Genomic DNA, 144,179 nt, shown 5'->3' with positions numbered 1-144,179 from the left:
TATTTCTGGCTCACCAGGGAACCTAAAAATAACCATATGATTTTGATAGTCTAAAGACGTATAACAAGAATGCAACCATTCCATACCTAAAATTACATCAAAATCCACTATTCCCAACTCAAATTGATCTACCAAGGTTTGCCTATCACTAATAAATACCCCCTCCCCATAGATCTATAACCTAGTCTCTTATCGGTGTGGAAACAGAAAAAAGATTCGAAACAATTTCTGAATCAAAACCAAAAGACACAGCTATATAAGGAGTCACATAAGAAAGAATGGAGCCCAGAATAAGCAAATAGTATACATCACGAGAAAAAAGCTGTAACATACCAGTAACCATATCTGGTGATGCCTTGAATTCCTGCCGGGACGCCAAAGCAGACAACCTATTCCGACCAATACTAGAACCAGAAGTAGTAACAGAAGCAAATGCCACACCACCAAGTGTAGGAGCAGAAGATGAAGCCACCAAAATCTTATTTGATCCTAGCAACCTTTTTGACTAGATAATTATTGAGCCGATATCCTGCCTAACAATACTTAAAGCACTTATCTCTACCTTTCTCACAGAATCCCTAATAAGGACTACCACAGAACCGACAAAGAGGTCATGAAAAAATAGAATGACCTTTACTCACCTGACATTACGCAACCTGAGCTCGAGAATTCTCACCACTTTGGTGACGCCAGTCGCTCGATTGCTGTGGGTAAGGAGCACTGGCAACAGGGAAGGAACTAGAACTCACCCACTTTTTTTTCTACCACTTGTCACTATTTCTACCACCCTGAGACTGCGCACCTTCCTGATCAGAAAATATGCCCCACTTTCTCTGCCTATCCCCATATTTTGCCTTCCTTCTCTTCTCATACTCAAGCTGCAGCATATGAACTGTAAACCTAGAGATATCCATATCTCTAATGAGCAAACCAATCTTGCTCTCCAAAATTAAATATCTATTCAAGTTAGAAGTAAACTTCCTCAGTCTCAACCTCATATCATCCACCAAGTTAGGATCATACCTTGACAGCTGATGAAACTTCAAGGAATATTCCCTCCAGACATCCTTCCTTGCCTAAGGTTCACAAACTCCTCCATCTTAGCTTCTCTTAACTCTTGAGAAAAGAAATGATCCATGAACGCATTAGAAAAGGCCTCCCACAACCCTTCCTCTTCTATATCACCCTTATCTCTATCCCACTCCTTATAGCACTGATAAGCAACATCTTTAAGCTGATAATCTATAAAGCTAACTCCCTCCATATTAAAAGCCTACATAACCCAAAATATCTTCTCTAATTCATCTAGGAAGCCCTGTGGGTCTTTATCTATATTTACTCCCATAAAAGTAGAAGGACCCATCTTCATAAACTTGCCAACGCTTGTGGCCTCAACAAACAAAGCACTAGATGTACCTCGCTCAGCCTGAGAAGTGACTATCTAAGCAATAACATGAATAGATTGATGAAAATCCATGTTTGTCATATTACCTTGAGGGACCTAAGGAGTAGTTTGAGGAATAGAAGGAATTCCAGCATAATCTGGAGTAGGAAAATAATATGGAAGATGTACTTCAGATGTAGGAAGTACCCCTTGAACATTATCCTCAGATGGAATAGAAGAATTTCCTTGTGTTCCAAATCTGGGAGGCATGATTTGAAAGACAAACAACCAAGGATTAGAAAAGATTCCAGTACTTAGAATTTCAAGAAAGTGAAACATTTCTAAATGTCTTGCAACCTCTCTCTTATGAGTGTGGTGCACTTTACACCCCTAAAAGAGACTCTACTCGACATGACTTTATGGAATTCCCAGTTGACAATGAACCTAAAGCTCTAATACCAACTTATCATGACTTAAACCTGGGCTAGATGTAATGGGCATCCCAAGTCCAAACAGGATTGGGGACCACCCCCTTAACCCAACCCAAACACCTTCTATATCCTTAGTTGAGTTAAATTTTGAGCATATAAGAAGATCACGTAAATGCTTTCATGAAGACTCTACGATAAGGTCACAACTATGAACGGCCCAACTAAGTCTACCTGTACAAAACTAACCATCCATGCTATGCCAAACCAAAATGAATATCAAAACATAATATAATAATAAAACCCAAAATGTAATATGATGGAACAGTAATAAATCATGTTCGATGATGCCAACCTCCCAACTTATTCATATCTAAGGCCGACACCAATACCGATCCTGCCCATACCAACCCTCAAAAGTACCACAAAGCCTTTATCCAAAATAATACAAATATTCAGTTGGGACAAGCCCCAACCATGGTCAAAACTAATATCTAAAACAAAAGCAAAATATCTAAGAATGTCCATATCATGAAATGGAGCCTTCCAAAAAGATGGAAGCTCACCACTTTAATCCAAAAGTTTTCCCTGAGTCAATCACTATGTAGAAGGAGTCAAACGGCCAGTTCCTGCATAGCATGGGTATATAGCTGCCATTTGATGGGTTACCGAGTGACCGTTAGCATGTATCTCAGGATAAAGATAAAGTAATGCCATTTAAACAACCATGCAAAACCATCCATAATGCATACAACCATACATATATATAAGTTTTGAGAAAGGGAATCCCAGTTTACCATGCATTTAAAACTTTTACCTGGGCTGTGTAATTTTGTAGTTTAACCACACCCATGGGCCGATGTGTTCAGCTCTCCCTACTAAAATAGTCCCAGTACGTGTAGCCGCACGACCAGAAAATATTCCTTGGGATGACTAGTACATCCCTCCAATTTAAAAATGTGACACTCGTACGTGGTCATCGAAGACCCCTCATATCGGCAAATATGAGTTTCTAGTTTGGTTCCCCCAAAACCTCCACCTTCCATGACCTAGTTACACATCCTCCATTAATACCAAAATTAAAACCATGTCCAAACAATCTAATTGCCATTTATTACCAATGCCAATTATTAATTGTATTATTATACCAACCATACTTGCAAGATTTATCATAGCCAAACTATTTAGGTTAAGGGGACTCTCAATTTCCCTTTTCATTTACCATATTAACCTCTTGGGAAACTACCATGTTCTCCACAAATATAAACAATTAGCGTTTAACCTTTGTAAACCATTTATAGTTTCATATATAAGCTAAAAACAAGTAAGAGTTCCATTTAATAAAGTCAATGTAATGAAAATATCTTCATAAGCATTTTATCAAACACCTTGGGAGAATAATATAATCAAAACCAATTCCAAAGACCATTAAACTATTACCATTAAAACCAATTTCCCAAAACTACCATTAATGTATATAAAAACATAATTAAACCATGGAAAACCACAACCAAGCCATTATAATCAAAACCCCCAATTAATAGTAGAAAACCATAAACCATGCAACATTGAGACCATGAAAACATCCATAAAATCCATTTATTTTTAGAAATATTAAGTAGGGGAGAGACACATGCCATAAACCAAGAAAGATGATGGAAAAAAATCACCAAAGCAAGCCCCAAAGCAATCCCTAAGTTGGAACCCTAGCTCGCTTACCCCAAAAGATCTTGAGAGAATAATAATGTGTTTTAGAATAGTTTTCTAGGTGTTAATGAATAGAATAATAGGGTAAATAACCTCCTAAGTGTATTATAAGTTATGGGTCATAATTAAGGTAAGTAGGAAAATATCCAAAATACCCCCACTTAAGTCCCTTAAAAACCCATCATAGGGATACGACTGACCCTCTTACGAGTCATACCCTTCCTTATGATTGGTTTCCACTAGTTGTACCCAAGCCTTAACCTTTGGATCAGACACTGTCCAATATATGACTGATCCAACCAAGTCTTAATCTCAACATATGATCCATACCGATGATTCGTATCCTTAAGCCATGATCATTCCAGGGATCAAAACCATCCCACCAACTAACACTAGTTAGCTTACAATAGGACCATACCACTCATACCCGAACATATGGATCGTACCCTGGAGTTATATTGGGTTCGAAAAATGGATTTCAAGGAAAATTTCTAAGGTGAAAACCCAGGATGTAACATATGACCTTATTATTCTTTATCATCTGGCAAGGTTAATGTGGCTGCAGAGGCCTTGAGCCATAGGCTAACTAGTATGGGGGGTTTAGCTTATATCTTAGATGAGTAGTGGCTTTTTAGCCTTGGAGGTTCAGTAATTAGCTAATTAGATGGTTAGGCTTGACATTTCAACACCTGAGCATGTGTTAGCCCTTCTTGATACTAGATCTTCTTTGATTTTGAGATTCGAGCTCACTATTTTGATAATGAAAGTTTGAGGGTGATTTGAAATAAAGTGTTAAGTGGTGAGGCTAAGGCAACATGTCTTGATTATAATTTGTTTTGAGGAATGGTACCTAAGTTTTTGTGCTGAAAGTTGATGGATGGGTGAGACTGATTTTAGAGGAGGTGCATCATTCCAAATTTATCTTTGGAGAATTCTGGTAAATTAAATATTGGGTGAGTTTCTAACTTTTATCATGATAAGAAGAACTTGGTTTATCTTTAAAGGTTGATTTATTCTCATCTTTGAGAATCTGTTTAGAAACTACATGTAATAATTGATTTGTAAAATTATTTTATTGGAGTATCTTATTTATATCCTTATTTGTAGGATCACCTTTAGTATATACTATATCTAATTTAAAAGGTGAGGCAGTAACAATTCTACCCTCTACAGGTAGGGTAATTTCTTCTAATAGTGGAATTATTGATTCTACTACTTTGTTACTAGTAGTATACCATTTATCGACAATCATGCTTAATGAATTCTTTTGACCATCTAATTTTCCTATAATTTCAAACCATTTAAAACTCACCAAATATTTAAATTATCAGAATTGCCCAAGAATAAAATTTTGACATTTGAAAAAGATTCTAAAGTCACCAATGACATTATTAAGGAAAATGATAAAAAAATAGAACCTCAATCAATATCCACTAATAATATAAAGAATAATAGTACAGGTTGGGACTACAAAAAAATAAATCATAAAACTAAAGATTACAGAATCCTAGATAAAAAGAAAGACATGAGTAATAATTTATGTTGTGTCTTTGATGAAAATGAAGGTAATTTCTCTCCAAAAGAAAATATTATTAACGTTTACAGTGATAAATTAGCTAATCACTATAAATACACTGGTTCATTTTCACTTGTAATAATCGTTCTATTAATGTTATTATCAATAGTAACAAGGAGAAAGAAGTCTTATTTGATATTATCAATCATTTAGAAGATCTAATCCTTCAGAGAAAATATTTAATAGCCTTAAAAATATTGTTCTTAATCAACAACTTGATAAAGAAATAATTAAACCCTTTAACATGAGAGATATGTCAAATAAAGAACAAAAATTAGAAACAACTATGCAAGACCTTCAAACAGAGTTATAATATATAAAAAAGGAAGACAAAAAAATTAAGCAGGAATTTAGCAATAAATCACTTACTGACAATTTAACTTCTAATAAAAAATTTGAACCATGTCAATTAAAGCTTGGAAAAATATTAAAAAAAGAAAGGAATAATAAAGACTTAATAGAGAGTGCCTTGGCAGAGTTCTGAAGATAAGCTTGTAGTAGCGTTATTACAAGAGAGATGAACCTAGAGTTCAGTTCAAGTTCGAGTTTGTAATCAAGAGAATGATTATAGTGAACTTTTGAGGTGCTTGTGAGGGAAAGTGATAACGCTTAACTTACACGTCAATTTAGTGCAAGGCGGTCGTCGTCAATATATTTACCCAACTTTGGAGTCGGGGTCGAATCCACAGGGAACAATGTGAGTGGGGATTAAACTAGTTTGAAACTAAAACTACAAGCTAAATTCAAACAAATGATACGAAAAGATAAAATGGGTTTTTTTGATGATCAGCAAATAATTGTTCGTCACTTTAGTTTCAGTGTTTGTAATCAAGAGTTTATGGAAAACCAGAATTATGTTCACTATGGGTTTTGGTACTTGACAGATGCTAATAGTGATTCAAGATTCTCACGATAGGTAGGAACAACAGATTGTCTTTATCAAAGTTATGCCTAAATGTCTCTCGACCGACTTAAGCATTTAATTACCTAATCCTCTCGGACCAAGAGAATTTATATTCCTTGACCAGACTTCACCTCAGGTTAATTAACCTTGTTACAACATCAATTATTAAACGGAAGGTTGGTAGCTTCCAAGTCCCTATCAATAACTCACTTCCTACTATAGTTGATTTCTTATCTCAAGCAAATCAAAGCAGGTGCTATCTATCGTTTGCAACCAATAGACAATAATTAAAACCTCGAAATTATCAAGGAGTACTATTATCTTTACAATCTTGAACACTTAGCAACTTACCAAGACCTAACCCATAGATCCCATAATTTGGGTTAAAGGGATTTAGCCACGTATAATGTAATAATCGATACAACAAGTTGAATTCATAATTTGAAAGATGAACTCATAGCAAGATGAATAGAAATGAGTGTTTCTCAGATTAGATCAAAGTAGAAATCCCAAAGTAATGATTAAAATCTCTTCAAAGTAATTGGTTTTTTCAAGCCAAGAAACTAGAGAGAGAAAATAACAAAAATATGTGTCTCAAAACTCAGGTTCGGTACTCTTAAGAAAACCCTAAACAAGGCTTTAAATAGTTCACCCTAATTATGGAAACAAAATAACAAAATTCAAAAATTCTTCGGATTAGGTGACACCATTTGTGATAGCCTATTAGGAGGCTGACGACTTATCACAAATGTCGTCAACTTCCTTTTTGCTTTGGACACTTGCTGCCTAACACTGAAAATAAATGGTGACGCCCTATCATCTCCTTGACGACTTATCATAAATGTCGTCAAGTCTCTGCTTCAGTTTTCATGTGCTGCCTTAGATGGACGGCATTATTGATGGCTTATTAGCTCCTTTATGAGCTATCATAAAATGTCATCACAACTTTCAAATTAGGACAATTCTCTATCTATGGTTGACGATGAAGCTGATAGCTTATCACAAGGTTGACGGCTTATCACAAATTTCGTCATCCACACTTTGCCTCTATTTACTTCAGATTTCAGCTCATTTGCTTCCATTCTTGTTGGTTCTCTAACATATTAGCTTCTTCTGCAAAATCAAACATAAAATAATAAAAAATGACAAAATTTGCTTAAGACATCACAATTATTGCTTAAGACTTCACAATTATTCTTAGATAAAAGCCTAAAAAATGGCTTATCTCACACATCGGAAAGCCATATTTTTTCCTCCGTTGAGAAAGTAGGTTTCCACATTAAATATTGTGTTTTGTTATTTTCCTGCATAATCTTTAGTTTTCCTGCACTTTATTGTATGATTACCTGTGATAGACTTTAAAGGACCTGGTCACTCACTGTGTGGTACAACTGATAGCCTAAAGGACTATCACCCAAAGAAAATGAACACAAGGTGCAAAAATCAGCAAGCACACAAAGAGAAAAACAACACACTAGAAATAGATGAAGAAGAATAATTGCATAAATGTAAAGATAGTAGAGAGACCCTTACTTCCACTATGTGATTAACAAAAGGAGATATATTAGATCTCCAATCACACCTTACTAATGGAAACTCAAACCACTCTCTTAGGTGACCCAAAGGACTCACACTTCCTCAAGCACACTTTTCTTGCCAAATAACCCAATACAAGTGAAAAACCAATTCCAAATGCATTCAAGGTTCAAATTTTGGTTTTCCTCTCTTAAGGAGAAGGAGAAGACTACAATATAACACTAAGATTACAATCTAAAAAGCCACTCAATTCATTAAATCAAAACTAATGAAAATAGAAGGCTACTTGTCTATTTATACTTATTACAAACAATGACAAAAATACCTTTAATGAAGGGTGCTCCTTTGGAGAAGTCATTAAAAGACAATAACGTCCTTAATGAACCCCCAAATAGAGATGGCTTTGGAGTGTATTTCAAAGCTCCTCTTCATACTTTAGCATATACACTCCAATAGGTGAACTTATGACACAATCACAAGCTTCCAACTTCATAAACATTGCTTGAAGGCCATGTAACTCTTTGGCTTGACTCCTTGTGAAAGGTCTTGTGCTCTTGGTGCTTCTCATGCTTGTATCATCCTCTCTATTTTTAAAGGAATTTGTCGTCAAATTCATACCTTGCAAAACCAAAGAGAGGGAAAACAAGCACATATTCCTCAAGGGAGGAGGGTTAGCATTAGTACCATAAGTTATATAAACAAGCCAAGGTTGTTCACTTTTGACATACATCCATATATCCTTGGTATTTGTCATGAAAAACTTGGAACAAAGAATATAAAGGAAGTGAATAGCTTTAACACCGAAAGGGAATGCACATGACCAGAAGTTACTCCACCCACATCCCAAAGGAACTCGGGGATCAAATGGAAGTAGAAGACAAAGGTCCAAGCCATGAGAAGCCATTTCTTTCACTAGTCTATCAAGTCAAGGGGTTACATATTTGAAATACAACTAATAATCCTTTGTTATGATCATGAAATACTTACTACAAGCATCACAAAGGACATGGTTAAGAGAGATATCAAGGAAAAAAGAATGAAATCCAAAACACAACCTTCCCCACCCCAATAGTATACCAGGATCGAATAGAAAAAATAGACAAGAATCTAAGTCGAGGTTAGCCATTCCTCTTACAAGAGAATCAAACCCATAATCACCCAAGGAATTTCTCTCAAGTTTTACTACACATGGTCACTATGAACAAGACTAATATCAAGACTTTCATCACACAAGTTTAAAGGACCATACTCATTATCTAGATCAATATTACAAGCACCAATATTTACTTGAGAGATTTCAAATATATCATTCACATGTTCAAGTAGTCAGTTATTATTAGGAGCACATTTATCATTATACATAATAAGAGAACTACCAAGAAAAGAAGCACGTACTTCTACACTATGTAAACCCGAATTCACATCCCTTTGGATACTAATAGCCATATCACAATATTTTAAACTTAAGGGAGTGTAGAGTGTACCAATTTTACCTTGATTTCTACTAAGGCAGCCTACTTGTTTTCCACAATATCCAACTAGTGTGTGAATACTCTTTTCACTTGGTAATGGAACCTTATTCAGATTATAAGTGCTAGCACTAGATGGACACAAATCATTCTTACAAAAAGAATTGATTTTGTCATCAAAAGGATCAACTAGTGCTTGCGTACTCATAACAAGAGCTTGGTACCTATGAAACCTAACAATAGCAAGAGCATCACAAAAGGAAGATTCATACTCTCCTATACTTATCAATTTCGAAACTACTCCACCTTGGCCACTACTAGCCACATCACCACAATTTAAGAGCTTGGTACCTATGAAAACTAACAATAGCAAGAGCATCACAAAAGGAAGATTCATAGCATCACAAAAGGAAGATTCATACTCTCCTACACTAATCAATTCCGAAACTACTCCACCTTGGCCACTACTAGCCACATCACCACAATTCAAGTTTTTAGGAGTGTAGAGAATAGCTTTGTTACCTTGTAGATCATAGGAAGTGTGTTTTCCCTCTTGTTTAGCATTAGGGCAGCCTTCATGCTCCTCATTACAAGGGAATAGTTCAAGTTTTACCTTTGGACTCACTTCTTCATCACTTGTCCCAAGATGGGGACTTTCGGCCAAGGGCTTTAAGGGAACTTTGTTGGGCTTCTCCTCGGGACTTCTAGAGTTTTGACCCTACACATAAGAAGAGAAAATACTAGGAAAAATGATAGTATTTGGGTTAGTGAGTAATAAGGATTCTTTGTGGACAATATCCATAACCAAACATTTCTTTCCCTTTCCAACTTCACTACCCATGATTTCCCTTTCCTTTTCACTTTTTTTTTCACATCCTCCTTGTACCTCACCATTTATTTTCTCTCCAACTTGAGGCTTAGCCTCACTCTCCTTGGGTGGTAACTCTCCCATTTCTCCTACTTGGATGGATTGAGTTTGGTTTAGGAAAGTTTGGAGAGGGGGAATCGAATTTGGTTAATGATGGGTTTAGATTTGTGGCATGGGATTTTATGGAGTGTAAGGTCTTTGGTAAAGTAGATTTGGGACTTGATGGTTTGAATTTTGTGGAGGTTTTTATGGACATAGTCTATCAACCCCCGCTTTTAATCGAGCCACACCACCCTTCAAAGCATCCAAGTTACTCTTCATATCTCTCCTTAAAGAATCATTATTATCCTTCATTTTTCAAGAAAAGGACTCAAATCGAACCATCAAGGAACAAATAGCATCATTTCCCAAAGGTTGGAAAGTAGTACCTTCGGGTTCAATGGCAAATGTACCTAAAAAGAATAAAAAATAGCAAGCAAAACAACCTACAAAATGAGCAAACAAGTTAGTTCAAAAGCCTTACTTCACTCACACTCAACCTCACCCCACATTGGCCTCACAAGTGTTGGGGAATCAGCAATACTTGACACGTTACTTGAGAGGTGAGAAGCTTTGGTCCGGAATCGATCTTTGTTTGAAATTATTCAAATAAAGTGATGTACGAACTTGAACCAACAAATTACTGCGACTTCAAAATGAGAAAAGCACACAAAAAATTGAAGACACGAAATAAACAAACTCTAGACTAATTACCAAACCTAGTAGGTACTTACTACTTAGCTAATTAGTGATAGAATTAGCTTAAAAGAAACAAGAATAAAAAATTAGAAACTAGGAAAATCTAATTTTAGAGATGAATTTTGGTTGATTGCAAGTGATGACATGGCACTACGTGGTTGGTTGTCACTTTTTGAATTTTCAATTTTCCAAAAACTTGTCTCAGCCAAACACTACCCTTTGGGAAGGAGAGTTTCGGATTTGAGGGTGTAAGGATGCAATTTAGAGCTCTTTCAAGCCTTCAATTGAAATGGAAAAGAATTGGGCCCCCCTTGTATTTGTAAGTGTACTTTGTTGTCCCCTTGTCCCCCCCTTATTTTGGAAGAATGGTATATTATTTGAATATGCTTTTGGACTAACAACTTTTTCACTCTCTTTGTTCCCTCTTTTGGATCAATCAGCACCTTTGAATATTCTTGTTCACTAAGATATGAGGATCATGGATGAACCAAGATGAATATTCAAGTGTTGACCAAGTTTTACCAACAAGCAAATGAACTCCAAATCTGATTTTTTTTATAGATCTAGGTTCCTTAGGCCAAAACAAACTCAACCCACTAAAAATCAGCCACAAAATTCGTTCAAATATGAAGGCCAATTTCGAATCTTATCTCAAAAGCTTCAAAAACACCATAGCCATGGTGGATCTTAGCTCAACCTCAACCAAACCTCTCTCTAAAAGTATATCTAGACACTTTTACTGTTAGAGAACAAGAATTTAACACTAAAAACTATCAAAACACGCTAAAAATTACTAGATATAAGTTGTGAAATTCGGATCTACTACCAAACAACAAGACAACACACAATTTTTTTGAGTTTTTCAGATTTATGACTCTTTTTGTGGATTTTTTGACTCTAGACTCTTTTTTTTATGAAGATTTTCTTAGATCCAAGACTTAGAGTTGTGGGAACAACTCTAATACATGGCCCTTGATACCAAATGATAGCCTAAAGGACTATCACCCAATGAAAATGGACACAAGATGCAAAAATCAGCAAGCACACAAAGATAAAAACAACACACTAGAAGGAGATGAAGAAGAAGAATTGCATAAATGTAAAGATAGTAGAGAGACCCTTACTTCCACTATGTGATTAACAAAAGGATATGTATCATATATCCAATCACACCTCACTAATGGAAGCTCAAACCACTCTCTTAGGTGACCCAAAGAACTCACACTTCCTCAAGCACACCTTTCTTTCCAAATAACCCAATACAAGTGAAAAACCAATTCCAAATGCATTCAAGGTTCAAATTTCGGTTTTCCTCTCTTAAGGAGAAGGAGAAGACTACAATCTAACACTCAGATTACAATCTAAAAAGTCACTCAATTCATTATGTCAAAACTAATGAAAATAGAAGGCTACTTGTCTATTTATACTTATTACAATCAATGACAAAAATACCTTTAATGAAAGGTGCTCCATTGGAGAAGTCATTAAAAGGCAATAATGTCCTTAATGAACCCCTAAATAGAGATGGCTTTGGAGTGTATTTCAAAGCTCCTCTTCACACTTTAGCATATACACTCCAATATGTGAACTCATGACATAATCACAATCTTCCAATTTCATAAACTTTGCTTGAAGACCATGTAGCTCTTTAGATTGACTCCTTATGAAAGGTCTTGTGCTCTAAGTCCTTCTCATGCTTATATCAGCAACCCCGAAGGGTTCCAACACAATCTACACTTGAGGAATTTCATTGATGTGTGTTCTCCTTTTGACATAGCCTATATATCTCAAGAATCAATCCGTTTGTGTCTTTTTCCATTCTCATTGATGGGAGAAGGGTCTTATGGTTGCGTTCCTTGCCCATGGTATCTATCACTTTATGGGTTGAACTTATGGAAGCATTTTTGTATAAGTACTTTCCTCCTCCTTGAATTATGCAACTAAGGAATGAAATCATTAATTTTTGCTAACTTAATGATGAACCATTATATGAGACTTGGAAACATTCAACAATAAGATAAGCAATGCCTAAATCATGAGGTCCCTAACAAAATACTTCTTTAAATCTTTTTAGGGCATTACTTCAGTTGAACAAGAAGGTAGCTGATAATTGTGAGATTGATGTAAGAGTGGCTCAAACTCCTAGTTCAGGGGAAAATATGATAAGCTAATATGAGATAAGATTTGGTATATGTAAGTTTGTTAAACAATGTGCTTAAGAGACCAGAGATATGGTTGATGAAAAAGTTGAATAGCCTAGCCCATAGAATCTGAAGTAAAATTAGACAAATGATGGGATAAGAAGAGATTAAAATTAGAAAATCTATTGAAAAAAATCAAAATAAGTGAAGAACAAAAATGGTGGGTTGGATTTATTTGATAAATGTTAAGCTAAAAACTAAGGGAAGCAAGGGAAATAATTTGAACGTGAATAAGGTGGATAATTTAAAAAATTTAGGGTAGAAAGGGATGATAGGCTGTTTTGAAGGAGTTCTTTTAGTCACTTGATCCATATATTCCTTCCTGCGCCTTAAACCTTCATCTACACTCACAAGACCTTGGTGATTCCCAACTTAGTAAGTCTACGTTAGTGGCAAAAAACACAAAGAGCAAGCCTATGGTCTTACTCATTATACTTGAATTTCTTTGCGAGTGTGAGTGTAAATTCTTTCATTATTTGAGATCCTTTAAGATTTGAAATGTCTTTTGTGTACAGAGCTAACTCTTGCAAATGAGCAATATCGATACATTGGGTTAAATGGTGATGTCTTACTCCTGGTTTGGGTAAATGAGCGAGGTAAGTTGTATTGTCAAGATTGAGATGCTATTTGAAGATTTTGTGTCACCTCTTGAGATGTTTTGTTGATTTGAAAGGTTCATTTGATACAAAATTGAATCCTTGCTTCATAGATATGTGCTTATTGAAAAGTTTTGGTTTATTTGTTGCCATGACATGTTTGAGAAGTCTTTGTTGACCTTTGTTAGCCTAGATCTTTAGTATAGCCTTATTTTGGGAGGTTTTGAGTCGTAAATACCCTATCCCATTAGATTATTCTCTGTTGCTTGATGACAAGCAATAGTTTAAGTTTGGGGGGTTGATAAGTCGTTAATTTGATAACTTGTTAATATCTTTTAAGCTTAAATTATAATTTTTTTTATTGATTTGGTGTTAATCTCATGTATGGTGCTCATTTGTGCAGGTAATGGTTGAAAATGAATATGAACAAACCATTCAAATCAATGAGAGTTCAAACATGAAAGAAACATAGACCAAAAGTTCACATGGATGTGTCGGAGGTGGGTGGCCAAAATTGCCAAAACAGTGTCATCTACACCCAGGGTCTACCCCATCTATGCCCAATGTGCTCTGGATCTGCTCAAGTAGATCAACAGTGTGGTGACATTTTTGTAATATCAGGCAATTAGGAAATCACTGTCAAAAAGCAAGTTTCAGCTCATTTCCACCATTATTAAACTGTTATTGAACTCTTCTTAAGCTAAAAAACATTGGAGTGACTTTCAAGTGAAGAATTAGTAGTTTTTATTGAAGATTTATTAAGATTAAATCTTGATATTGCATTCTCTTTACTTTCTATGGATCAATTTAATGGAAATTTGGGTATATCTCTACTTTCTCTCTCTATGAGTTGCTAATTCTTCATCTTGGGGTTATGCTTGAATAGGTTGTGATTAGTGCATGGGTTTTAAAGTTGTGATTAGTGCATGGGTTTTCTTTATTTGTATTCCTAATTAGCTAATTGATATGAGTTTTGTATTCATTCCAGGTTTTAAATAAGAATTGGGGGTTGCAAACCCTAATTACTTTAGAACCCATATCATCCTTGACAGATGGGATATGGCTGAGACTGGATGTAAATAATAACTTGAATTAGTTTATTTAATAACATCTCTTAGACATAAGGATGTTAATTGAGGCCATAAATTGGTGAGATTGGTACACTTATAAGGTGTTTGATAGGATCCATTTATGATAGTTGGTGTTTGATTGACAAATTAACACCAAAACTTTTAGATCTAGCCTACCCATAACTTCTAGATAAATTTGGACAAATAATCAAATACCCATGTACGAACCCATAACTAGGAAGGCATAACCCTAAGTCCCATCAACACTTAATTAATCTCTAATTGTCTCTAGATCTGAAATAGCATTCTTAAGCAACAAAAATTTTAAATTCAAAATCATTTAAACAAACCCCCATTTTTACTTTCATGTTTATTTACTACGTATTATGGGTCAACTCCTAGTTGACTTCAAACACTCTCAAGTATTGAAATCCTTGTCTTTACTCTCTGTGGATTCGACCCCAACCTCTATTGGGTTACTATACTGATGATGATCGCTTACACCTTAAAGGTATAGTTTGCATCTTCAAACACCACAACTAAACCAACACTAGAAGCATCACAAAACATGATAAACCTATGCCCTCTTTGGGCAAAGTCAAAATGGGAGCCTAAGTGAACAACTCCTTGAGCTCTTGGAAGCTCTTATCATACCTATCTGACCACTAAAATAATAACACGCTAAATGAATGAAACTCTCAATCTCGATAGGAGAAGTAGGTCAATCCCAATCACGAATCACCACTATCTTGGTCAGATCAACCATAATGCTATCCTTGGTCACCACATGGCCTAAATCAGTGATAAAATCCAACAAAAACTCATAATCGGAGAACTTGGCATACAATTTCTCATCACGCAAGCTCTGAAGTAAAGTCCTTAAGTGTCTCACATAATCAACCTTGTCCTTAAAATAAATCAAGATGTCATCTATAAATACCATCATAAAGAAGTCAAGATACGATTGAAATATCCAGTTTATTAACCCCATGAATACTGGCGAGGCATTGGTCAACCCGAAAGATATAAACTAAAATTTATAACAATCATATCGTGTCTGAAAAACCATTTTTGAAACATCCGAAGCTCTAATCTTCAAATGATGATACCCAAATATCTAATCAATCTTAGTACACACGAAAGCACCCTGAAGCTAATCAAATATGTCATTAATATGAGGAAGAGTTACTTGTTCTTAACTGTCACTTTGTTCAAATGCCTATAATCAATACACATACATACTGAACCACTATTTTTCTTAATGAACAAGATAGGAACACCCCAAAGAGATAAACTATGTTTAATGAATCCCATACCCCACAAATCCTACAACCGCTTCTTTAATACTTTTAACTCAGTCGGGGTCATCCTATAGGGAGGAACAGAGATGGTCTTAGTGCCCAGCTCCACACCAATAGAAAAATAAATATTATGATCTGGAGGCTTATTAGGCAAATTCATCGAAAACACATCCTTGAACGTGGGAATAACCCTAACTAAATCCATAGGAGCCGGTGAGCCAATACTAATATGACAAACATAAGACAAATAAGACAAGCTCGCTCTTTTTACCATATGACGAGCACATTGAAAGGATATAACACCGTTTGGACTCAAAATAAACGTACCCTTCCAAGTTAAACTTGGCAAAACTAGCACAGTTAAGATCACGATCTTGGCTTAAACATCTAAAATAGCATGATAGGAAGCTAACCAATCCATACCAAAGCTAACATCAAAATAAATCATATCTAGGATAATCAATCAACCCGTCTCAAGGCCTGTAAAGGTAACTATACAAGATCGGTACACCCGATCCAACACTAAAGAATCTGCTATAGAGGTAGAATTATAAAGAGACATATGATACACATAAATTACAACTCTCCTAAAAGAGCATAAGAAATCATTATCAAATATATAATCCAACTAAATTTGGGGTTAAATCCTACAAGGAATAAGGTGTTAACTAAGTTGTATGAGTATTAATAGACTATTAATCATAAGTTTTTGGTATTAACAAAAGGTTTGTTGTGAAAAATATTTCATTTATTATTTGTAATGCAGTAAAGACTAATGCTTTTATTGTGATGTGTAAATTGACTCAACTTATGTCGATGTTATAAGTGGAGGTACGCAATATACCACGGGACCAGGGCCAAATGAGACAAACTCTTACTATCCAAAACTCTTTTTAAACTATCCTTCAATTATTAACTCCCTATAGTAGCCACCCTCAACCTAGGTAATTTCCCCAAGTTGAGTTGCAGAATGTCCAAGGTGGGACTAAGGACAAAATAGGGCTTTAACAAATAAGGTAGGTAAATTCTAGGTGCAAATAAAAAGTCTACAGGCTCACAAAAGGGACTCAAAGGAAACTACATAGCTACATTTTATGTTAGGCATTTAAGGCTGAGTGGACATAATTGAAAGATGACCTATGATCCAATCCCATTTAATCAACTATCACTTCACAAAACTTAGCCAGGGAAGTTCTATCTATATACACAGAGTAAGAAATGCAGTAAAACCTCACACACACTAGTAGTGAACAAATACTTATGCCACTGACTTTCATACTTGTACTAACATAAACATCTTTGCTCAACCCAAATATTCTAATATCAAGCATAACTTCACAATGGTCAATCATCACAAGGCATGTACATTGGAAATTTTTTGAAGGTAATCCTTGTTTTCAAAAATCCAACATTCCATAGTTCAACAACTTTTCATTCAATCTTTTTTCTTTGACACACATGGTATATACCTAAGGAAACAACACTCAAACATCATAATGAAATAACATAGTACAGATTTATAATCATATAGGGATATTAAAAATACCAAAATAAATTAAAAATTCTAAATATGTTGGTTCTCCAAGATAAAGTATGAGGGGAAAAAACACAAGCAACAAAAACCCTCATGGTGATAAATTTCACACAAATACCCCTCCCTCACTAAAATAAATGTGTTTTCCTTAATGTACCATAAATAAAGTATAAGGAGTAGAATACTTGAATAGACCTTAGGATTATGAGTTTGTTAAGTCATAAGAGGCCTCCTTGGCCTCAGTCTCAGTAGTAGTGATAGTGATCGGGGTACTCAAATTAGCCCCTCCTTCAGTAACTGGGGTAGGAATAGGTAGTGGGGCTGACCTTTGACCACTTCCTTGTGCTGAATTGGTGGAAATGCCTGCAGCTTCTTCTTTAGCCCACTTCCTACTCTATTTTTTTTTATCTCTTTTCGATCTCTTTATTAATTTCCTCAATTGTCTCTCCTTTAATATATTATCTCAGTGTCTTTTCTTTTTAGCAGACCTCTTCTCGTGACTTTCATCTTCCTCTTATCCTTTATCCTTTATGGCCTACCCATGAGATCAACATGATCTTCCACCCTATCACTTTTCATAAAATTTGGGTCAAACATATTTGGGACGAGTTGCCTTATCAACTCTGCAATGTTAGCCTGTGCTTGCTTCAACTTGATAGTGAATCTGGTTGGGTTTGGAATGGATAATTCTCTTAGCCTATCTGGTATAATTTGAATTGGGGCCTTATCGAGATGGGCATCCCAAGTCCAACCTGGACCGAGGACCACCCCCGATACCCAACCCTGAGTCAAATAAATTCCAAACATATAACAAGATAATGTATTTGTACATATACTGACTTTAGGATAGGTCTATTCCCTAAACAAACCCAACCAAGTCAATCCGTCCAATAAATAACCAAACTAAGATAATAACCTAATGTGTTTAAATATATATGATCCAAAACAAAATAGAGCAATCATAAATCAAATAAAGTTATAAAGTATCAGCCCCCAATACCAATACCAATGCCAAGGTTGACACCACTGCTGTAACACCCCGAATTTTCTTTAAGTCGAGTTTCATCCTTAAGAAGAGTAAGGGATGATTTCCTAAGTAAAAAATATTTTAAACCGTATAGAATTTCCATAATATTAACTTTTTGTTGTGTGGAGAATTAAATAAGCTTTCCATCGATACCAAATTCACCCAAATGTGACACTCGGGCAATGAGTTAGAGCCATTTTAGTGAGGTAGTGTACCACCTGGTAATTCAGCACATCGCGGAGCCAACCAAAATAGAAATAATCAAAATCCAGTGAGCCTCCATGATTCCACCACATCACGGTGTATTTCTAGTTTGCAACCAAGGTGGCAACACGATTTTCACCGCATCGCTCCATCAAGCAGTTTCTCAATTGTCCAATTTCCAGTAAGCTGGCGCGATTATGGCATGTCACACCAACATGTAAAATCCAGATTTTTTAGTTTAATTCCAAGGGAAAAATGGTCATTTTGATACCCCTATATATATACTTATTAACATGGGATTTGGCCTTATTTAACCCAAAAATACTAGTTTTCTCTCAAAATTGTTCAAGAATAAGAGCTAGGGTTCCTAAATCAAGACCCCAATCATCAATATTCCTTCTTTGACTTTTCAAGAATAAAGAAACTAAGGTATGGAGATGTTGATTCTTGGGTCCCTTCTACCCAAGAAGTTCAAGAATACTTTTTCTAAATTCAAAGATCTTATATTTATGACTTTTCATGATTCATGTGAATTGAAATTGAAGTTTATGTTATTATTAAGTTAAATTCATGTTTTGTTTATAAAACCTCAAGAGTTGATTCTAGTATGTGATGGATTGTATGATGTTCATGATAAACCCTCTTCAAGTTGCATGTTAAGTGATGTGTTTATGTCAATTGAATGAATAAATTGTTGAATAACCAAGCATGCTCCCCATATGTTTGATAAGATGCTTATGTGAAGGAATTAGAGCCATTATAATATGTTGACTAGAGATCCCCAATTATGTACAAGATCATGCATGCCAGGTGGTTGTTGAAAAGCCTTAATGAATGAATTATAACATGTTAGCATGAAATTCATCAATTTTATATGCTCTTCAATGCATGTTAAATATTTATTGCAAGACCTTGTTGAATAAAGCATGAGCCAATAGCATATCTTCCTATACTATCACATGTTTATAAGTTCCAAGTGCTTGAAGAGATGATTTAATGATTGTAATGATGAATGAATGTCCATGATCATGATTATTCAAGAATGTTTATGTTTTACTTTTATGTTATCGCGTCTTAGGGGTATTTATACCCAATAAATTAGCTGCAAGTCTAGAGCCAGTGTCTATTTTCACGATAATCTCAATCAAGCCACGATTCTTAGAACTCAGTGAGTTATAAAACTCAATACTCTCAGAAAGTTACATAACTTAAGAAATCTCAATAATCTAAGTATCATAAGCATTCCATCTTTAGTTTAGTACTCAACTCAGATCTTAGTAGTATTCAAGTGTTCAGTTCAGACCTCAGTAACATTCAAGTAATCAATTCAGAACTCAGCATCATTCAATTAGATAATGAGATTCAATAGTACTTCATCAGATAACAGAACCAAGTAAACTTAACTTAACTCAGTTAATAAGTATGATCAATAACAGATTTAGCTCAGTTTAAGTTCAGTTAAGAATCAGTTCAAAGTACTTTAGTTGGGAGTAGTAATTAGCACCGAGCAAGTAAAGGGATGACGACTCCCCGTTAGAGAGGTAGAGTTATTAGTAATAGTCCCTGAACTCTAAAACTGCTGTAGCCAACGTAGGACCAGGATTCACTCGTTAGATTAAGGCTTGACTATCATACTGCCTTAGGCTTGACTTCCTGTTCAGGGTAACTTGTTAGACAGGCTTGACCATAGAAGAGGTCTTTACCCGTGACACGGTATGGACACCGTTCCAATTGTAATTGGACCCCACTAAACCAGATTTGGGGCATATCGGTTAAGTGAGAACTCCTACAGTTGCAGTTCAGTAGCAGTATTTAGAGTAGAACTCAGAAATCGGTACTGTCAGATACAATCAACTATCTTAGTGAGGAACTTAGATAGTTCCATAGATTTATAGACAACCCACTAGATAGGCCTGGTCTCATATAAATTTAATCAGTATCAGTACTAATATATCCATAGATCACCCATTAGATAGGCCTGATCTTAGATTCAGTTAATTATTCTCATTATTAGATCCATAGATCACCTATTAGATATGCCTGATCTTAGAATCAACTAATTTATCTCATTATCAAATTCAAAGATTTTCTGCTAGATAGGTCTGATCTTAGATATACTCATTCCTTGTCATTGGTAGTAGATTCAGAGATCATCCATTAGAGAGGTTTGATCTCAGATTTAGTTAGTCGATAGTAGCATGCTCAGAATTCCGTCACTGATATGAGTAAAATCAGTTAGTCAGCTTCAGCATTATCAGATTCAGAGATCACTCGCTAGATAGGACTGATCTCAACTTCGGTACTCAGTTATCAGTATCAAAAGATTTAGTTATTCAGTATCTCAGTATTAGTAGTGATTTTAGATGTTATTAAAGTAGTATCTGAGTCTCAGTATTCAGAGTCACGACGATTTCAGTTATGGTTTGTGCGTTCATGCATATGTACTCTTTCAGTACTATTATGTTACTTAGTTAAGTAATTGTTCATGCATAAGCCCTTGTATTTAGACTTACCTTATCTTGCATACTCAGTACATTCTAACGTACTGACGCATTTGTGCTATGGTGTTTTACTTTACACCATAGGTTTAAAGGCACGAGATCTAGAGCACCCTTAGTAGTCCAGACTCAGTCAGCAGTAGTAGACGTAGCAGTGAGTCCTCTTCATTCGAGGATGATCCTTACTTTATTATGGCACTAGACTCAGTTTATTTTTCTAGTAGACAAAGTTAGTTGGGGACATGTCCCATTAGCTCCACAATTTAGACAGTAGAGGCTTTTCGAACAGATATATTAGTATTCAGTTTTTTGGTATTGATTATTTTAGATATTTTGAACCTTATGGCAAGTTTTCTCTAGTTTTCCATATTAATTACCTATATTATACACTATTCAGGTACATATATCAATAGAGGGTCAGCTTGTGGTCCCTCGGGGTCATGAGCACCGTGTGGTATTCTGATTTCCAAAAATCGGAGTGTTACAAACTTGGTATCAGAGCCTAAGGTTCAATAGTGTCCTAGAATGTCTGAAAAGCCACATTTAGTAGAGTCTTATGCATGGGTGTGTTGCATGCCTTACTTATGTATCGAAGGCTATAAGATGTTTTTAGGAACAGTTTCCCTTCTTTCAGTGTTCATGTCGTGTGAGTATGCATAAGTTTTAGTTGATTCTAAGTCTGATGCATTTTCCTTTTCATTTATAGAGTATGCCTCCTAGAAAAGCTAATGCTCGTAGGGATGATAACTAGCTACCTCAGCCAGTAGATCCTGAGAATGAGAATGTGTCACATGTAGAGTTTCGAGCAACTTTTTAGGCACTAGCCCAAGCTGTGACCACTAGTTTTCAAGGCAACCGTCAGGCTGCAGTCACACCTCAGTAAGATTAGGGTTCATCCACAGCCAGAATCAGAGATTTCATGAAAATGAACCCACCAAAATTCTTTGGGTCAGTAGTAGGTGATGACCCATAACTTTATCTAGAAGAGGTAAGAAGATCACTCAGATTATGCATGTGTCTAAGGAAGAGAGTGTAGAATTAACATCATCAGTTTGAAAGATATTGCTCATGATTGGGTTGGAGTGTGGAAGAAGAGTAGAGGGGAGGGTATAACTCCCATGACTTGGCAGGAGTTTCAAGATGCCTTTCTAGATAAATTTTTCTACCTAGAAATGAGTAAAGATAAGGTAGAAGAGTTATGAACCTAAGGTAAGTCTCTATGATAGTAAATGATTATTATCTTAAGTTTAACTAGTTAGCTAAGTATGCTCCCGACTTGATAGCTGACTTTAGAGCAAGTATGAGTAAGTTTGTGACTGGTGTGTCTAGGTTGGTATTGAAAGAGTGTAGGACTGCTATGCTCAATAGAGATATGGACCTTGCTATACTGATGATGTATGCACAACAAATTGAGGAAGATAAGACAAAAGAAAGAGAAAGAGTGAGTAAGAGAGCCAAAGTAGGTAGTCATAATTTCTCTCAGGCAGGGTCACAAGGTGTTAACCATTCTCAGCATAGTCAGAAGTTTTTAGTCCCAGCTCCATCCTCAGCTAGTGTACCCATACCAAATATTAGGGATGGTAGTCTTGATGGAGCTCCAGGCTCCAAATCCCAAAGTAGTACTAGTGGTGTTCGTACATATCTGCTTTGTAGAGAGTGTGGCAAAAAACACCTAGGTGTGTGCAGAGATAACAACGATGTATGTTTTGGGTGTGGTAAGCCAGGCCACAGAATATGAGAATATAGGGTGCTAGCTCAGAGAGGTAGAGAACTTCATCAGCAGGGTGCCACTTCTGGTGCCAATAGTGGTCAGCGTCAGAATAGACTCTATGCACTTCAGACTCACCATGATCAGGAAAGGTTCCCTAATATAGATTCGGGTATGTTCTAAGTCCTTCATCTGATATGCATACTTAAATCCTTCGCTTCCATTTTGAGCTTAAATTTTCAACATGAGTTAGTTAGTAGAGCCGGTAAGTCAGTTTAGTAGTCGAATAGTTAGATTTGCATAGTTTGTTATTTCATTTCTTCACCTGATCATGCTATAAAAAATTCCCATAATATAACTATTCCAAGATAGAGTATCCTAGTAGTTATGAGTATAACTTAGTTCATGTATTATGCTTTAGTTTCAAGATCTTAAATGATCAAGCATGACTCAGTTTGTAGGTGCCCCGTGCACTGTCCCAGTATTTTAGCAGAGTGTTCTTAGAGGGACATAGAGTCCCAAGGGGGAGATACCCCATAATATCTTGATGCTTTCATGTGCTTAGACTTATTCAGTTGTAGGTTTAGATTCTCTTTACAAAGTTAGCACCAGTTATCATTGCATACTCAGTCATGCATTCAAGAATCAGATATATTAATGCATTAGATATGCATGTTTAATAGAAAGAGTTTAGTTCTTTAGTGTATACAATCATGCATTCACGAGAGAAGCTCAGTCACGAATCCATGCATCAAACATGCATGTCCATTATGAGAATTTAGATTATGAGTAGCTTCAGTTATGTATTCCATGCATCAGACATGCATGTCCAGTATAAGAACTTAGTATATCAGTAGTTCCATATCACATAGTCAAGTTTTAGATGTTCACGTTCCTTAAGTAAGATCAGTCAATCAGTATTCTTAGCCTAACAAGAGACATTCGAGGACGAATGTTTCCTAAGGGGGAGATATTGTAATATCCCAAACTTTCTTTAAGTTGAGTTTCATCCTTAAGAAGAGTAAGGGATGACTTCCTAAGTAATAACTATTTTAAATCATGTAGAATTTCCATAATATTGACTTTGTGTCATGTGGAGAATTGAATAAGTTTTCCATCGATACCAAATTCTCCCAAATCCAACACTCGGGCAAAGAGTTAGAACCATTTTAGTGAGACAGTGTACCACATGGTACTTCAACGCGTTGCAGAGCCAGCTAAAATGACAATCATCAAAATCCATTGATCCTCCACAATTCCACCGTATCAGGTGTATTTATAGTTCACAACCAAGGTGGCAACACAATTTCCACCACGTTGCTCCATCAAGCAGTTTCTCAATTGTCCAATTTTGAGTAATCTGGTGCGATTATGGCGCGTCGCGCAGTATGTAAAATCAGAATTTTTTAGTTTAGTTACAAGGGTAAAAATGGTCATTTATACTCCTTAACATAGGATTTGGCCTCATTTAACCCAAAAATACTAGTTTTCCTCTCAAAATTGTTCAAGAACAAAAGGTAGGGTTCCTAAATCAAGACCCCAATCATCAAGATTCCTTCGTTAACTTTTCAAGAATCAAGAAACTAAGGTATGCAAATGTTGATTCTTAGGTCCCTTCCACCCAAGAAGTTCAAGAATCCTTTTTCTAAATTCAAAGATCTTATATTTATGAGTTTTCATAATTCATGTGAATTGAAATTGAAGTTCATGCTATTATTGAGTTAAGTTCATGTTTTGTTTATAAAACGTCAAGAGTTAATTCTAATATGTGATGGATTGTATGATGTTCATGATAAACCCTCTTCAAATTGCATGTTAAGTAATGTGTTTATGTCAATTGAGTGTATAAATTGTTGAATAACCAAGCATGCTCCCCATATGTTTGATAAGATGCTTATGTGAAGGAATTAGAGCCACTATAGCATGTTGACTGGAGATACCAAATTATGTGCAAGCTCATGCATGCCAGGTGGTTGTTGAAAAGCCTTAATGAATGAATTATGACATGTTAGCATAAAATCCACCAATTATATTCTCTTTAATGCATGTTAAATGTTTGTTGCAAGACCTTATTGAATGAAGCATGAGCCAATAACATGTCTCCTTATACTATCACATGTTTATGAGTTCCAAATGCTTGAAGAGATGCTTTAATGATTGTAATGGTGAATATATGTCCATGGTCATGATTATTCAACAATGTTTATGTTTTAATTTTATGTTATCGAGTCCATGGGGTATTTATACCCGACAAATTAGCTATAAGTTTAGAGCCAGTGTCAGTTTTCACGATAATCTCAATCAAGCCACGATTCTTAGAACTCAGTGAGTTATAGAACTCAGTACTCTCAGACAGTTACAGAACTTAACAAATCTCAGTAATCTAAGCATCATTAGTATTCCAACTTCCGTTTAGTACTCAGCTCATATCTTAGTAGAATTTAAGTGTTTAGCTCAGACCTTAGTAACATTCAAGTAATCAATTCAGAACTCAGTATCATTTAGTCAAATAATGAGATTCAGTAGTATTCTGTCAGATAATGGAACCAAGTAAACTCAACTTAACTCAGTTAATTAGTATGATTAGTAACAGATTCAGCTCAATCTAAGCTCAGTTAAGAATCAGTTTGAGTCCTTCAGTTGGGAGTAGTAACTAGCACCGAGCGAGTGCAGGGATGACAACTCCCCGTTAGAGAGGAAGAGTCGTTAGTAACAGTCCTTGAACTCCAGAACTGCGTAGCCAGTGTAGGACCAGGAGTTACCCGTTAGATTAAGTCTTGACTATCATACTACCTTAGGCTTGACTTCCTGTTCAGGGTCACCCATTAGAGAGGCTTGACCATAGCAGAGGTCTTTGACCGTGGCACGGTATTGACACTTTTCCAGCTGGGGCTACAGGTTGGACCCTGCTAGATTAGATTCGGGGCATATCAATTAAGTGAGAACTCCTACAGTTGTAGTTCAGTAGTAGTCTTCAGAGTAGAACTCAAAAATCAGGACTGTCAGATACAGTTACCCATCTCAGTGAGGAACTTAGATAGTTCCATAGATTCATAGACCACCCGCTAGATAGGCCTGGTCTCACATAAAGTTAATCAGTATCAGCACTAATATATCAGATATCACCTGTTAGATAGGACTGATCTTAGATTCAGTTAATTATTCTCATGATCAGATCCATAGATCACTCGTTAGATAGGCCTGATCTCAGAATCAGCTAATTTATCTCATTATCAGATTCAAAGATCTTCTGCTAGATAGGTCTAATCTCAGATATACTCATTCATTGTCATTGGTAGTAGATTCAGAGATCATCCATTAGAGAGGTTTGATCTCAGATTTAGTTAGTCGATAGTAGCATGCTCAGAATTCAGTCACTGATATGAGTAGAATCAGTTAGTCAGCTTCAGTATCATCAGATTTAGAGATCACTCGCTAGATAGGACTGATCTCAACTTCAGTACTCAGTTATCAATATCAGAAGGTTCTGTTATTTAGTATCTCAGTATTAGTAGTGAGGTTCAGACATCAGTAAATTAGTATCTGAGTCTCAGTATTCAGAGTCACAATGATTTCAGTTATGGTTTGTGCATTTATGCATATGTCCTCATTCAGTACTCTTATGTTACTTAGTTAAGTAATTGTTCATGCATAAGCCTTTGTATTTAGCCTTACCTCATCTTGCATACTTAATATATTCCCATGTACTGACGCATTTGCGCTATGGTGTTTTACTCTACTCCATAGGTTTAGAGGCACGAGATCCAGAGCACCCTTTATAGTCCAAACTCAGTCAGTAGCAGTAGACGTAGCAGTGAATCCTCTTCATTTAAGGATGATCCTTATTTTATTATGGCATTAGACTCAATTTATTTCTTTTAGTAGACGGAGTTAGTTGGGGATATGTCCCATCAGCTCCACAGTTTAGACAGTAGAGGCTTTTTAGATAGATGTGTTAGTTTCAGTTTTTTGGTATTGATTATTTTGGATGTTTTGAACCTTATGGAAAGATTCTGCCAGTTTTCCATATTAATTACCTATATTATGCACTATTCAGGTGCAAATATTAGTAGAGGGTTATCTTGTGGTCCCTTGGGGTCATGAGCACTGTGTGGCATTTCGGTTCTAGAAAATTAGGGTGTTATAACTACCGACACCTCCCATACCACCCATACTAGTCCCATAAAGCCTCTAACCAAAAGTAAAACAATATCCTATTGGGACATGCCCCAAACATAGACAAAACCATAGTCTATAAAATTACTAAAGTATGTAAAAACATCTATGACATTAAATGGAGCCTTCAGGAATATGGAAGCTCACTATTTCAATCCAACACAGGCTGATCCTGAATTTGATCACTAAGCAGGAGGAGTAGAATGGCCGATTCCTGCATCGCGTAGGGATACAACTCCCAAAGATGGGTTAGAGTGTAAATGATAGCATGCACTTAGGATGAGGATAAAACAATTCCAACCTTTAAAACCAAGTAAATAACCATACGCTTACACAATAATACATATATATATATTTATAATGGGATAAGGGATCGGGTTTAGCATGCCTTAAAACTAATAACCTAGGTATGTGTAACTTAATTTTCCTAGAACTACCCACATGATATATGGGTCCAATGTTACCCCTTGAATGGGCCCCGATGTATGTAGCCGCACGAACCAGAGATATAATAGGAGTAGGGGATTCCCGTGTACCCTTTGCTCTTTATGATACATATATACAAGTGTTACTTAGGGGATTCCCGTGTACCCCATAAGTAATATATATGTGGTTGTCATGACCAATCCTCATGCCGGCAAACATGTGTTTCCAGTGTCCGTCCATTGGACTCATACCTTTACGGTTAGCTATTACACCCCACCGTTATTTCCCAATTAAAACCATTAGCACACAATCAAACAACCTATTCCACTTATTATTAACCAAGTCTATAAGTAGTGGTATCGTATACCGACCATAGCTTGCAAGCAATGTCCTTAGCCATCCTATTTAAAGAAGGAATTCCCATGTACCCCAAAAGATGACCATTATTAAGTTTTCTTGGTGGATTTCCATGTACCCCAAAAGTGTATTCAATTAATCCATAACCATGTCTACCAAGACCTTACCATTTAACCATTAAAGACCATCCAAACCAGTTAGGGTTCCATTACCACTTTATACCATGCAAAGTTTTCAATGAAAGTTCAACAATATAGTAAAAACATTCTCATAGGCATTTTATTAAACATGTTGAGGGCATATAATTTTCAAAACCAAAACCAAGTACCAACTAATCATTCCCATGCAACCACATGTTCAAACAACCATTAAATTATGAAAATCATAATTAAAACATAGGAAAATCATAAACAAACTATTTATAACCAAAACCCCAAATATATATTCAAAACCAAAAATCATACCACAATTATGCCATAAAAACCATACATAATACATGCCGTTTGTTTGAATTAACCATGAGGGAGGAATAGTATGCCTTATATTACAAAGATGACGAACAGAAACCACCCTTGTAGGCCTCAAATTGACCTTATTAAAGAAACCCTAGCCTTCCATGACCTATGAGCCTTAAGAGAATTTGAGAGAGTTTATAAGTATTTAAGACTAGAATAATAGGGTAAATAATGTCCCAAGAGTATAATAAGTCATGGGGCCTTAGGGGTTTAAGGAGAGGAAATGTCCAGATTACTCCCAACTTAAACTATATAAAACTCCTGCAGAAGGTATGACCACCTCTCCAAACCATACCCTATTATACGAGTGGTATCCTTATCTCATACCCTATGCCTCCCCTTGGACCCCAATACTGTCCAACATACGACCACCATAGCTGATCCATACCCTATCATATGACCAGTACCCTTAATCCATACCTTAGGCAAAATAAAATCCTCTAGGTTAAACATAGGGAAAAATACGATTAACATCATACTACTAGTACCCTAACATATGACTAGTATGATCCATTTATACCTTAGATAGAAACCAACCAAACCCACATTGGTTAATATATGACCATGCCCTACCAAATTGTACCACATCATATGACTAGTAACCCATGTCATATGATATCTAGAGAGCTAAAAACTTAAGAAATTTCTAAGGATAAAAACCCATGGTGTTTCACTATCATTCATATATTCTTCCATATCATACATCCTTGTACGTAGATTCTCATAAGGCTTCAAAGCCTTAGCTACCACTCTGTCCATAAATGGTATATAATTTTTGGCTCATACATTCAATTGCCACCCAAACTCTTTTTGAGCTTTGACAATTTTTGCAAAGTTCTCCTGGGTTAACCTATACTCTAGTATCTAGATGGAATTGAAGCGATGTATGTTGTGTTTGACATGGGAGGTATAGCTACAGACCTAGAAACTGTAGAAGTGCCCTATGGATCAAATTGGCATACTCGAAGGTGCATTTGATGCCACTGGTGTATATTTTGTCTGTGTATCTAATGCCAGAGGTTTATGAACTCTTATTTTAAATTTTGTGTCATCCTTTGTTCTTTTAGTATCTTGCCTTCTGGTAGCCCAAATCTCAGTATCTGCTCCTCAGATATTTGGTACATTTGCATGCCTGCAAAGCTCTATAATTAAGCTTGGGAATGGTAATGGGCTAGATGTCTTATAACCCCGCACAAATATCTCATAACAAATTATCTTCTTGAAGTTAATTTTTGCCCTTTATATTAGACTTTCCACTAGTACCACCCTCTGACGGTCAAAGATTAACATCTTTTCCTGTTGGCATAAGTCTTAGCCTGACTATGGACCAAAAAAATTTTTCCCTAAAACTTAGGGACAATTTTGCAATCCACTCTTTGTTCTGAATACATGATTAAAATGGTGTACTGCTGACCAAATAAGATTTGGTTTATGGTATGATCAAAGATATCAACTATTATATCCCTAATCGAAACTCTTGTTCTGTTTCTTATGTCTATCACTCTGGTTCTTTTTGGGCAATCCTTCTCTAATATTGTTAAGTAATTAGCAAAAAAGTCATGCACAATGTCTGGGTAGTATGATCCGGGAGGCTTACTCAGCCATGCTAGCTCATATTTATTGAACCTCCTTTCTAGGTCCGAATATTCACTAAGGTTAGTTTTGAAAATCTGATATTCTTCTGCATTGGGCCGCTTCATACTCCTAATTTATATTGGTTGAAGCCCATCATTAAAAAGATTCTTCGCTCTCTCAACTTTCCATCTTATTAATTCTTGAACCTTTGGGTATTTTCTTTTAATTATATTACCCTTCTCCTATTTCTGCGGGATCAGTGGTGACTTCTTTGTCCCCTTCAGTATAAGGGCTCAAACTTGAGCTGCCATAATTTTCACTGCTACTTTACTACTAGCCCCCATACTTAATGACCCACTCTCCCCATCAGACTAGAAGGGTGGTTGATTTTTTTTCTTTCTTTGATGAGTGTTGTAGGATTGGGATTCAGTATCCCTTTTTAGTTCATTTCTAGTTCTTGATGTGGTTACTTCACGAGTTGGCCGAGATCGGCCACCTCCCCTCCTTGATGGTAGCTTTGAGTCATGTTACTTGAGTTAAAAGAAAGATACCACACATATATTTTAATATGATCATCTTGGAAAATGATTGAATTCTGTTTAAGGTAGATGGATAAGTTGAGGATCCATCGCTCTTGTAATGGGCCATCGATCAATTCATTGCTCCTTAGACAGTGTTTTGATGACTTTACAATGGTGAGGCTGATGGTATATCACTGGTCTGACGGTCTGTCTCTTTGACCGTTGCTAGTATCCAAAAATAATCAATATTGAATTCTTTACTTATGGCTGCAACGACAGTCCATTGTACGAGGACGTTCCATCAATATGTCCATCAAAAGCCCAGTTAAATTTTCTTTCTTTAGGGAATTTTATCAAATACTTGGTATGCCTATATTTTTAACTAGATAGAAATCTCAATTTACTCAAAATTTCATCAACACACATGCTCTAACAGGGTTACTCAGACTTTACCTCATATAAGCTCCACTATTAAAAAGAAAACATTCATTTTTCTTTACACATGAAAACAACTTTAAGCACCATAACACTCATTTCAGCTAGTAAAAGTTACCTTTACGAAGAATCAAAGTTTTAGAAACATACCTGGGATCACAATGCAACTTCACAATCACTTGAATTTTGAAAACTTAACTAATGAAATACGAGAATTTCTTTTTCAGTGAAGAGACCTTGAGTAAAGTGAATGATAGAACAATGGGATGTGTTGTAGGGCTTAAATAAGAGAAGAAAGAACCTAAAGTATTTATGGGGGAATGAATGTGGTTTAAGATGATTGAATGTGGGAGATTTTAATCATTTTTAGAAGTTAAAGTCGGGAAAACATGCATTCACATGTAACCACTCTAATTGGGTTGGGTCATGGGACTAATTTATACATGAGAGAATCAGAACTTGGACTTGGGCCAACCCTCCCAATAATTAAGTTGCTAAAAGTTGACAGCCACATTGATGGTGAATATCTAAGTTGACAGCCCATTATGGTGATCGTCATGACTTACCAAAATTGAAGCTGATCTGCCAAAGATCATCGGTTATAGCAATGGTTTGTTGCTACGCTATGGTCTATCAGCCTGGCCATGATACCTTATCCAATGTATATAGTTAATTTAGCCACTTACGATATACGTAGTGACGGTCCATCCTAGGCTAACAGCCCATCTGGTGTTCTGTCCCTGCTTATCTAGAAAACTCCTACTCATATTTTTTTGCAATTTCAACTCCTGTAGATCAACACACAAATTAATCCCATAAATCAATCAAAAACAACTACCTACATAACTTTACAACACATTGTGGGTTGCCTTCCATTTGCGCCTGATTTAACATCGCATCCCAACTCAATTATCTGGATATCTCAGGCTTCATCAAGATGCACCATAGACAACTTTTTCCTCATCCATTGGACCAATGTATCTTTTATTCCTTTGTTTGTTCACTTTAAACACATTTCCATCTTTGTTTTCCAATTCAATTACACCAAATGGAAAGAATTGAGTTATTTTGAATGGTCCCGACCACTTCGACTTCAGCTTCCCATGAAAAATCTTAAGTCTTGAATTGAATAACAACACCCAATCACCTATTTAAAACTCTTTTATTTCAATTCTCTGATCATGGTACCACTTCATCCTTTTCTTTTAAAGTTCAACCTATTCATAAGATTGGAGGAGAAACTCATCCATATCATTAAGTTGATCTAGCCTCATATCTACTACTTCTTTTCAACTCAAGCTCAACTTTTTAAGTGTCCACAATGCCTTGTGTTCTAGCTCTACTGGTAAGTGACAAGCCTTATCAAATACTAGTTAGTATGGAAACATTCCAATAGGTGTCTTAAAAGTAGTTTGATATTCTCAAAGAGTATCATTAAGTTTTCTCAACCAATCACTTCTATTTTCTTTAATGGTCTTGGCTAGGATAGACTTGATATCCCTATTTGAAACTTCCGTTTGTCCACTAGTTTGTGGGTGATAAGGTATAGCTACCTAGTGTTATTTCATCCCATACTTAGCCAAAGCAACCCAAAACATCTTATTGAAAAAATGTGACCATCCATCACTTATAATAGTTCCTGGAACACCAAGGCAAGAGAAAATATTCTTTCTCAAGAATGCAACAACTCTTTTGCCTTCATTGTCTGCTATAGCCACAGCTTCTGCCCACTTAGACACGTAGTCCACAGCAACCAAGATGTACTTGAGACCATAAGAGCTCATAAAGGTCCCCATGAAATCTATGCCCTATACATCAAATAGTTCTACCTCCAACATCTTAGTTATTGGCAACTCATGGTATCTAGAGATGGACCCTAATTGCTGACATTGATCATAAACCCTCAAAAATTCATAAGCATCTTTGTGAATTGTGGGAGAGTAATAACCACTTTGCAAGATGTTTCTAGCAGTCTAATTACCTGTATGATGCCCCCAACTGGGGGAGAATGACATGCCCCAAAGATACCCAACATCTCTACCTTCGCTAAGCATCTCCTAATAATGTTACTATCACAATGTCTAAATAAATAAAGTTCATCCCAAAAATACCTTCTTACCTCTTGTAGAAACTTATTCTTTTGATGAAAGTTGAGGTTATCTAGAATGATGCCACTGACAACATAATTTGCAAAATTTTCATACCACGGTACCCAATCAAGAGTAGCGCAAGAACCTGCTCATCCGAAAAAAATCATTAATTTCCACTCTTTAAAGCTCTTCCCTTTATTCTATAACCGAGACAGATGGTCCGCTACTTAATTTTCACATCCTTTCTTGTCTTTGACTTCAAAATCAAACTCCTAAAGCAGCAACACCCATCTTATAAGCCTCGATTTGTTATTTTTCTTTGCCATTAAGTATCTTCGCACTACTTGGTTAGTATGCACTACCACTTTGGTTCCTAATAATTATGCCTAAAATTTCTCAAACTCATAAACTACAGCAAGAAGCTCCTTCTCCATAATAGTGTAATTCTCTTGTGCTCCATTTAAAGCTTTACTGGCGCAATAAATGGGATGAAAAAGCTTCTCCTTCTTTTGCCCAAGAAAAACCTTGAGTGAAACCTAACTTGTATCACATATTACTTTAAGTGGTTTGGACTAATCTGGACCAATAATGATGGATGAAACAACTAATTATTCCTTATGGCATTGGAAGGCCTTCAAACAATCACCATCAAGCACAAACTTTGTTTTCTTCTTATTAAACTTGCAAAGTGGATTTGTATTTTTTGAGAAATCTCTTATAAACCTCTGGTAGAAGCCAGTATAGCTAGGAAACTATGCACTCTTTTCATTGAGATAGAAGGAGGTAGTTTTTCAATACTTTCTATCTTAGCTCGGTCCACCCCAATTCCTTTGGCAGAGATTTTATGCCCCACCCTTCTTCACTATGAAGTGGTACTTTTCCCAATTGAGGACTATGTTTAACTCCTCACAATGTTGTAATGCATTTCCTAAGTTCACCAAACAACTATCTAATGAATCACTAACCACTGAGAAATTATCCATAAATACTTTTGAGTGTCTTACACCATGTCCGAGAAAATGGACATCATGCACCTTTGGAAAGTGTCAGGGGCATTCCACAACCCAAACGATATTTTATTAAAAGCAAAGGTGCCATATGGACAAGTGAATGCTATTTTCTCTTGATCTTTAGGTGCAATTAATATTTGATTGTAACTTGAGTATCTATCTAAAAAGCAACACAAACCCTTTCATGCTAACCTGTCTAACATTTGGTCCTTGTAGGGGATCCTTCAAAGTCCATGAATTTAGCTTCCTGTAATCCATACAAACCCTCCACCTAGTCACCGGCTTGAGTGGAGTTATCTTATTCTTCTCATTGGCTACAACTTTCATGCCTTCTTTTTAGGGAGCACACTAAACTGGGCTTACCCATTTACTATTAAAAATTGGGTAAAACATTTTTGTATCTAACCACTTTATGATTTCTTTCTTCACTACTTCTTGCATTAGTTGATTTAGTCTGCACTGATGCTCAACAATGTGGATGCAATCTTCTTCTAGCTGGATATTATGAGTACAGATCCCTGGTTGAGTGCCTATGATATCGAGAATCGTTCACTAATGGGCCTTTTATATTGCTTCAATATGAAAATAAGAGCATCAACCTGATACTCCATTAAATCTATTGTAATGATCACTGACTAAGTATTACCTTTACCCAAAAACACATACCGACGGTTTTTTAAGAGAAGGCTTTGCAGGTAGTGTTGGTCGATTTTTAAAATCCAAATCCAGATTATTAGGAGCATATGAGTATGGCACTATTCCAATCAATGCACATACAGTCTCATCATATTCATCAATTCCTTCACTATCAAAGTTCATTAAGACTGCAACTAAAGTCCTACCGCAAACCTTTCTTCAACTGGTACAACTGATCAAATTCATCAATAACCTTAATAACCAAGACTACGCTTATCTCCTATAGTCACTTTGTAGATTAGCAAATGTTACAACTAACTTCTTCCTTATTGAGCCTAAATTTCAACTCGTTTTGCTCCATATCAACCAGTACTCTCCCGATTACTAAAAATAGCTTGCCCAAGATTATGGGCACTTCAAATTCCATTTCACAATTTAGAATTACAAAATTTATAAAGAATATAAAGTTGTCTTCTTTAACAAGCACATCATAGAGAATGCCCACAATCTCTTTACTGATCGGTCTGCCATCAATAAATGGATAGCTTTTGGTTTAGGAGTCTCTAACCCCAATTGTTTAAAGATTACTAATGGCATTAGTTTGATACTTTACCCAAGATCATAAAGCATTTTATCAAAGATAAATGCTCTAATCATACATGGGATAATGAATGCTCTTGGACCAGGTTTCTTCTACTTTAATGATCGAGTAACAATGGCACTATAATGATGCAGTTTGTCCACGAGCTCATAGATAACTATTCTTTTCTTTGTCATAAGGTCTTTTACGAATTTAGAATATTTTGACATCTAACCTAATGCCTCAACCAAAGTCACATTCATTGACAACTGCTTCAGCATAGCCATGAATTTGCTATACATACCTTTTCTTGCCTTCTTCTTCAATCTATGTTGAAATAAATATGACGTCCTTACAATTTTTGTTGGGGTATCCTTTACCTATGTAATACCCCATACTTTCTTAGCCCAGTTCAGCTCTTAGTGCTTGCATAAGAGGCTTAGAACCTAAAAATTTAACGAAGTATTAAGGACATAGTCTTATTTTTGTCCTCTTAACTTTGAGGATTTTTAAAGTGACCTTCTCGACTTTGAGACATAAGTTTTTGAGTTAATTCATGTTTAGGGGTGTAAAGAGTATGTCTCGGGGAAGTTTTAGATTTTTTGGATGAGGATTAGGGAATGTTTGGATTTTGATTCTAAAACCTCACTACAATAGTGGTGCGTCGCAGTGGGTATAGCGAAGGGGTCCTTGACGCATTGCGGTGCTCTTCTAATTAGCGTTCCAGTTATGAATTTAAATATTTGACGGGCAGTAACATCTTTTTCCCTCAATCCAAGTCATCATAACTGAACTTATATCAGTAATTTAGGCATTATTTGCCTATTCTTATCTATTTTTCTATCAAATAAACCCTATCCCTCTCCTAATATCATCAAATTCAATTACATTCTCTTTAAGAAAACTAAGAAAATCAAGCTCCCAATCCAAGAACCTTCAAGGAATCTTAAACATTTGTGTTTTTCTTTCAAGATTTAAGGTCTAAGGTATGTGTGATGTTCATCTATGATTTCCTTTCACCATGGAGTCTAAGAATCCATTTTAAATGTTAAATTATTAGTTACCAATGTTTTAAATGAATTATCTCCATGAATTACTTATAATTTTAATTTTAAGTTAAGATTATAATTGTTTTCAAGTGGAATGGATTATAATACATTCTAGATGTTGAAGTTTCCATTTCATGTTCATGCAATTCAGGATAAATCCTCAAATTATGGTTTTTGGTCATATAATCATGCTATCTCATCATGTTTAAAAATATTCCTATGTTAAACCCTTAATCCCCATGTGTTTGATGAAATGCCCAAGAGAATGTTTTTGTAGAATGATTCCGCATTATGGTTTTTTTCCCAAAGCTTTCACATGCCTTTTTTGTTATTTACATTTAGTGTTGGGGGTTATGAATACCCGATACTTAGATTTTTCCATAGTTTTAGTATTTTAAGAATGGTTTCAAATAAACCATGAGTATTTTCATCCAATTAGTTACCATGATCAGTTGTTTTGCTCAGTTAAAATTAGCTTAGTCCAATAATTAGTGTCAGTTTAGTTAGTAGTAGGATTTAGTACCGAGCAAACCTAGGGATAAGGGTTTACCTGCCAGTAGAGGGTGTGTCCTTTAGTAGCAGTCCCTTAGTTACAGAACTACGTAGCCATTGAAGGTTAGAGATGTCAACCTGCCAGTTGAGGGTTGATAAAGTGTTTACCTTCCAGTTGAGGGTAATACATATCTCATTAGAGAACCTACCAAATGAGGGTGACTCAGTGGATCCACACAACCATTGTTGATACCTGTGGTACAGTCTGATGCCCTTATAACTGGGGCTATAGTTTGGACTCCACTTAGCTCAGATTGGGGTATGTCAGTTAGATAATACCTCCCATAGTCTCAGTTCAGTATGGAATTTAGTTCAGGTTTGCTTGACTATAACATACAGACTATCAGTTATTTAGTTATCAGATTTTAGTATTTCAGTTTGTAGACTATTTCAGTATCATGTTATATGCTTGGTCATGCATTCTCAGATCTTACAGTTTTCACACATATTATGTATCAGATATCTCATGTTATTCAGTCAGTCATTATATCATGCTATTCAGTCAGTCAGTATTTGTTGCACATGAACCTATACATTTTAGCTTGATTCATCTCATACACCAGTATATCAAAGTACGAACCGCATGATTTCTTTGCGCTATGATGTCTTATATCAGAGGTCTAGATGCTCAGTTTTCTGACCACGCTTAGATAGTTTAACATTACAGCAGCAGGAGTAGTGAGTCCTTATCTTTCGAGGACAAATTTATCTTCATTTAGTTATTTTAGTATTTCTCTATTATAGTTAGGTAGAGTTAGTTGAGGATTTTTCCCATCAAATCTACAGTCAGTCAGTTAGAGGTTTTTCAGACATTCATATAGTTCGTCAGTTTATTAGTTGTTTATTAGTTTTTTCAATGTCTTTAAATGTCCAAATTTATGATTCAGTTGTATTTCAGTATTTAAAACCTTATGGCTTTATTAGTTATTTATCCACATATGTCTTTTATATCAGTTTTACTTAGTGCTCACAACAGGTACCAAATCATGGGTTAGCTTTTGGTTACTTATGATCGTTTGTACCATTGTCGTGACTAGAAAGTAGCCTCAGGTCGGAATAAAACTTGGTATCATTGCCTCAGGTTTTATAGTATCCTAGGGAGTTTGAAAAGCCTTATTGAGTAGAGTATTAAGCATAGGTGTGAAGCGTGCCCACTTATGGATAAGAGGCTACAAGATATTTTAGAAATTTTTTTCCGTCTTTCAGTATTCATGTCGTGTAAGTGAGCATGATCTCTATTTAAATTCTCTTTCTAATCCATCCTTTATTCAGTTACAGAAAATGCCACTCAGAAAGAATAATTGAAGGAGGAATAAGAACCATCCTACACCTCTACTTGTTCAGAAAGATCCCCTAAATGAGCATGTCTCTCACTTTGAGTTCAGAGATGTATTAACTAACTTAGATCATCCATTAGCTACACAAAATAATAAACAGGCTGCTGTCCTAGCCAATCTAGTGGCTAATACAACTGCAGCTAGGATTTGGGACTTTACGCGAATAAATCCCCCTTTATTTTTGGGATCCAAGTTTGAGAAGGATCCATAAGAGTTTCTTGATATGAATCAGAAGGTGATTGATATCATGGGTGTCACTTCTAGTGAGAGTTTAGAGTTGGTTGCTTACTAGTTGTAGGATGTGGCTCACACTTGGTATAAGCAGTGAAAAGGTAATAGAGGTGATGTGGTAGGGTCTGTAGAGTGGGAGGAGTTTGTTAAAGCCTTTTTAGATAGGTTCTTTCCTTTAGAGTTGAGGAAAGCTAAGGTGCTGGAGTTTATTAATTTGAAACAAGGTAATATGAGTGTGAAGGAATACTCACTTAAGTTTGCTCAATTGGCGAGTTGTGCTTCTTCAGTGGTGGCTGATAATATGTCTTGAATGAGTAAATTCATGTCTGGTATATCTGATAGTATGGTCAAGGAGTGTAGAACTGCCATGTTGATTAAGGATATGGACATATCTAGTTTTATGGTCCACGCTCAACAGATTGAGGAACAAAAACTTAAGAAAAGTGAGAGGGAGAATAAGAGGGCCAAAATAGTTATCTTTAATTTTTCTCAACCAAAGTTTGAGGGTGGTAACCGTTCTCATTCCCATCATAAATCTTTAGCCCCAACTCCTTCTTCAGCTAGTACACTAGTACTAAGGTTTAAGAATGACAGTTGGGATAGGGTGCCAAGCAGAATAGTATGAACAATAGTCGTATCAATCTGCTTTGCAGAGAATGTGGTAGGAATCATAAGGGTGTGTGTACAACCGATAGTGAGGTGTGTTTTGGGTGTGGCAGGCCAGGTCACAGAGTCAGGGATCTCCTAAAGAGTGGTCAAAAGGGCAAGTCCAACCAGTCATTACCTCCAGTAGGTTGTCGAGCTCAGTAGGGCACTACTTCCAGTTCCACTAGTGGTCAGTGCCAGAATAGATTATATGCACTCCAGTCTTGATAGGATCCTGAATGTTCTCCTAATATAGTTGTGGGTATGTTGCAGGTCTTTTATCTTTATGTTTATGCTTTGTTAGACCCTAAAGTTTCACTTTATTGTGTAACCCCTATATAACAGTTGATTTCGGTGTCAGTCTCAAATTTTTAGCAGAACCCTTCTCAGTGTCTACTCTAGTAGGTGTCTCTATTGTGGCTAGGAAGGTATATAGAAACTGTCCGATCATAATTCCCCAGAAAGTCACCTCAATTGATCTTGTAGAGTGAGTGATGACTGATTTTGATGTCATTCTCGGTATGGATTGGCTCCACTCATGCTATGCTTCAGTTAACTGTAGAACTAGAGTCATTCATTTTTAGTTTTCAAATGAACCAGTCATTAAATGAAGGGGTAGTACCTCAGTGCTTAGGGGTCAGATGTGTTTTCAAATCCCTACTCGGTATCCTATGAAAATATATGATCCAGAGTTAGAAGTATGAATCCAGAAGTTTAGCAAAAATAAAGTGGGGATAGAGTTTATCTAGATTTGGTAGACTATGTATCTATGGGGCTAGTTATATGAAAGGCAAATCAGTAGGCTTGAAACAGTGTATGAAAGAATTAATGTTTATTGATTTGAAATTTAGTATGATGATGTGGGTGTGATTTAGAGATATGATATTAGTTGGATATGAAAGAAGTTAGTATGGTTCCTTAAAGGTTTGAGGATATCCATGTTAAGTGTTGGAATCTAAGTTTGAATCTTTGAAGATTGAGCTAATAGAAAGTAGAGTTGAAGTACTAGATGTGTGAACTCATGGTATGGTGATACTCCTAGAAATTCTAAGTTAGTCAGTGTTTAAGTTATTATGTAATGACTATTAGGGCTATGCAAAGTTAAGATTTGTATCTTAGAAGGGAGTATTAGCAGTGGGTTTTGAACTTTCAAGTGTAGTCTTTTAGGGTGAATTTATTTCTGATGAGTATTGTCATATTCCAAACTTTAGAGTAAAGTGGCTACAGTTTAGTTTAGAGTTTATGAAAAGGGTCCCACAGACTTAGAGTGATAGCTTTATAGTTAAGGGGGAGATGATAGAATAAGTAACCAAGTCAGGATCTCAGATTCCAGTAGTGATGCCAGTATATTATAGAACATTAATAGGGGAGGAAGATGCTTGACCCATTCTTATCTCAGTGTAAATTCTTGTGCTTCAGCCCCCACAATATATATACTCATGCCTTACATATTATCCTCATGGTCATAGCTCATATTCATGCACTTTCCATAAAGTCGTGTATGCTTCCAGTTCTTAGTATAATGAGTTCCAGTTTCCTCAGCTGTATGAATCATATTCTATGAAAGTTATGAACTTTAAACTCAGGTCATAAAGCTCATAACTCATGCACTCATGCTTTACAATATGTTCAGTTTCAGTACTCATGCTACTCTCTTAATGATCAACAAAATTTAGATTATGTCATGTATATCCTCTGTTTTTTAATCTCTGTAATGAATCCAGGACAAGGATACTCTATGTTCATGCATCAATTTTAGATTCCAGATATTTGGTCATGATTTAGTCTGTAAGTGTCCCATGCATTATCTCCGTCTTTCCTTAGTATTTCAGCCAAGGTAGTATCATTTGGGGGATGAACTATCCCAAGGGGGAGATGTTGTAATACCCTCGAGTTTTCATGTACTAAATCTCTCAACTTTTCTTTACAAAATAATATCCAGCACGATGTAATGGGTACTCATAAGTCGACTCTCTCATTTCTATCTCAGCCTTATTATCATTCTTGTGTCATTGCATGTATTCAAGGAATTAGTTCATTTCATGATATTCAATTCATATATCATGTTTCAGACTCAGTCACGTAATCATGCTTTGAGTTATGCATGTTCAGTATATGATCTCAGTTACTTTAGTACTCTCATTTTAATCAGTCTCATTCGAGGATGAATGTTCCCAAAAGGGAGATATTGTAATACCATGTACTTTTCTTAGCTCAGTTCGGCTCACAGAGCTTGCTTAAGAGGCTAAGAACCTAAAAATTTAACTAAGTGTTGGGGACTTAGTATTATTTTGACCTCTTAACTTCGAGAATTTTTAAAGTGACCTTCCCAACCCCAAGAGATATGTTTTTGAGTTAATTCATGTTCAGGGGTGTAAAGAGTATGTCTCGAGGAAGTTTTAGATTTTTCAGACGAGGATTGCAGTACATTTGGATTTCAATTCCGAACCTCACTGCAATAGTGGCGCATCACGGTGGGTATAATGATGGGGGCCTTGGTGCTTCATGATGCTTCTCTAATCAGCGTTCCAGTTATGAATTTAAATATCTATGGGGCAATAATGTCTTTTCTCCTCAATCTAAGTCATCATAACCCGACTTATATCAATAATTTGGGTGTTATTTGCCCATTCTTATCCAATTTTCTACCAAAAAATCCAACCCTCTCCCAAAAACATCAAATTCAACTTAGCTCAGTCCAGTAATTAGTGTCAGTTCAGTTGGGAGTAGGATTTAGCACGAGTGAATCCAGGGATGGGGGCTCACCTGCTAGTAGAGGGTGTGACTTTTAGTAGCAGTCCCTTAGTTCTAGAACTACATAGCCAGCATAGGTTAGAGATGTCAACTTTCCAGTTGAGGGTTGATAAAGTGTTTACCTGCCTGTTGAGGGTAACACATATCTTATTAGAGCACCTGCTAGATGAGGGTGACTTAGTGGATCCACACATCCATTCTTAGTACCCGTGGCATGATACTACACCCTTCTAATTGGGGTTACAGGTTGGACCCCACTTAACTCAGATTGGGGCATGTTGGTTAGATGATACCTCCTACAGTCTCTATTCCGTATTCAATATGAAATTCAGTTTAGGTTTGATTGATCATAACATACAAACTCACTGTTATTCAGTTATCAGATTTTAGTATTTCAGTTTATAGACTATTTTAGTATCATGTTGTATGCTTGGTCTTGCATTCTTAGATTTTGCAGCTTTCACACGTATTATGCAATAGATACCTTATGTTATTTAGTCAGTCATTATCTCATGCTATTCAGCCAGTCAGTATTTCATGCACATGAACCTATGCATTTCAGACTGACCTCATCTTATTTAAAAATACTGACCGCATACTTTCTTCGTGCTATGATGTCTTATATCATAGGTCCGAGCATTCAATATCCTGAATGTGCTTAGATAGTTCAGAATTACCACAACGACAATAGTGGTGAGTCCTCCTCTTTTGAGGACAAGTTTATCTTCATTCAGTTATTTTAGTATTCCTCTATTTCAGTCAGTTGGAGTTATTTGGAGGGTTGTCCCATCAACTCCATAGTTAGTCAGTTAGAGGATTTTCAGACATTCAGGCAGTTAGTCAGTTTATAAGTTGATTATCAGTCTTTTTTGTATGTCTTTAGACGTCCAAATTTATAATTCAATTGTATTTCAGTATTTAAAACCTTATGGAATTATCAGTTATTTTTTTGCATATTTCTTTTATTATCAGTCTTAGCTTGTGGTCACTTTTGACCGTAAGCACAATTATCGTAACTAAGGGGTACCCTCAGATCATGATAACCTCCTTTCCTTTGCGTTACTCTACATCACTAACAAGTTTTGATTTTGATGGTTGTTCTACTTCTGCACTCTTCTTTTCTAAGTCTCCCAGCTTTTCAGACTCAACTGGTGGCTCATCATTTATCGTATCCTCTACCTCACCATCATTAATATGGGAAGATGTTCTTGGATATAGGGTTGGAAACATCTTTCCACTCCTAGTGGTGATAGCCATACAAAACCTGTCATTCCTCGAGTTCTGAAGAGTGTCACTCAGTAAAGTACCACTCTTTTTTTGAAAGATTAAACGCTGTTGATAAGTGGCTCATCTACTGCTCCAGCTGGTTAATAGACATGGAATGAGAATCAACTAACTCATAGTTGACATGTCACTTTTTATCTTTCAAACTCTAGCTTCAATTGACTCCACCTTGTTTAATAATTTGGCCATCATAGCCTCCATAGATATCTTTCCAGAATTATTTGCTGCATTATCAAGGCTCCCAGGTGGTACATATAATCCTCTTTGATCACCCTTGTTCTTCCAAATTCTTTGGTCACAATCTCTATAACTAGGCTTATCGTAATAATTCTCTCGCTGATAGTTCCGACCTTAGTTTCCTTGGCCACTGGCTCAAAAACTCCCTAGTTATTTAGATAATTCGCCTCTTCTTCTAAATCAGATTCAGCTCCCCTACTATGAGATAATACAAACTTAACCTTTCCTACCTTTCCTAAGAGCAAGTGCTTAGTAAGAAAATCCATCTGTGTCTTTATGTGAGCCATAGCTTGATCTCATTCCTCTTTTCTACGACGTTGTTTCATTGTCATAACACTAGAGTAAGTGTTGTTTGCTACCTTAGAATCCTTGGTAAGCCAAGCTCTATTCATCTTTGTCAGTCTATCCCACATCTCAGTAGCTTCAGTAAACATCTAATCTATGAAAGCTCCTTTTGCAGCATTGTCCAAAATGGCTTTGTATTTACATTTAAAACCCTACAGAATGTCTCCATTATTCATCAGTCAACTTATGGTTTGGACACTACATCAACTTCTTTTTAAATCTCATCCATGTTTAATGTAGAGCCTTATTAGGACATTTCCTAAATTTACAAATATCATCCCTCAACTGTAACATCTTGGAAGGCGGAAATAACCTTTCTGGGAAAGCTCCTTTTAGTTGTCTCCAGTTTGTTATAGAATTGGGTGCCAACTCATTCAGCCACAGAGTTGCCTCCCCAGACAGATACAATGGAAATAACCTGAGATGAATTGCATTTTGTCCCACTCCAGGATAGTCGAATGACTTGCAAATGTTAATGAAGTTCACTAAAAGCATATTGGGATCATCCTCAGGTAATGCACCAAATAACCTCTTCAAGTTGAGTAGTAGGATAATCGTGCTAGTGATATTAAATTTCACCCTAGGATTTAATAGTGGTGGAATGATTGTTCCTATGGCCCCAACTCTATCCAAATCAGCATCATTATCATCTAGATCAAACTGCATCACAGGCCGTTGGTGTACTCTCCCTCTTGCTTGCCAATTTTGATTTTTCCTGTGCAAAATTTTCAGCACGTCGCCTGTTCATAGGATCAACCAACTTCTTATCACCCAGGTCTTCATCATCCACATTAGGCACATGCCTAGGTACATCAACATTCTATTAGTAAACCTATGCATTAGCCAAAGCGGTCAGTCTTTCAACCTCTTTTTGGTCAGCTATGTTCCTTCTCAACGTTCTTTGAGGTTTTAGATTGTAAGGTACTAATGGATCGCCTGACATTTTGGTTCGTGGAATGCACAATAAATATACTACAAGTATAAAAAATAAAATATAAAAGTAAAATTAGGAAACTTGACCAAGAGTCAATTAATGCATATAAACTTAATTGACAACTGTATTCCTCAGCAATGGCACCAAAATTTAATATGCCAAATTACAACTCTCTTGAAAGAGCATAAGCAGTCATTTTCAAATATATAACCCAACTAAGGTTGGGGTCGAATTCTACAGGGAATAAGGTGTTAACTAAGTTGTATGAGTATTAAAGACTATTAATCATAATTTTTCGGTAATAACAGGGGGGTTTGTTGTTAAAAATGTTTCTTTAAATATTTGTAATGTAATAAAGACTAATGATTTTATTGTAACATGCAAGCAAATGATAATTAAGAAACTAGGATTATGATCATCAATATGATCCTATGCTAAGGGCTGTGGGCTTTACAAAATCAGACATCAATGATTACAGTTATAGGGAAATTTACGTAATTATTCCCATCAAATTGTTTTTTAACCTCCAGAGATGGATTCACCTTAATACTTTGAAACTTAAAGTGATAGATTAGTCCAACAAATAATTCCCCAAGAAATTGATCTGGGTAAGGCATGAATTGAAAAATTAGAGATTAAAGGCTCTAATCATCTTGTCACTATTCTCTTTTCCCAACATTAACTTATTTGTTCAAGTAAGTTATGTTTATGGGCACATTTCTCAAGTGTGCAGCTAAGAGAAATCATAAAACTAAAGAGAAGGTGATGCAATTACAATTATTATAATGAATTCATCAATTCGACAACCCTAGTATTGAATTACTCCAAGGCTCTCATAACTCTCGTTATGGGAGCTTTAGCCATACATGATTAAGAAGAAGATGAACAAGTTATATTTCATAAAATAATTCAGAATCAACTTACAAATCAAAAGTTGTTTCTCAAATACAAATTCACAAGAAAATGATGGTGCAAACTTCAGCTCTCTCCTTGATTCTCATACACTTTTACGTTACAAGTTTAGCAAAAATTCAAATGATGCCTATTCTAACCCTAAGCTGGGTATTTAAAGGCGCCCAGAAAGTTGGGACTCAAAATTCAAATTCGAGCGCCATGTCACCATCGATGGTTTGCCTAATAGGTCATCGGGCTTGCGACAGTCCGTCAGATGGGCCATCGGTTTCTATCTAGTTTAATGTTGATATGCCACTGATGTCGACGAACAGTGCAATGGATCATTGGAGACCAATGATCCATCGTATCTTCCGTTCCTAGAACCCAAAATTTCCTTGGTTTTGCTTAACCTGTGACGATCAGGGTAATGACCCATTATGGGTTTGACGGTCAGTCGCTTAGACTGTCTCCCACCATACAGATATCCTGATCTCTTCCTAAGAGGTGATGGTTAGCTTGACGATCTGTTGGGTCTCTGAATGTTCATCGATTAGCCCATCGTAGCCAGCCAACATCCACTTTTCTAAGTTATTTTTGCTTCTGAATTTGTTTCCTGAGAACAAGTAAAACAAGAATCAAATACGCCAATAGTTGCTAGAAAACAAATAATTCCCTCTCATAAGAGGTGCAAACTATTCCATCAAATGTCGGAACATCAACATAGCAAGGGGCTCACATGCAACATCTAAAACAAAAGCAAAATATGTAGACACATTAGAGAATGTAGACCCAGGTTCAAATAACACGGAAGCAGATCTATAGCAAACGGGGATGATACCTATAATAAGTGCATCAGAAGCCTCTACCTTGATTGTCAAAGTATATTATAACATTGTATGCATCCACTCCCAAACTAAGTAATTCGGTGAACACTACCACAAACTCTTCTACCTCAACTTAGAGCACATCTAACACCACTTGCACCACCCCTAACACTCTATTAACCACCTCTCACTATAGATACTGGAATAAGACAAAGTAGAAGTTAAGAACCCTGATGAGTGGGTCCGTACGCAGTTAGGGACAATCTTTGGAAAAATGGCTAGCCTTATCACAAAGTATTCTCCATTGCTGGAATCAATCTGAGGGGGCATATATGAGTTAGGGCAACTACCCTAGCCCAAAAACTTGAGCCTGGAACCTCTACTAGCATGACCTGATGTCTGGCTACCTGAAATTACAGAACATGAAGGTCTACCACTTGATCCCTATAAGGAATCCTAAATTGGCCTACCACAATATCATGAGAACTCTGTTTGAGAAATCTCTGCCTTGGGAAGTACGACCATAAACTTGCCCTGATGGCACATCTTCTTCGTGCTTCTTTGAGTAGCATGGGTAATAGACTTGATCAACTTGGCATGCTAAATAATACTCTAAAAAAATCCCCCAAAACAACTATTTGGGCAGTATCCAATTGATAATGACCTTTTAACCCCTTTACAAACTTAAGAATTCTCTCTAACTTAGTGGAAGGGCTGGAAGCTTAATACTTTAATAGAGCATGGAAGCATGTCTCGTACTTGGCAATAGATATGGACCCCTGATCCAAATGATCAAACTCATCATGTATCTGATCTCTCAATCTAAATGACATCAACCTCTCTAAGAAATCCTCAGAAAACTATGCCAAGTCATAGAAGGAAAACCCAAAGGCCTATAACTGGATGAAGACTATCACCAATCCCTAGCTACACCCATCAACTGGTGGGTACCATAAGAAACTCCATGAGACTCAAGGGATCTAAGATTATATAACTTCTCCTGGCAGTAAATAAGAAACTCATAGGCATCCTTGCTAATTGCTCCACTTAAATTGGGAGGAGCCAAGCGAATAAACCTTTCAAACCTCTTCTATTCATCAGAAGACATCACTGTTCCTGAAGCAACTAGAGAAATGGTAAGTCTGACACGCACCAAATCTACATAGGGGTACTATAGATAGTGGTTGTACCCCTAAAGTAGGAATTCCATAAGTAGATGCCGAAATAGATGGCGTAATATCACTCAAATTCTGAGGAAGACCAACTAAACTCAAGGAAACACTCTCCAAGCAACTCAAAAGGTGAATTAATAAATCCTGAAGCAATGGGTATCAACTGAACTCTATGGAACCCGAGCTGGCCCTGCACCCCTTATTTGATAATCATCTCTAGTATAGACAACCTTAGGGTCAGGAGAGGCCTCCCTAGAATGTCCTCTAGCTGCGATAACTCGTTGTACCCGTTATCAAACTTTAGTCCGACCATGACCCCTGCCTCATTCTGTAGTTGAGGCTTCCATATCAGGTGCTGATTCAACATTCCTAGCATCCCTGGACCTAGTCCTTATGGTCTGTACAGAAAAAAATAAAATAAAAGTTTAGGATATTGGGATGAACAAATCGCACGACAAAGATCAAATTTAGAGAAGTTATACCTAAAGATATCTTGCAGCCTCTCAAAGATAGAAATGGACGTCTGCATCTCTTAGGCTCTACGAGACATCCTACTCTTACACTTATGAGATCAGTGAATCTAGCGCTCTATAACAGTTTGTCATAATCCAAAAATTGAGGTCATAATGGATATTACCTAGGCCCAGCCTTAATAAGTATGCCAATCACTCGAAGAGGAAAGAAATATGAGATAACAAAGAAAAGAAAACAAATAAAAGTTTTGCTCAGCCTGATATGTATGGCAAGACTCAAAAAAGAAAGAAATAAAAGATAATACAGAAAATAAAACAAATGACACTTTTAGAATAAAGTCAAGTCCTATATTCATAATAACAACAGAAAACTAAAAGAATGTCATAAACTCTTAAAGACTAGTGTCACAAATGCAAGATTATCTAAGTACAATCTTCGAAACTGAAATACAAAATATGTATCTGACCAAAATAAAGGCAAAGTAAGAGATAAGATAATATTTGGAATCTGCCCCGAACACTAAAGAAGTCTAGTACCTCAATTCTAATCAACTTCGCTCGAAACTAAACCACCACACATAGTACTCGAACTAAAATCTTCACCAAAAGGGCAGAATAAGGGTGAATACAGTCAACTTATACTCAATAGGTATCATAGGTTAATTGAGTAAATTAAAAAGTAAGATAAGTAAAGAAAACACTATGAGCATACAACTTGCAAGCGAAAAAGTTCCCAAATGATAGCTCACACCATCTCCACTAATAATTTTATACACACACACACAAAAATATATATATAACATCAAAAGGAACAAACATACACGAAATTATATAGAGAAGTTAATTCCATGTCAAGTAACACGTAAAAACAACACATTATATAGAAATTCAATGCAATATAATGAATGATGAAGTGAATAGTTGAAAGTCATCACATGACTTTCTCTATACACCTATCGAGACTCAATGCTCCCAAAATAGGACCTATGGGGGTTCACAAACCTATATACTATCTCAAATTTTCCACCAATCTCAATCCTATAACACCATCTACCACATCAATACATCCCTCAATCTAGACATTTTTAAAAGAATCTCATGTGCATGTATGAAATGAGTGTGCAATGATCGTGATCAAGTCAGTAGTAAGATAACAAATCTATTCAATACATGTATAAGTAAGCTTAGAAATTCACTCAATATGCCAATAATTCATGATATCGGTTTTAGTTGGTCTCTATAGGAATAAATATGCATGTAAAACATCATTAATATCATATCAACCCAAAAAATTGGTCATTTCTTCGTGATAAAGGAAGATAGTGCTCAATAAGGCCTATAATTTATCTTTAAGACTCCACTCATGTCTCACATTACGAATAAAGTTAGTCAAATACATAAATAAGGAAAATAATGTTAAATAAAGTCCCTTCACGGGCAATCCACAACATGTAATATGACAAGTAAAGTTTTCAATTGGGTTGGGTCGGCTTGGCTTTGGTCTATTAAGACCAGCCCACAAGTTACCTGGATTGGACCTGACCCAAAACTGGTAAGGCTGCCATATCTGGTTGAGAAGCCTGGTAGGCTGACCCAATCTTGAGATGAGACAAGGCCCATCGGTGCATCAGACCAGACCAACCCGATAAGAATTTTTTTTTAAATTTATTTAATGCCTGCTAGGCCTCGCCCAACAACAAAAATCTATTTTGGACCGTTGAGGCCCTAATGACTATAATGCCACCAAATGACCGAAACAACCTTTTTGGCTTTTTTTTTAATTCAAAATTTTACCCTCTAAATACATGTCATTTCAAATATTTTTTCCCACAACTTACAATTTCATTCTCTTAATCTCTTACAATTAATCTAATTAGCTCGTAAAGTGCTCAATTTTGTTATATTATTTTGCAATTACAAGTATCAAGTGGAAGTTTCCAAAAGTCTTCAATTGATTAACTTTTAGATAATTAAAAATTTTAGTATTATTGTTCCATCTCTTACTTTAAATTTTTAATTAGTGTATTATTTGTTAAATATTTATGTGTATTATTTTTATATTTTTTAATATTTGTTAGTTAAATTTGTAAATGGATAAATCAATGAAAGTCGATAATAGTGTTAGAAATTCGTGTCTTGAAAGTGGTAGTGGTATCGGTAGAGGTAGTTTAGATACTCGATATATGTCACGAACTGATTCCTCAAGTCATGATGGTGCCTACCATAACCCACCAGTAGGTAAGCCAACCCATATTCTGGAACGGCTAGTAACGAACTACTCAATAATATAAGGAAAAGAATGCGGAATATATGGATTAAAGATCAATACATAGAAGAAACCCAAAACCCGGTGGTATCTGTGCAAGAGCTTCTAATATCATAAAAGTACAAAAGTGATATATCAAGAATTATGCAATGATATAACTTGTCTCCGAATACAACTTAGAGACTAGTCTAATACATAAGAGAGAGATAAATAATACTCCGAACGACAGGAGCTCACTCTAAGTCTCCGAACCAAGGCTGCTCCGAATAATGCACAGATCAACGGCTATAACCCGTACTATGATCTGAAGGCTGCAGAAGTGTAGTATGAGTACCAAATGAATGGCACTCAGTAGGCAACTGGCAACTGAGCTCCAAAGATAAAGCAGATATACATAACATATAAACAGAATGTAAACTACACCGAAGAATCCATAAATTATATAATAAGTCAATGAGAATAGTAAGGGAATACTATCATATTTATATCTAAGTGTCTAACATTATAACACTAAGAAAGTATCAGGGTGAACTATCTTATTCCAGCTATATTCAACGAGCGTCAATTCTATACCATATATCCCAAGTCAATATACGAATAAAGAGTGAAAGAAAGATATATAGTAATATACAAGGTGAGGTAAATACTATATAAAATGAATAACGAAGGAAGGGATATACGGTAGTACCATATTTTCATATAGCTAGATATATATGTATATATATAGATATAGATATAGATATATATACATATAAAGATGAGGTCATCTCAAGCGTAACCTCTATCAATATATTCTCATTTAAGACCTCATTATAACACTTATCGATATTTAAATACTATCATACTCGGGGTTTCTAATCCACAAGGCTAGACATGAAATAATTATGCATAATAATTCAATCATAAGATAAGAGAGGCCGAAGACATACCTCAAATCTTGATACTGAATCAATGACCAATCTGCCATAAGCTAGCCATAATAATGATCAGAACAATGATTACAACAATATCAATAACATCGTGAATAACCGGCTACTCCAGACAACCAAATACTTAGCCGAGCCTATGCTTACCCCTACCGCCCCAGACTCAGAAGGTTCAATCAACATACAATAACACAAGATATATTTTTCACCCATACCTATGTAACCGTCCTATATCGGCTGATAGACATAGGTGCATACTGGTGATAGGTGATGCATATGCAGGAATGAATGCAAAGTACACAATCAATATCACAACTCATCATAACTATCCTTATCAGGACTATCATCATTGTAATCAACCTTTGACCTTATCAGATTTAAATATTATCTTATAGTATCCTCCAGAACTGAATCGGGTATCAGTATAATAACAATTTTCTTTGGCCTTGCCGAGTATTAATATGTCATCACAATATCCTCTGACCATGCCGGGTATCAATATCATCTCAATAGTATCCTTCGAACTTAAACCGAGTATCAATATCATCACAATATCCTCCGGCCTTTCCGAGTATTAATATGTCATCACAATATCCTCCAACCTTGCTGGGTATCATATAATCACAATAGTATCCTCCGGACTCGAGCTGGGTATCAATATCATCATAATATCCTCCGTCTTTGCTGGGTATCAATATGTTATCACAATATCCTCCGGCCTTGCCAGGTATCAAAATTATCAACACATAAATATAGGCATATAATAGGTGCACATGCATAAGTCGATATACTCATAACCATAGAAATATCTATCTTGTCAATACATCCCAACTACTCGTTATTAACTAACCAAGGATTATGATTATTAAACTATTAATTTGCTATTTATCACAGGACCATAATCACCATTTATGCACTATTCATTATTATCAACTAATTATCATATATTCGATAATCATCATCATCATCATCAACAACAACAACAACAAACCCAGTATATTCCCACATAGTGGGGTCTGGGGAGGGTAGAGTGTATGAAGTCCAGATCACTACCTCTAAAGAGGTCGAGAGGTTGTTTCCGATAGACCCCTGGCTCAAGACAATATTTGATAATCATCATTAGCCAACAAATTACCAATTATCATCTAACCATCTTTTATTAACTAACACCAAACATTAACTAACTATCATATACCAAGTAATCCTCGTTATTTAACTAATTCTCATTATTAGCTAGTCAACATTATTAACTTGGTATTATCTTCATCTAGGCATCATTATTAACCAGGCATCATTATCACTAACTTTCCTTATCATCTAGCAATATTAGGCTACATTATCCTTACTTAACGACTAATCGGCATCACAACTTTGTTATTAATAGCAACAAGTCATTATCATAGATAAACCCATTTTCATGGCCACATATCAACTCTAATCGTTAGCTACCATATTTCAACTAAGAAAGGTTCATTAACTAGTACATTAGATTTCTAGCCATCAAGTACTATAGCCACCTAAAAGACATCTAGCTACCACTTAGCTTAACCCTTAATTAGGAAGAACAGTCATAAGATCGTATTTTAACTAGAATCATATCTATTACTGATAAAATAAGCATGAATGTACTAAATATATTCATGCCATCACCAATATACAATCAATGGAATAGTAAGTATAATACCACATCTTCCCCCATCCCATACTGGAGAGATATGTATACAAACATATACATATTCATATTCATAAACTATAATCACATCACTTATAATGAAAAACACTTCTCGGATATTCAGTCAATGTCATAACTCCACCCTTGGCCGACTAATTTATCTGGAATAACCTCAATATCATAACATAGCCTTTGGCCCATATTCATATTCGGAACACATATCAATAATCATATTTATAAGCCATAACATATCTCTTATCATCTCACATATAAGAGGCATAATATCAATAAGCATGTAATCATCTCTAGGATGTCTTAGATCAAAAGGCCATACATCATGACAACGAGAAATATCAGTTCTGTAGGCCAATTTACATATCCAAGAGGAACATCGTCTATATAGGTCCACCAATCATGACTAAAGAAAATAGAAATTCTATTGGCCAAATATCAAGTCTAAGAGGAAATAGCATCTCTATAGACCAAACATCAAGTCTAAGAAGAAATAGCATCTCTATAGGCCACATAATGTATCTAGGAATATTATCTCTAAATGCCCAATATCACTTCCACAAGGAGTATCATAACCATAACTCAAAAACCATCATTCGAGAATGTCAATACAAGCTACCAAGTTACAAAGTATTCTAATTTTAAGCTTTACTAGCCTCATCTGAGTCTAACATCCGCAACTAAATCCACAAGACTTAACAAAAGCTTAGGCCTAAGAGGGCCGAATGATCCTTCTTCAAATCCACAGTTTCCATAATTAGGCGTACTATGACCCAAACTAGGATAAGGTATCTAGTTATTCTTCTAGATGTCAAGCAAGCCATAATCAAGCCTAATATAGTAACTTCAACTAGAAACAAGGGTACTTAAGTCAACTCTAACAAACTTACTTTTCCAAAACTACCATACTGGCCTAATAAGGCTAAATATACAAATTATGATTCAAATGCTATAACCATATTCCAAGCATAGCATTATATCATATCCATGCTACACATTTACCCAAACTAGGGAGAAGACAATAGAATTCTACAAGGGTATTAAGTAATTCAACCTACAGGTCAAAAGCCCCATCTAATCCCCAAACTTATATGTATATTCAATACTAAGTTATTCTATCCAATATCAATCTTAATATTCACATTCACACCCAATATATATCATACATCATCTATGAAGAAGAGTAGATAGAAGCCTAACTCAAGGACAAATCGCAAAACCTCACTTCATACACCACATGCTCGTCTTCACTTTACAAATCCTCAAAATTCCATTGAACTATCAAAACCATAATCTACTCATCAAAATGAATCTAACGATACCCATATTTCACTAACATGCTTCAGGTCTAGAAATGACACCAAACCCCTTAGTAGGTCCCACATACAAAAAATAAGTTTTTGAGGCCAACCCAATGTTCACACATGAATAAAAAATCATAACCCTCAAAGAATGGGTGAAAACTAAGCATACTTTAGGCTAAAACTAAGCCCTAAGCTAAATTGGGGTTTCGGGTCCAAACTAGGAAATTCAAGCATGAATTCAAGGAATTCTTACCTTAATCTTGAAGATAATCGTAATAGAAGATGATAATTAAGCTCCCAAGTCACCCCCAAGACCAATTTTGAGTTATTACACTTATTTTAGGGTTCCTAGGTCTGAATAGTGAAGGGGAAATGGTCCAAACGTATCTTGGGACCTTTATATAATAGCCCCTACTAGTTCTTAGGTATCACTATCACGGTCATAGGAGCCACGATCGTGCTCCCGCAATCGTACTCTCATGGTCGCGATCGCGGTTGCATTAGATGATAACAAACTTATTTGTGAGTTTTTGATCCTTGGAACTCATACGAAATCCAAATAACATGATCCAATTATGACTTTTGAGCGTAAACTACATTTCAAATCCATTGGAATCATCAAAACTTTCATAGGAGATCATTTAGGCAAAAAGTGGGGACCACACCTAAACTTTCATCATTTTTCATAAATTCCGCTCAGCCCGAAATAAGTTCGGGAGCCTTAGGACCTGAACCAAGGGTCTCCCTATCTTGAAATCAACATTTTGGATGCGATGGCAAAGTTGGATTTTCAATTTGAGATCGTTTCGATCAAATATGGGTTCGACACCCATTCTTTCTAATTTTTAACTTTCAGACCAATAGATCGAATGAGCTCGGGTGCATTGGGACCCAAACCAAAGATCTACCTAGACAAAAATTGATATTTTTGATATGGTGGCGCAGTCAGAATTTTCATCCTAGATTGTTTCGCTGAAGTTTTTTCTCGATGATCATTGAAATCAGCAAAGGCTTCTAAATAGGGAATTGACTCTAAAAACCAAATGAACTGCCCGATAACCAAACAGTTAGTCCCAGTAAGTCATAAATGACATGGGGCAGCTATGGAGAAGCTCAAACTGTGAAAATAAGAATAAATATGGAAAATGACCTGAAGGGTCATTTCAATATCCACTACTAAAAAAAGGACTTTCATCCCTGAAAGTCAACGTATAGAAAGAATCTCAAAATCTCGAAAGAATGAGGTACTGGGCTCTCATGCTCCAAGCACGACTTTCCAGGTAGCCTCAATAAAGAGAAAACACTTCTAAGGGATTTTGCCATAGGTATCCCTTTTTCAACCAACACTCTCATTCTACTTCCAATATAGCCAACTCAACTTAACTACTAATTGGCCTCCAATTGAACTGGAAAGGATGATGCATGCACATCTGAATCACATCATGCTGGTACCATCTCTCTATATATAAAAATCAATAAAGGCTCATCCAAGCCAAGATAAAACCTAAACAAAAGTCATAAAACCGACTCCAAACCCAAAAATAACCTTCCTTAACCATTTTACACATGCTATCAACTCTAAACTAGGAGGAAAATCACCTAACTCTCATCCACTCCATCTCATCATGGAGAAATCAAAGAACTAAAGTTGATCCGCTGAATGTACATAAGGTAAACATGATAATAAGCTCATAAGGCATTATCTGGGCATACAAATAGAAATAATCAAGGAATTCAATCCATGCCAATGCTGCAACCAGTTCGAATGAAAATCAAACTAAAATTTTGAAATCTAAGGTATAACTACTCATCACTGAATATCCCACTTTAGGATGTCTCCTCTATCGAGAATGAAGCCATACTGAATCCAACTTAAGAATATTACTCCCACTGAGTAAATCATCGAATATTCCCAAAAGTAAATTGAAACTCAATTTCAAAACTGAAGTAACCAATACAGGGCCCATGGGCTATTATTTGAACACTTATAAACTATAAGCCAACCAAAGTCTAGAAGATCAACTATGCAACCATAAAGTAGGCTCAACCGGTCTATAAATGAAATTTGAACAAGGACAAGTCTAAAACAAAAACTGCATACAAGCTCTACAACACCAAGCTGAAAACTCAATATCAAGGTTGAATCTCTCAGTCTTAATTATCTAAATCAAACTAACAACAAGTAGGAATTAATGCTCCAAATCTATCATACTTCCAAATTTCCATTCTAAGGTGTCAAAATCCAAAACTAGGCTAATAAGGCTATATCAATATCAACTATCTCAAATCAATTATAGTATCCAAATCTGACATATCTAAGATAAACCATACCAAGCCACAGTTGAGACATATCTAGAGAGTAAAATCACTGCAGGAATAATCACAAGCAACCAACTCTATATCGACAGGAGGGAACAGAATATAGTCGGAAAATAGAAATCATGCCAAAGGAAAAATCACTGGCTGAAAATGTATATAATCCTACCCCATATGCGCTGGAGTGCATGAACTATCCAAACATACTCAAGACTTCTCAAGACCTAAAACCACATCAGTGAAGGCAAAAACTTTAGCAACTTACCAAAATGCAATTTAAGTCGGAAACTAACCAATACAATACCCCATCTAGGCAAAGACATAGCCATAAACATTTATCATCAAGAAGAATCTCTCCATTAAGCCTTACTAGGCCAAATAAATACTGAAATAGGGATTTCCTAAATCTACCCAAGAACCACATCATCAAAGAAGAAATACCAATCTCAAATCCAAGGTCAAAGTCGAGACAACCACCAGAGTACTAACAACTCAAGCTAAAGTGTTTCTAATTTTCCAACTTAAGAAGCGATCACAGGAAAGACTACCTGTCTCTATCTTTTGAACTCCTCTAGACAAAACCATATCACAATGACAAAGGAGTATCCAATTTCTATAGTAACAACAAGGCAATCCATCACAAGGGAATGAACCTAACTTACCTATGAGATAAATCCATGGCATCTCAGTCAACATCAAATCGCTATCAGACAAGGAAATAACCATAAATGAACAATGGATCTCAAACTGGTCTATCTCACAAATGGGTTATATTAGAAGAGATAGCCAAAATAAAATCCTTCAATAACCAGGAGGCAAGTCTAAGGATCTCTAACTCAAAAATAGGTAAGATAACTAAATTGCCAACTCAAAATCCACAAAAACCATAGAAGGTCATGTCACCTTCGATACCACAATACATCCTCGAAATCAATCTAATACAGCAAACCAAGAGGAAAACCAGTCAACCTCGCCGCGCTAGGGGAAAGAAATCATCAAATCGGGCTATATCTACTCAAGCCATTAAATAATATCACATGAAAATAAAATTCTAACTAGATTAAACTAGTCTATACAACTACCTAGCAAGAATCAATTCATCATGTAACAACATCAAGTTATAATATCAAGTAATATCAATAAGCTCACACAGTGGTAGCAATAAAAATATCAATGTTAATATACTGAACAGGCGGTACCAAAATAATATCAATATCATGTACCACTCAAGGGCCATAACAGGGCTAATGCTTGAAACTAAAAACACACCCATAGGGTAAAAATATCAATATAGATCTACTCCATCCACTACTAAAAGGAAAAAACCATGGAGTAGTAACATAATTATGAATCAACAATAAGGAACATAATGATCAATATAAATTCATCAAGGCATATAATTGTCAATGGGTATGAAAACCCTAATACACATCATAGGAGATAAATGAGAGAAGTAAAAACACACCAATCTTGACAACGTTTGCAGTCAGATGACTAATGTGCATAGGGAAAATAAATCTGAACGAGTCTAAATCAGATCGACTGACTGAATTATCAATTGTGGTGCCAAGCACGCCATCTATAACTGAAGATGCTACAATATCATGAGCTAATCTAAATGAGCTGAATAACTAAAATTCATATTAGGGATACTCCCTAGACTAGTAGTCAGTCTCTCTATAGTCGTAACATCTCCTGAAGCATCAATATTGAGAGAACACAAACTAAGCCCAAATGGATGGCCAACTAACGCTAAGAGACCTCCACAAATTTATATCCAAACTTTCTATATCACAACCTATTTTAGGAACTCTAGGCTAGCCTGGAATACATGCTAACTCTAGCCGCTCACTTATCTCATACCAGGGGCCTTCTTCGAACTAGTATCTCATCAAAACATAACCAAACCAAGAATCTAGAATACTTCAAGATACTACCCCTCATAATCTAGAATGGTCACATGACTTGAAGAACCATACCATACTCCACAAGTCTGATGGGGACTCAACCCAAATCTTTTTAAGCTATCGCTGAGATCTTTGATATCCATCTCTAGCTCTCTAGTCTGATACTATACAAAAATTCTAGAAATGCATATTGGATTCTCATCTACATCTATTGAAAATATCATATTGTTCTTTAGGGATAGAATAGAGTCAAAGAATGTGTTCAAAGTTCATAGGAATCCAAACACATGATAAGGAGTCATGAAGTGAATTTCCTAAAATGTCACTGTAGCCTCCCAAAGATAGGTTATAGACATCTCCACACCGATCTGCAGAACTCTACTAACACTTAGCTCTTGTAATAATACACCGATAAAACCTAGGCTCTGATACCAATTTATCATAACTCGATTCCTCAACTCATGATGGCACCTACCATAACTCACCAGTAGGTAAGCCAACCCATAGTTTGAAATGGATAGTAACAGACTACTCAATAATATAAGGAAAAGAATAAAAATATATGGATTAAAGATCAATACATAGAAGAATCCCAAAACTTGGTGGTATTGGTACAATAGCTTCTAATATCATAAAAGTACAAAAGTGATATATCGAGAATTATACAATGATATAACTTGTCTCCGAATACAACTTAGAGACAAGTCTAATACATAAGAGAGAGATAAATAATACTCCAAATATCAGGAGCTCACTCTAAGTGTCCGAACCAAGGCTACTTCAAACAATGAACACATCAACGGTGATAACCTATACTATGATCTGCTGGCTGCAGATATGTAGTATGAGTACCAAACAATGGTACTCAGTGGGCAACTGCCAACTGAGCTCCAAAGATAAAGCAGATATACACAACATATAAATAGAATGGAAACTACACCCAAGTGTCCATAAAATATATAATAAGTCAATAAGAATAATAAGGGAATACTATCATATTTATATCCAAGTGTCTAACATAATAATACTAAGGAAGTATTAGGGTGAACTCTCTTATTCCAGCTATATTCAACATACGTCAATGCTATACCATAATCCCATGTCAATAAATGAATAAAGAGCAAAAAAAAGATATATAGTAATATACAAGGTGAAGTAAAGACTATATAAAATAAATAAGGAAGGAAGTAGTAACATATTTTCATATAGCTATATATATATATATATATAAAGATATATATACATATAAACATGAGGTCATCTCAAGCATAACCTATATCATTATATTCTCATTTTAGACCTCATTATAACACTTATCGGTATTTAAATACTATCATACTCGAGGTTTTTAATCATATGGATAGAAATGAAATAATCGTGTATAATAATGTAATCATAAGATAGGAGAGGCTGAGGACATACCTTAAATCTTGATACTGAATCAATGACCAATCTGCCATAAGTTAGCCATAATAATGATCAACTCTACCACACTTATGGTTCCAAAACTATCACACTAGCCTAATAAGGCTAAATATACAAATCATGTTTCAAATGCTAAAACTATATTCCAAGCATAGCATTATACATATACATTCTACAAATTTATCCAAACTAGAGAGAAAACAATAGGATTCTACAAAGGTATTAAGTAATTCAACCTACAGATCAAAACCCCATCTAATCCCCAAATTTGTATGTATATTCAATACTAATTCATTCTATCCAATATCAATCTGAACATTCACATTCACACGCAATATATATCATACATCATCTATGAAGAAGAGTAGACAGAAGCCAACCTTAAGGCCAAATTACAAAACCTCACTTCATGCACCACATGCTCATCTTCACTTTTCAAATCCTCAAAATTCCATTGCACTATCAAAACCATAATCTACTCATCAATGCGAGTCTAATGATACCCATATTGCACTATTGTGCTTCGGGTCTAAAAATAATACCAAAACCCCAAGTGGGTCCCACATATGGAAAAGAGTTTCCGAGGCTAACCCAATATTCACACATGAATAAGGAATCATAATCCTCAAAGAATGGATGAAAACTAAGCATACTTTGAGCTAAAATCAAGCCCTAAACTAAATTAGGGTTTTGGGTCCAAACTAGGAAATTCAAGCATGAATCCAAGGAATTCTTACCTTAATATTGAAGATAATCGTGATATAAGATGATAATTAAGCTCCTAAGTCACCCCGATGACCAATTTTGAATTATTACACTAATTTTGGGGTTCCTATGTCTAAATAGTGAAGGGGAAACTGTCCAAACGTGTCTTGGGACCTTTATATAGCCCCTACCAGTTCTCAGCTATCGCTATCACAGTCACACGAGCCGCGATAGCTCTCTCTTCTAATATCGTACTCTCTTGGCCACGATCGCGATTGCACTAGATGACAACAAACTCATTTTTGAGTTTTTGACCCTCAGAACTCATACGAAATCCAAATTATATGATCTATTAATGAATTTTGAGTGTAAAACCACATTTCAAATCCACTGGAGTTATCAAAACTTTCATAAGAGATCTTTTAGGCAAAGAGTGGGGTCCACACCTAAACTTTCATTATTTTTCATAAATTTTGCTCAATAACCCAAAATAAGTTCGGGAGCCTTGGGAACTGAACCAAGGGTCTCCCTAGACTAAAATCGACATTCTGAATGTGATGGTGAAGTTGGATTTTCAATACGAGATTGTTTTGACCAAATATAGGTCCCATACCTATTTTTTCTAATTTTTAACTTTTTAACCAATAGGTCAAAATGAGCTCGAGTGCATTGGGACCCGAACCAAAGGTCTACCTAAATTAAAATTAATATTCTAGATCTACTGGCATATGCAGAATTTTTATCCGAGATCATTTCACTAAAGTTTTTTCTTGATAGCCGTTTGGAATCAGCGAAGACTTCTAAACAGGGAATTGACTCTAAAAACAAAATGAACTACCCTGTAACCAAATCGTCAGTCCCAACAAGTCATAAATGACTTGGGAAAGTTATGGAGAAGCTCAAATAATGAAGATAATTATAAATATAGAAAATAACCTCAAGGTTCATTGAAATATACTTGTGTACCTCTAGTACCAATTATCGAACCTTTTAAGAATGAAATAGATGTAGGTGCTCACGATATGGATTTTTTGAAAGTCCAAAAAATTATGATATATAAGAAGAGAATGAAGTCGACCCAGTAAGTGTAGATGAAAATACTGGTGATGTTGATATTACACCTGAAGCTAGTAATGTTTATGTTCCATCTAAATTGATTAATCTTCCTTTTCGGCCCCTATAAGATCTCATAAAGAACTAATATTGTGTAAATTTTTTTACTCGTGTAGAAAAAGACAACTAAGGTCCAACGCAATATCCGTCGGGAATTATATGAGCATAAGACCGAAGGTAATAAATGAGGTATGGGTCAGTTGATTATACATTTCCAACGTCAACACAAAAATAGCTAGATGAGGCAAAAAGTGGTGAGATTGTTGGGGGTAACTCAAACTATATTGGATCAAAAAATTGATAAATTATTTCAAAATTATAATAAAATGAAGGATCATGAAGAATTCACAAAAATGATAGTTTTGGGATATTTGCCTTTCTCTTTTGTTTTTTCTGAAGCTTTTATTCATTATATTCAAAAAATTATAATTCTATGTTTTAAGGTATTCTTAGAAGTATTTGTTAGTCTGATATTTTAGACTCTATGCATAATATGTTTATTATTTATCTGCATTATTAAAAAATTTTCCATGTAGAGTTGTTCTAACTTCTGATCTTGGTCGTTCTGTTAATAAAAATAATTATTTAGCAATTACTTCTCATTGGGTAGATAGTAATTTTGTTATACAAAAATATATTTTAGCTTTTTTGTATGATGAAGACCATAGACACACTGGGAAATTTATTATGAATCTATTACAAAAGTTGTAAGATATTATGGTATTGAAAATAAAATTTTATTTTTATCTTTTGATAATACATCTAACAACAAGGCTTCTATTGAACTGTTAAAAATTAAACTTTCTCCACCGTTACTCGAAATATTTCATGTTACGTGTGCTTTCCATATATATAATTTAATTATAAAAGATGGTATTGCTTTTTTTTGAGCTTTCTATTGAAAAAATTAAGTTTGTTTTTGGATTTATTCAAGAAAATAATAGAAAAGTTAGACTTGCAGAATTTAAAACAAAATGTCAGGAAAGTGAACTTAGACCAAGATTAATGCCTGAAGAAATAGATATTAGATGGAATTTTACTTATGATTTTTTAAATACTTGAAATATTAATAAAGTTCCTATTAGTATGACTTTTAATCAATTTGTTGGTGCTTTTCCTGAGTGTATTATTAGGCTAAAATTGATGATGTTATTATTTTCTTGCAATTTTTTTATCTAGCTACAATTGGATTTTCTGGTGCTTATTATCTCACTGTTTGTACTATTTTAGCTTATTTAGCCGATATTTATTTATTGCTTAATGAATATAAATCTAAACTAGATTACGAAGATGCTATTGCTTTAATGATTGATAAATTTAAAATATATGTTTATTCGTTTCCTCTGTTTACTTGGCTAGTGCTATAATAAATTCATGTATGAAATATAATCCTATGTCCAAATATGCTTCTCTTATTTATTCTGCTTTATAAGTACAATCTGAAGAAGAACCATCCTTGATTACGGTTATGTTTGATGTTAATTTTTACATCAACATATTATACAATTATTATGCTGATTTACTTGAAAATTCTTTACCGTCATATGTTACTCCGACTCCCTCTCTCCATCCTCTTGAGGAGCCATTATCTTCTAAAAGACAAGCACATAGTATTCCTGCTTATTGTGTTTTTGATTTACCAGTTTGAAATGGAGTGTTGCCTTTAACACAAAGAATCGTTAGTTGAAAAAGAGCTTACGTATTATCTTAGATAGTATAGAGGATCGTAGAGGAATGATCAACATGTTCGAATGATGGAAGAATAATAAAATACAATATCCTATACTTTTAAGATAAGCTTGAGATATATTTAATGTTATAATATCTACTGTGGCATTAGAGAGTTCTTTTAGTCAAGGACGCCAACAACTTGGAGACACCGGACACTCACTGGGGGGCAATGCCATAAACATTCTAGTTTTTATCAGAGACTGAATTAGAGAGGACCGAAGAAATCAAGGAGTATACGTGGATCCAAAAGATGAAGAATATCTTGAAGAAATAATGACTTCAAGGGATAATTCAACACAATCAAGTCCAATATATGACTTTGTTCCCATTGAATTTAACAGTACTTAGTCAGTTCCCATTAATATTAACATGAGTGAATTGGAAAAATGATGAAAATTTTTAGAATTGTCAATTAATCATTTGATTTGTTGAATCTTTTAAATTTAAATTGAAGTATTTAACTTTGTGAAATTAGCGAGATGTAATTGCAATCTTGTAGCTTGTAAGTTTTAAAGCATTTTGTAATCAATCAAATACAAGGCCCATTTACTCTTTACATTTTTTGTCATTTAAATTGAATATCTTTTAAGAATTAAATACTTTTAATATATTATTATCAAACTTTACATAAACATAACAAACATATATGATATATTGAAAAATAATGTTAGCAATTATTACTTAAACTAGTATTGACAGCTGGCGGTAATCCATGCGGCCGTCCAGACATATAATTCAGGTGAAACAAAATATACAAGAATTTCACATAGCTTATGAATTTATGGAAGTATAAATTTTTTAACCAAGCAAGGGGCCTGTCTGAATACAATACATACTTATGTTGAGCCCATGTGTCTAGTAGTTCTAACCATGAAAGAAGGCGCCCTTATTCAACAACTTTAATAGGCTTAAGAGTCATGAATTGATAGACGGAGCCACTAAGGCAAAGCCAACAAAAGCAGTACTGAATTCGACTGTCCCACCATCTCAGAAACAAGTCAAGAAACTAAATAAAAAATTCCTTTATATTTTGATAGAGTCTAGATGTTTCATAATTATTATGCAAAAGAAGTTAGATATCCAACATAGATATAAAATAGTCTTAGTCGGACATAGTCACAAAGGGAGAGGAAGAGAAAGGCTTAAAATTTCTCAAAGCAAAAGATAAAATAAATACCTTAATCGGCCAATAGCAAGTCTGGAATAGTATTGAAAGGAGATTGATTATTCACACTTGAGAGAATTGTACAAGAGAAAAAATTACAAGAGAGTATTGTACTGTACTAGAGAGCTCCTGACTTCTGTAACAACCAAAGGCCTCTCTCTATATATAAAAAGACTCTATGTACAGTAAAATAGGTCCCATATTCAGGTCTCTTACACAGTGTTTCTACTGTGTGTGCAGTATATCTACTGAGTGTAAATAATATATGTACTGTTTATATTTTATTTTTCCCTTTTATCTTCTTAATGAATTCTTCAGTCATTTTAATAGTGTCTTTAGATAGTATCTTATCTGAGGAAATGAGCTGAGAGTCTTGAAAATCTTCCTCTACTATATCATCGCTGGTCACACTTTTCATCAAAGTGCCTGACTTATCATATTGATTAATAGAGTGAAGTAAATTTCTTTTAACTTATTCTAAATATCTAGTAATCACTTCATCTTTATCTCCATCTTGTACGGAGATTCTTCTAGCAATGTGCCTGATTGAACTGTCCTCAATTACATCCTTTTGAGGAGCTGTTGTACATTCTTAGACTTTTTGTCAATAGAGTCCAAGAGTTCCTGACCATATAATTGTTTGGTCTTGGTATCTTTCCTCATTAATTTATCCCAGAAATTATTATAAAATATCCAATACAAATCATGAATTTGTTCTTTTGTAAATCCCAGTTCTGGAGCCCATTTGTGTATCCAAGGAACCAAGAATTTAATAAAGAAATAGATTTAATTAATTTTATCTAAATAACAGATACGATCTGCGTGGTATAAGTCGTTTAACATTGGTGAGACATTGGCCCATTTTTTGTATAACTTAAGGAATGGGTCCAATAATATTTTAATGGTTGGACAGTGGTATGATCACCAGTTCAAAAACCAGTTAGGAATTGGGTCTGCAAATATCTTTGCATAGACTTTCATAAACCAGGTATGTTTATATCGGTCATTATTATAATAGAGCACTTTATCAAATGTGTGAATATAGTCCTAATAAGTGAAATTTATACGGGTTTTGTTAAGACTGATTTGTCTTTTGATCATTGTGGTCATCCCCCACTCTTTAATGGATATAATTCATTTGATAATAAATTTTGAGAAGTTATAAACATTCTTTTCGGTATTATACTCAGGAAAGTTTCAAAATCTGCACTGCCTGTGGAAAATATGCACTGCCTATGGAAGTGAGAATAGTCTCATAATAAGAACGGGTTTTGTATGACTCACCCAGAAAATATAGTCCATTTATCAAATATTTCTGGAATATCTTCCATGGCTTATTTCTCCTTTGAATCTCAGAGTTTTCAACCAGAAATATCATTTCTTTATTTTCTATCTTTTCATAGGACTTGATATCATTATTGTCCTTTTCTTTAGCAATTGAAGAAAATGTATCACTTTGTTTTTGGGAGGCTAAATATGCCTTCAATGTCCGTATAACAAACTATCTTCTGGAATATCTTCCAGGTGAATTGAAGAAGATGACGAGGATTCTCCTTTCTGTGATACTTAGAGTTTATCAAACTCTTATATCCTATTTGTATAACTAGGGAATTAGATGAGGATTTATATGACAATCCTTGAGAATTTGATCTCCCTAGGGAAGATATTCCCCCTATTCTACTTCTTCCTTTTCCTCTAGCCCAATGCCATGGAGGATCTATACTGCACGAATAATAATCATGGTTATTCAAATAAACTGTATTCGTACAGATCAAACATTTCTTTGAATTTGTCATAGTTATAGACATAAAATTTAATTTCAATCATATCATGGATAATTTTATAAATTATAAGATTTTGCAAATCGTTGTATAATGGTATTACCTTCAAGATGGTGACCAAGGTCTTTTCAGACAAAAAAGAAGTATAAAAATTCATTTTTAACTAAGATATTCTCGAGATAAGAAATTAGGGAGAGAATTATCAATTCCCTTTTTTATATTGAATTTTGAAATATAAAGGAGCTAATTGAGCTTGCCACCTTGCAAATATTAATTTCAAAGCATCATGTTTAAAATCCTTATCAAACATGTATTTGACAGATTGAACATCAGTTTTTATCAAAAACTTTTGATTGTATAGATCATATTAAAATTTTAAAACACATTTAAAAATGGTTAACATTTCATGAGCCATAGTAGTATATGTCTTTGGGCTTCAGTCCATTTTTCTGAGTGAAATCTTGTCAGGTATTTAGATTTATTATAGGGATTAACTTGTTTCAGTATTCCACCATAACCAATATTAGATGCATCAATTTCAAAAATCTTTTGCCAAGCTGGGTTGGCTAAAGTCAAACAGGGTTGAGGATTTAACACTCTGTTTAATTCGTTTAACTAGATCTGTCATATAGTGAGGCTAACTCGCTTGACAAATTTTTATAGATGGGGGATATATAATTTAAACTTCCCAAGAATCTCTGCAACTGAGTTCTGTTGGTAATGACATCAGAAAATTTAGATGCAAAATCAATAGATCTTTGTATGGGAGTAATCTTTTCCTAATAAATATTATGTCCTAAAAATCTAAGTCATTTTGAAACAAACTCATTTTTTATTTAGCTATCACCAAACTATTTTGTATCATACTTTTCTTAAAAATTTCAAGATGTTTGATATATAATTCAAATGTTTTTGAAAACACTAATATATAATCAATATAAATAATGATGAAATTCATATAAGGATTAAAAATATCATTCATGATTTTCTGGAATTCAGAAGGGGCATTTTCAAGCCGAATGGCATGATATTCCATTCATATTGTCCAAATAGAATATTAAAAGTAGTTCTATAAGTATACTCTTTAAATATTTGAATTTTCCAATATCAAGATTTTAAATCAAATTTTGAGAATATATTGGTGTCATATAATCTTGAAAGCAAATCTCTTTTATTTGGAATAGGATACCTAATCTAATTTAAATATTTATTCAAAGGTTTGTAATTTATTACTAACCTGAGAACACCACGTTCTTTTTCTACTGAATTATTATCATAAAAGCAGTGCAAGACCAAGGAGATTTTGAAGGTTTTATCAAACCCTTTTGAAATAAATTATCAATTTCTATTTGACATGGTTGAGATTTCATCGGTATATCATCCTCGGAGAAATTATCTTCATAAGGAAGAGTGACAATATGCTTTTTTCTATTCCAGAAAGCACTGGGAGTTCGACATAAATATCAATAGCCATTTGTTCGAAAATAAATTTAATATTTTCCTGTATCTTAGAAGATTTCATAGTATCACATATATTCATGCTAAGTAGTTCAAGTTGTAAAGAATCAACATGCTTTTACTTTATCTCAATTAAAGTATTAATATCTCTAGTTACTGGATCTGTAAAAAAAAGAATAAGATATTTCTTTATTCTTGTAAGTAGCAGTAAATATTTTTGCATCAATATGCATATAAGGATAAATGATATTAATAAACGGAGTTCCAAGTATAATTGGAGGGTATAACTAATTTTTTATCAAAAAGAAGAAATGTGGAATGCAACTTTATTCTGAAAAATATGAGTATTTGGTAACTTAAACTCTATATCAAGAGTATGTCCAGATGCAATTTAACTACATGGGTTGTTTTATGAAAATATTTTGTGGGAATTAACCCTTCTTGAATGCAACTAACATCTGCTCACTATCAATCATAGCAACATCAGTTACATGGAAATAATTATCAATCAGAATAGTACATTTAACATACCATTTAATAATTTGCATCATTCCCAGAAAATAATCATTTTTTAAATCAAGAGATTTTTGAAGAATATCATCTTCTTCATTTTCTTCATTAATCTTACCTTTTTCTTTGAAAATTTTTGTGGCAGAAATATCTTTCTCTATTTAGGAAATACTGTGATTACAAGTCATTTGATTTTGTTTAAGAGATTTAATCTCCTTTTTCAAGTTTTCAACTTAAATTTTTAAATCATCAAAAGAAGTATCTCTACTAGGGGCAGAATTCATAGCAAGACACTTATTAACCTCTGATAACGAATAAGGTGCAAAATAATCAAACTTTTTCTCAAGTTGAGAAGAATTGCAATCAACATTTTTTTGTTTTGAATATATGGATAAATTTATAATTTTTCCACAAAGTGTTTCATCAGAAACTTCTTTTAGTAATTCTAACACATTATCAGAAGTGATAGTCCTCATATTCAAATCTCTAAATTGGGACTGTAATTTATAAAATTCATCATTACAAGTGCAAGTATCACCTTTGCAATTAACACATAAATCATTAATATTTTTATTATCAATAGATAAATCAAGCAAATCAACTTCATTTTTAGAATCTGATTCTGAATTATAATTGAAATCAGATCCAGAAGTGTATAACAAACCATAAACTTTATCATGTAATTCTTCATCTAGTCCTAAATACCTTAGATTTTGAAGCTTACAATTTGGAGAAATATGGCCATACTTACCACATTTGTACTAGTTAATATTAGCAAGAGTCGCTTAGACCTATTTTTCTCAAATCTAGTAGACTTACAATGAGCTTTCCTAGTTTCACACTCTTCTTTGGATCTATATCTAGATCTCATTTTCCTATAAGGTTTGTCACTATTAGAATGCCTAAGACGTTTTTTTTAGAAGAAAAAGCTGGTTTGGGAACCCAAACTCAGTACAGAAATCTCCCAGCTGATGTCTTTCCTTAAGCTTATCAATATTAAGCTATCTAGACAATTTTAACTCATTACAAAAGTTTAATCCTTCTTGTGTACATACTCCTATCAATTTTACATAGGTGTAATTTTCCCATGGAACTTCACCGTAAGGTCCTCTAAGGGCTTTTATAATTCTTTTTGCAAATAAGGGTGGAAGGCCATCTATAAACTTTGTCTTCTAATGGGCCAATCTATTCTCAGGTAATTTGATGAGTGGTGATCTTACCACTCATTCTCACTCAATATTCATGTACATTGCCTTGTTTTGAATAAATAAATGAGACATATTGTGAGTAAATGCACTAATATCCACTCTTTATAAGCATAGTGTTGAGGAGATCAAAAGATGTGGATTGGAGCTGAAAGTGATAAAAAAGAAGCAAAGAAGAGTGCAACTGAAGTCCTGGACTACATCAGCCTCAGTTACCACGACCGCAGTCCTCAATCTGTGGTTGCGATCAATCAAGATGATCAGTACAATGCGGTCGCAACACACAACCACGGTCACATGGACGTGGTCGTGGATAGACATGTGTGATCACGGTCATACAGATATATGCCCATAGGAAAATCTGTAAAATCACTTAGACGAATCATAAGCCATATATAAGCAACAACCCTTTCTTCTTTGGGTATAGCTTACCTTAGAAGATATCTTTGAATTCTAGACTTGAACCCTTATTTGGCAAGTGTGTAATTAAATTTGGAGGCTAAATTTCATAGGATTTTTTTAAAGAATGAATGCTTTGGATAATACTTATGGTATATCTCTCCTTACTTTCTTTATGAGTAGCAAAGTAATTTAGTTTTGGGATTATGTTGAACTAGAGTATGATTTGTATGTGGGTATTATTGTGTTTGCATAATAATTAGTTGTTGAGTAAGGATTTCACCATTGCTTGAGCTTATGAGATAGAGTTTGATGGGTGAAGGCCCCAAATTGCTAAATGGGTTTGATGGGTGAAAACCATAAACTCTAAAACCCCTTTATCATCCTCAAAAGAGGGATGAAGGTGAATATGAAGTAACCCATAACATCCTTGAAAGAGGGTTATAGGGGGACAAGGAAATGGTGGACAATTAAGCCTATGGTTTGCCTCGTTTTGCCATCTTAGAAATAAATGTATTAAGAGTGCAAATCATGTTAAGAGCATCATCCTAAAAATGGGATGCTTGATTGAGGTTTTGGGTGATTACCAATTTCACACTTGTAAGGTGCTCGAAAGATCCAACGAGTGAAATCATTGTGGTTTTATTGAAATATTGGCCAAAATGACCTTCGACGTAGCCTATCCTTTAGTAACAACTAAATTTCATGCTAAACCATCATTAACCCACATGTTTTTACCTTTAGTAGTCACAATCCCAAGATTTCCCCCAACATTGTTGGTTAAAATAATAGTGTTTTCTCTTGATAATTTGCTAAAGATCATACAAAAAGTTCCCAAACAAATCGCCCCATTTTATTTTGCATGTCGTTTTTGTTAGCATTCTGGGTAATCTAGTAGTAATTTGAGCACCCATAGTATTTGAAGTCTATAATTTTCTCCTTGAGATTTGACCCCAATTCTAGTTGGGTTACTTGATAACGACCACCTCACCCTTCAATTATGGGAGTGAGTTGAGCGTTATCAAAATAGCACCATTGTCGGGGAGTGAAATATAGATTTTGCTTGTGTGGTGTAATTCTTACTTGGGAATACCCAGAGTGGTGTACTTTACTTTATTTGTTCTTTTTGAATCCTTTATAGGTTATCAAAGTGTAAATGGAGCAATGAGCGATAACGCAAGCAATATGGGCCCATTAGATGCCCTTTTTGATGATGAAGGCTAATTAAATGAAGTGGGACAAACAAGTGAAATTCACATCGTACCAACCAATGGGAATGAAGTGTTTCATATGACCAGCGTTATGCTTCACATATTGCAAATGAAAGGGTTGTATGGGGGTCAAGCATATGAGGACCCGAATGTCCATTTAAAGAACTTTGTGGAAGTTTGTACGCCATTTAACATAACACATATTACACAATAATCCATCCAACTTTGACTTTTCCCATTATCACTAATGGGTGAGGTGATTTTATGGCTTAGCTAACTTCCACCTGACTCAATTACATCATAGGAAGAGCTTACCACAGTGTTTCTTGATAGATACTTCCCACCATAAAAAATGCTTCAAAAGCGGGATGAGATTGTGAACTTTCGGCAAATGAATAGAGAATCATTATTTGAAGCTTGGGAGAGGTTTAATGGAAAGGTAGACCAACACCCAAATTATGAGGACCAAAAAAGATGCTCATCGATATTTTCTATAGGGCTCTTGATCTATTGAACAAAATGGTGGTGGGTAATGCAGAGGGCAACTCTATAGTGAGATTGCATCATCTTGCAGACTTTCGATTGATAGGATAAGTATCAAAACAAAATTTAGGTTGGCACACCCAAGATACCAAAGCTTATAAAACCCCTTATACTACCTCCGTGGTGGCTAATGAACAAAGAAAATGAGAAGAAGAGAAGGAGGAGAACATGGCCAAAATGATGACCCAACTTGGGCTCTTGATGAAGCATGTTATGGATACACCTGTGAAAGCAGTAAAAGCCATAGCATCAAAATCTTATGAAGATGATGAAGAGGCAAAGAAGCTAGATGGAGAAATCTAGTACTTGGAAAACTACTCGGGGGGTTCCTGTCCCGCCTATCAAAGGCAAGGTGGTAACCAAGGTTGGATGGATGGTGAGCGGGATCGAGATTGGAGTGATCATGAATGCGACTATGATCGTTATGTACCTCCTCATGGTCGAGCTAAAGCTAAGGAATCTAGTCCCATTGACCCCAAAAAGTTCAAGACCGAGGATATGTTTGCAAGGATCTTGAATAGAGTGGAAGGAACAAACAAGATGGTTTGTGAATTGAAGGGTGATTTCTCCCAATTCTCTCAAATGGTGGTATCTCACTCCGCCTCTATCAAGAAATTGGATACCCAAGTGGGGAAAATATCCACACAATTAAAAGCTAAACCTAGAGGTGGACTTTCAAGTGACATAATTGCTAACCCAAAAAATGATGCTCAAGTTCTAGCAATTGTCACAAAGAGTGGAAGAGTACTTGACGAACCTTTTATAGGAGACGTTAGTGAGAATATTCATAAGGCCAAAGAAAATAAGGTGACGCCTCAAAGAAGAGGGGAAAATGATGAAAAAGAGGTCAATTAAAGAAATGAGGAGGTGGTTGAAGTTGAATGGACACAAGTTTAAGAAAGATCAACCAGCCAAGTTCCTCCCTCATTTCCTCAATATTTGCATAAAAAATGGGAGAATTACAGATTGAGGAAGTTCATAGCCAAACTCAATAACCTAATGATAAACATCTCGTTGCTTGAAGCTATCCAAGAGATCCTGGGATATGCTAAGTTGATGTCCAAGAAGAAACTTGTTGAATGTGATACTATTGAGGTTACTCATAAATGTAGCCCTATCATAGATAATAAGGTTACGAAAAAGAAAGATGACCCCGAAGCATTCATTATTCCTTGCATAATTGGGATGCATGAATTTGCAAAAGCTTTATGTGACCTTGGTGCGAGCATCAACTTAATGCCTTTTGTCATATAAAAGAAACTTGGTTTGGATACCCCGATGCCAACCTCTATGTGACTCTTGATGTAATCCTTGTTTTTCCTGTTGGGCCAAAGGATTTTTTGCATCTCTAATCAGGCCCAAATTAGTGGTTCTCGTGGCCTAAATCATCTCATATATACTAGGGAGTTCCTGAACTCCCGTAGCCAAACATATTTGCATAATCAAGTAGGGGGTAAGACAGTAAAAACTTCTCATCTCTAATAGCTTGATCCTTTATCTCTCGGGATAAGAACTCTACTACATCGAACTCAGAGCCTACTATTATAGCTACCCGAACTAGACTCAATACATTATTTCCTATAGTTAGACACAACCAGTGTCGGGACAATGTCTATCATGCTTTACCCTCAAAGTTGAGGGTACTCTTCTTAATCTTCTACGAGACCACCTTAGATCCTCTTACAACCCAAACTGCATTTTAACCATTCAAAGTTATACGCTCCGCAATCCGCCTAATAAATATCATTTTGTCATCTGAACCCAGTGTCCTCTTAGTTATATTCCTCATTTCATCCATCCTATAGTCCATTTCCCCTGTGTTTACCAGAGCCTGATAGTCCGGTCCATATAATATCTCCTAAGAGTAAATGGGAAAATGTCCACCCGTACACCCCAAATCACCAGTGAAGTAATTGGCTCACCGGCTTCCGAGAAATTCTGCCTTTGAGCGACGACTTTCCCCTTCCATAATTGACCTTATGTGTGTTGCCTCTGATGTTCTCCCTTGTATGCTACATAGAATTCTCGAACAAGTACCTCAATATATTTTCTGAGTGCCCTTGTCATCAATTTGAATCCATACTGTTAGAAGTATTTCTCAAATCTGAGCAATTCTGACATCTCGGTAATTGTCAACCTGCGCTTTAAATACAAAACCCTTTTTATCTTTCCACTTAGAAGTATGAACAACCTACTGTTAAATATCTCCTACGTACTGGGGGTACCCTTATCATTCAACAATGGGCATCAGGGCAATTGTAAGTTTGAGTGAGGGATCCTGTCTGTCTATCGAGGTAGCCTTAACCTCTTCAAAACCTTGGACACTTTCAAAAATAGCTTTTGTATAACTAGACTCAGCATCATCATCAACATTAGAAGGTGTAGTGCATGTAGAAGAGAGATAGTGAGGTTCTTTCTCCTCGGGCCCCGTGTAGATGGTGATTTCTTTAGAGGTGCAACTTTCTTCCCCTTTTCTTTCTCAGCCAGTTTCCTTTTTGTACAACTTTTCCCATTGCATCTCCTTCATATAACTCACCACTACTAGCAATGAAATATTAAACTTGAAACTAGTTGACTCTGAGCTCGTAGTCGGTGCCTTTCTGTTATTTCGTAGCTTGCTTAGAGGAGGATGCGTTCTTAGGAGGCATGGTTCCTGGAAATATACCATCATTAGTAATTACATAAAGGAAAGGAATAAAAATTTGAAACTAAAGTTTAGTATGCTTGTTTTGGTTAGAGTACGAGTTGGGGATCCTGGTCATATTGACCGGGTATGACTCATATTATCGAATCATGTCTTACAGAGTGCATAAATAATTGTTCACTGATCATCTTATGACTCCTTCTAACCAATCTTAGCAGCAAGGTATGAATCGTTACCAACAATCGTAAGCAAATCAGAAACATTTAATCCAAATTTAATCCTTCTAGGTTGGTACGACTTTAAATGTACGAGTCGTATAGGTTGGATACGACTCATATGGATTAATTACATCCATTGCAGAACCTTAAACTTATTAGACTTCTATGTTGTCAGTGAGTACGAGTCCCATTACGACTTTCTACCAATGGGTATGAGTCATAAGGGGTCTCGTATCCACTGCAATATAGAAGTCTAACTTTAAAGTTTGACTCCAAAGAAAATACCCAAACTACCTATTACGAGTTTCAGTAATATCAATAAATTTTGGATAAAATACTTCACAAAATCACTACCCAAAACCTAATTTATCCGCAATTCTAATTTTCCACCAAAAACACCTATACTAGGATACCAGTAATTCAATATAAGGGTAAATTTAACTCATTACCAAGTTCACATTTTATCACATTCATCATTCCAACTTGAAAAATAAAGAGATTAGGTGCAAAGCTTACTTGGTTGGAGTTGAATAGCAAATTTCTTGATTTCACTTTTTTGTCTTCCCAAATTTTTGATTAATTCAAGTAAAGTGAGAAATCAAAACTTGTTGGTAGTCAATTCAAGTTGTGTGCAAGTGATTTCATGTGTTTAAGGTTGTAAAATACCTTTATCAATAGAGTTTTGGTGATTTCCTGGTACTGGGTGTCCATCGGGTGCCCCTCTTTTCTTATTAACTTAAGATTTGGGTCGAGTTGACCCTTGATTCGACCTTGTAAGCATGGGTATGAGTTATATATATGACTCATACCCAGGATGACGGGTCGTTTCTTTGACTCGTATAGACCTGGAACCTTACCTGGGTTCTAGAGTGGGTATGACTCAGCTGACGAGTCGTACCTTGAGGTACGACTCGTTCTGAGAGTTGTATCTATTCCAAAACCTTTTACCTAATTTTGAATCTTCTCCAAGGTCCATACGAATCCTACTCATGAGTCTTACCATCTAGATACAACTCGTAAAGAGTCTATATGACCAATTTTTTTTCAACTTCTTTGGATATTTTTCTGCATTTATTAGCCCTACACACTGGACAAACATATTACCCTATAATTAAATAAGTAAAAAAACATGGGTTTCCTCCCACACAAATCTTGATTTAACATCGTGGCATGACCCAGCCATGGTTACTAAGTCTTCACTAAAGTCAATTTCAACAACTCCATTCACTTCTTCGATAGTTCCCACATAGTACTTGACTATTTTCCCATTTACCTTGAATAACGCTTCACTATTCTTCTGCAATTCTAAAGCACCATATGGATAAAATTTTATAACCTTGTATGGACCGCACTACCTTGACCTTAAATTATCTGAAAATAAATGAAGATTAGAATTGTAAAGCCGCACTTGATCACCCTTGTCAAATACTCTCTTCTTAATCTTACGGTCATGATGCAGATTCATCTTTTATTTGTAAGGTACTGAAGCTTCATATGGCTAGAGCCGAAATTCATCCAACTCATTGATCCCATTCAACCTTGATTTGGTTGTATCCTGCCTCTCTAAATTCAACTTCTTTAACACCCATAGTGCCTTATGCTCAAGCTTAATTGGCAAGTGGCAAGCCTTGCCATATACTAGCTGATGAGGTAAAGCACCTATAGGTGTTTTATAAGCTTTGGGGTAACCCCACAATGCATCATCTAATTTTTTGACCGATCAGTCCTAATGGTATTAAGAGTCTTCGCCAAGATGCACTTGATTTCTCTATTGGACACCTCAACTTGTCCACTAGTTTGCTGATGATAAGGCATTACCACCTTGTTTTTCACTCCATAGTTTTCAAGAAGACTCTTGAATAGATGATTTCAAAAATGTGATCCTCCATCACTAATAATAGCTCGTGACGTGCCAAATCAAGAAAAGATTTTCCTTATCAAAGAACATGGTGACACTTCATGCTTCATTGTTAGGAAGTTCAATTGATTCCACCCACTTCAAAATATAATCTATAGCCACAAGTATATTCTTTATTCCGCACGAACTCACAAATATTCCCATGAAATCTATGCCCCAAACATCAAATAATTCTAATTGCAAATTAGGAGTCATAGGCAGTTCATGTCTTCTAGAAATAGTACATTGTTGTTGGCATTGGTCACCTGCAGAAACATAATCATGAGCATCCTTGTAGATTGTTGGCCAATAATAGCCACTTTGCAAAATTTTATGAGCTTTTTGGATCTCTCCATGATGACCCCCAACTGGTGAGGAATGACAAGCCTTGAGTATGCTCATTATTTTCGCCTCATGTAAACACCTACGAATGATCTCATCTGCACAAATCCTAAATAAATAAGGTTCATCCTAGAAGAATTTCCTTACCTCATGCATGAATTTCTTTCTTTGTTGATACGAAAGATCTTCTAGAACTAGATCACTGGCTAAGTAATTTGCATAATATGCAAACCATGGGATTAGATCTTGGGACACTGCTAATATCTACTCGTCTGGAAAACTATCATCAATCTCCAATCCATTTTCAACCTTCTACATAGCTTCCTCCTCCAATCTAGATAAGTGATCTGCAACTTGATTCTCTGTGCCCTTTCTGTCCTTTACCTTAAAGTCAAATTCTTACAACAAAAACACACACCTAATAGGCCTAAGCTTTGCATCTTTTTTAGCCATGAGGTACCTCAATCTTCATGATCAGTTTGTACAATCACCTTTGTCCTAATCAAGTAAGATCTAAGCTTTTCAAAGGCAAAAACCACTACCAATAACTCTTGCTCCATCACGGTATAGCTCTTTTGAATAGGATTTAGTGCCTTACTAGCATACTAGAAAAGATCAAAGATATTTTCTTTCCATTGGCCAAGTACATCCCCTAAGGCTAATCCACTAGTGTCACACATAAGCTCAAAAGGTAAGGACCAATCGGGAGACACAATGATTAGAGTAGTCACCAATTTCTTCTAGAATCTCAAAATCCTTCTTACATATATCATCAAAATTAATTTTACCTCCTTCTCTAGAATCTTGCAAAGAGGATTAGAAATCTTTGAGAAATCCTTGATAAATCTCTTATAAAAGCCTGCATACCCTAAGAAGCTTCAAATTCCCTTCACAGAAATTAGGTAGGGTAATTTCTCAATCACCTAAATCTTTGCCCGATCAACCTCTATGTACCTTTTTGAAATCTTGTGCCCAAGCATAATTCTTTATTTAACCATAAAATGATACTTCTCCCAGTTAAGTACCAAGTTGCATTCTTCATACCTTTTTTAAGCATTTGGCAAGTGCTTTAGCTAGTCTTCAAAAGAATCACCAATGACAAAAAATCATCAGTGAACACTTTAATGGTGTCTTTGACCATATCAGAGAAAACAGACAACACACATGTCTGAAATATGGTTGGAGTGTTGCATAGCCCAAATGGCATGTATTTGAATGGAAAATTCCTATAAGGACATGTAAATATCATTTTATCTTGGTTCTCAGGTGCAATAGTGATCTGATTGTAGCCCGAGTACCCATCAAGAAAATAGTACCATCCTCTTCCTACTAACTTATGTAACATCTAATCCATGAAGGGCATAGGAAAATAGTCCTTCTAACTCCATGCATTCAATTATCTGCAACCCATACACACTCTCTATCTAGTGACTATTCTCATAGGCACTAGTTCATTTCTCTCGTTAGGCATAATAGTAATTATTACTTTTTTCAGGATGCATTATACTAGACTGACCCACTTGCTATCAACAATAGGATATACTACACCAGCATCCAACCACTTGATTATTTCTTTCTTCACTACCTCCTGCATAGGAGGATTGAGTCAACGTTGATGTTCAATAGATGAAACACAATTTGCTTTAAGCTGTATATTATGAGTACATAAACTAGGTAGAATGCCCACAATATCTGCAATGTACCATCCCATGGCCTTATTGAATCTTTGCAATATTAATAATAATGCTTCTACTTTTGACTATCTTAGATCAGCTGCAATAATAACCAGCAAAGTGTTATTGCTCCCTAAAAATGCATATCGCAAGTGAGAGGGGAGGGCTTTCAACTCTAATACAAGTGGCTCCTCAATGGATGGATGAGTAGGTAGAGTAATTCTATTCTTCAAATCATAAGAACCATTCCCACGTAGTGCACCTACTATCTCTCATAATCCTCAATACCATCAGAACCAAAGTTCATAGTCATGACTGCAAGCACTTTAACACCTAGTATCTCCTCAATAGGAACACCACATCAAAATTATCATTCCAAAGAGTAACTGCATCAATATCATGGAATGAATCCACAACTTTATCATACATATAAATCACATATATCACTCTCAACTCATCAGGTTGCCTCATGGATTTGCATATATTGAATATCACCTGCTCATCATTCAATCTCAACATCAGATGCCCCAGTTCCAAATCAATCAATGTCCTTCCTGTAGCGAAAAATGGTATTCCCAAAATAATTGGGACTTGGAAGTCCACTTCACAATTTAAGATCACAAAATCAATAGGAAAAATAAAAAAAGCCACATTTACCAATACATCATAAAAATACCCACTGGTTTTCTCACCGTTATTTCTTTCATCACTAGTCTTATGGTGGTAGGTGTTTGAGCTCCCAACACAAACTGTTTAAATACTGCAAATGGCATGAGGTTGTTACTAGCACCAAATCACATAGAACACGAGCAAAGTTGAAAGATCCAATGGTGCAAGGTATAGTGAAAGAACTAGGATCCTCCTTCTTCTCTACTAATGTTCTAGTAGAAAAACTACTACAATGATGAACATTATCAACTGTCTCATAACTGACTGCTCTCATTTTGGTGATCATATCCTTCATAAATTGTTCATATCCGAGCATTTACTCCAATACCTCTACAAGAGGTATGTTGACTGGCAATTCTTTTAAAATGGATAAGAACTTCTGATACTCACCATATTCTTGTCTCTTTTTCAGCATTTGCGGATAAGGGGGAAGATATTATAGAAGGGGATTCAATGTAGTCCCCATAACCTTCTCTTCTCCCATATCCTGCTTACTACTACTCTCTACATCAATAGGCTTTTCATCATTCTTCTACTCATCAACGGTGGGTATAGGTGGGTCTATAATGATTTTACCACTCCAAGTGGTAATGTCATGGTTGTGACTATTATTTCTTAGATTTACCATTATATTGCTCGAAAGAGTGTCAGCCTGTCTCTGATGTACTAGCATCTTACCAAATTATTGCTCTAACTGATTGATTGTTGTAGCATGTGACCTAAATTTTTAGTTCAAACCGGACAAATCTTCTTTGATGTCCTTCAGGCATCTCTCTTGACTTTTTTTCCCTTTGACTAGCTTAGAAAAAAATGCCTCCATTCTCGACTCAGCATCACGACTACCTAGTGGAATATACTTGTCAGTCTTCTCCTTATTGTCATATTTACACTACCAATCACCATCTCTCTCTGTATTTGTCATTAGAATAGTTCCAACCTTGATTACATTGCCTTTGGGCTCGAAAATCCACCAATCTATGGTCAAGATACTTTGCCTCTTCTTTAGATTCAATCTCTAAAAGTTTAAAAGTAGACCCTTATGTCACAACTGAATTCACTTTCTCATCACTCATTGTCATAAATTGTTTTGTAAGTAAACCAAAATCTATACAAAGCTATGCAACCTCTTACTCTACCATATCATGACCTACTCCATAAGTATTTGTTTCTCCAAAAGGATATGTGCCACCACCATATTTTGAATCTCTAGTATGCCATCCTATATTAGTCACCACAGTATCATCTAGCATATCCTGTGTAGAATCCCACCGAAGATGCATAAATTCTTCTCCCAAAATAGTATCTACCATTGCTCTTAAACTGTCATTATGTGATCTATAAAAGATTTCTAACAAGTTAGACCCTCTGATTTGGTACCATGCTAAGTTTCTTCTTGAATCTAAACTATGCCTCATACATAGATTTTGCAGGTAACTGTCTGAAATTGTAAATTTCATCCTTCAACTATAGCATTCGTGCAGGAAGGAAAATCTACTAAAAAACTATTTCTTCAACTTATTCCAAGTAGTGATAGATTCTCTTGGAAGTTCCCCTAACCAAAGTGATGCTTCTCCTATCAAAGAAAATGGAAACAGCCTTAATCTCAATGCTTCCTAATCTACCCCAAGAATAGGGTATAATGTGCAAATCCTAAGAAAATTAGAAAGGTTCATGTTCGCATCATCCTTAGCTGCACTCGAAAATACACCTTTCAAATTTCACAATTGGATCACAACACTAGTAATATCAAACTTCACATTGGGCCTAAAGTAGGTGGGACAATGACCCCTGTCTCAGTAGGCTCAACATAACCCATATCTTCTTCATCCCCCTCATATGGATCTAAGAGCAGATATACAGGAATCAATGGAGCTCTACCTCTCTGGACTCGATAATCAACTACCTGTCCAGGCCTGGATAGTCCACCTTGCTAATCTTGCTCAGCCTCTATAGTAAGTATAGCCTCTTCGACTTCTCTTCTTTTTTGCTCTAGCAGTTGTGGCATCTGTATGTCTGTAATATTTTTGGTATAATAAAGCATGTGGAAGTGCCGCATTTGGATCCACAGGTGGGGAATCCTTAACCCCATCATGTGTTTCTCCTGACATCCTTCTTGGTGTTTGAAGGATTCTCTCTGGATCTAGATAAAAAAGGAGTAAGGGATTGCCTCTACTACTAGTACTTGGCATACACTGGCGTATGCCAAATCAAAAATAGAAAATAAAACTGCGAACTTCACAAATTCAATTCACTACTCAAATCATCTTCCCCGATAACTATGCCAAATTTGATGTCGCCTAAAACTCCAGTCCAAACAGAAGTATGCTTGGTCGATTGCAAATATAATAAACCAACTAGGTTGGGGTCGATCCCACATGGAAAACATGAATAGTTTCTTAAGCTGATGTAATCCAGGAGCAGTACAAGAAAGAAATAGGGGGATTTTAGTATCAATCGCAAGTAGCAACCGAATCTTGAGTATATTTGAGTTGTAGAAAATAGAAGATGAACACTAGGCTTGTGTTCCCCCTTTCTTCTTAAATCTGTAAATTTCTTATGTTCAACCCAACTATTCTGTTGTTCTACATGCAAAGTCTACAAGATAGGTATTATCAGTCACTGGTTAGGCATGAAGATAAATCTCACCCTTTACTGGTTAGGTCTCAAGGCGTCGCCATGTTGCTCTTTGCTACGACCTCAGTTCACTATGGTTGAGGAAGAAATCCCAAATCACTGTCTTGATCTTTTTTTTCCTAATCACAAACTCCTTATTAGGGATGGATACGAATATAGGCTATCTTAAGATCCTGCAGCTGCTATGAGATTAATTATTGTAAAAAAGATTAAGATACATGCATAAATCCTAGTATAGATGAATATCAAACTTCCTCTACGTAGCTAATCCGCAGGGTTCCCACAACCCTAGTCAAGGAGATTAGCCGCTCATGTTTGTGCTAGAAATCATAATAATCAATGAAGAACACATATAATTAATTACAGAAGAGTAAGATAAATAAACTCCAAAGTCTTGAATTAAATAAAAACCTAAAATCTCAAGAATAATTGTATAAGTATTATAAGAATATATATCCTATGATAAGAATGTGTAGCCTAATAAAAGGTAAACCTTACGGTATTTATAATATCTCAAAATATAATAAAAATTCTAATAAAAATGGAAAAGGAAAAGTTATGTCGGCAGTCGATACGACTCGGTCTTTAACTCCTACCCACATCATGTGAGTCGTACCATACATTCTCATATCTGTTCCAGTGTCTGATCTTACAACACTTCAACTCTTGTTCAGCATACAACTTCTGTACATGATTTGTACTTAAGCATATGAATCGTGTCTTTCATTCTTATCCACCTGGGACTTCTATCCTTCCAAGCTTTGAAAACTGGATTGTGTGTGACTTCCCTATATGAGTCGTACTCAGACTTCCGAGTCATATACATCTGCGACTTCAACTTTGGATGATAACTTTAGGTTCTGTTATGGTTACGACTTCTCTGTATGAATCATATCCTAGATTACAACTTGAATACTTGAGTCATATGTTCCCCAAACTTAGCTTTTCAGATTAGCTTGTGGTTCTGTTGTGAATATGATTCGGCCTACGAGTCGTATCAAATGTTTATAACTCGAGAGCTAAATCGTACCTTGATTAGAATTGGTATTTTCCAAGTCTTTTTCTTTATTTTTATTCCAACACTATTGTAGACCTATTTTACCTGCAATTTACACTATGTGCATTATATTCAACAACATATAGTAAGACATATCCTAAGTTCACATATAAATTCATAATGTTAAGCATCGAAAGTGTTGTGTTTCCATGAAACATCACTATGCTCTGTAAAAACTCACCGGATACAGTAATTATACTTATCGTAAGAGCTATAGTGGATGGGTGATAAGGCTTTATAGATGCACCAACCAGCTTTGAGGCTGAAGCCAGGTATGAAGAAGAAGTAGCATATCCCTTCGCGCAATGTACTCGAATCAAGAGCACCTCTTTGCCCCCCTATCTTTATGTCAATACCAATACTCGCATCATCTGTATGTGCCTCATTAGGCTCTACAAAAACTGTTAGCTCCTCAGATTAGGCCTTTGGTTCTACTACCCACCATCTCGATCTCCTAGAATTTCCTGAAGGTGCTAGGCCCTTCATGGTCCTTATCTATGCAGTGGCGGTGTAGGTACCCTCTCATCAATACCTGGCAACTCAGACACTCTGGGATCATAACATAGCATTTGGATCGTGCAAGGGAATGCCAAATTAGTCAGCTCACCAAGCCTCTATCATGCAACTCGTGCCTTAGAATAGTTGCAAAATTAAAATCATAACCAACCATTGGATAGGCAACTAGTGATGCTTCCTTATACATCAATGTATTATGTGAAGTAGTAGGTATCAGTCGGTATCTAATTAGAAACCACTAAAACTTGGCCTCCAATGTCAAGAGGCCCTTCTTGATCACTACTTACCCTCAATCTATGGGGTCGCATCACCTAGTGGTGAAATATAATGGGCTATCTCTTATCCATATCAACCCTCTCTATACGGTGCTCAACATCTTACATGATATGTTTATCCCTATGATCCTTAATCCTTGGTCGTACTCAGCTGTAGATGCAGGAGTGATATAATCTGGACTGAATATATCTCTATGGATAGTCTCTATCGATATGCCAACTTTGACCGCTCTAGCCAGTATATGATCAAGCTATGGCTGATGTGCAAATCTAATAAAGCCTGGATAATGGAGCATATGAAGGAATACAACATCTCTATAGGATGATAAAACTCTCACACCATAGACGGGTTTTAGGATTCGAGTGGTCTGGTCATCCACTCTAGCTGGTATATGTTAAATGTTGCCCGTACCTGTGGTACTCGCTCTAGCCCCAATAAGTCAATCTAAAGCTTATCATAAATATATCTCATAGGCCTTCCCATCTCTTATAAATAACTATCAAGCTTAAATATATACCATATCCATTCCACACACCACCTTAGATATCCCTCCTCAGGAGGTATATCTGGGGCATATGCAGGTGCGGGGTTCTGATGGACTGAAGCATTATGGGAAGGCTATTCAGAACCCTCATTATACTGGTGTACCTCTATCTACTATACATGAGTGGTGGTACACTCCTCAGACTGGGGCACCGCAGATGACTACTCCTGCTCAACCTTATCAACGAATCCTGGGACCTCTCCTCAGACTGAGAGGTCCTGAGTAACAACCTGTGAAGTAGTCTCGGGCTCTGTCTCCTCCTCCTCCTCATCATCATCATTAGGTGAAGGAGTGTGTGGAGGTGATATCCATAAATACTTCATCCTCAGCAGAGTTGCAGCTAATTGAGCATCCTGGTGAGTATGTCCTCTCATGACTCTACATGTTACCCCTACGAAATGTCTTTACATTGCTACCTCGGATACTCTCACACTGATCTTCTAGTCTGTGGAGACTCTGGATATCTCCTCAAACTACCGACCTTTATCTTTTTTACTGCTATAGGTGCCATATGTACCTGAAAAAATAGTTGTTAGTTTCCAACAAAAGTGCGGGATAGCAAAAGTTGTAGAAAAACTCAAAATTTGAAAAGTTTGAATTTTTCCTCAAATTTCACATCCCTATAACCTATTTGAAAACCCAACAAGTCCAACGTTTACACACTAATCAAGAATCATGAATTTCAAAGAAAGAAAACATGCTCAACCCATGGTATTACTCTTATTCATTCAAGTTCAACTTCTGGTTAGGGCTTAAATTTAGAATCTTAGTTCAAAATAAGGCCTTACATTATGATTTTAGGCTACTTCAAGGCTCCCACATACAAGCATTATAGTTTATATATTTTTCAATGGAATACATATATCAACTTGTTTAAATAATAGATAAACCAATATATAACCATTAGGAGCCAAGAAAATTACCTTTTATATAAAGATCTAGAAGAGAAATAATGAAGAACTCAAGCAAAACTAAGGTTGAAACTTGTTTTTAGCATGTTGGGACAAGTAGGTATCTAAAAAAAGTGTCAATTTAGCCTTCACTTAAGTGTGGGGTTGGTTTATGTTTTAAGTGGGAAGTTTAAATTTAAGGAGAAAAGTAAAGTTCTGAGGACTAGATTGAAGGTAAGAATGTTTTATATAAGTGGGGGATATTTTAGGTCATATTTAAATGTTGGTGGGCCTAAAATTTGAATTAAAAATTAGGCCCACAAAGTGAACTAGCCGCGGCTTGTACCTGCGACCTATACCCGCGGTCAGGCCTTGAGTGCAGGTACTACCTACGACCCATAAGTACTGGGCCCAGGTGCCAGGCCAAAACTTTTTGGCCCACTTTTATGTAATCCAGACTTGGTGTTTCGATATTTTTCAAGATACTTATGGTCCTGAAACCTAAGTTTTAGGTCCCAAAAGTAAAATAAAATGCCAGAGTCTGTAACTTACCATTTTTCATCCTCAAAATTTCAACTTTTTGACTTATTACTTAACTTACCATGTGGGACTTGTGACCATGATGTGCTGATCACACAGTCCCCTTACCTGGAAATCAATGAATGTAGCAATTTTTACCGTATTACGGGTAAGGTCCAAAATCTAAAATCCTACAAAAAGACAAAAACAACAAAAATATGAACACTAAAATAGTGGGTTTCCTCTGACTCAGTGCTTGATTTAACATCATGGCATGACGTGGCTATGTTGGTTACTCACACTTCACCAACAAGCCCATGGGTCGTCTCCTATATAACACTTGATTTAAGTATCTTGACTAATCAGAACTTATCAAGATACCCATAGGAATATCCTCTAGGGTCATCAATACAATTATTCACTAACACTACCCTCATGTCGGTTGGCTGCTTTATTAACTTTTGAATGTTGAATGTTGCCTCCTCACCATTGACACTATATTTTAGCTCAACCTTTTCCATGTCAACCATAGCTCTAACTGTGGCCATAAATGGTCTTCCCAGTATAATGGGCATCTTGATGTCACTCTAACAGTCCATGATGACAAAGTCATCCAGAAAAATAAAGTTATCCACCCTCACGATCACATCAAACAAGATTCCCTTAGGCTTCTTCACTGTGCTATTAGCCATCAATATCCGCTTCGAAGCCAGTTTCGGAGGGTTCAAGACCAATTGCTTGACTAAGGCCAGCGGCATCAAATTAATGTTAGCCCCTAAATCACACAAGGCTTAGGAAAATTAGGATGACCCAATGGTGCACGATATAGTGAATCCTTTGAGATCACTCTTTTTCTGCGCCAAGTACCTAGTCGTGACTGCACTGCAGTTGGGAACATAATCAACATCCTCAAAAGTCACTCCTTTCTTCCTTGTGACAAACTATTTCATAAACTTGTTGTATCCAAGCATCTAATCTAATGCCTTAAGAAGAGGTATGTTTAAACTCAATTCTCTCATCATCTCAATGAACCATTTAAACTTACCTTCCTCTTTGTTTTTCCTTATTCGCTGAGGAAAAGATAGAGGTGGTCTTAAAATTTGTCTAAATTTTGGCTTAATGATCGGACCCTTACATTTATCTTCAGCAACTGTACCTTTATCACCTATTAATTTCTCAAACTCAGCAGCATGTGTCTCATCATTAATAACTTCAATAGCTGATAGTGGTTGATCCATAGTAGTGATACTACTCCTCGTAGTGATAGAAAGTACATGACCATTATTTTTTAATTTTTACAATGTGTTGCTTGGAAAGGTACTTGGTTTCCTCTGGTTCAGAGTTGCTGACATCTTCCCAAATTGGTGCTCCAACAGCTTGATAGTAGTGGCATGTGACTTGACCTTCTGGGTCAACCCTGAAATATCAGTTTTAATCTTCTTAAGGCTGGTCTCCTGACTTTCTTTATCCTTTACAACTTAGCCAGCATATCCTCCATTCTGGATTCTTCATCACATTAACTAGGTGGAATATACCTATCTTCCGTATCTCTATAGTCATCCTTCTTCCTTTAGTCACCATCTCACTCTCTGTTATGGTCTCTGTATTTATCATAATGGTTTTGACCTTTGTTCCCTTGCCCTTGGGCTCAGAAACCTGCCATCTGATGAACAAGATAATTGGTTTCCTCCACTTCTAACTCATATGCTTTGACCCATATATTATTACTGCATTCACTTTCTTAGATTTTGCTGCTACAAACTGCTTTGCTAGCACCCCTAAATCATTACTTAGTAATGTAATTTCTTGTGCTATTATATCATCAGCTGATCTCTGGTCGTAGGAGGCATCAATAGCATAAGTATCAAATCCCCTCTCAGCCTCTCGAGTTTGCCACCCTTGATTAATGAGTGAGATCTGATCTAATATCTCCGAAGCTGTCTCCCAATGTATCCTCATAAAATCTCCTCCAGAGATGGTGTCTGCCATACTCTAGAACTAATAGTCAGGGCTCTGTAGAATATCTCTCATAAGCTTGTCCTTGACAACTAATGATTTGGCACCATTCTCAGCTTCTTCTTAAACCTGAACCAAGCCTCATACATGGACTCCAATTGAAGCTGCCTGAAGTTATAGATCTCATCCTTAACATCCTTGATGGAGGAAAAAAACTATTTAAGAATTACATGTGAAACTCATTCCAAGTTATGATAGAGCCTCTTAGCAATTCCCCTAACCATAAAAATATTTCTCTAGTAAGTGAGAAAGGGAAAAGCCTCAATCTAAGTGCTTCCTGATCTACTACCTATAGAATAACATATGAGGTGTATATCCCAAGGAAACTCACAAGGTACAAATTTGCATCTTTGGTAGACAATCCTGCAAACACACCCTTCAAATTCAAAAGTTGGATCATGGCACTCGCGATGTCGAATTTGATACTTGGGGTCAAAGCAGGAGGTATTATGGCTCTAGTATCGGTTAGCTCAACATATCCTAGATCTTTTGCATCATCTATATATGGTTGCATGTACTAATATTTTAGGATTACTTGAACACGAGCACCCCTAGCTCTGATCTGGTTTCCACTGAGTGCTGCTCAGTGGCCTACTTTTTATCTCTGCTCAGTAAGATCTGCTTTCTTAGATACTCTCAAAGCTTCTTCCGTTGCCCTCTTCTCGACTTCAGCTTGAGCTAACATATTACCTATCTAACGATCAGGAATATCTTGCACTCCTTCAGGTGAAGGCACAACATCATGAAACCCTTCAGCATTATCAGCTCTTTTAAACTCAGACACTATACCAGGTGTTTGTAGGATCCTCTCTGGATTCGGATTAACTGGAGTAAGGGATTGCCTCTATTCCATGTTCTAGGAATACACCGGTGTATGCCCAACTTAGAACGAAAACAAAAATAAAAACAAAAAATTACAATAATCTTCAAATCACAAATCAACACTGTATTCCCCAGCAATGGCACCAATTTCTTAATGACATCCAACAACACATCTTTTTAGATGATGATACGATCGTTGTCAAGATACAGTATCCCAACTAAGGTTGGGGTCAAATACCAAAGGAACACATGGCTTTATAGATGCCAATAGTTGTAGTCAATGGGCAGAACAAGAAAAGTAAATGGGGAGTTTTGTTTGTAGCAATCTCAAATAAAGAACAGTATTAACTTGGTTGAAATCAGTCATAAGTGAACATTACGATTGTGTTCCCCCTAGATTCTTAACTCTGTAGGCTTATCATGTGTTGTTGAACTAATCCAATTCCTTGCATGTAGAATTGATAAATTATGTACCTCCTATAGTCTTTTGGACGAGTAGGAGGATTTCACCCTTTACCTTTTGAGTCTTAGGGTGTCGCACTATTAACCCTTATCTTGATTCTAGTTAAATATTACCTTTCGAGATTCTAGTAATTAGATGAACCTAACCATCTTACGTAGATAGAACCTAGAAGCGTGAATCAACAGTTAAACTCCATATTACTATTTTCTTTGTCTTTTCTTAGTCACTACTCATCATTTAGAGTAAGTAGAAATATCTAGGTGGGATATTAATGTTTGCACTCATTAATAAATCAATCATAACTAAGATAAAGCAATTCATTCCATTGGTATTGATTCAGATCAACAATTGTACTTCCCTACTTCGTCAATTCTCTAGGGTTTCCACAACCCTAACTATGGATTTAGCCACTCATGATTGTAAACAAATCAATAACATTCATAATAGAAAGAATAGATGAAATCACAATGACAAGATGAATAAAACCCATAATCGTAAATTGAATAATCAATCAAAGTCAATACAAGAAAATCCCAAGATCAAAGACGGATCTTGAAATCAAAATATGCTTCTAAGTGGTAAAAGTGTGTAACTTCTACTAAAATGTACATAAGGGGTATTTATAGTACATGAGAAAACCCTAAAAATAAAACCCGAATAAAATAGGAGAAAGCTAGGCCAGTGGTCACCTGATCTCTATACATGCGGTCTGGTAGGGCATAGGTACTACTGCGGTCTGGTATAGGGCGCAGGTGCAGATGTAGGTACCATAAGGAATAAGTCCTGTAAGTTAGCTCTTAGGATTTTGGGTTTCTTGCACCCTTTTTGTCTATATGCAGTCCATAGGTTGACTTAGTAGGAGTCGGGAGTCTTTTTTTCAGCTCGTCTTTGACTCTCGAAAATGCATTGATCACGACCAAGCCAAAAAAAATCCCAAACATCCATAATCGCTTTAAAAGCGGTAAAAAACAAATTTTTCACCTTTTTCATGAACTTAGCATCCAAAATATGGCTTCCGACAAAATATACACAAAACAGATCATATCTAACAAAGAAACCTGAGAAACTTGCATATTTTCTTTCTTTTAAGCATCAAAACTGCTATATTTCTATAGCACATCAACCAACTCACTTATCTTTAGTTTAGTACAAAAGAATACTATCAGGAGCCAAGAATGTTACCTTTTGTTTGAAAAATCAAAAGTGAAATATGAAGAGATAAAGTGAAACCCTAGCTTGAATGCATAATTAGTGCACTTGGACAAGATGGTATGATAACAAGTGGTGTTTCAGCCTTTTATTAACTGTGAGGAAGTCAGGAAATTTGAATTTGAGAGAGAAGAAGGAATTTTTAAGGTTTGAGGGGTTAAAATTTGGTTAAGGGGGCTTTAATAGGCCTAATGGGTCGGTTTAGGGTTAGGTTAGGATAAGGTGGGCCCAGATTTTTAAACAAAATTAGTCCCAAAATTTGACCGCTTACCGCACCACCTACGGGCCGTAGGTGGTCCCACGTAGGTTCCCTGGCCTCCAAAGAACTCCTAAAACTCTCTGGACTATGCTTTTTTAAGACCTAAGCTGGCACCTACGGACCGTAGGTAGCACGTACGAGTCGTATGTGCCCTCCATAAGTAATGGGGTCTTATTTTCTAAACTTCTAAGTCTTTGGATCTTAATTTCTGACACATATGTTGGCACCTATGCCCCGTATGCAGTACATACAAGCCATAGGTGCCCAATTTAGTGGTCCAAAACTTTGATTTCCACTCTTTTCTTCAAGGATAGCTCTAAAACCTGATTTTCTATAAAACATAACACAAAACACATCATATCTCACAAAACAACCTAAGTCACTTGCATATTTTCACTTTTTTAAGCATCAAAAAAGTATTATGAATCCATAACACATCAATTTATCACATGAAGATCCACAGGTTTACTTGCAAAATTTTTTAGAGATCAATGACACGTTCATACCCATGGGGGTATCCACAGATTATGTAAGGATTACACAGTTCCCCTTCTCACTTTTTAGGGAATCTAAGAAGTGGTTAAATGTAGAGCCAGAATGTTCCATCACTACATGGGATGACTTAGCCTAAAAATTCCTTATCCATTTTATTCCATCTGGTGCGAGACTATGCAGTGAGATTTTGAGCTTCAAGCAGAAGTCGAAAGAGAACCTGTATAATGCTTGGGAGAGATTCAAGTCTCTTCTTTGGGATTTTCCACATCAGCAGTCTAGTGAGGTATTATCTCACACCTTTGTTGAATCCCTTGACCATAACACGAAAACTTTGCTAGATTCAACTGTAGGTGGTCAAGAATTGGAGAAAAATTATGATGAGCTTTATACCTTATTGGATCGCATTGATCAAGGAAATCCTAATTGGCTATGGGCATGATTAAAGTTTATTATATCACATCCTTAGCCACTTTATTATTAGCTACACAGAATCAAATAATAACTCAATTCAGCGAATGGGTGTGCAACAGACTCAAGCACAAATAAAATATTGTACAATATAATCCAACATGGTGTGACATATGTGGCAATAATGGGCCCTCTACATACTTGTATATTGCAAATCTAAAGTCTGTGAACTTTGTAGGTAATGAAAAAAGCCAAATTATGGTAATTCTTACAACCAAAGTTGGAACACTCAGCCCAATTATTCTTGGGGCAATAATCAACATCAATAGTTTCATCAACCATAACACAATACATAGGCTAGTAATATTGAGGGTACTTTGAAACAAATCTTGGCCAATCAAAAGAAAATGGCTGCTGAAATCAAAAATCAGCAAATTACATAAAAATAGTTAGAGCAACAGTTAGGGAAACAAGCACAATCACAAAATACCAGTCTGCAAGGTGATTTTGAAAGTAATAATAAACCTCCAAAGAAATTTATGACAATAAATTTAAGGAGTGGGAAGGATTTTAGTGACATATTCCCAAGGCAAATGGCAAGGTAGATGTAGAGTTGGTATCACCATAGGTTGCAAAAAAATTTGTTGATAATTTAAGGATGTTTGAGTACCCAAAAACTGAAGTTGTTGTACCAATGAATAAGGGACCACCAACATCCTTCCCACAAAGGTTAAAGAAAGCCAAGGAGCATGCATGCTTCAAGAAGTTCTTTGATATGTTTAGGGAGCTTCATATTAACCTTTTTCTTTTAGATGTCTTGCAAGAAATGCCCAAGTATACTAAGTACTTAAAGTATGTGGTGACTAAAAAGATAACGTTGTAAGAAATTGAGACCACGACACATACTGAGGAGTGCAGCTCTATGGTGATGAGAAAAATGCCTACGAAGGTAAAGAACTCGGGGAGTTTCATCCTCCCCATACAAATTGGTGATAGTGATGTGGTCCATTTTTTATGTAATTTAGGGGCAAATATCAACTTGATGCCATTATCAATGTTTAAAACTATGGTTTTAGAGAAGCCAAGACCATTCTCTATGGTTCTCCATATGGTAAACCGAACCAAAGTCCATCTCTATGGAATCATTGAGCATGTGCTCAGCAAGTATTGTAAGTTTATCATCCCTACTAATTTTATTATTCTTGACTCTGATGTAGATGATGGGGTATTTATCTCTTGGGACTTTCATTCTTAGCAATGCGAGAAGAATTGATAGATGTGAGAGAGTACACACTCAAGATGAGATTGGATAATGACGAGGTGGTCTTCAAAGTGTATAAACCACTCAATATAACTTCCCACTACAAATATATGTGTATGACTACAGTGAAGAAAGTGTATGAGTATGGGGGAGTGGACTCCAATCCACTAAGAACCTCTTTGAACTTTTTCATTGAGTTTTCCAATCTACCACCTAAGCCCGAAGGAATGAGGATTGATGAGACTGAAGAGTCTATTATTGATAAATTTATTAACCTTGATAGTACACACTCAAAAGGTCAAAAAGGAGTAAGAAGATAGCCTCTGAGTAAGATAAAGAGGATGAAGAAATATGGATGAGTTATAGTGATATTGAGTCATGTCACGATACTAAATCCGAAATTTCTTGAGAGGCAACCTAATTAAAGGTAGGTATTTTAGTTTCTATAATTTTAGGTTTTACTTCATCTAGTTTTTTATTTTATTGAGTCACGGGTTGATGGAAAATCTAAGAACTGGAGACCTAAGCTAAGAAGAAGGGAAAAGACTAAGTGTGGGGTCCTCAGACCCTCTTGATGTTAAAAGATGCTACTAGCTAGTCCTAGAGGCCTCAGGGAATATTTCTATCCTTTCTTTTAAGTTTACTTTGGGTACAAAGTTTCAGTGTTGGGTGGGTTAATTCCCATTATTTCGAGTGAATTAATGTTGTAAGGCATTCTTCTCAGCATTTAGTTGACATACATAGTCCATCAAAATACTTTCAAGCCTTTTTATCTTCCTAGCAGAGTAATTTTCAAGGATTTTCTTAATATCAGATAGTTACCTCATTTTCCTCTTTGTTTTCAGTGTCTGTTATGATGGCAAATAAGGAATCAAAGGTCATTTTCTCATCTTCCACTACAAGCATGGAGACATTGGCAGACTTCTCATCTTCATTAGATTCACTAGAGAAGTCACCCCAACCAGTTAAGGCTTGTTTAACTGCAAGATCAGTTACATCCTGTTTTCTGATTTTAAAGGGACCTGGTCCCATTTCTTCCTTTGGCACATTCAATGTTGTATAATATTGATAGTCTATTTTATGCATTAGACAATCCTTAATAAAATGTTTAGGACTTCCACATTTGTGACAAACTTCCATAGCGGCTCCTTTTTTGTTGCTACTTTCATTTCTTTTAAACTACCCACTTTTCTTTATAGCTTTAACAATTTTTTTGCCAAGTAGGTGACATCAGTGTATTCTTAATTTGAACCTGAACTTAAAGCTTTTAGATCCAAAGATTTTCCCTTTTCAATTCCTTATTATTTTCTCCTTGTTGCTTCTTGAGTTCACGGGTTTTCATGTTCCCAATAAGTTCATCCACAGTAAGGGTCTCGAGGTTTCTTGCCTTAGTTATGCCATTCACTTTACTTTCCTATGATTTGGTAAGAACACTAAGAATTTTCCTTATTTTCTTGTATACTGGAATCACTTCTCCCAATAAATGAAGCTCATTAGTGATAGAAGTGAATCTTAAATGCATTTCTTAAATTGTTTCTTCTTCTTTCGTGGTGAAAATTTCATATTGAGTATTTAGCATGTCTACTATAGAATCCTTCATATCAGTAGTACCTTCATATGCAGTCCTCAAGCAATATCAGTTCTCTTTATCTTTTTCACAAGTTGAGATCCTATAATATTCATCAGGCCCTATACTAAAAACAAGCAATTTCTTGGTCTTGTAATTCTTTTAAATTTTCTTTTTATCTTCATCATCATACTCTCTCCTGCTTTTAACAACCATTATAGTTATTTCTCGTTCTTTGACTTCTTTAATAGGAACATGAGGTCCATCAAGGATTATGTCCATCAGTTCACTATCTATAGCCATAATGAAGTCAAACATCCTGGTTTTCCACCACGCATAATACTGTCTATTAGATCTTGGTGGTCTGGTGGTAGATTGCCCTTTTTCTAAACTAGGTAAAGTAGTCATGATAGCCAAGACACTCTAGGTGTGAACCTTTTAGAGTGACTTCGTGATGATACCAATTATTAAAACCTTAAGGGTTGCACCACACAGTGAGGGACCAGGTCCCTAATAATTAATCACAAGCAAAGCACACAATAACCAGGAAGTGAGAGATAGTGCAAGAAGAGTAAAGACATAAGATTTTTACATAGAAATATAGGAATGGAAAAACCATGGCTTTCCCTCACAAACACAAAAGAAATACACTATAATCAACCTCCTGACTACAAATCAGATTTCAGCCTACCCCTAGGCTCCTTTTGCTTGTAGCAACTCTACTACAAGCTCATCTTGGTAACTCTACCAAGGACTCTCTCTACTGATTAACTCTAATCTATCTCACACTTAGGCAACTCTACTTAAGCACTTCAGTCAACAAATGAAAACACTACTCTTATAATATGAGTAGTTCAATTACAAATTAGTAATCACTCAAGAACAATTTTAATTTAAGAACTCATAAAGCTAAAAACTTGAGCAATGTTAAAATAGAGTTCTCGTTGCCTCTCTTCGCTCTTTAGAATTATGCAAAAAAACTGATTTGATGAAGAGGTGTCTCTTTTGTTTTATAGCTGAGTGATGATTAGGACTAAAAGATCATTGGACCAGCTTTCCTAATTAAAAACAAATAGCACCTACAAGTTTGTTACACAAGAGGAAAAAATTGTTCTGACAACACATGGCAGTTGTACTGTACATTGCATATCTAGGGACCTAGTCCCTTGTAGTTAGCTGTTCATCATCAAAACTATACATAACAATCACTAATCTTGGGAAAAATAGTTCCTACCAATCCCTTAGCCTACATTACAACCCTTAAAGACCAATTTGATCCTGAGCCTTAACATTCTGATACTAGTTAAGTACTACATTATGGGAAAGCCTATGGTTCATCATGTGTAACCTATAAATTCTTTGTAAGAGTGAGTGTAATTTGATTCTTATACCTGTTTTTGTGATAATTGCATCTATATGAGTGAATATGGGTAGCTCTCTTGTATTGAAGGCACATGTTTTATGATAGTTAGGTGAATAGTATAATCTCTATGATTAAGTAATAAGCATGAGTTTTCCAACATGGTGAGTCAATTCTTGAGGTTTGCATGTTTTGATGTAGTATTCTTGAGTTCTTAATTGTACAGGACATGCTAGAGTGTGAAACTTGCTATCTGTGTAGTCCTGCACCTATGGCTGAAGTTTGACCAGCCACTTATGACTAATGTTATCACACTTACGACTAATATTATCTTTGCCATTAGAATACCCATTGAAGGAGGTAGATTTGAGTTGAAACAAAATATGGTGCAAGTTTTGCACAGTCGTAGGAAATTCACTGGCTTGTCACATAAAGATCCATAGGTTTACTTGAAGAATTTTTTGGAGATCAATGATACGTTCATTCCCATGGAGGTATCAACAAATTATGTAAGGATGACACATTTTCCCTTCTAACTTTTGGGGGGAGCTAACAAGTGGTTGAACACAGAGTCGACAAGTTTCATCACTACATGGGATGACTTAGCCCAAAAATTCCTCATCTGTTTCTTTCCATCCGCAAGACTGTGAGACTATGCAGTGTATTTTTGGAGCTTCAAGTTGAAGACGAATGAGAACATTTATCATGCTTGGGAGAGATTCAACTCTCTTCTTCGGGACTGTCCACATCACAGGAGTCCAATGAAGTATTAGGTATAACTCCCCGAGATCCTATCCCGAGATGTCACATGGTACTTGTGACCCCAAAGGAACACAAACTAATCCTTTTCTGATATCTGTAACCGTATACTGCATAATATCTGGAATAAATGCAAAAACTGGCCATAAGGTTCAACACGTCTATAAATACTCAAAATAAAATACTGAATACTATACAATACATCCATTTGAAAAGCCTCTAATCTGACTGAACTGTGGAGTGATGGGATAGGTCCCCAACTAACTCTGTCAACTGAAAGTAAATAAGATTTTAATTACAATAATAGAAAAGTAAAACTCATCCTCGAAAGAAGAGGACTCACTACTACAGCTACTGACTGGGACTGATCTGCTGATGATACTCTGGGTCCTGTGCCTCTAAACGTATGGTGTCAAATGAGACACAATAGCGCAAATGCATTAACACAAAATGTACCGAGTATGTAGACGGGGTAAGGCTAAATACAAGGGCTCATACATGTAAAATATGTATAACCTAAATGATCATGAGAATACCACAAGAAAACAAGCACACATACAAGAATGCATGAATCATACTCATAATCATCACAACTCTAGAGACTTGACCTTAGGTACCGCTTTATTGCGAGCTAAACTCACTACCATCATTGAGATACTGAACCACTGACTCATCTGCTACTGATAACCGAGGATCTGAGTATACTTATATCAAAGACTGAGTTCTGAGCTTATCTCTTTCAACCGACAGAATTAGAGATTCAACTTTTCTAACAGATAACTTCAGAAGCTTTATCAATGATAAGAAAATAGGATTATATCCAAATCTAACAACAAGAATACTCAATAAATTCTAAGAAAGAGACCAAGCCTATCTGACGGGAGATCTTTAAATATGATAATAAGAATATTCAACATGATCTGAGACTGAGATCAAGACTCTCTAATGGAAGATCTTTAAATATGATAGTAAGCATCTATATATAAGGCCAAGCCTATCTGACGGGATGGTCTATCAATCAATGGAACTATCTGAGTTCCTTACTAAGATAGATGACTGTACCACACGGACTTAACTTCTAAAGATTGATACTGAAACTGCAACTGTGGGAAGTAGTTACTTAACTGACATGCCCCGACCTACCACAGGTGGGGTCCAACCTGTAACCCCAACTGGAAGGGCATCAATACCGTGCCACGGGTAAAGACTCACTCTCGGGTCAAGCCTCTCTAATGGTATGACCCTCGTAGGAAGCCTACCTGAGGCAATATAATAATCAACCTCTCTAACGGTGACAACCTCTACTGATGGGGACTCCTATATCCTGTACTGGCTACGCAGTTCTGGAGTTCAGGGATTGCTACTAATGACTTTGGCCTCTCTCTCTGACGGGAGGAATCGCCATCCCTTCCCTCGCTCGGTGATAGTTTCTACTCCCAACTGAAAGACTCTCACTGAATCCTTAGAATGAACATAATAAAGCTGAATCTATTTACATGATCATGTTTCTCAAATGATCTGGCTGAAATATGCTGAGATCGCTTGGTTTTGTAACTGACAGAAACAATATCGAATCACAGTATTTGACTGATAATACATATCTTGATTAGATTATTTAAATCATTTCTGAGATTGGAATTGAATCACTTGAGTTCCATTAGGAATGGGCTGAGTACTGGTCTGAGGCTAGATTACTAGTAATACAGAGATCACAGAAATAATTGAGATTACTGAGCTTTATTAAGCTTCGCACTTGTCTGAGGATACAGAGTTCTATAGTTCACTGAGTTCTGAAAATCATGGCTCGGTTGGAATTATCAAGAAACTGACATGAGCTCTAGACAACAGCTCTATTTTTGGGTATAAATACCCCCAGGACTCGATAATATAGAAGTAAAGCATCATCATTCATTCAAGCATCACAAACATTCATGCATCATTACCATCATTCAGGCATATTCACAAGAAACTCAGAATTCATGTCATATATTCAATTTCACAATCATTAGAACATCACCTCAAGCCTCCAAGGATACACAAACATCTACTCATCATCACAACTACCAAAGGGGCGCCCTAAGCATTTCAGAATCATATAATACTTTTCCCCTCACAAACCTTACGGCATCGCATCTATCATTTAGCAAATATAAACCTCTATTCACTAGCTTAATTACCAAAGGATCGCTCCCAACATTTAGGGGGTCATCAATATCGATTCATCATCACAAACTACCTTAAGGAAGGCATGTTATTAAATTATACCCCATTCAACAAAGTCTTGCATCAAGTACTTCACACCTATATCGGCCGGTACATATATCTAGATATCAGAGATTTCGGGAAAACTTCACACTATCATGTCATTACTCTCTTGCTAACCACTTAGCATGTATCAAAACTTAAAATAAATCAAAGATCACTCACTTGGGAGATTTACCGCTATTTTGTCTCAACTTACTCACTATGGTTTTTCAAAGACCACTAGACATGTCCGGTTATATACCTACTCGGGGGTTTCATATTATTATTATGGCTCATTCCACTCACTAAGGTATTTTATCAAACACTAGGTGCGCATGAACTAGCCCACAACTTTGGGTTTCCCCTTTAACATACTAAAATGCCCCTCTATGCTTCACCTCAGCCTTTCATCTAACCTATGGGGTGCATAATCCGCTTATTCAACCATCTCTACACCCTAATGTCATGAACATTTCATATAGACACCAACTTCAAAAGGGCTTATCACAACATCACATAAATTCCACATACTAGGGTCAAAGACCATAACTCTTGCAAACAATCATGAATCCAAACTCAACAACACAAGTAACATCAACTTCAACTCATACAAATCATGGAATATCACAAAACATAAAATCCTTAAGTTTAAAAAGGGGTACTTGAGCTTCTTGGATGAAAGGGACCCAAGAATCAACATCTACATAACTGGGAATTTCTTTTCTTGAAGGCTCTTAAAAAGAGTTCTTGATTTCTCTAGATCCTTCTTGATCCCTCTTGAATTTTTATGAAAGGAGAAGAGAGTATTTTGATTTTGGAAACCCTAATTTTTTTGGGTGGAAGAGAGAAAAATAAAGTTGAAGGCCCTTGGCCCGATATTTATAGAGCTGGGGAAAGATGTGGAAAAGACCAAAATACCCCTTTAAAATTTGTCTAGAAAATTCCGATCGGGGTCTGTGATGGTCGACCTGATGGTCTACCAAGTCGTCCGTCACTCAAGTTCCAAAATGGGGATGTTCTGCCTCAGAGTGTCGATCGAAGTGATGGTCCATCAAAAATCTAACAGTCCACCAGATCGTCTATCACTCGAGGTCTAGGAATGGGACATTCTGCCCCGGTATCATGGGCCCCTTGACGGTCTGTCAACTTTCTGACGGTTCACCACTTTGGCCGTCCATGATGACTGAAAGAGGAAGCCACTACCTTGGTCTGGCGGGACACTTGACGGTCCACCAAGGACTTGGCGGTCCGTCAGATCGACCGTCAAACCTACGATTCCGACAATGCTCAGTACAACGGCCATAATATCTTCGTTTGATGTCAAATTTTGATGAAATTGGTATCGATGGAAAGCTTGTTCAATGCTATACTTGACTAAAAGTAGAAATTAGGGAACTTACACATAATTCAAAGTGTTTCATACTTGGGAAGATACTTCTAAAACTTTTAGACTCCGATTTTTCGCTTTGCTGGATACGCTCTAAGGCTCAGACTAGAAGAGAACTTTGCGGGATATTACATTGGCTCATACCTTTGTTAAATCCCTTGACCATAAAACAAAAAAATTGCTAGATTTAGCTGTAGGTGGTCAATCACTGGAGAATACTTATGAGGATCTCCATACCTCATTGAAATGCATTATTCAAGGAAATCATGATTGGAATGGTGACGTGTCTAGAAGCTTAGTGAAAAAAGTTGGGCGTGATTGAAGTTGATAGTATCAAAGACTTTGCCACCCAATTTTCCCCTATGCAGAATTAAATAACGACTCAATTCAGTAAGTTGGGTGTGCAACAAACTTAGGCACAGGTGAATGTGGTACAACAGAATCCAGCATGTTGTGAGGTTTGTGGCAACAATGGGCACTCTGCAGACTTTTGTGGTGTAAATCTAGAGTCCTTAAAATTTGTGGGAAATGAACAAAAGACAAATTATGATAATTCCTACAACTAAAAATGGCAGACTCAGCTCAATTATTCATGGGGCAATAATAAGCATCAGTAGCTTTATCATCCATAACACAACACACAACCTAGTAACATTGAGGAGACTTTAAAGAAGACCCTGACCAGCCAATAAGAAATGGATGCTGAAATTAAAAATTAGCAAGTGGCTCATAAGAAGTTAGTGAAATAGTTAGGGAAACTAGCTCAGACATAAAAACTAAGACCCAAGGTAATTTACCATATGAAACCACAGAAAGTACAAAGTAAGTAATGGAAATCACCTTATGAAGTTGTAAAGATCTTGTTGATAGGGCTTCAAAGAAAAAATTAGAGGTACAGCTAGAGTTGGTTCCATAATAAGTTAAACACAAAGATGTTGATAATTCATGAAAGTCTGAGTGCCCAAAAGCAAAGGTTGTTGAGAAAGTGAATGAGAGACCACCACCACCCTTCCCACAAAGGCGTAAGAAGGCAAAAGAGGATGCATGCTTCAATAAGTTTTTTGACATGTTAAGAGATCTTTACATTAACCTTCCTTTTTAGATGTTTTACAATAAATCTGAAATATGCCAAGTACCTAAAGGATGTGGTGACTAATAACATCAAGCTATAGGATTTTGAGATATTGTCACTTACTGAGGATTTCACCTTAGTGGTGATGAAAAAAATGCCCAAGAGGCTTAACGTTGAACCCTTGGGGGCTGCATCGAATAGTGAGGGACCAAGTCCCTCAGAGTCATTATGATACAGTTGAAAAGTAAAGCAATTATGTGATGCTGGAAAAAAAAAGGCAATAAAGGAAAAATAACACAGGATTTTTACGTGGAAACCCAACATGGGAAAAACCATGGCTTTCCCTGACAAGCACCAAAACAGTCCACTATAACCAACATCTTGATTATAGACTCAACTATGAACCTAACTCTAGGTTTCTCCTACTTTCAACACCTCTATTGCAAGCACAAGTTGACACCTCTACCAAGTTTCCCTTTAAAATTGGTTAGCTCTAACCATCCACAAGCTCAGGTAACTCTACCTAAGCAACTCTTTCAAAAAATGGCTCTACTCTTATAAGATGAGTAGTTTGATTATAAATCATTATGTATTTTGACTATAAATCACTACTCACTCAAGAGCTATTTTAATTTAAACACACATAAAGCTAATAACTTGAGAAGTATTAAAATAGGGTTTTGATGCCTCTCTTTCACTCTTTAGAAAGTACAAAAACCGATATTGAAGAAACATATGTATCCTTTTATAGTTGGGTGATGATTAGGGCTTGAAAGGTTATTGGATCAGCTTTCCAAGTTAGAACAAAATAACAAAAAATAGCACATGCAAGTTTGTTACATAAGATGAAAAAACTATGCAGAAGGTGCGTGCCAACTATACTATACCTTGGACATTCAGGGACTTGGTCCCTCATAGTTTAGCTGCTCATCATCAAAACTGCATATAGCAATTTTCACCCTTTTTTATAATAACAAACAAAACCATACAATTTGAGCATCAGTGCACATTCATCTTATTTAAGTAGAGTGATTACCACCTGAGAATAAATGTTCCCCCTATCATCATGCTTTCTCTTTTATGCAACACAGGGACCTGGTCCCTTATTGTCATTTTGCAGTAATTCTCCCCCCTGCACCTTCATTATTTAGTGCATTAGTATACTTCCCCCTATCATCATGCAGCTTCAATTTGTTTCAATTTATGTATTTACATTTTTGAGCATTTCTTCCCCTATCATCATGCACCTTTAATTTGTTACAATTTGTGCATTTGTATTTTCTACAGAATTTCTTCTCTTTGTCTTTGTATCTTTGTCAAGCTTCTTCTTGTCACTGTGCTACCCTACTATGCTACTAGGTAATTATATGTGAAATCAGTATTAACCTTTTTTACATCATCAAAAAGGATTAACAATAAAGCATAGGTAAAGATAAGTACAGATTAGTTAACTCATGGCCACTAGGGTAACACTAAAATGAAGACAACTTTAAAGTAAAGAAAACAAGTAAAGTACACAACTAGAATTTATTTTTTTATGACTAGTGATTTGTACTAGTATATTTATGCCATAAAAATGCAAAATAACTATCATCAAAAGCCAAATACAGGATTAAGATATAGATTGACACTGGATAGACCTAGAGACAAGGATATTAAGATTTAGGCAGAAGGAGATTTTGGGGAAAAGGACTTCAGAAACATCTCTACTCTTTAATTTCTAGCATTATGAGCATCGAACAACTGCTTTGTGAGATCCTTGACTTTAGCATTCAGTTCTTGAACTTTACCACTCAGTTCAACTACTTTACCTTGGAGTTTCATATTTTCAGTTGCAAGTTCATTAGTAGCACCTGGTCCTTCAAATGACAACTTTTGAATATTCGACCACATATGCTCTATCTTAGCATCTTTAGCGTCTAACATAATTCTTAACTCCTCCATTTCCTTTCCCAGTCTTTCTTGAACAGCTAACAATTTAGATACTTAAGACATAGAACCAGCTTTGTTTTTAATACATTTATTCTCTACAAGAGTTGTTAGGCTGATCATTTGTTTAGCTATTCTAGGTGTTCCTTTAGTTCCACTCACATTAAAATGTTCAAAGCCTTCTTTAGCAAGTACACATAAGGCATTCCATGTCTCATATTTGTCTCAATAATTACCTTTTTCATGTACTCAATCATACAAGTAGGCAGAGTAATCAATTTAAAACTACCTATGCATTATATCAAGAACAGATTATAACCAGATACAATTGTAGTTTTTCCTAATCTCGAAAATAGAACTTTATTGATGAATTCAAATACAAGCAGAAACTCATATTTAGGGAGTTTTTTTCACAGAGACTCTAGATATTCGTCCCATTTTGGGGGCATTGATCATAAACTCAGTTGTGGGTTGTTGTTTTACAGCAAAACTAACTCTAATAGCTTGTACATGTAAGATTTTTCCCAGTACTTCTTCGTTCAAATAGATAGAATTTCCTTGCACCTGTGCAGACTAACTTAGCTTATATTTTGAGAATTCCATGGCATAATAAAATTTTCTGACCTCATTCTTAAAAACAATGGGGTTTGATTCTTAAACAAGTGTAACTATCCTTTATAGCTAGCATATTTAACTAATTTAGTCATTCCTGGTTTCTTATAAATTTTGGGATCAAACGTTCTTCCAGACAGTAACTTTTCTGTTCTCAGGTTCCCAATCCTTCTTTCTCTGAACATGTCATTTTTTTCTTTGTTTCTTTTCTTTATTTTAGGCTTACTGCTTGTTTATCCTTTATCATCAATTGTTTATTTAATGGGACTTGGTCCCTCAGAGTCCTTCCTTTTTTTGACAACTATAAGTTTCTGCCATATTCCAGTTGAGCTTCGAGACTTTGATATGGAGAACCTGATCCTATCAACTGTAAGATCATTCTTTCTACCCTTTTTTAAGGTAACAATACCCCGTAGATTCAATTTCTCTCCTATAGCAATCTCTCCACCTTCAGTGTTTTTATTTTTCCTTTTTCTATTCTCCTGAGTTTCTTTACAGACCATCTCAGAGATACTTTGTCCTTAATACTTTCATTCTTCTTATTTGGAGGTAACAACCTATTTTTTCTCCCATTCACTTTATTAATATCACAAGCTTTCTATTCTATTCCATCAACTCAGTTTTCTATGTTGTCACGAGAAAACAGTAGCAGGTTCTCAACCACCCAGTTCTTACTGGAGGAAGGATCAACTCTTGTAACTACAATTTCTTTATCAAACAACTGATCAAAAATGTTGTTTGAGTCTTAGTGTGTAGGAGAAGCTAGTATTTGTTATGTTTCAGAAAATTTAGCTTTTTCATATTTTTCAGATAACATAGGAAATTATGAGTTTTTAGTGAGAATAATTCTTGTTCAATTGATGTCCTAGATGTTTGGTTTAAGAAGTCTATTATGATTTGTTGAGCATTAACGTCAATAGTTAAGAATGGCTTAGTGGAGTTTAACTCACTATAGGTTTTGGAATTTTTGTAGAGTGTGGGGAAGTAATAACATCATACATTGATTTGAGAAGAAGTGATGATCCAATTTAGCTTAGGAATGATTTCTAATTTAAGAAGCTGAATAGGACTAATTAAGATAATTGACGAGAAGGTTTGATTTAGCACTTTTAAAAATGACCAATTTCATTAAAGACAGTTCTTTTTGAACTGACATATCTGAATCAAATAAGTGCGACTCTTTATTTTACAAGGGATTTGATAGTTTAGAGAAAAGAAAGATATATGGTTTTTTCAGACATCATTTTGTGATTACTTAGGCATTTTGTATGTACTAACCTGAAAGATAGAACCAGGTCCCTCTTAGTTTGAATAAATTCTATATTAGTAGCTTCAGTTGTTCTCCTTCTAATATGTCCCCATAAAGGTATACCTGTAATGATATAGAAATAAGTTAGACTAATTATACACATACATTGCTATGCATACTTGTCTCCCGATCATAGCCAAGTTTTGAGGAGATACTGATTCACTTTTTGTCCATTCTGGTAAAGTTTCTTCTGAGATAAACTTCCTAGGGAATAGGTCCCTAAGAATTAATACTTATCAGCATCTTTCATCCTCTTGCTCATCCTTTTTAACATCACCAAGGATCAATAATTTTCCTGATAAATTGGGAACTATATACACTTCTTTCATCAGCTCATAGAATTCCTTTTCAGTTCATTCTCCAAAGCATTTTTAGTTATCAAATCTAGAGGTCATTTTAGGGATTTCTTTTGATCCTTAGATTCTCATACGTCAAGTACTAGGTTCTTGAGATCAAATTTTCATAATAAGACACTTTTACCTAAAGTGTCTTTGAGAGAGAGAATGTAGTCAGTCTTTCCATCATTAAACTTTGAATCCTTTTAGTCACTGAGCCATTACTGACTGCAATCCCTTTTCTAGAAGTCCATATCCTTTATAGTGAATACTCATGAGCTTATATGCTTTGCTTCTAACATGATGAGCAGTTCTTATGAATGCTTCAACACCATTTTTGTGACAACCTTCAATCTTACCACTGACCATCTCTTTTTGTAGCTTTTAGCTGAATCTATTTATAGAGCTTTCATGGTTGGCAGTCTCTCTCTTATGTCTTCCTTTATTTCTAGCCATAGTTCAATTAAAGTGGCCAGTATGATTAGGACACTCTAGGTGTAAACCTTTAAGAGTGAACCCACTCTTATACCAATTTTTTAACCCTTGAGGGTTGTATCACACAGTGAGGGATCAGGTCCATCAAATTCATTCTAATGTAGTTGAAAAGTAATGCTAGTATGAGATGCTAGAAAAACAAAGGCAATATAGAAAAGAACAACATAGGATTTTTACGTATAAACTACTATGGGAAAAACCATGGCTTGGTCTCACAAGCACTAAAATAGTTCATTATAACCAACCTCTTGATTACAGACTTGACTGTGAACCTAATTCTAGATTTCTCCTACTTGAAAAATCTCTATTACAAGTATACCTTGACATCGCTGCCAAGTTTCCCTTCAAAATTGGTTAATGCTAACTAGCCACAAGGTCAAGGAACTCTACCTAAGCAACTCTCTCAATAGATAACACTACTCTTATAAGATGAGTAGTTTAATTACAAATCATTAATCACTCAATAACTATTTCAATTTAAACACACATAAAGCTAAGAACTTGAGCAATATTGAAATAGGGTTTTGCTGCCTCTCTTTTCACTCTTTAGAATATACAAAAATTGATTATTGAGGAGGCATCTCTTTCCTTTTATAGCTGGGTGATTATTGGTGCTTGAAAGGTTATTGGAAAAACTATCCAAGTCAGTAAAAAATAGCACAAAATATCACCTTCAAGTTTGTTACACAAGATAACAAAATTATGCAGAAGGCGCGTGCCAGCTGTACTGTACCTTGCGCATCCAAGGACCTGGTCCCTCATAGTTTAGTTGCTCATAATCAAAACTACATATAGCACTTAAGGACATGGATAGTTTCACCCTCCCTATAAAATTGGTGATAGCGATATGGTCCATGCTTTACAAGATGTGGGAGAAAGTATCAATTTAATGACCTTATCAATCTTCAAAACATTAGGTTTGCGGAAGTTGAGACATGATCTATGGTACTCCAGATGAAAGACCGAACCAAAGTTCATCTCGAAGGAATAGTTGAGGAAGTAGTTATCATGGTTGGTAAGTTTATTATCCCTGATGACTTCATTATTTTTTATTATGATGTAAATGATACGGTACCAATTATTTTGGGATGCCGATTCTTAGCAATGGGAGGAGCATTGATAGATGTGAGAGAGGACACTCTTAAGATGAGATATGATGATGAAGAGGTGATCTTCAAAGTTTATAATCCACGTAGTCCACCATCCCACTACAAAGATTTATGTATGATTATAGTAATGAAAGTGGATGAGTGTGGACTGGTTGAGGCACCACCAAAGATCACTTTGGGTTGTCTCATTGAGTTGCCCAAGCCACCACCTAATCCTAAAGTAATGATATTGATAAGACTTCAAAGGCTACTGTTAGGAAAGATATTAACCTTGAGAGTACATACTAAAGAGGTCAAAAATGAGTGAGAAAATGGCCTCCATGTAAGAGGATAAAAATGAAGAAAAACGATTGAGATATAGTGATATGGGTCATGTCGTAACATTAAATTAGACGCTGCTTGGGAGGCTATCTAAGTTAAGGTGGGTATTTAATTTTTTGTATTTTTAGTTTTTATTTCACATTGTTTTTATTTTCTTAGAGCCACAGGTTAATGGAAAGTTTGAGTATCAGAGACCCAAACTAAAAAGCATGGCAAAGACTGGGTGTGGGTCCCACTGGATCTCATATATGATAAAGATTTTTCTACCTAGGCCTAAACGCCTCAGGGAGTATATCTATCCTTACTTTTAATTATACTTTGGGGATAAAGTATATTTTTAAGTGTAGGTTGGGGAAATTTCCATGGTTTCGGGTGAAGCAATGCTGTAGGTTCTTAGTTCTTAGTTATTTTTCAAGTTTTTGAGTAAATCTGAAAAAATTACAAAAAGATTTAGCTGTCTAGTTTTTAGTTTAGTGGTTTAGGTAAGTCTAATAGGTGCACATTTCACCCAACCCGTGGTTGTTTTTTGGGTTTTTCCACAAGGGTACCCTTTGAACCTAGTATCCCTTTTTTCTTTTGTCACGACCCAGAAAACCCCCTAATTTTAACATGGTACTGGCATAATGCATGAACAACTGATTTAAATTATCTATAAAATATAAACTGAGTAGACAGAAGCATAATCATGTGATAAGTTGTTTTATTTCATTATTGTTCAAAGTTTACAAAACTATAATCTAAAAGAGAGAGGAACTTAAATTTCATATACTGACTCTAACTAATCGTCTATGAAGCCTTTACTAATACAGACTAGAGGTAGTTGGGACATGACCCCCAATTATCCTTAATCAGTACATTAGATTAAGAAAATATAAGTACAAGAACTGCAACTAACTTGAGTTCTCAAAATATGAGAACGCATCCCCTGCTAGCTGAATGTTATGATCTGCTTGGCTAGAATTCTCTAGTAAGTACCTAAATCTACATCACATAAAAATATAGGCAGAAGAGGATGTTATAAGTACTTTGGAATGCACTGAGTATGTGAAATATGCATTAGTTATGAAAATACTTAAAACATGCTTCAAAATTGAGGACACAAGTCTTTTGCTGAATATTCATTTAAAACATATCTGTAAATAAAAGGTATAAGGCGTATCAAAATTTTTAAATCATGAGCTAAAATATTTTTGTAAACTGGAAAGTTGTAAAACATGAATACTATATATAATCTCAAGTTAAAGATAAATATGTTGTAAACTTATAATGAGGGTCATGTATGAATTCGAAGTTCAAAACTATGTGATATGAACTAATGTAATGACCAAGTATAAACATGTATTGTATATCAAAAATACTGAATACAAAGTCATGCATATCTAACTAAAACATAAGCAGAACATAAACTAAGGACTGTGGGAGCTAACTACAATTGACATTCCTCAATCTAAGCTAATCGATATCCAACTTATAACCATAATTGAAAGGGTGCTAGAACTTTGCAAACAGTACCAACACTGGCTAGCGTGGATCCCCTAAATTGATATTTCAAAGGACTAGGGTATCAAGCCTAAACTGAAGGGTGACCCCTTATAACCTACGATGGTAACATAGTTCTAGAACTTAGGGACTGCTACTAACGGTCTCTTCCTAACTAATGGAGGAGTTCTTATCCGTGTGTTCACTCAATGCTAAGTATTACTCTAAAATGAATGACATAGAAACATAATATTGTACATACCCTGATAACTAATGAAACACCCTAAACCTTGCCCTCACAAAATAAAAAAAATGTTGAGTCTTGGGTATTCTATCAATGGTACAAATCAAGGGTACTAGTTTTACCCTAGGATATGACTTTGGTCCCTTCCTCGTATGTTATCCAGTGTAGTGTGAGTTACATACAGTTCAAGATAGGATTTATCCTCTCCCAAGTCCTATGTTAGGGTACGAGTTGTATGTTGCCTAGTATGTTGCCAAAATCTTAACCTAGTTGAATCTATCCAAGGTATGGTTTGAGGTACCATTCGTACCCTAAGATAAGAGTTATACTTATGCATTTATATCCTGGACAGTTATGGGTCCATGGTGAGGCCTAGGGTATGAGTTAGGGTACCACTCGTACCCTAGGGTACAGTTTGGTGTAAAAGTTGTACCCTCTTATGGGTTAGTATCCAACTTTTATGATGAAGTCTTTATGGATATTTCCCATCTTCAAACCCTTAATTCCCCTTACTATATAGCATTTTTAGTCCTCTCCTAACATAGTTTGGAATATCAAGACTCACCCAAAACACTTTTTAACTCACTCTTGACGATTGGAGGCTAGGGTTTCTCAAGTATCCATCTAGAAGCTAAGAGGGGTCAAGGTTTTTCCAAAAATCATCTTGTATAAGGACTGTATATCTTCCTTCGTTGTTAGTTCAAGATATCATATGTTTAAATAATGATTTTGATTTGTAAATAGTAGTTTTAAAATTAAATATTGAGGGTTTTGATGCATAGTGTTGGGTGTTATTTACTCTTGCTTAAACTTATGTTTAAACATGTTTGGGATGATGAATTATACATGTGGGTGCTTGTTGATGGTTATTTAACAAAGGAATCATGAGTAACCCTAGATTTAATGATTTATAATTTGGTTTTTGGTATTAATAAATATATGCTCTCAAGGTGTTTGTGAAAATATCTAAGAGATATAACTTGTTACTTGTTGATGGTGTATTGAACAATGACATTGGTCTAATAAATATATATTATTTGTGGCATTGACCTAATGAATATGAATTCTTGGTAAATGTCTATGCGAAGGCCTTAATGGCTATGTAATGTGTTCATTTGGTAACTTTAATAGTATGGTGGGTAAATGGGTTGGAATCCCTAAGTATGGAATTGAATTGTGTTTGGAAATAATGTTTTATATAAGAATGCTAATGAAGAATGAATGGTTTGTAAGGGTCTTGATGACCATAAATGGATTTGCATTATGGTATAAACTAAGATAAGGGCCTTTAAATGATCACTTGTTAGATTTTTTATAAAGACTATGTAGTCATTTATGTAATGTATAATTGTAGCCTTGGAGGCTTAAATTTTATAAAAGGTTAGAGTCATTATGTGTTGAATTGAATGGGTGTTAATGCATGGATAAAGGGTTAGAGTCCAAATTGTTGACTAGTAAAGGTCAAAATGGCTTGTGGTTAGTGTCCTCTTGCTATATAAATATGATGGCCTGTTGTTAGGGTCCACTTGCCATAGGAGGCGGCTTGTGATTAGTGTCCACTTGCTATTTATATATATGTGCTGGTTTGTGTTTAAGGTTTAATTGACATATAAGACAGTTTGTGGTTAAGGTCTACTTGCCATATAAGATGGTTTATGGTTAAGGTCCACTTGCCATATGAGATGGCTTGTGGTTAGTGTCTACTTGCCATATGAGATGGCTTGGGGTTGATGTCCATTTTCTATATTTATATGTGACGGCTTGTGGTTAGGGTCCACTTTCTATATAAGATAAGATGGCTTGAAGTTAGGGTCCTCTTACCTAATATAATGGAGAAGTTCAATGTTCTAAACTTTAAGGGTGGAAGGTTTGAGTCCTACACTCTACGTCTCATGAATTATTGCTTTAAGAACGCATATTATAACTTGTTCCATGTTTTAGCATATTATTTACCTATATATATGTGTGTGTGTATATTCATATATGCCTATATAGATATAAATATGGTTGTATACAATGGTTTGACTTGGCTTTGAATAACTGCACTATTTTATCCTTGTTCTTGAGTTACATACAAGCACTCCAATCGCTAACTGTCTGTGGACGCTATGTCCTCACGCAACATAGGGGCCAGAGATTCTTCTTCTCTTCCTGTACAGTGACCAAGTGTTCGAGAGGATTATGTGTTGACATTAAAGTGGTGAGCTTCCATTCTTCGGAAGACATATATTTCATAGTCTTTTATCTTATGTCATAGATTTGTTTTACACTTGGTTCTAGCTAGTGTCGGGGGCATGTCTCGACATATTATAGATATCGGTTTTGTAGAGGCTTTCTGGATGACTGTGTACTTAGGTATATTGGTTAGTTGTTGATATTAATAAATTAATTAGATATTTCTTAAGCTATGATTGTAGTCTTATTTCTGCTAACTTATTTTATAATTGGAGTTCATTTTGTATTTGTGGATTGCTGTGATGATTAGGTTGGGTTAACAGGTCAATCTCTGGTCCTTATTATGCTTAAGGTACCCATAAGACAAGGCCCATTTTTTTGTCGTGTTAAGTTGGTATCAGAGCCAGGTTCATGGTTAGTTGGGAGTCCATGAAGCTGTCTTAAGTAGAGTCTCTTTTATGGGTGTGTAGCACGCCACACTTGTAAGAGAGAGGCTATAAGTCATGTAGGAATGTTTCCCTTTCTTATGGCTCTAATTTGAGCTATTGAGTTTAAGGTTTTAGATTCCTTCTGATTTTTGTTTGTTCGTCTTTCAAATCATGCCTCTAAGATGATCTAAAGTTCCTGCTAACCTTTCCATCTCTGACTGGGGATGATGTTGATGGGACTCGCCATACTTATGGATCGACACTCAGTCTAGGGGTCCTATGCCTGATGGTCTAAGAGTTCCACTAGTTTCCTCTAGTCCTCCTCCTACGTCACCTCAAGGGGATGTTACTATTGCTGAGTTCTGTTTCTCCATTACTCTGTTGACCTAATTGGTAGCTTCTCAGTTTAGACATAGTATTTCTATTTCTCCATACTCTGAGGCCATATGGGTTGGCCAATTCATGAGGTTGCACCCACCTATGTTTTTGGGTGTAAAGGTTGAAGAAGATCATTAAAAGTTTTATTAATTAAATGGAGAAGATATTCCTAAATTATGCATGCATGAAAGTTGAAGGTGTTGAGTTTGATTCCTATCAATTGAAAAATGTAGAGTACCAATGGTACAAAGAGTGGGAACAGTCAAGAGGTGAGGATTCTAGTTCTATCGTGTGGGTGGATTTCTCTAGTGCCTTCTTTACCTCTTCTTTCCTCAAGAGTTTAGGGAAGCAAAAACGGAAGGGTTTGTGAATTTAAGGCAAGGTAGGATGTCTGTCAAGGAGTATGCCTTGAAATTCCATCTATTGTCAAGGAATGGCCCTTGGATGGTTTCTATCATGACACATGGATATATCTAGGTTAGTTATGTATATGAAATAAGTGGCGAAAGAGAAGAAAAAAATCTAAGATTGATGAGAGGTGGAGTAAGAGGTTTCGGCTTTCTAAATAAAGTGGAGGCCAGCAGCCTAGTGGTAAGTGGTCCAAGAGGAAGAATTAGGTGAGTGGTAATTCTCAGGCCAGTAGGGTGATGAGTGGTGATTTTACCACTCATTCGCACTAGTTATTAGAGCACATTACCTTGTTTTAAATGAGTAAATGAGTCATAATTGTAATTAAATGCACTAATATCCACTCTTTGCGGGTATAATAGTTAAAAATACAGAAGGATGTGGATTAAAGCTTGAAATGATAAAAAAGGAGCATAAAAAGTGTAGCTGAAGACTCAGAGCAGAAAGTACATTGGGTACCGCAGTCACGATTAGATCACCACGATCATTGTTAGCTAAGTAGAAAATTTACCTAGCCTTGGGTAACATAATTACGGTTGGAAGAACACAATCGTGGTCATTCAAGGTTATCCAACGCAAGCGATCGCTCGCTCATAGATGTGATCGCGGTTGCGCCATCGCAGCCAATACTCCTTGACCGCAGCCTAACTGAAGGAATGAATAAAAGGGTATTATTGTAAATTAGAGAGCTGGAGAAAAGTTTATAGGGAGAAATTCAAAAAAACACTTGGAACAAGAAGGAAGAACAGTATATTTTGGAGAAAAAAAGGGGACTATTGAGTTTTTCTTTCTTGGTAATTATTGTTGAAAAGAAAAATTAGTGAAATTAAAATGGGGAATTGAATATTATTTTACCCTCTCTTATTATGAATTCTATGGATGGATTACTTGGTATAATTCTTTCTCCTATCTAGTGAGTAGCTAATTTCTTTAGTCATAGGATTATGTTAAACTAGAGTGTAATTATATTGGGTATTGTCGTGTTTGCATGAACTTTAGTTATTGAGTTTGGATTCCACCATTGCTTGAGCTTATGGGTTTGAATTTGATGGGTGAAAACCCCAAATATCCAAATGGGTTTGATGGGTGAAAACCCCAAGATCTAGAAATCCTTTGTCATCCTCGAAAGAGGGATTTAGGTGAATATTTGATAACCCATAACATCCTCGAAAGGGGGTTATAGGGGGAGACAAGGCAATTGTGGAAAACTAATACTATGGTTTACTACCCTTTACAATCTTAGAAATAAGTGTTCAGGGTTGAGGTCTTGGGTGATTATGCAAATTTCACACTTGTTAGGTGCTCAAAAAAGACAATGGGTGAAATCATTATGGTTTTATCAAAAGATTAACTACAATGATCTTTGACACAGCCTATCTAATATTTAACAACTATACTTCTTGTTAAACCAACATCACCCATATGTTTTACTGTTAGATAGACATAGTCCCAGGATTTCCAAAATTCTTGAATTCAAATCAAAGATTTTGTCTAACGAGTAGTTGTATACAGTGGTGTGGAAATTTCCAATCAAATCCCCCATTTTATTTTATATGTTGCTTTGTGTAGCATTTCAGGTAATATCATAGTAATTTAACAACCATAGGGTTCAAAGTCTATAGCATTCACTCCTCAAAATTTGACCCCAATACAAATTGGGTTACTTGACAATGACCGTCTCACCCTTTAATTATGGGAGTGAGTTGAGCATTATCAAAATGGCATCGTTGCTAGGGAGTGAAATATAGAGTTCACTTTTGTGGTGCTATCTGTATTTGAGAATACCCAATGTGGGGTAATTTAATTTCTTTGTTGTTTTCAATGTTTGAGTAGGCGAACATTACTTATTCCCAAATCATCATGAATTATGGGGACTCGGTTTATTTCGGAGCCGGAGATAATGAAAGTGCCATTCTTATTCCCCCTACAGAGGAGCATGGAAAACTCTATGTTACAAGTATGATGATGACATTGCTCCACCTAAAGGGACTCTTCAGGGGTAAAGCTCATGAAGACCCAAATGGTCACTTAAAGGGTTTCGTGGAAGTTTGTTCTCCATTCAAATTCGTGCATATATCCCAAGAGTCCATTTGGTTGAGCCTTTTTCCGTTATCTATCAGAGGAAAGGCAGTATTATGGCTAAACTCTTTACCTACCAGATCAATTAATTCATGGAGAAGTCTCACAGAGGTCTTTCTAGGCCAATACTTCCCACCATCTAGGAAGTTAAAGTTGAGGGATAAAATTGTTCACGTCCATCAATACCACAAGGAATCATGGTATGACGTTTGGTGAAGATTTAAATAAACAATTTTTAATTGCCCCGCACATAAGGTGCTGAAGAAGATGCTTCTCCAAATCTTCTACCGAGCATTATACCAACACAACAAGGCCATAGTGGACAATGCATTTGGTGGATCATTCATCAACTCACCATATGGGATATTTTCAAAAGTCTTGGAGCAAGTGGCAAATTTAGTGTAAGGGTTGGGACATAAAGGAAGACGAGGTGGCTATGGGGGCTCTCTCCTCATCATTTTTGTACAATGATAGGAAATAAGAAGAGGAAGAGACCAAACCAAAGATGAGCAAAGTGATTTCATACCTCGAACTCCTACTTGATCATATGTTAGGAGACTCCATGGAAAGTGCAAGTGTGATATATGCAATAGAAATTAAGACTTGTGAAGACAAGGAAAAAGAGGTGATGGGTGATAAGCTAAGGATGACTCCTAGGAGCTCAGAGGTTTTCCATCTTACCCCACAAGGTCAATATGGGAATCAAGGTTAGAATTGGGAAAATCTAAATATGGAACATTTTGAGGAGAGAAAAGAAGATTGATAGGGATATTTTGGCACAAATCTTAAGTAGTATGGAGAGGACCAGAGAAATGGTGAATGAAATGCGAAGTTAATTCTCAAAGATCCACCGAATGAATGCATATTACTCCTTCGCCATTCAACAACTCGAGGCCAAAGCGATCAAAATATCAAAGTATTTAATAGAGAGTCAATGTGAAGAAACACAAAATGGGGAGGCCTACTAATAACGAGTGTCAAATTATTTCTATTCCTTCAACTTCCATTTGTCCATCTTTCAAAAATGGTCATTGAGGAAAGGAAATCATGATAAACTCAACAAAATCTTTGATAAATTTAGCAACCTTTCTATTAATATCCCTTTTGTCGAGGCGTTGCAAGACATGCTGGGGTATGCTAAATTTATGAAAGATTTGGTGTCTAAAAAAAATATTTTGGAGGAGTAAACCATAGATATTACTCACCATTGTAGTACCATTATGACAAGTATGTATGCTGAAAAGAGGAAGGATCTCGATTCCTTTACAATCTCATGCACCATTGGCACTTTCACATTCGCTAGGGTATTATGTGATCTTGGGGAAAGATTGAACCTTATGCCTTATGCTATATTTTACAAGCTTGGGTTGGGTAAGCAAAAACCCACCAAAATAAAGTTTCTTATGGCCAATGGATCCGTTAATAAGCCTATCGATATCCTTCACAATGTTATTGTAAAAGTAGACCGATTAATTTACCTGGCCGACTTTGTAATTGTGGATTGTGCCATGGACGTCGAAATTCCAATTATTCCTGTGAGGTCATTCTTAGCTACCGGGAGTTCATTGGTAAAATATGGAGTCCAGGGAAATAAAGTTTAAATTGAATGGTGAAATGGTGTCATTCAACATATGCAATACCATAAACAATTGATGGACCAACAAGTCATCTCGGTAATCGATGTTATTGATGTTGAGGCGTCTAACCATGTTTATGTTAGCTTGTTGAATAACCCATTAGTTTGGGTGCTTTGGAATTATGGAAGGGAATAATTAGAGGAGTATGACGAAGTGGCAGCTACTTTAACCGGGCTCGGGTTTCACACCAAGAACTTGGTTAAATTAGATCTTGACCTTAAAAACCACGAAAGTCCACCCAAAAAACCATCAATCCTAGAACCTCTTAAAATCAAACTAAAGCCCTTGCAACCTCATCTCGAATACGTGTTCTTGGGGGAGGGAGAAACTTTGCTGATCATTGTTTCTAGTGACTTAAACTCCTCTCAAGTAGAATCATTGAAGTTGGTGGTGAGAAAATCCATTTAGGCCATTGGGTGGACAATAGAGAACATCATCGGCATATCTCCTGGCATTGCTCACATAAAATTAAACTCGAGCAAAATCACATACCATGTGTGGATCACAAAAGAAAATTAAACCAACCCATGCAAGAGGTAGCAAAAAAGGAGATTATAAAGTGGCTCGATGCGGAAGTGATTTGTCCTATATCCAATAGAACGTGGGTAAGACCGGTGTAATACATTCTAAAAATGGGTGGTATCACAGTGGTCAAAAATAAAGAAAATGACCTCATCCCCGTCCGACCAGTTACCAGATAGCAATGTGTATGGACTACTAAAAATTAAACTCATGGATCGAGAAGGACCATATTTCAATGTTGTTCATGGATCAAATGTTGGATAGGCTTTCCAGAAGAGGGTGATATTGCTTTTTGGATGGGCACTCAGGATATAATCAAATTTGTATCACCCCAGAATACCAAGAAAAGACAACTTTTACTTGCCTATATGGTATATTTGCATTCCAGCGAATGTCATTTGGGTTGTGTAATGCCCCAACAACCTTTCAACATTTGAATGTTGTCCATATTTGTAGATATGGATGAAGACTCTATGGAAGTAATTATGGATGACTTCTCGATAGTGGAAAACTCTTTTGAGTCATGCCTTGAACACTTAAATATAGTCTATGAAAGGTGTGTGGAAAAAAACCTTATCATAAATTGGGAAAAGTGTCACTTCATGGTCAAAGAAGGAATTGTCTTAGGCCACGCAATTTTGGGAAAAGGCATTCAAGTTGATCAAGCAAAGGTTGAGGTAATTTCTAAACTCCCACCCCCTATATTTGTAAAATGGGTTTGATGTTTCCTTGGCCATGTCGGGTTCTATCATCATTTCATTAAGGACTTTTCCAAGATAGCACATCATATGTGTAAACTCCTTGAAAAAGAATCTAAGTTCAACTTTGATGAATCATGTTTGAAATCCTTCGAGTAACTTAAGTAATTGCTCATTTCAGCTCCTATTATTATGGCTCCGGATTAGAAATCCCCATTTGATGTAATGTTTGATGCAATTGGTATTGCATTGGGTCCAGTGCTAGGGCAATACAAGGACAAACTTTTTCATCATATCTACTATGCTATAAAAACCATGAATGATTCCCAACGCAACTAGACCGTCACCGAGCAAGAATTATTGGTGGTTGCTTATGCCTTTGAAAAATTTTAGCCCTATTTGTTAGGCACGAAGGTAGTACTAAATATGGACCATTCCAATCTCAAGTATCTTATGGCCAAGAAAGAAGTAAAGCCACAGTTAATTAGGTGGATTTTGTTACTACAAGAGTTCAACTTCGAGGTGAAAGACCGGAAAGGATATGAAAATCAAGTGGGCTATTATCTCTATCGACTAGATGGCAACAATAAAAAGCATGGGGAAATAGAAATTGATGATACTTCCCCCAATGAATTGATCATGCCATCAAAGGGAATAGTATACCATGGTATGCCGATTGTTCCAACTATGTCCCAAGCAGTGTACTCCTTGAGGGACTAAGTTACCATCAAAGGAAACAATTTTTATTTGATGCAAAGCGGTATTTCTGGGATGAGCGGTTCTTATTTTGAGAGTGTACTGATGGAGTTAATAGACATTGTGTCATGTACTTTGAAATAAATGACATCTTGGAAGCTTGTCATTTTTCATCATATGGTAGTCATCATAGAGGAGTCCAAACTACCGCCAAGATTCTCTAATGAAAATTTTATTGGCCTTCCATGCATAAGGACACCGTTGAATGGGGTAAATCTTATCACAATTATCAAATGCACGGAGGTATTTCAAGAAGGCACGAGATGCCTCTCAAGCCTAACTTAGAGGTGGAGCTTTTTTATGTATGGGGGATCAATTTCATGGGTCCTTTTGTTAGTTACTTTTAGAATAAATACATTTTAGTGGTGGTCTATTACGTTTCAAAATGGGTGGAGGCCATTGCACTCCCCACTAATGAGAGCAAATATGTCACCTCATTTCTAAGAAAGAATATTTTTACAAGGTTCGGCACCCCTCGGGCAACATTAGTGATATGGGTTCAAATTTTTGCAATCTAATATTTGGTCCTCTTCTTGATAAGTATGGAGTCAAGCATAAAGTTTCCACTCCATACCACCCCCAAACAAGTGTTCAAGTAGAGATGTCAAATCACAAAATCAAATACATCCCCGAAAAGACGGTAAATATAGGTCGCACTAATTGGGCAAGACAACTTGATAAATCTTTTTAGGCCTATAGAACGGCCTACAAAACCCCAATTGGTATGTATCCCTATCAATTAGTGTTTGGTAAGCATGTCATTTACCTATTGAGCTTAAGCATAAGGCCTTGTGGGCTTTGAAGAGGCTAAATATGAATTGGGGAGAAGCATTTGAGGCGAGGGTGACACAACTCCATGAGATTAAAGAATTTTGGCTTAAGGCTTATGAGAATACGGCATTGTACAAAGAGAAAATGAAGAAATGGCATGATGCTCGGATATTACAACGAGAATTCCATATTGTAGAGAATGTACTCCTCTACAACTCTCATTTAAAACTCTTTGCAGGGAAGCTTCGCTCAAAATGGTTGAAACCATTTGTGATTCTAAAGTCTACCCAAGTGGTGCAGTTGAGTTGGAAGATAAGAAAGGGAAGAAATTTGTAGTCAATGGACGAAGAGTGAAGTACTACAATGAAAAATTCTTCGTGTTGGCCAAGGTCGAGGGTGTTAACTTCAACGATACTATAAGATAAAGGAAGAAAGTCGTACAACGACTTTAAATTAGGTGCTTAATGGGAGGAAACTCATCCTTAACTCATTTTTGTTTGTTTTGATGCTTTGTAGGTCTTTTTAACATAAATAGTGTGCTCAGAAAAACAGGGGGAAAACAGAGCTAGAAAACTGATAGCTATGTAGGCAATGAAAAATAAAGCAAAAATAGGGGATTTTATCCTCAGTTACCGCAATTACGAACAACATATCATGATCTTAGAAATGCGATCGTGGACCTATTGCCATGAGGAATCGAGAAAAGGGCACACCAGGCAAAAGCAAGAAAAGAAAGGTCAACTTAGAAGAGACGAACATATAGTAAACCTGAGCCTCATAGGCCAACCACCATGGGACCTCTTGAAGAGATTAGAGTTAATATTATAATTGTTAAATAGCTTATAGATAGCTTACCTTAAGGGTTGGGAGAGCCCTCCACCATCCATCACTCGTATGTGTCACGTACCGATTATGATGAATACAAGGAGGACCAAAAGAAGAAAAAAAATACTATTGATTGGCTTGAGAAAGCCTACTCCTCTTTGGCAGCATCACATTAGGATCTTTGAAGCATACATGAAAAGATAATCACTAGGGAGAGAAAGAGGGATGATTCTTTACAAAGATGTAGAAAGGGGTAAAGGGTCTATGAAAGGTTTAGAAGCCCCAAAGCATGCTTCCTACTTCTTGGATGGACAATGATGATGAGGCCTCAGCTGAGTGGTCAGATCTTAAGGAGGATGGTGATGATGCAGGGTCTGTGAGTGATAGAAGCCCTTGATGCGATTTCAGGGAGCACCCTTATCTATTCTACCTATTATTATTTATGCAGTGGGGAAACTGCTACCTCATTAGTTGGGGATGTTTCCTTATTCATGACATTTGGGCTTGTATTATTGATATTTCTACATACTTCTATGCTCTTTTGGATAATCCTTAACTCTATTTTTTATTTGAGTTGTAATATTCAGGCACTCTGATAGTGCCTACATTTGAATGGACTAGTTATTTGTATTTGTTAGTTGGTAATTTTTTAGTTTGAATTACACTAAATGAGTCTTGCTATCGTGATTGGGTTTCTATCAGTAGGTGTAGGGGAAGTCTGAGTACCTGTGGTATTAAAGCTATAAAATGCAAGGCAAGTCTGAGTACCTGTAGTATTGATGATTTGGGATAACATCTATATCCATTGGTGAAGTCGGAGTAACCATATGGGTAGTTATCCTGCACTATTGTTCACAATGTGAGACTATGGCTTGAGTTGTTGCCATAATTAACAAATTATGCGTGGTGCAGATACAAAGGCAAACAACCCCCTCCATCCAAAATTTTTAACAAAATACAAAGGCATAAACGTCAGCAACTTTGTAATGATATTTTCCTTCTTTTTATGACTCCAAGAGTTGACGTTGGAAAGTTAATAAATACCCTATCTTTATCTCGAGTGGGTAGAACAATTGAACCCTTTTAACGGTACTCGCATGCCATGTGTGTAAGGTTGATTGTCTTCATCTCTTGTGTACTTATGCTATATAGAACTTACCCCTCAAGTCTTTCATAGCTAATTTACATTGTACTTTGTTGGAGAAATGATCTTAGTCCATTTTTGTAATTTTGGTACCCACTTTAATCCTAAAAAGCCTACCCTTGCATAAGTGTAATCCCTCGTACCCTCTTCGAGCCTTTGGACCTTTCTTTGGCAAATACATTACAAGATATGAACCATTCTTTTTATCACTCTTTCAAACCATACCCTTCTTGAACTTGAGAATATAATTTGAGACAAAAAGCCTAAGTTGCAGAAGGAAAAAATTGAAGGAAGAAAGTTTGGTACCAAAAAGAGTTAGTGTATACCTAGTGTGCCTAAGTTTTGAAAAGAAGCAAATAGAAAAGAGAAGGTCCCAAAAAATAAAAGATAGCTTTAACATTGCAAGAAAATGAGATAAAAAAAGTTGGGTGAGCAAAGGAAGCAAAAAGTAGGCATGGTAGAAGAAAGAAAGCAAGGAGAATGGCCCATAGTTATAGAGAAAAAGAAAGAACTTTGAAAAATGTGATGTAGAATTTCAAGGAAGGGTGTAGCCATGTTGTTTCCAAAATGATATCCTACCCTACCCTAACCGTATGTTATAATATTAGAAAGTCCTCTGAGATCTCTAACCGCTTACCTTACTTGTAGTGTGTGACACCCTAAAACCTGGTCCTAAGACATCACACGGAGGTCAAGACTATGAGTAGCCTTAAGCTAACCCTATCTACCTTCTACTAAGTCTAAATCTCATAATAATTAGAACATAGACATTAAGAGTCATACTATATGCAAAAACTAACTGAATAAAATATCTAAAAATAATGTCTGAAACCTCAAAACTGAATAATTTAAATCAAAACTAGCATTCTGACAAGCCTCTACTACTAATAACTAGAGAGTCATTGGGACAGACCCTCATCTAACTTAAACTATCTAAAAAGAAATACTAAATCATATAGACTAATAAGCTGTAAAATGTGAATGAATAAGTCCCTGAACTATGAGGACTTACCAACTATCGGATGTAGATGGGGATGCTCAAACTACTTACGCTGCTGATACTGAGCACCTAAACCTATATTATGAGATAATGTAGCACATAGACGTATATGTGTCTCAGTACTTTAATGATGTACTGAGTATATGGGGTGAAATGCATAAGTAAAACATCATCTCATAATTTGTAAAACAATGCATGCTAAATGTAAATGACTCACATAAGCTGGAATATCTGAGGAAAACTGACATCTAAAATCATGAATAGCAAATCATACTTTGTAAATTTAGTGAGTCATAACATTTAGTTCTAAAAGCTTAGCTAATACTCTGTATTTAAATCGTATTGTCTAAGTGTAGAAAGTACATACTTCTATATCTGAAATCTAAAAGCTAAAGGCATACTTTGTAAATCTAGTGAGTCATATTGTGTCCTCACACGACATAGGGTCTAGAGGTTCTTCTTCTCTTCTAGTGCAGTGACCAGGTCATCGAGAGAATTGTGTATTGACATTAAAATGGTGAGCTTCCATTCTTCAAAAGGCATACATTTCTTAGTCTTTTATCTTATGTCATAAACTTGTTTTACTCTTAGTTCTAACTAGTGTCAGGGGTATGTCCCGACATATTGTAGACATCGGTTTTGTAGAGTCTTTTTGGATGACTATGTACTTGGGTACGTTGGTTAGTTGTTGATATTAATGAATTGATTAGTTGTTTCTTAATCTATGATTGTAGTTTTATTTCTGCTAACTTAATCTATAACCAGAGTTCATCTTGTAATTGTCGATTGTTGTGATGGTTGGGTTGGGTTGGGTTGGGTTAATAGGGCGATCTCTGGTCCTTCTTGGGCTTGAGGTGCCAATACGACAAGGCCTATTTTTGGATTGTGTCAAGTTGGTATCAGATCTAGGTTTATGATTAGTTGGGAGTCCACAAAGTTATGTTAAGTAGAGTCTCTTTTATGGGTGTGTGGCACGTCACACTTATAAGAAAGAGGCTATAAGGCATGTAGGAATATTTTCCTTTCTTGTGGTTCTATTTTGAGCTATAGAATTTAAGGTCTTAGATCCTTCTGATTTTTGTTTGCTTAACTTTTAGATCATACCTCCAAAAAGATCTGAAGTTGCTGCTAACCCTTCCATCCCGACTGGGGATGATATTGATGGGACTCGCCCTACTTATGGAGTCCATGTTCGGTCTAGGGGTCCTATACCTAATGGTCCAAGAGTTCCACCAGTTCCCTCTACTCCTTCTCCTACGTCACCTCAAAGGGATGTTACTAATGCTGAGTTCTGTTGCTAGATTACTCTGTTGACACAATTAGTAGCTTCTCAGTTTAGACATAGTGTTCCTATTTCTCTATTCTCTGAGGCCACAAGGGTTTGCTAATTTATAAGGTTTCACCCTTCTATGTTTATGAGTGTAAAGGTTGAAGAAAATCCTTAAAAGTTTCATTAATGAAATGGAGAAGATCTTTCTAATTATACATGCATCAAAATTTAAAGGTGTTGAATTTGCTTCCTATTAATTGAAAAATATGGAGTACCAATGGTACGAAGAGTAGGAATAGTCAAGAGGTGAGGGTGTTAGTTCTGCCATATGGGAGGATTTCTCTAGTGCCTTCTTTACTGCTTCTTTCCTCAAAAGTTTAGGGAAGAGAAAGTGGAAGAGTTTGTGAATTTGAGATAAGGTAGGATGTCTGTCAAGGAGTATGCCTTGAAATTCCAGCATTTGTCTAGGAATGCCCCTGGGGTGGTTTCTAGCATGAGAGCTATAATGCGTAAGTTTACTTCAAGACTATCTCCCGAATTGGTCCTTGAGAGTAAGGCAGATTTTTTTATCAAAGACATGGATGTCTCCAGACTAGTTGTGTATATGCAATAAGTGGTGGAAGAGAAAAAGAAAAAGACTAAGATTGATGAGACGTAGAGTAAGAGTTCTTAGCTTTCTAAACAAAGTGGAGGCCAATAGTCTAGTGGTAAGTGGTCCAAGAGAAACTGGGTAAGTGGTGATTCTCAGGCTAGTGGGGTGATTAGTGGTATTTTACCACTCATTTACAGTCATTATTAGTGCACATTACCTTGTTTAAAATGAATAAATGAGTCATAATTATGATTAAATACACTAATATCCAGTCTTTGCAGGTATAAGAGTTAAAAAGATAGAAGGATATGGATTAGAGCTTAAAATGATAAAAAGGAGCAGAAAAAGTACAGTTGAAGACTCAGAGCAAAAAGGACCTCCGGTACCGTGGTCATGGTCAAATCACCGCAGTTGCTATTAGCTAAGCAAAAATTTTACCTAGCCTCGAATAACACAATCGCAATCAGAAGAATGCAATTTTACTCATTCAAGGTTATCCAATATAATGCGATCGTTCGCTCATAGACATGACTGCAATTGCATGATCGCAACCAATACTTCGTGACCCTGGCCTAACAGGAGAAATAAGCAAAAGGGCATTATGGTAAGTAGAGAGATGAAGAAAAGCTTATAGAGAGAAAGAACCGTAGATTTTTGAGAAAAAGAGGGGACTATTGAGTTTTTTTTTCTTGGTAATTGTTGTTGAAAAGAAAAATTAGTGAAATTATAGTGGGAAATTGAAGATTATTTTACCCTCTCTTATTATAAATTCCATGGATGCATTACTTGGTAAAATTCTTTTCTCCTATCAAATGAGTAGTTAATTTCTTTAGTCTTGGGATTATGTTAAACTAGAGTGTAATTGTATATGGGTATTGTTGTGTTTGTATGAACTTTAGTTACTGAGTATGGATTCCACCATTACATGAGCTTATGGGTTGGAATTTGAAGGGTGAAAACCCCAAATCTCCAAATGGGTTTGATGGATGAAAACCCTAAGCTCTAGAAATTCTTTGTCGTCCTCAAAAGAGGGATTTAGGTGAATATTATGTAACCTATAACATCCTCGAAAGAGGGTTATAGGGGGATAAGGCAATGGTGGACAACTAATCCTACGGTTTACTACCCTTTACAATCTTAGAAATAAGCATTTAGGGAGTGTAAATCATGTAACAATCATCATACTAGACATAGGGATGCTTGGTTGAGGTTTTGGGTCATTATGCAAATTTAACACTTGTTAGGTGCTCGAAAGAGCTAATGGGTAAAATCATTATTGTTTTATCGAAAGATTGACTCCAAAGATCTTTGAACTAGCCTATCCAATATTTAGTAACTAGACTTTTTATTAAACAAACATCACCCACATTTTTTGCCTTTAGATAGACATAGTCCCAAGATTCCCCAAATTTTTGAATTCAAATCAAAGATTTTGCCTAACGAGTAGTTGTAACTGGTGGTGTGGAAAGTTCTAAGAAAATCCCCCCATTTTATTTTATATGTTACTTTATTTAGCATTTCGGGTATCTCATAGTAATTTAAGCAACCATTGGGTTCAAAGTCTATAGCATTCACTCCTCAAGATTCGACCCCAATTCAAATTGGGTTACTTGATAATGACCTTATCACCCCTCAATTATGGGAGTGAGTTAAGCATTATAATAGGGACTAATCAGTGTCGATATACCCTCCTTGTAGATTTTGTGGTTAGTTTTATCGTGGTGAGAGTGTGAAGGGGAGAAATAGGTGTTTTTGATATGGTTAGATTGGGCAAATGTAGCGAGAGTGCCCTTCTTTAGTGGCTACGTGGGCCAACAGGACAAATATTACTACTTTGTCTACTACTTCATGAAAGGGTGTTGTTTCTTCTTCTGCATTTATTTCTAGTACCAATACTGGCTAAAATTGGTTAAATTTACTTACTACCTGTCAGGTGTTCGAAGCATCTTCGGATGTTGTTACGGGTATGTTGAAACTCTTTTTCTGTGATGCGTATTCTTTACTTGATATAGGGTCCCCTCTCTCCTATGTGGCCCTATTCATGATTGTGTATTTTGAATTTTCTGCCAAAGTTATGTTGGATTCTTTTTTGTTTCTACCCTGGTAAAAGACTCTATAGTTGTAAAGATTCTATAAGAGGTGTGGTGGTAGTGGTTGGTAGTGAAAAACTCTTATTAATTTGATAAAGTTGGATATAGTTGCATTCGTGCTATGCTTCCCTATATTGTCGAATCTGTATGGTCATGTTTAGATTCCCTAATGAGCTGGTAATTGTACGGGAAGTGAGTTCTTTAGTAACTAAGGGGAAGTTCATCTCTTACCTTAGAGTCCAAAAGTTGATCTCCAAAGAGTGCCTCTACTATTTGGTCTAGGTAGAGATTCTAACTCGGAAGGCCGTTCTTTAGATTTGGTCTCAATAGTAATGAGTGTCCTGAGATTCTCCTTAATGACTTTCCTAGTTTCCTGATAGGGAGATTGAGTCATGGGTTGGCCTATTTTGGACACTTGTCCAATCTCTATTCCTTCTTTCTAGAATGGTTCCAGTGAAGAGTTTTTATTCTATTATGCATAATAAGGATGGTTTTTCCTGGGAAAGTATAGGTTGTTAGCGGGTAAATAAGATATTTGGGGTGACCTCCTTGTGGGGTGGACCATGTATATGTATATTCTATATGGGATGCTTTGTTGAGTAGTGTTCATGGATGGATTTAAGAAATAGAGCTCAGTGGATTAAGTTCACTCCTTTTTGCTTTAAATAGGCTTGAACTTGGGAGTAGCATATGGCTAGATTCAGGTCCTCGTAGTGAGGTGTTAATGGGAAAGTATAAGTTGACTTGGACTTTCCCTCTAGCATGAGTCTCATTCTTTCATTTTTTTTTATGTCTCTATATTGAGATAGTGTATAGTTGATCCTTTGTTGGTAGTTTTCCTTAGAGGATATTGGTATTTTAGACTCTTTAACCTATGAGGAGGTCCCAATAAAGGTCTTGGGTTGGCAAGTTTGCCAGTTGCGAACGAAGGAGGTGGCTTTGGTAAAGGTTCTATGGAGGAACCAAAAGTCTGAGGAAGCTACTTGGGAGGCAGAAGAGGACATGAAGTACAAGTATCCGCATTTGTCCTCCATTTTGTAAAAACTCATACTTGAGATGTATGTGTTGGTGTTCTTAACTTGATTTATGTCCTTGTTCGGCAAGGGGTTCAAGTCCCTAAACTTTGAAATGAACGAATGTCTTTGATGGACAATGGGTTTGAGTCCTAAAGTTAAAGGAACTAATAGTTGATCGATAATGATCTTGACATGATCTTTGTCTTATTGCATGTCCTTTTTTTCTAACTCGATTTAAGGTTAGCTTGATGAATAATAGTGTGTTAACTTATGACTATGCTTTCCTTACCTGCCATTCGAGGATGAATGATCCTAAGTGGGGGAGAATGAAATACCCTAAACCTTGGCCCTTGAAAGAAAAATCTTGGGTCTTGGACATTCTATCCATGGTATGACTCAAGGGTACTAATCGTACCCTAGGATATGAATTTGTCCGTCCCTTGTATGTTAGCAAGTGTAGTGTGAGTTACATACTGATCAAGATACGATTTAGCCTCTTCTAAGTCGAATATTAGTGTATGAGTGATATGCTGCCTAGTCATATATTTCATAAGCTTAGACTGGTTGAATCTATCCAAAGTACGGTTCAAGGTATAATTTAGGGTGCAATTCATACCCTAAGATATGGGTTTTGCTTGTGTAGTCATATCCTGGATAGTTTAGGGGTCCATGGTGAGGCCTAGGGTATGAGTTAGGGGACCACTCATACCCTAGGGTACGATTTAGTGTGGGAGACGTACCCTCCTACGGGTTAGTATCTATCTTTTAAGCTAAGGTCTTTATGGACATTTCCCGCCCTAAAACTCTTAAGTCCCCTCACTATATAATATGTTTAGTCCTCTCATAACATATTTTGGATGATCAAGATTCACCAAAAACACTCTCTAACTAACTCTTGAAGATTGGAGGCTAGAGTTTCTTAAGTGTTCATCTAGAAGCTAAGAGGGGTCAAGTTTCTTCCATGAATCATATTATATAAGGCATCTATCTCTTCCCTTATTGTTAGTTCAAGATATCAAGTGTTTTAAACAATGATTTTGATTTGTAAATAATGGTTTTGAAATCAAATGTTTAGGGTTTTGATGCATAGTGTTGGGTATTGTTTACTCTTGCTTAAACTTATGTTTATACATGTTTGGGGTAATGAATTATACATGTGGGTGATTTTTGATGGTTGTTTAACAAATGAGTCATGAGTAACCTTAAATTAGATGATTTTTACTTTGGTTTTTGGTCTTAATAAATGTATGCCCTCAAGGTGTTTGTGAAAATGTATAAGAGAAATAACTAGTCACTTGTTAATGGAGTATTAAACTATGATATTGGTCTAATAAATATGAATGAATTGTTGAATTGACCTAATAAATATGAATGCTTGGTAAATGGCTATGTGAAGGCCTTGTGGCCATGTAATGAGTTAATTTGGTAACTTTGGTGGTATGGTAGGTAAAAGGGTTGGAATCCCTAAGTATGGAATTGAATTGTGTTTCAAACTAAAGTTTTGTATAAGAATGCTAATGAAGAATGAATGGTTTGTAAGGGTCTTGATGACCATAAATGGATTTGATTATGGTATGAACTAAGACATTGGCCTATTTAAATGATGGTTATTAGATGGTTTTATAAAGACCATGTGGTCATATATGTAATGTTGAATTGTAGCCTTAGTGGCTTGAATTGTCTAAAAGGTTAGAGTCCTTATGTGTTGAATCGAATGGGTGTTAATGCATAGATAAAGGGTTAGAGTCCAAATTGACGACTAGTAATGGTCATAACAGCTTATGTTTAGTGTTCACTTGCTATATAAATGTGATGGCTTGTAGTTAGGGTCCACTTTCCATAGGAGGCAGCTTGTGTTTAGTGTCTACTTCCTATTTATATATATGTGACGATTTGTGGTTAAGGTTTACTTATTGTATAAGATGGTTTGTGGTTAAGGTCCACTTTCCATAGAAGATGGTTTGTGGTTAAGGTCCACTTGTCATATGAGACTGCTTGTGGTTAGTATCCAATTTCCATATGAGACGGCTTGTGGTTAGTATCCATAAGCTATATTTATACGTTATGGCTTGTGGTTAGGGACCACTTGCTATATAAGATAAGACATCTTGAGGTTGGGGCTTCTTGCCTAGTGTAACGGAGAAGTTCAATGTTCTAAACTTTAAGGGTAGAAGGTTTGAGTCCTTCACACCATGTCTCATGAATTAGTGCTTCAAGAACGCATGTTATGACTTGTTCTTTATTTTGGCACGTTATGTACCTATATATATGTTTATGTATCTTCATATATGCCTATGTAGATAAAAAAGTGGTTACATATGATGGTTTGACTTGGCTTTCAATAACTGCACTATTTTATCCTTATCCTTGAGTTACATGCTAGCGCTCCACCCTAACCATCTCCGGATGCTATGTCCCCATGCGACATAGGGGTCGAAGCTTCTTCTTCTTTTCCTACGCAGTGACTAGGTGTTCTTGAAGATCGTGTGTTGACATTAAAGTGGTGAGCTTCCATTCTTCGAAAGGCATACATTTCATAGTCTTTTATCTTATGTCATAGACTTGTTTTAGACTTGGTTCTGGATAGTGTCGGGGGCTTGTCCCGATATATTATAGACATTGGTTTTGTAGAGGCTTTGTGGAAGACTTTGGACTTGGGTACGTTGGTTAGTTGTTGATATTAATGAATTAATTAGATGCTTCTAAAGCTATGATTGTAGTCTTATTTCCGCTATCTTATTTTATAATCAGAGTTCATCCGGTATTTGTGGATTGCTGTGATGGTTAGGTTGGGTTAATGGGGCGATCTCTGATCCTTGTTGGGCTTGAGGTGCCCATATGACAAGGCCCTTTTTTGGGTCGTGTCAACTAATATGCTTAAGCTACGGGATTTTGAAAATATCAGTTCATGTATAATCTCTAGTATTCAAAAGCATGTAAATTGATATATGTCTGAATTTCTACGTATCAAATGTTCATAACCCACCATCTCTGAATAATGCAACTGGACATGAAAATATTGAAAATTGGTCATAAAAAGAGAATTTCCTGAATAAAGCCCAAAAATTTGACAACTGGCCATAATAAAGAGATTCTTGATTTTGAACATGGGAAAATGCTATTCTTATGGAAAAATATGTATTCATGGTTTAATTACAATATAATCCAAAGAAATTCAGGGAAACTCATATAGCTTGATCATATGCTTAAAATTTGGGGTAATATCATGTAAATCATACATGGGAATAAGACTAGCATGAATGATAATATGGGCCTAAGAATCCATGAATAATTATAAACATGCTTATGAGTGAAAATTATACCATGGGGGGATGAATTTAAACTTAGAATAACAATTGGGTAAAAGCCGTAGATTATGGAAATCATAAAATCATAATTTGGGCTTGAGTATGAAAGGAGGTCCTCATTAAATACCCACATACCTCATTACTTTTGATTCTTGAATTGATGTTTTGAGGATTTGGACTTGAAGATGAAAAAACCCAATTTCTTTCTTTAAAAGAGTAGAAAATCACATGTTTCTTGAGTAATTTGTGTGATGTGAGGGGTTGTTTTATCTTTATAATCAGCCATAAAATAGCTTAAACAACGTATTTTTGGGGTTAAAAGAGTGGGAAAAGATGAAAAAATACCTTAGAAACCATCTGGAAGTTTCCTGGAAGCAGTCCCGATGTCTTAGGTCATGAATCGTGAGGTTTTGCCATGAGTCGTGACTTAAGTCATGGTCACGAAACCCATTTCATCCTCTACTTCCCAGATTTTGACTTCCTCCTAATGACCAATAATGGCTGGTTATGAGTTGTACTCTGGGCAGCTTTGACGGTGCTTTAGTATTTTGGCCATAACTTTTCACTTCGATATCAGATTTAGGCAAAATTGGTATCGTTAGAAAGATAATTAAATTATATATATGATGGTGGGTCTTGAGATAAAAAATTCTTAATAACTCAAAAGTTATGCTCTTCTAAAGAGGACTATAGTTATATTCTTCACAAGAATTTAATTGCTGAGGGATGTTTTGACTTTTCTATAAGCTAGGAGATATTTGGGGTCTTAATATATGTCTAAATCACTAATAAAACTACCAAATCATTAGATTTGATCTTGCATGAATTTAAAGCATGGTTCTAATATTGACTTGGATTTATTGGGTGTCACAAATATCTCCACCTTAGGATCACTCATCCTTGAATGTAGACTGACTTGACTGAAAGAATAGAATAAGAGTTGTAATACCTGACAGAGAATTATAAGAGATGAACATGGACGTGATGACTAAATTTCCAAGTAAAACTTTGACTAATTTGAAAATTTGGGCACTCACTAGTATTGTCTGACTGAATTTTGTAGTTGGATACTAACATGATATTGATTTCTAAATCTTGCAATATGTTATGGTTAGGACTGATTTAGACTTGTAGAAACGACTCAATTGAGTTTACACATAGGATAAATGAAAACAAAGAACCTCATGGAATAGACATATTCATGAAACTTTAGATTGTAAGACTAGAAGAAAAATGGAAAACTATGAGCTTATTTGTCTGACTGCTAAACTAAATTATTCGCTATACATACTGACTCATACTAAAAGTTTATAACTCAACTGAAGTATCCCTTGAACAAACGGATATTTAGAACTGCAAAGTGATATCTAATGACATGAAATTTTTAAGGGTCACTAGAAAAGAAATATTTGTTACCTTTAACACTCCTTGTCAGAAGTTCTAACAACATTAGGGAGAAAAGAATTTTGGGCATGATCTGAGTAAGATATCTGAATAAGGAATCACAACATGGCAACCACTCTATAACATGTAATATAGGTATACAAAACATAATTTAGGATAGAACTACTATTACTTAGGCAATGCAACTGCTAACTTTCAAGCTTAGCCACACTTCTTAAATACTCTATCAACTACACTTTTCCTATCAAATACTAAACTTCATTTGAAGCCACTTATAATCTTCACATGGGTATTGATAACTCTTTCTCCAAAGTCTAAGTTGAACTAAATTCACTAATAATATTCAATCCTAACTTGTTCAAGCCTAACTCAAAGTCACAAGGTACTACATGTAACACCATAATACTAGTTTAAACCAGAGATTCAATATCTTATGTGTTTTTAGAGATCTTATCTCAAAAATAACTTCTTACAACTTTAAAAAGTAACTTTAACCTCTTACTAGGAATTCACTATTGCACAATGCATTTATCCACTTATATACCAACATGACGTTCAAGCCTATTATTATAACCACGTATGACCTTCTAGGCAACCAACCCACCTAGAAATTTTTCCCATATTCTCCAATACCTTTATCAATAACAACTTTCACGCACCATCCCCAAGAAGACACACCTAGAATCTTAACTAACTATGACATATGCCAAAGCTTTGTCTTAATCTTCCTTGAGAATTATAGCCTTGGATAAAATAAGAATACCATAATTTTTCCATACTAAGGAACATTTACACTCTCCCATCAAAACCATTGTTCATCCACTTTTATCAATACTACCTTTACATAAGGAGAGGTCACTGAAAGGCTAGAACATAAACACCTCAAGCATGAAAGAATAAAATACGTAAGTTTGACACTTAACGCCTGAGTAATAGAGTATCAAAGGAATAGATTCATTAAAGAGATCTAAACTGAGGTCATACGTGCCATAATGCAAATTTCACTAGTCCTTATGGGTGCATCATGAGTTCTAGGAACTGAGCATACTATAAAACCTGAGTACAGAGTCATGAGTTTTATGACTGGAGATTGGAATTCATAAATTTATAAAATATGACTTGTACTTCTAATTGAACTGCCACTCCTTATATTAGGAAAACACCCCAGGTGTTGGTTCCTAGAAAATTCTGAGTTTTGAGCTTACTGCCCTAACTATGACTCTTTTTATAAGTCACAGGGAGTCATTACGGGTCATAGGACCCAATCGTAATGTGTACAGTAAGATTTGTCCAAGTAACTATTTTGACTATAGCTACTATGTTACGAGTTATAAAGACTCTAAATCACACTTATATTCCTTCCATAAAGAAACCAGTGTAATTCCCAAAGTATTTTATACTGAGTACGACTAGAATGTAATAAGGCGTATGAACTTATTATGAGTCATAAGGTCCTTACTATAACCAGACCAATTTTTGTGGTGCAAGACATAGTTCAGACTATGAATGGGGGGAAATTTTTCATAGGGTAACCTTACGAGTCGTAAGGTCACCCATAACGACTGGCAACTTATTTTCCAACTTTTTAATAAGGGTATTTTGGACTTTGCTCTTATTCCAATAATAAACTATGACCTATAAACATACTTGGGACCCTATTTTTATCCATAATACATATCAAATTCACACTCTTCTCTCTCAAATTCTCTTAAACATTAATACCTATAGTTTTAGAAAAATAGGTCAAGTAGAGCTTTAAGGGTTGAAATCTCTCCAAAATCTTAGTCATTTCAGCAATGTGACTCATTTGAAATAAGGGTTTTAACATGGTTGAGGGCTTTGACATAAATGGTACTTAAATTGATTTCCCCTGGTTTATTATGTACTATTTATGCTTCATTAATGATTTTAAACTTATGGGGTGCATGGTATTGGTGAATAATCAAAGGGGTTATGTTTTCCCAAAATTGTTATAAATTTTACTTTGACATATGATTTTAGAAATTGAATTCTCTCAACCTAAATGTGAAATTGATAATGTTACATGGCTTTATCCCATGTTTTGACATGCTCACTTTAATTAATGCATTGGCATAAAGGTTAATGAACCATGGTAGGATTTTATTAAACTTTGGGGTATGTGGTATCCCCGAGTGAATGTTAATGGAACCTAAGGGCTCATGAATTTCCCCCGTATGATGGTTAATGGATTATGGCATGATCATGAACTTGCAAGTAGGGGATGGTATGATGATACCAATGGTATTTCTAAATGCATAATCGATCTAATAAATTAGGAATGTGTGTTAAATTTTTTAATTGGGCTTAATAGCGAGTTGTGTAGCAGGGCCATAAAAGTGAAGGGACCAAGGGACCACTACTGAAAACTGTGCTAACCGGCCTGGTGATCTAAATGACTGAGAGGTTTGAGTCTCTCTTATTACTATTATATGATTGGGAGGTTCGATTCCCCAATGTTATATAAGCTGGAGCTTAAGTCACCTTTGATTATGCTGAGAGGTTCGAGTTCTCTATCAGGCATATAAAATATAATTATCCTTTGGTTCATATGGCTATATACATTGGGGCCCTTCCGACTGGGGGAGAGTTGGGCCTATATAGCCCATGGGTGCCTCTATTATAATGGGTATGCTACATAATCCATGTTAGGATTTAAAAGTTCATGCTAAGCCTTGTTCCCTACCCCAGCATACATCTATTTTTATTTGATAATATGTATTACATTTGAATGGTTTTGAATTATTACTCATGAAATTATTTTATCCCTTATCCCTGGGTTACATTATATCACTCCAACCGCTAACCGTCTCTGGACTTGTATCCCCATGCGATGCAAGCATAAAAAATTCTTCTACTTTTCCTGCATAGTGATCAGGTGTTCATGGATAGTACATATGTTGACTTGAAGTGGTAAGCTTCCATCCTTCAAAAGACTTTATTTTATATTTTGGTTTCCTATGTCTTAGAGTTTGTTTCAGACTTATTTTTGGCTATGGTCGGGGGCATGTCCCGACACTATTTTTGGTATTCTATTTTGTTAGAGGCTTTGTGTGTACTTTGGACTTGGGTGTTGTGTTGGTAGTTAGTATTGGTTACCAGTATCGATTGGTGGTTATTGATATTACTTACAATATTTGAACTTATGTTACTCTATTTTGTTATATGTTTGGACTTTAGTCTATGTTAGTGTATGATGTGTTCTATTGACTAGGAAATGGGGTAAGTCTTTGGTACTCGACAGACTTGAAATGCCCTTCATAGCCAGGACCTAGTTTGGGTTATGACAAAGTTGGTATCAGAGCCTAGGTTCATGGTTAATTGGGTGTCTACAAAGTCATGTCAAGTAAAGTCTCTTTTATGGGTATGTAGCGCGCCAAACTTATAAGGGAGAGGCTACTAGTCATTTATGAATGTTTTCCTTTCTTGATGTTATAATTTTAAGATATAGAGTCTAAGGTCTTGAATCTCACTTGTTCTCGTTTCCTCACCTTTCAGATCATGCCTCCAAGAAGATCTAATATTCTTGGAAACTCTTTTATTCCATCTGAGGACAATGTGGACTGAGTTCATCCTACTTTTGGGATATAGACCTGTTCTAGGGTCACTACTTTTGATTGCCCCTGCGGAGTCCCACTAATCTCTACTGATCCTACTCCAAAAATTAACACTAATACTCAGTCACCTCAAATAGATACTACCAGTGGAGAGTTCCGTTGCTCTATTCATCTGTTGACCCAATTGGTGACTCTGAATCACAACAGTTAGGTCTTGCTGGCATTGTTATGAGTTCTTTTAAGGTCACTAGAGTTGGTCAGTTTATGAGGTTGGACCCCCTGACTTTCACTAGTACTAAGGTTTAAGAGGATACTTAAGGGTTCATAGATGAAATAAAAAAGAACTTTCGATTGATGCATGCTACTGATGTATAAGGTGTAGAGTTTATCGCTTATTAGATGAAGGATGTGTCGTATCAGTGGTATGAGGAGTAGGATCATTCTAGGGGTGATAATTTTGACTCAAATTTGTAAAATATTTTTTGGGTGCCATTTTAGATCGCTTCTTTCTTCAAAAGTTAAGGAAGGCGAAACCTGAGAAGTTCATGAATTTAAGAAAAAAGGCAAGATGACTGTGAAGTAATATGCCTTGAAATTCCATTAGTTTTCATGATATGCTCCTGAATTAGTGTCAAGCATAATGGCTAAATTGAGGAAATTTGCTTCTGGGTTCGACCGTGATTTGATCTTGAAGAGCAAGGTTGCCTTGCTAAACAAAGATATGGACATCTCTAAACTGGTGGTGTAGATAAAATAAGTCAAAAGGGAAGAGAAGAAGCAAGTTGAGATAGAGGAAGGACAGAGTAAGATATTTAAACATTCAGAGCAGTGTGGCGACTAGCAATAGAGTGGTAAAAATGGTAGGAAATAGTCTCAAAAGAAGAATTGGGAGAGTCCTATGGAAGAGTCCTAACTCTTATTCAACAGCTAGTGCTCCTTATCCAATGTTGTCTAGTGATTGATGATTTCAGAGCAGTGATGGTTCTAGGGCATAGGGTGCCTAATCTTAGGCCAGTATGGCCCAATCAGTTAAATCATATCTTTCTTACATATTATGTGGTTATTTGCACTATGGTTAGTGTGAGAAAGGGAGGAAATGGTGCTTTAGTTGTGGTTAGATTGGTTATATGCAATGGGATTGTCCTTCAAGGGTTACTTCTAGATCCAACAAGATTCCTATTGCTATTTCATCAGCTCCTACACCAAAGGGTGCCACTTTTTGGCTCCAGTACTGGTCGGAATCATCTTTATGCTCTTACTACCCGTTAGTAGTTCGAGGTATCTCCTGATGTCATCATTGGTATATTGAAACTCTTCTCTCATGATATGTATTACTTGATCTGGCTTCTACTCTTTCTTAAGTGACCTCATTTATGGTTGTGCATTTTGGTCTCGATCTCGAGTGTATTTTTGACCCCTTCTTTGTTTCTAGCTTGGTTAGTGACATTGTGGTTTCTTGAAGAGTATATAGGGGTTGTATGGTAGTTATTTGTGGTAGGGAAACTTTAGGGAATTTTTAGGGGTTGTATGGCAGTTATTTGTGGTAGGGAAACTTTAGGGGATTTTATTAAATTAAACACGGTTGATTTCGATGTCATCTTGGGAATGGATTGGTTACACTCGTGCTATGCCTCCTTAGACTATTGAACCCGTAAGTTCATTTTCAAATTTCCAAATGAGATGGTTATTAAGTGAGAAAAGAGTTCCCTAGTTCCTAAAAGAAGGTTCACATCATATCTTAGAGCTTCCAGAGTTCCTCCTGAAAGGAAAATTAATTTCAGAATTGATCTTATTCCAGATACTCAGCCAATATATATCTCTCCATAAAGAATGGCACCTGCAGAACTCAAAGAATTAAAAGAACAGTTGAAGGATCTCCTAGATAAGGGATTCATCAAACCTAGTATGGCCCCATGGGGCGCATCAGTTTTATTTGTGCCTAAGAAAGATGGTACTCTTAGAATATGAATAGACTCCCGTCAGTTAAATAAAGTAATAGTCAAGAATAAGTATCCCCTTCCTAGAATTGATGACTTGCTTGACCAACTTTAGGGTGCCAGTTACTTCTTCAAGATAGACCTCAGATCAGGCTATCATCAGCTTAGAGTCAGGGAATGTGACATCCTAAAAATAGCTTTTAGAACTCGGTATGGTCACTTCAAATTCTTAGTTATGTCATTTGTCCTTACCAATGCCCCAGCAGCTTTCATGGACTTGACTAACCGTGTGTTCAAGCAGTACTTAGATATGTTTGTCATAGTATTCATAGATGACATTCTTTTTTACTCCTAAAATGACCATGATCATGCAGACCATCGTAGAATAGTATTACAGACTCTCAGAAATCATTAGTTATTCTCCAAATTTAGTAAGTGCAAATTTTGGCTATGGTCAGCATCTTTTCTTGGCCATATTATTTTTAGTGATGGCATTAGAGTTGATCCTAAAAAGACCAAAGTTGTAAGAAACTGCGCCAGACCCATCTCTCCATTGATATCAGGAGTTTCTTGGGCTTGGCCAGCTATTACTAATGGTTTATTGAGGGATTTTCATCTATTGCATCCCCTATGTCCAGATTGACTCATAACAAGGTTAAATTCCAGTGGTCAGATTCTTCTGAAAAGAGTTTTCAAGAGTTGAAGAGTCGACTCACTACAGTTTTAGTTTTGACCCTGCTAGATGGTTCAGACGACTTTATTGTGTATTATGATGCTTCTAGAGTTGTCTTAGGGTATGTTTTAATGTAGAGAGGTAATATCATAAATTACGCCTCTAGACAGCTTAAACCTATGGAAAGAACTATCCTACTTATGATCTTGAGTTAGCAGCAATAGTTTTTGCCTTAAAGATTTAGAGGCACTATTAGTATGGGGTGCACGTTGATATGTTCACAGACCATAAGAGCCTGTGGTACATGTTCTCCCAGAAAGACCTAAACCTCTACCAGAGAAGGTAGTTGGAGTTGTTCAAAGACTTCGACATAAGCGTCCTGTATCATCCGGGTAAAGCCAAAATAGTGGTTGATACTCTCAGTAGGATGTCTATGGATAGTGCTAATCATGTGGAGGATGATAAGAGGAAGTTCAAGAAGTTCATCAGCTTAACCGACTAGGTGTTCGCTTAGTCGATTCAGTAGAAGGTAGTGTATGGGTGCAGAGTAGTTCAGAATATTCCCTAGTTTCCAAAGTAAAGAAAAAGTAGGATAAGGATCCCAGCCTATTTAGGTAGAAAAAATTAATCAGAGATCAAAAAGTAGAGGTTTTCTCCCAAGGGGGGGATGGTGTATTGCACTGGCAGGGTCGGCTATATGTGCCAGGTATATATGACCTAAGATAGTGGATTCTTGTAGAAGCACATGGTGCACGTTACTCTATTCATCTAGGGGACACTAAGATTTACCGTGATTTATGGGAGCTTTATTGGTGGAGTGGGATAAAGAGAGATATTGTAGAATTTGTGGCTAAGTGCTTAATATGTCAGCAGGTCTTTGAGCATCAGAAACCTAGTAGGTCCATGCAGGAGTTCAAAATTCCCATCAATATGATTCAATTTGGGTCATTGTAGACAGCATGACCAAATTATCTCATTGCCTACTAGTCCATACCTCTTATTCAGTCGACGATTATGCCAAACTCTATATCAGGGAGTTGGTTAGATTGCACTGTGTTCCATTGTCCATTATCTTAAATAGAGGTACCCAGTTCACCTCTTATTTCTGGAAGGCATTCCAAAAGGGTCTTAGTACCTGAGTTTACCTCAGTATAGACTTTCATCCTCAGACAGATGGTCCAGTAGAAATGACCATTAAGACTTTAGAAGATATGTTGAGAGAATGTACGATAAACTTTAAAGGTAATTGGGATAACCACTTGTCTCTAATTGAATTCGCATATAACAACAGCTATCATTCAAGAATTCAGAAGGCTTCGTTTAAGGCGCTCTATGGGAGAAGATGTAGATCTCTCATTGGTTAGTTTGAAGTGGGTGAGGCCACAGTGGTAGGGCCTGACTTAGTGTTTGAAAACTTAGAGAAGGTTCAGCTGATCAGGGAAAGGCTTAAGATAGCTCAGAGCTGACATAAATCATATGCAAATGTGCATACAAAGGATCTCGAGTTTGATATTGGTGATTATATGTATTTGAAAATTTCTCCTATGAAATGAGTGAAGAGGTTTGGCAAGAAGGGGAAGCTGAGTCCCCAATATGTCGGTCCTTACCAAATTCTCAGCCATTTTAGAAAGGTAGCTTACGATTTTGAGTTGCCTTCAGACTTAGCTTTAGTGCATCCAGTGTTCCATGTCTCCTTGCTTAAGAAATGCATAGGTGACCCAGCAGCCGTAGTCCCTATATAGGGCATAGATATTTAGAACAGCCTCTCTTATGAAGAGATCCCAGTCAAAATCATTGATTTTTAGATTCGTAGACTAAGGAACAAATAAGTCCCTCTAGTTAAAGTTCTATGGTGGAATCAGTCCGTTGAGGGAGATACTTGAGAACCAGAAGTAGACATGTGGATCAAGTATCCTCACCTCTTCTTCGCAAAATCAGAATCAGCACAAGGTATTAGTTTTCCTTTAAATTTACTTAATCTCATGTTCAAATAGAGCTACCAACTTGGTATCAATTAACGTTGCATACTCAGTCATGCATTCAAGAATCAATTCAGTCATATACTCATGCATTATACATGTATGTTTAGTATATAAACTTAGCTTATCAGTAATACCAGTCATGCATTCATGAATCATACTAGCTATGTTGCATTAGATATGAATATGCATTATGATAATTCAGTATATCAGTAATTTCATTCATGAAATCATGCTTCTGTTATGCATTGTCTAGTGTCTAGATTTAGACTTTCAGTATTCTCTGTTTAATCAGTCTTATTTAAGGATGAATATTCCCAAGAGGGAGATATTGTAAGACCCCGCAAAATTCTAAGCTTAACTCAGTCCCTTAAAGGATGTTAAGGGGTCCCAGATTTAGAAAATTTCTAGCTAAGTATTTAAATTTTGTATTATTTTGGCCTTCATAAACTGGCAACTCTATTTCACTAGTCTTATAACGTTAAAGTATCGATCTTTAGATCGATTCATGATTAGGAATGTGAGTAGGTGTTCCTGAACAAGTTTTAGATTTTTTGAACCTTATTTAGACCATGTTCGAGTGACCAAAATAGTGAGTCAATGCGATCTCGATGCATCGTGTCATCCATCATGTCGACAGATAATGTTTCCCTCAACTCAATTCAAATTCTAGTGAACCAACAGGACTAGACGCGGCGTGTTGTCCATCACATTGATGCCAACGACGCGGCACGTTGGTCTACGCGTTGATAGTTTGGTTTTCAGTCAATAAAAAGTTGCATCGTTAGGGGTATTTGGGTCTTTTTCCCACCCCTATTCAGCCCTAAAATATGATATTCAACCCTCATTAAGCAAATATACTCACTTTTTCTCAAATTTCTCAAGAATAAGAACCCTTGGTGATTTAATTTCAAAGCCAAGGCTCAAGATTTCACCATTGTTCTTTAAGAATTTAGCAAACAAGGTATGTGAAGTGTTCATCCAAGGGTTCCTTCCACCCTTGGAGTCCAAGAAACTCATTTAAACTTCAAGTAGATTGATTTTATGATTTCCACAATTTGGAATTAATGTGTATTCATGAGTATTATTGTAATTAGGTTTTCTATTTCATGATTTATTGCAAGATTGATGTAGAATTAATTGATATGTGTGATTTATCATGTGAATTCATGTTTGAACCCATGGAATTATGAATTTAGAATTGAATCATGATGCTCATATGTTGTTTAATATTATGTGCATATACTATCCCATCCAAATGTTTGATGAACTACTCATGTGAATGTAATAATGAGATTATATCATGATAGTATGTATACTAGTTCATGCCATGCAAGTGTTTGATAATCTATAGATGCATTATGAACAAGTGTGCATTTTTATGCTATGCAAGAGCATGTAATGCTTTACTTTTTATGCTATCGAATCCTGGGGGTATTTAATACCCGACAATTTAGCTGTTTACCTAGAGCCAGTGTAAGTTATAGAATAATCTCAATCATGTCACAATCAGTTATAGGACTCAGGAAAAACTCAGTAAACTCAATATTAGTCCCATCTAGTTCAGTATTTAGTTCAGACCTCAGAAAAGTCAATCAGCCAACAGAATTCAGTAGTATTCAATCAGTCAACGGCACTCAATAAACTCAGTAACAGCTTAATCAAGCCTAGTATGAACTAGGAAATAAGTTCAGTATCTATTCAGCTGGCAGTAGAATTCAGCACCGAGCTAACCCAAGGATAGGGGTATTCTTGCCAGCAAAGGGTTTGACCCTTAGTAGCAATCCCTGCATTATAGAACTACGTAGCCAGCGTTGGTTGAGTGTCTTCCAAACTACGTAGCCAGCGTGGGTTGAGATATCTTTCTGGCAGATTAGGGTTAATACATCTCACATGAATTTTCCTGCCAGTGAAGGCTAACAATAGAGCTTCTTGTCAGAGAGGGTTAATTCATAGCTTACCCGTGGCACGGTACTGACACCTTTCCAACTGGGGTTACAGGTTGGACTCTAATTTATTCATAAAAGGGCATGTCAGTTAGATGATTACTTTACACTGTCTCAATATAGAACTCAGTTCAGTTCTACAGAATCAGGACTTTCAGACATAATTACTCAGTTCTACATTGAATTCATTATTGTTCCACAGAATCAGGACTGTTAACTACAGTCACTTAGTTATCAGTAGTACAGTATCAGTAAACTCAAATATCAGTTAATCAGTATTTAGAACTCAGTAGCCAGTGTTATCAGGATCTTAATTATAGTTTATGTATTCATGCATGTACTCTCATTAATCTATACTCAGGTCATTCAGTCAGTATTGTTTATGCATATGAATCTATGCATTTTAGCCTACCTTACTTAGCATACCAATACTGATGCATACTTTTCTTTTGTACTATGATGTCTTATATCATAGGTTCAGATGCACGGGCTCTCGAGCACCCTTAGCAGTTCAGATCTTCAGCAGTCAGAGTTAGTAATGAGTCTTTATAGTTTGAGAACATAATTATTTTATTTATTATTTCATTTATCAGTACAGTTTTTAGTAATTGGAGTTAGTTAGAGGCTTTTCCCATCAACTCCATGATTAAGATAGTAGAGGCTTTTCAGACTAAAGTATTTTTAGACAGATGTTTTAGTTTTGGTATTACTATACCATATTAAGTTTTATTTCAGTATTGAATGTTACGGCAAGTTTCCACCTAACTTCTGTATATTTACAGTATTACTATTTAGTTATTGCAGCAGGTACCAGTCATGGGTCAGCTTGTGGTCCTTTAGGACTATGAGCACCATGTAGCATCCGGGGTACAAACTCGGAGCATTACAACCTTCTAAACCCGATATAGTAATTTTGAGTTTTTGGTTATGTCTTTTAGTTTCACTAATGCCCGAACGGCATTCATGGATCTTATGAATTGGACTTCTGTCAGTTCTTGTGTTTGTTTATAATTGTGTTTATTGATGATATTTTAGTGTATTCTAAGATTAGGTGGTTTATATTGATCACCTCTGCCTTATGTTCTAAACCTACAAAGATCAGCGGTGGTATGTGATATTCTCTAAGTGTGAGTTCTATTTAAATGTTATGACCGACTTAGGTCATATGGTTTTTACTGAAAGGATCTTGGAGGATCCATAAAATCTTGTAGCAGTTATGAAGTGTCCTAGACCCATCACTCCAGTTGATATTTGGATCTTTTTGGGTTTAGACAATTATTATAGAAGGTTTGTGGAGGGCTTCTCATATATTACATATTTGTTGAATAAGTTAGCCCAAAAAAAGGTGAAACTTTTATGGTCGGATGCTTGTGACGGGTGTTTTGAGAAGCTAAAAGATAGGCTGACTATTTCTCTAATTTGACTCTACCCAAGGGTACTAATGGCTTCGTTGTCTATTATGATGCATCTCGCATGGGACTTGGTTGTGTATTAATGCATCATGGTAAAGTTATGGCATATGCTTCTCGATAGTTGATGGTTCATGAGAAGAATTATCCAACTCATGATTTGGAATTATTAGATGTGGTGTTTACATTAAAGATCTTGCAATATTATTTATATGGGATCTATGTTGATATTTATTCTAATCATAAGAGCTTGCAAGATGTATTCACTCAAACGGAGAAAAATCTAAGGCAAAAGAGGTGGCTTGACTTGCTAATGGACTATGACATGAGTCTCTACTATCACACAGATAAAGCTAATATTGTGTTGATGCGCTTAGCAGGTTGTCCATGGAGATCTTATCACATATTGAAAGATCTACATAATAAGGGTTTTATTCACCCTAGTGTGTCTCCATGGCCTGATCCTATTCTTTTTTAGCATAAGAAGAATGGTTCCCTTAGGATGTACATTGATTATCGCTAGTTGAACAATGTGATGGTGAAGAATAAGTACCCTTTTACTAGGATAGATGACTTATTTGACCAGCTTCATACTGCTAAGTATTTTTCCTAGATTGATTTTTGGTTGGGTTACAATCAGTTGAAGATTAGGGAGTTGGATATCCCTAAGACTGCCTTCCAAATCCAGTATAGTCATTTTTAGTTTTTAGTTATGTCTTTTGGTTTGACTAATGCCCCGATGATATTCATGAATATTATGAATTGGGTCTTCTGTTTGTTCTTGTATTTGTTAGTAATTATGTTTATTGATGATATTTTAGTGTATTCTAAGAGTGAGGTAGATCACATTGATCACCTCCTCCTTGTGCTGCAAACCTTAAAAGATCAGTAGTTGTATGCGATGTTCTCTAAGTGTGAGTTCTGGTTGAATATTATAACCTATTTAAGTCATATGGTTTCTAGTGAAGGAATCATGGTGGATCCATAAAATCTTGTAGTGGTTAAGAAGTGGCCTAGACCTACGACTCCAATCGATATTTGAATCTTTTTGGGTTTAGCCGATTATTATAGAAGGTTTGTGAAGGGCTTCTCGTCTATTGTATCTTTGTTGAATAAGTTGACCCAGGAAAAGATGGAATTTTTATGGTCGAATGCTTGAGAGGGATGTTTTGAGAAGCTAAATGATAGGTTGACTATTTCTCCAGTTTGACCCTGCCCAAGGGTATTAATGTCATTGTTGTCTATTATGATGCATCCCGCGTGGGACTTTGTTGTATCTTGATGCATCATGGTAAAGTTGTGGCATATACTTCTAGACAGATGATGGTTCATGAGAAGAATTATCTGACTCATGATTTGGAATAGTTAGATGTGGTATTTCCATTGAAGATCTTCCAACATTATTTATATGGGATCCATGTTGATATTTATTCTAATCATAATAGCCTGCAAGACACGTTTACTCAGAAGGATTAAAATCTAAGGCTAAAAAGGTGGCTTGACTTGCTAAGGGACTATGACATGAGTCTCTACTATCAAACAGATAAAGCTAATGTTATGCTGATGCTCTAAGCAGGTTGTCCATGGGGATCTTATCACATATTGAAAGATCTACTTAATAAGGGTTTCATTCACCCTAGGGTGTCTCCATGGGTTGATCCTATTTTTTTTTAGC

This window comes from Capsicum annuum, chromosome 12 (assembly GCF_002878395.1).
Source record: "Capsicum annuum cultivar UCD-10X-F1 chromosome 12, UCD10Xv1.1, whole genome shotgun sequence".
Lineage (NCBI taxonomy): Eukaryota > Viridiplantae > Streptophyta > Magnoliopsida > Solanales > Solanaceae > Capsicum > Capsicum annuum.
Note: the sequence above shows the minus strand (reverse complement) of the source record.